This window comes from Siphateles boraxobius, unplaced genomic scaffold (assembly GCF_051911475.1).
Source record: "Siphateles boraxobius isolate OS27281-9 unplaced genomic scaffold, OSU_SipBor_1 53, whole genome shotgun sequence".
NCBI lineage: Eukaryota > Metazoa > Chordata > Actinopteri > Cypriniformes > Leuciscidae > Siphateles > Siphateles boraxobius.
Genome location: NW_027509175.1, coordinates 12,352,223 through 12,496,401, shown reverse-complemented (window position 1 = coordinate 12,496,401; position 144,179 = coordinate 12,352,223).

Here is a 144,179-nt window from a genome sequence, read left to right as displayed (position 1 = left end):
TGCCATTTTCAATCTAGATTTCTTATTGCATTGACAGATTTTTCCAACTTGTTTACCGTATTGTTTCCGAATATAAGATGACCCCTGCTTTTCAAGATGTACCTTTTGGAAAAACGACAAAATCTTGTCTTTTAAAGAAAATTCTTAATTTGAAAATAATTTTCATATTGCATATTTTTCATATTTACATTTTTTTTATTTTGCATTGAAAGTATGGTAAGTACTGGCAAAATGTAACACATTCAGAAATAAACACATAGCTTGGCATAGCCTACCATACAAATAAACTGTTCTCATTTAGTAGATTTCACTATGAATGATTTCTCACCTTTTTTGTACAGTGACAGACGCTGGCTTGTCAAAAACACAGATGTATGATCCACATTACCTATTTGATACAGGGGATCAGATCTATGGAATGTTTTTTTCCATAGGCCGATCACATAGCGCATAAAAGACAGCAGTTCTCCCTGAAGTCGGAGGGCAAGCGCTAATTCATTACGCCGCATCAAAGCGGCCACTTTAAGGATATTGACAGGCAAGTGCGTCAGTACATAGCTGAAATAAGAAATGATGGGCCTCTCTGGTGGGTAAGCTTTTTGTCGATTTCCCGTAACTTCAGCTGGATGACGGCTCTGGTTATGGGCAGCGGCAGCCCCACATTTCTTTTTCATTTCGGTAAGCTTTTCTTGGACTGTTAGCATTTTTAAGACTCCCTTTGTTGGCTCACAATCTTCTTACATTACACTCTGACACACCGTATTTCTTGGCTGACTTTACTGTGTTTATCAGTCCTGGGGGGAAACATTTGTTTTACTCGTATTTGGCGCTCCCTATTGTTGAGGGCGCATATTGATATGTAAAAGTCTAGAAGGTGAATATAAGACGACCCCATTTTTTTTAGATGTATTTCCAAAAAAACAAAAAACATCAAGCGTAACGTCAGTTCTGGCAGGTCACGTTAGTCAAGCTCGCATCAGTGACTCTCAGCTGATCCACGTCTACCTATAGGAATACGACGCCTATCACTGTATACATATATAAGCTCCTTCAGCATTATCAGCAGCTATCGTATCTCTCAGGAGTGAATTTCCCTCCTCCATCCCTAGCTCCTCTACTCACCCAGTCAGGATTTGTATTTCCCCTTGAATCAGAATAAATTCTCAAATTATGTTGTACTTTAAAATCGTGAATTAATGATATCTGCATACATTCATGTTGTTTCTGTTCTGTTTACCTTAAGGGGTTTTTTTTCTGCTATGGAGTTCTCGCCCAGAACGGAACCATACCGCCAATCCAAACTGTATGCTTGCCGAAAGTGGTCCTGACAGAAATTGTCTTATATTCGGAACAAAAAAATCTGCCAGTGCAGCAATTCAAAATACACCCATATTAAAGATAAATTCATTTAACACAAGTTTTAATATCAGTGTTCCTGTTCAAATAAACTGACCTTGTTTCAAGGATTTGTAGATAATTCTACAGGAAAATAAGACAAAAGCGAGTTTTTGAACTGAATACCTTGGCTCTGCTAGACCACCAAAATATCACTAACAAACATAATTCAGCCTGAAAATCTATTGCCAATCTTTTTCAACAGGCTAAGGTTACCATTCTTTCTTCTTTGTTGTTTTGTTCTCTCTCTATCCAGTACTTTGTGTGACTTCAATATGTCTTTTTGAATGGCTAGATAAAGGTCAGAAGCAAGAGAAATAACTTCATGTATTCATAACCCAAAACTGCACAGGAACACAAACAACTTCGGTTTGAATTCTGTGAAGCCTCTCAGGGGAAAGAATAATATCTGGTTTTATTTCGATCAGTGCCGAGGCAAGTTCTGGTTCGGGCGCTGCTGTTTCATTTATATTAATGTTGTTATATGGTGGGTTAATGTTGTTGTGTTTTTGGCAGGCAGATTTTGTTATTACTAAAACAAGCATCAGTATCACTATTCCTCATACAACGGCTTAAGGGTTTGTTTTTAACCCGCTAACCCTCTGTATTAAACTTTGGTCAATAATTCATCCCACACATTTGGGATTGCAACCAACCACCTAGCCAGGACACCCTAGCAACCATATACCAACACTCAAGCAACCAGCCTAGCATTGCAGTAGTGAGTTTGCATGCATCAAAAACAAGTTAAAAGAAAAATAGATTGTTTTCCAAAACGTTGTGGTGTTAAGGAAAGATTTCACAACTTTTTCCCAGACAGGCAACAGCTCACGAAATACATTTAATGCCATTTATATACTTTAATAAAATTCAGTAATAAATCCCCTGGCTCTGGGTGTCAGGAAACAACCTGAACCAGAACTGTGAGGGAATTATTTGAGTGCTCGGCTTTGCAAGTGTCTCACCTGGGATGCTGTCAGAACCAAACACCTTTCTGCCCTTAGAAAGTCAAGTGCATCCTCCAAAAAGTGTCAACATCTGAAATCCTCCAAACAATCCTCCTGCATTTTTCAAGGGAATATCTCTAAACCTCACCATTCTGCCAGCACACTCTCATAAGGACACGTCACTTTTATCCTGCACCACCAAAATGTCGTATTCGACTCAGAGGATCCCATTAGTTTAGTCAGGGCTAAACTTTTAGGAAAGGAAGGAGAGAATACATGCACATCCGACTTTAGACGATTGCCAGATCAAAACATCAAGTATTTCAACGTATTAGAATGTCAGATCTGCACAATGTTGCAGAATTATGGTTGACTCTGGATGTAAAGTAGCTTAAAAATATATTTGTTATTGTATATATTTTATACACTAATCAACTAGTCATCCAACAACTGACTTCACATAGGAGATAAATAAAAGTCAGAAACGTCCTGGTTGCGTATGCAACCCACCATTCCCTGAAGGAGGGAACGGAGGACGTAGTTGACGGTCGACTGAAATGGGATCACGCCAGGGAGCCTATTGTCTTCGAGTATTACACACATATGAAATACACATATGAACTGGGCGGAGGACCGGGCAGTATAACATATGGAATATCACTGGGGTGGCTACAGCCTAGAGAGGGGGGAGACAACACCGATTTACAGTGACGGCAGGACTCTGCCAAGGGAAAGACACGGGCTCACCTTGGGGAGCCGTATCGTGGAAGAATACACATATGGGGTCGCAGTAGGGACCGCAACATATGGACCCATCCTAACACGGGTTCCACACTGCATACGAGTGGTAGGCGTAACACCGGACGTTCCGCCACGTCCGACGTTGGAGGGGTGCGGAGGAGCTCAACAGGTTCCGGATAAGGGAATTCAACTGGAGCAAAATGGCGCACGTATCCGGTCCATAGGAGGGGAATGGCGCAGCAAGCCGACACTGAACCGGGGCTCACGGTGTTACTGGCTTCTATGAGAAGAGAGCACACAGGAACCAACCGGTTCGACACGTAGGCTATAGAATCTAGCAAACGTATTAGGTGTCGCCCAGCCCGCAGCTCTACAGACATCTGTCAGCGAGGCACCCTGCGCCAACGCCCAAGAAGCGGCAACTCACTTGTGGAGTGAGCTCGCAGTCCGGGGGGACAGGGTTCACCTTGGGACTCATACGCCAAGATGATGGCATCCACTATCCAGTGGGCCAACCTCTGCTTGGAGACAGCCTTTCCCTTCCGCTGATCTCCGTAACAGATGAAGAGCTGCTCTGAGGTCCTAAAGCTTTGCATTCTGTCCACGTATAAGCGCAGAGCGCGAACGGGGCAGAGAAAAGCCAGGGCTGGGTCTGCCTCCTCCGGGGGCAGCGCTTGCAGGTTCACCACCTGGTCCCGAAAGGGGGTGGTAGGAACCTTGGGCACATATCCAGGCCGGGTCTCAGGGCAACGTGAGAGTTAGCCGGCCCGAATTCCAGGCACCATTCGTTGACCGAAAATGCGTGCAGGTCCCCTACCCTCTTGATGGAGGCCAAAGCAAGCAGGAGAACTGTCTTTTGGGACAGAATTTTTAACTCTGCTACCTGCAAAGGCTCGAAGGGCGGTCTCTGCAATGCGGTTAGCACCAGAGATAAGTCCCAAGAGGGTATAGAGGGGGGGCGAGGCGGATTCAATCTCCTCGCTCCCCTCAGGAACCTGACGATCAGATCATGCTTCCCCAGGGATTTCCCATCTACTGCATCGTGATGTGCGGCAATAGTGGCAACATACACTTTGAGGGTGGAGGGGGACAGCCGACGCTCCAAAGCCTCGCAGGAAAGAAAGCACGGAAATGATCGAACACCTTCGGGGGTCTTCTCTGTGAGAAGCACACCACTCAACGAACAGGTTCCACTTCAGGGAGTAAGCAAGCCTCATAGAGGGAGCTCTCACTGAAGTGATGGTATCTACGACTGCCTATGGTAGATTACCTAGAACCTCCGCGTCCTGTCCAGGGACCACACATGGAGTCTCCAACAGTCTGGACGCGGGTGCCATATGGTGCCCCGTCCCTGAGAGAGTAGGTCCTCTCTCAGAGGAATGGGCCAGGGAGGAGCTGTCGAGAGGAGAAAAAGTTCGGGGAACCAGGTTCGGTTGGGCCAATAAGGGGCAACTAGCAAAACCTGCTCCTCTTCCTCCCTGATTTTGCACAGTAGTTGTGCCATCAGGATCACTGGGGGAAACGCATACTTGCGGGGGCCCCGGGGCCAGCTGTGAGCCAGTGCATCCGTGCCGAAGGTCCCCTCGGTGCGGGAATAAAACAACTGGCAATGGGACGAGTCCGGAGAGGCAAACAGATCTATCTGTGCGGCCCCGAAGTGGTCCCATATCAGCTGGACCGCCTGGGGATGGAGTCGCCATTCCCTGGAGGCCACAATCTGTCGTGAGAGCTCATCGGCGGCACGATTGAGCAGGCCAGGGATGTGAACGGCACGAAGCAACCTCAGATGCTTCTGACTCCATAGGAGGAGGTGGCGGGCGAGTTGTGACATGCGACGGGAACGTAGACCACCTTGGCGGTTGATGTACGCAACGGTCGCCGTGTTGTCCGTACGGACCAGTACATGCTTGCCGAGCAGCGTCGTCTTGAGGCGTCTCAAAGCAAGGAGCACTGCTAACAACTCGAGGCAGTTGATGTGCCAATGCAGGTGGGACCCCGTCTAGGTGCCAGCTACTGCATGCCCGTTGTACGTGGCCCCCCAGCCGGTGTTGGAGGCGTCTGTGGAAACCAGAGCATGCCTGGACACTTGTTCTAGGGACACACCGGCCCGGAGAAACGAAAGGTCCAACCACGGGCTGAGGGTTTGGAGGCAGGCCGGGTGATTTTCACACGGAGCATGCCTCTCTGCCACGCCCACCACGGGACTCGTCGCGAAGCCAGTGCTGGAGTGGTCTCATATGAAGCAGGCCGAGCGGCGTAACTGCGGCTGCGGCTGCCATATGCCCCAGGAGCCTCTGAAATTGTTTCAGAAAAACAACTGTACTGCTCTTGATGAGATTCAGGCAGTTCAGCACCGACCGGGCGCAATTCTCTGTGAGGCGCGCCGTGTGTTGGACCGAGTCCAGCTCCAAACCGAGAAAAGAGATCCTCTGCACGGGGGCGAGTTTGCTCTTCTCCCAGTTGACCTGAAGACCCAACTGGCTGATGTTCTGGAGCAGCAAATCCCTGTGTTCGCATAACTGCTCCCGAGACTGCGCTAGTATGAGCCAGTCGTCGATATAGTTGAGAATGCGAATGCCACACTCTCTCATGGGAGCGAGGGCTGCCTCCGCGAGCTTCGTAAAGACATGGGGTGACAGGGCCAGCCCGAAGGGTAGGAATTTGTACTGATACGCCTGACCCTCGAACGCAAAACGCAGGAATGGCCTGTGTCGCGGCAGGATGGAGACATCAAAGTACGCGCCTTCAGGTCTATCACTGCAAACCAATCTTGGGAACGGACACATTGGAAGATGCCTTTCTGCGTTAGCATTCTGAACGGGAGCTTGTGGAGGGCCCGGTTCAGGACTCGCAGGTCCAAGATTGGTCGTAACCCACCACCTTTCTTGGGTACAAATGAAGTACGGGCTGTAAAAGCCAGTCTTCATATCGGCTACAGACACCGGCTCTATCGCATCCTTCGCCAGCAGGACAGCGATCTCCGCGCGCATGACAGAAGCAGATTTGCTCGACACCGAAGTGTGGCGAATGCCACTGTACCTGGGCGGACTCCGGCAGAACTGAATCGCGTAGCCGAGCCTGATGGTACGGAGGAGCCAGCTGGACGGGTTGGAGAGCACCTTCCAGGCCTCGACGAACCGGACCAGGGGGACCAGAGGCACCACAGGCATGCCCGGGGTGGGGCAGCGAGGCGGAGGACAGGGACCCGGCTCGGAAGGCCCGTGGGCGGCCCGAAGCGGGTCCTGAGTGAGCCGTGCTGCACTTACCTGACTCCATGGGGCAACAGAGGATGGGTGAGAAGGCGGATGACCGGGTTCTCGAACGCGCATCGTGTTGCCGGCTGGCGAACAAGTGGGGGCTGGGGGGAGCAAGGCTGTTCCACAGGGTCGAAAACCGCCAGCCTCGCCCTCTTGGGACCCAGGGACGGAGAAATTCACTCTTTCGACAATTTGGGTACCACTGGACTCCGGAGAGCCAATGGTGGAACGGTGACCATCTGAAGAGCTAGTCCCCCCATCCCTGGGTGGCCTGTCTCAGGAATGCTTCTGACGCTCGCCCCCTGGCTGGGCAGTGACTGAGACAGACCGGGCGGCCTGCCTGCTGCTGGTTCTACGCTGGGGCCTGGGTGAAGGCTGTTGCAGAGACCCCGCGGAACTGGAGGCAGCGGCAGGGGGACGCCCTCGGCGACGAACGGGCGGAGGGACTATCACCGGCGGCAGGGTGGAGGCAACAGCGGGCTGCCGGGATATGGTGTGTCGGGGAGCCTCCGTCCGAACCTGGGTGGCAGAGAACTGTTGGGCGCAGCTCTCCACCACGTCGCCGAACAACCCAACCTGGGAAATTGGGGAGTCCAGGAACCGAACCTTGTCCGCATCCACCATCTCAACCAGGCTGAGCCAACGATGGCGTTCCTGGACCACCAAGGTGGACATCGCTAGACCAACTGCACATGCCGCGACACTCGTACCCCGGAGGGCGAGGTCAACGGCAGTGCGGAGCTCACTCATGAGCGCCCGGTCTAAACTACCCTCGTGCATGTCCCTGAGTGTCTTGGCCTGGTAGACCTGCAACAACGCCAAGGCATGCAAAGAGGCAGCGGCTTGCCCGCAAGCTCTGTAAGCTCTGACCGCCAATCCTGACGCGAACTCACAGGCCCACGAGGGGAAACAAGGATCCCCCATCCAGGATGCAGCGGCCGTTGGACATAAGTGAGTCGCAACAGACCGCTCCACTGGAGGGATAGCCTCATAACCCTTCACCGCTCCTCCGACAAGGGTAGTTAGGGAGGAAGGACTACTTAAGTCGTTTTCAGCAGTAAAAGGTGCCGTCCACGACCAAGTAAGCTCTTCATGCACTTCGGGAAAGAAGGGCACTGGGGCGGCGGGCTGAGAACCAGCACGGCCCGCCCCGAGATACCAATCATCCAACCGAGAATGAACAGGACACGTGGAGGGTTCCACTCGAGCCCGACAGCCTCGGCGGCCCGTTTCAGCATAGCTCACAATTCTGGATCCGGCTCGGGCAACATTGAACTCCCAGAGGGAGACAACGCAGCCGAGTCGTCATCTCCAGAAGTCAGCTCACCCATTCGCCACACTTCGGTGTCGAGCAAATCTGCTCCTGTCATGCACTTAAATCGCTGTAATGCTGCAATCGACGTCCTGTCCTCCAGGGGAGCCCCGAGTGAAACCCCTGGCCGACCCATTACAGATGGACCAGCGGACAACACCGGAGGCTCCAAAGGCAGCAGTGGAAGGGAGGGGTGAGGAGCCCACAGGGAATGGTTACCGGGCGGGACATCCAACACTACCCTCCGGTCACCCATCCCACACAGCACCCGTGCAGGGTGGGGCGTGGTAATGGGGACTCGCTCTCCGCGAACGAAGGCGAGTCTCGCCCTCAACACTGCGACAGTCATGTTCCCACAGTGAAAACATGAGCTGTCCACAAAAGTTCTCTCAGTGTGCTGTAAGCCCAAACACGTGATACAACAATTGTGACCATCAGAGAGAGACAGGGAACGACCGCACCCAGAAACGCACGGGCGGAATGACATCTTGAAAAAGACGCAAACGCACCCGTGTTGCTCTTTTAGGAAGTGAAAAACTCTCACCAGTGCCGGAGCACACAGGGGAATGACCGCGGCAACACTAACACAGGAATGGTGCACCCTGTGTCACTAGCTGCGTTTACATGGACACTTATAATCGGATTGACGGCTCAATCGGACTAAAAAACCTTCATGTAAACACCTTAATCGATCCGATTGAGCTCGATCCGATTGAAATTTCGATCGGATTAAAAGGGGTGGTTTACTCCTTTTGTAATCCGATCGAGAGAGCATGTAAACACTTGATCGGATTGAAAACCGAAACTTAAAGGACTGCGCATGGGCAATGACGTTGAAATAGCGTAATGACGTATGACGCGTGGAACAAGCTGTTCTTCCTGTTGAATAAAGTGAATATAAATGAGTGTTCCGTCATTAAAAAATTCTCATTTCACTCAGCGTCTGTGAAATGGAGCAGGACAACATCCCACCAGTGCTTGTTTCAGATTATCATCCATGGACGACTGTTTTTGGGCGCGTGGTTTTACTGCGTGATCAATAGCAGCACGGCAAAACGGTTCATGCTCATCGTCTCCAAATCATGACCAGAGACGGATAAATATTAAGTCTGCTGTTTAAAAAAAATAAAGAACCAATAAAGGAGAATAGTTATGCGCGAACAGCGGCATATTCGTGCAGTGTGCGCATGTCAAAAAATCTATTCCGATTTGAATCTTGTGACATATAAACGCGCACATCAACCCGATTACTTTATTTATAGTTCATGTAAACACCGTGTTCGGATTCATCAATCGTATTGATTTCATTCCGATTGTGTCCATGTAAACGTAGCGAGTGAAGCACTCACTTTCTCGCCCTCAACCGACCGTCAGACAAACAAACACAAACAGAAACTTGGTTGCTGTGAGAACAGCAGTTGAGAGCTTGAAGCTCGCGATCACCCGCTGCACTCGCGCTGCAAACACCAACACCAGGAGAGACTTCCCAAAGAAGCGCCGACACACTCGCTCGTTGTACAACAACACTCTTCAGATCCAGACATGAAGCTCGGCTCCGAAGCGAAAGGCAAATGGTGCGTGCATCTACTTCCGTATTTATACCCGCGCTGCGGGGCGGAGTGTGAGATGCAGATCTCGCACGCCAATGTGTATTGGCTAGTTCAATAATACTCGAAGACAATAGGCTCCCTGGCGTGATCCCATTTCAGTCGACTACGTCTGACGTTATCGACTGAAAGGGAACTGTGTAATTAATCATGTTTTCTATGCATTTATTATCTTTATGGCTGTTTTCACAGACCTATTTTATCTAGTTGGCCTTATTAAAGTGAATTTATAATATAGCAGAAAATCACATTTTCCCAGAAATACAAATGTCACTTTGGCCATTCAAATCTTTTCATGACTGATAAAGTTTAATTTATTGCTGTAGGTACTTAATCTAGTGGCTGATTGGGAACATCTGGTTGATAAATGACTTGCATAAAATTAACTGCGAAGAAACACAACGGTAAACTCAGTAGGGAGGTGACTAGGGAACCATTCTTTCACTCTAAATATTTGCTCAAGACCCGAAGAAAAGCTTTTCACAGCAAAATAAAAATCAAATCAAACAAAAGTTAAAGTCAAGTGAATACATTAGCATGAAAGTATATGGTTGGCTGAGGAAGCGTTATGAGTAATTTGCTGAATGCAAGTATTAATTTACCCCAAGCCTTTGAATGGTAGTTCAGTTTCAAAGTAATGATTCAATACATATATATATATATATATATATATATATATATATATATATATATATAAGCAATACTGACACTGTATGTCATTGTTAAATCAATGTGCTCAGTGCTCCATCCACAGAGATTAAACAAATGTGATATTCAGTTTGAATAGAATGATCTTTCAAAACAGTTTCACCCTCACAGCAAGAGAGGAAGACTGTGGATAATTGCACAGCGGATGCTCCATTGTGATCTGAATCAAACAATGTTTGGACAGTGAAGAATATTAAAACTCACATCAAAGGAATCCAGTAAAGTAACACACACAATCGGGCTAAACCAGATTAAACCTCTCAAACTAACACAAACACGACTGATGGCCAGTTTGCACTGGGTTTACATCAAGAACTTCCTTCTAAGTCAAACATCACTGTGGATTCTGATTAAAATAATCACAATCAGAGCTTTAGCTCTAAGAGCCCGGCACTACAGCGCAATATTACAGCAATTTGCACAATGCATTTTAAAAGGGTACGTGAAGGATAGACCTATTATGAGAATAGAAACGCACCATAATAATGTGCCCGTCTTGCTGTGGGGTTTATCTCTTGTTTACCCCCCAAGCGACTAAAATGGAGGCTAAAGTTAACTTGCTGATGACCTTTGCCACAGTTGCGTTGTGTTCTGGCAGGCATAATTAACACTTGGTTGCACACAAACACTCACAAACAGATGTTGTCAGCCATGTCAGGGAGATTCAAACTAATTTCCCCCTCACATACAAGCCTCCTGTGATGCCCTCAACCTTTCACACCAATTGTATCCTTTTATTTATCCATCTGCTTTACTGTTGCCTTTTGCATAAGCCAAAATACAGGGGATTCAAATTCTTCTTCAAGTCACCTTTATTTCTATAGCGCTTTGTATAATACGATTCAAAGCAGCTTTACAAGTGATAAATGGGAAAATAATGACTCAATGATGCAAACAGAATTCAATTCTGCTGTAAAGCTGCTCTAAAAAAACAGAAGTAAATATCATTATTCAGTTAAAATCAATACAGTTTTGATTTATTTTGGTTCAATAACTGTGTAAAGTACATCAATTATGGAATGAGTTCAATTCAGCTATAAAGCAGCTCTGTAGAAAACAGGGATGTTGTCATCCAGCTCATCAGTTCAGTTCTCATCCAAATGCAGTCAGATCAATAATATTGTTGAATATTAAGTGTCCCCAACTAAGCAAGCCAGAGGCGACAGTTGCAAAAAAAAAAATCCATCAGGTGACAGAAAGAAAAACCTTGGGAGAAACCAGGCTCAGTCGGAGGGCCAGTTCTCCTCTGGGCAACGAACAAACATGGTGTGATTATGATTCAGGCAGTATCACAAGTCAGATTGTGGATTGGTAGCATTCAAAATATTTCATGCAGTTCCTTCTGTATGCAGGATCCAAAAGATATTGCTTGCAACACCAGTCATACCATTATTTTTTTCGGATATACTAAAAATAAATATTTTACTGGCATGAAAAATAATATAAATCCTAACCCTAAACAATGATGATGGCGACAATAATGAAGAAGATTTAAGAATGTTTTTTTTTTTATTTAATTTAATTTATTTATTGAATAAGGATGCATTCAATTTATCAAGAGTGACAATAAAGAAATGCATAATGTTACAACAGTTTTCAGTCTCAAATTAATGTTCTTTTGAACATTCCATGAATCAAATAATCCTCCAAAAAGTATGATGGTGTCCACAAAAAATTATCAGAAATGTTTAGTGAGCATCAAATCAGCATATTAGAAAGATTTCTGAAGGATCATGTAACACTGAATACTGGAGTAATGATGCTGACAGTTCAGCTTTGATCACAGGAATAAATTACAATTCAAAACATACTGAAAAAGAAAACCGTTCTTTTAAATTGAAATAATATTTCATAGTATTTCTGTTTTTACTGATTTTTTGGTCAAACAAATGCAGCCTTGATGAGCAAAAAAATGGTCACACTTTAGATTAGGGTCCAATTCTCACTAGTAAATAACTATTAACTACGACTTTTGTCTCAATAAACCACTAATTACTGTTTATTAATAGTTTGTAAGGTAGTTGTTAAGATTATGTATTGGGGTAAGGGATGTAGAATATGATCATGCAGAATCGGGCATTAATATGTGTTTTATAAGTACTAATAAACAGCCAATATCCTAGTCATATGCATGCTGATAAGCAACTAGATGATAGTGAGAATTGGACCCTAAACTAAAGTGTTACCAAATATTTTACTCACCCCAAACTTTTGAATGGTAGTGTTTGTATATAATTTTCCTTCTAGGATAAAAAGCAGCATGAGTACAAGCACAGGATCAAATGCAAGAGGTAAAAAAGATTTGGCAAATTAAGTACATAATACATCTCTCTCTAACCTAAAAGCAGCAGAGAACGTTTGCCAGATGGTTGATGTTTTAAATGGGCAGCAAACATCATTTGGTTGAAGCTCTTTGATGGGATATGTTGAGACTGCAACTCAGTGCCAGCAAGGTCAGCTAGGCGATTGTGTTGGTGGAAATTTGATTTGCAGATAAATCAAGTATTGATTCTGGCCAGTGAGTGGAACTCTTGTTAAATGTGTAGAGTTAAATGTGCAGAGAAAGGCTGATACAGATTTACTAAGAACTCAGTGAACATCGATGTCCACAGTTGACATGTCTATGTTGTTGGGGATTTCAGCATGTTCAAAACACAACACTCAGTGATTCAGAAAATAAAAGAGTCTGAAAATGAACCATCATGCTGAAATAAACATTGAGTGATATCGATAATTGTTATTTTGCATAATATACATTTTTAAATTGGTAAAGTCATACAATATAGTTGACATGTATAGATAGACAGACAGAAATGCATGCATATATATATATATATATATATATATATATATATATATATATATATAGATGGGTGGGGGTCCGGACGGACAGACAGACAGACAGACAGACAGACAGATAGATAGATAGATAGATAGATAGATAGATAGATAGATAGATAGATAGATAGATAGATAGATAGATAGATAGATAGATAGATAGATAGATAGATAGATAGATAGATAGATAGATAGATAGATAGATAGATAGATAGATAGATAGATAGATAGATAGATAGATAGATAGATAGATAGGTGGATGGATGGATGGATTGATAAGGGCACGAGTGTCTGTGAGTATAAACTAAACTGATCTCACGCTACAGTCAAAGCTTTACCTACAACCTCCGGCCCATGAATGCTCAAGAGACGCAGCCACTAATAATGGTATATGTGCAAATAATCACCTTCATTTAAAGTCCCGGATCGACTTTCCATGTACAAGCCTAATATAGACTGCAGACTGAGCGGCTGCTTTTCCTAACTGTTGGTTAACATTGTTTTGTTTTTTACCAGTTTAACAAGTGACATCATCTGGAAAGGAGTATCGGCCAGTAGCGTAGCTACAATTAGTGATGTTGCTAGTTTAAAGGGATTGTTCACCCAAAAATGAAAATTCTGTCAGTAATTACTCTCCCTCATGTTGTTCCAACCCCGTAAGATCTTCGTTCATCTTCGGAACACGAATAAAGATATTTTTTATTAAATCTGAGAGCTGGACCACTTCCAGGGATTGACACTTGCCAGCTCCGAAAAGTTATTTAAGACATCGTTAAAATAGTCCAAGTGACTACAGTGACTCAATCTTAAGTTTATCAAGCGACGAGAATACTCTTTGTGCGCAAACACAAACATAAATAACGACTTTATTCCAACTATTAATTTCCTTCTCTGTGGGCCTCGAGTCAGTTAGTGTAATAGCGTAGAGCTACGTCTCACGTAGGCTCACTATTGGCCGACGCTGGTCATGTGTGTGATGCGTGTGACGTACAACAACAGAAGCGCTTCGCCATTATACTAGTGAACTGACTCGAGGCCCAAAGAGAAGGAAATGAATAGTTGAAATAAAGTATTTTTCAAAAAGTATTATCGTCATTTGATAAACTTAAGATTGAGCCACTGTAGTCACTTGGACTATTTTAACGATGTCTTTAATGACTTTTCGGGGCTGGCAAGTTTCAATCCCTGAAGAAGCCTATGGACTAGTATGGAGGAGTGAGCCAGCTCTCAGATTTCATCAAAAATATCTTAATTTGTGTTCCGACTTCATGTTTTTCGGCAGTTGGCAACCAGTTTTTGGTGCATTACCACCATCTTCTGCTCCAGACAGTGACATCACGTACAAATCCTTGGGCCGACACATGAGAGATTTACTTGATGGAAAGATGCACACACTCTCGACACATGGTTTTGTTATAGTTATGGTTATGTATATATTTATATGGTTTCATATAGTTATTGTTTTTTTTTATTGTTTTTGTTGCGAAATTGGTTTTACTTTAGACATTCAACTAACTATAAGTAACTTTGCAGCTACATGTCAACTAACTGTCATTAGAGTATTAGTAGACTGTCTGCTTAATATCTGCTAACTCTTTATTTTGTTGGTCCTCCAACAGATATTCTACTGACTATAAGTAACTTAGCAACTACAAGTCAACTTGTTCTCCTAACCCGAACCCTAACACCAAACCCTAACCTAACAGTCTACTGACAGTCTACTACAGCCTACTACCGCCTACTAATACTCTAATGACAGTTAGTTGACATGTAGTTGAAAAGTTACTTATAGTTAGTAGAATGTCTAAAGTGACTATCGAAATAAAGTGTAACCTATTCTTTTCATAAAGAGAAAACAAAGTATTCTCCTGATTGCATGGGGAGAGTGTGTTATGCAGTTAATAATGATTGTTGGTAAACCTAAGCACGTTGATGTTTATAATGTTAACTCTATTTTGCCAACTGAGCACAGCTGGCATGGAAACCTTGAATTGAATTCCTTTGCCCATAACTCTGTTTGACACACAGGCAAAAGAAAATGTCACAACTAGTATAGCTGAGGTGCAGACGGAGGTTAAGTGCCTTGCTCAAGGGCATAATGGCAATGCTCAACTAAAGCGAAAATGAAGCAGCTACTACTCCAATTGTGTTTGTAGTTACTTTTGACCTTTAGAAACATTTAGAAAAAATAAATAAAATAATAACTAGCGATTATTTTGGAAAATGGACAACTTTGAAGAAAGAAAATGCTACATGGTGCTAAATGAGCTTGTGGGTTGTAGCCAAACCCATGCCAAGATTCATGAATAAAGAATGAGCCAAACAAACAATACGGGGGGAATTTTTTTCTTTAAAGCCGCTCAGTGTAGCAGATTCAAATCCAACAGGGAAAGACATCAGATGGGAATAGATGAAAAGGAAAATGCTGTATTTTACTCATGCTCATGTTGTTATAAACCTGTGTGCATCTGCACATATTTTGAAGAACTGCAAAAACAACACTGGACCCCACTGACTTTCAAAATCCACACTGAGAAATTTTACTAAATATATTTTTCCACTCACAAAAAGTATTTACACACTTTACAAAAAGGTTTCATTTGTTAACATTATTTAATGCATTAACTAACATTAACTGACAAGGAACAACACAACAGTATTTATTCATGTTTGTTAAGTAAGGGGTAATGTACATTCAGCCGGTTGTTATCGCAGAACAGGGTGATCAGGACCCCGACACGAAGGATTGTAATACGTTAAGTTATTACATTATTACGATAAGTTATTGTAATTGCTATATTATGTGTATTAGAGAACAGGACTGTAAAAAAAAGTGCAATCCAAAATTGCTAGTAAATTTCATAAACAATTACAAAGAAATGGCAATTAACACACTGAATTAAATTCAGTTAAAACACAATTAAAACACTTTACACTAAGGTTACATATGTTAATATCAGTTAACTACATTATTTAACATGAACTAACAATGAACAATACTTTTACAGTATTTATTATTTTGAACATTAACATTTTTAAGATGATCTGGTATCTGTTAACATTAGTTAATGCACTGTGAACTAACATGAACATAAACATTTTTATTAAATAACATTAACACAGGAAAATAAATGTTGTAATAAATATATGGCTCACTGATAGTTCATGTTAGTTTATGCATTAACTGATGTTGACAAATGAAACCTTTTTAAAAAAGTATCATATTGTAAAGACTTATTGTAAATTTCAGAAACAATTACAAAGAGACACACTGAAGAATTCCCGCGAGCCGAAACATAGGTTAAATTATTCCTCAGTGAAAAATTTAAGATAAAGTAACTAAAACGTTTAAAATTTTGAGTGCAGATGGCGGGTGTATTCTTGTAGTAATAAAAAAGATTTATGCACCAAAACAGGATACAAGGTATGAGACAAAAGAGTGCGATGTAAACGAAACAATTACAAAGTAATACATTTTTTATACTTCAGACTTGGATACAATGAACAGAACTGAGGTTAAACTCAAACAGGAAGGTTTATTAGCAGGTGTGGCAGGAACACAATGCATAAACAGGTAAGTGATGACATTGGAGATCATTATCAGATGGGATAGACTGGTAGTGTTAACCACACACACACACACACACACACACGCACACACACACACACACATACACACACAAGGGAACTACGCTGAGACGAGGGATGACTGGAAGAGAGCTTGGATGCTGTGATGTTGTTAGTTAATTTCAATCAGTACTTAAATGTATAATTAATTCAATTCCAATACCTTAAAATAAAGTGTAATCAAAAACTCAAATACTTTCTTGTAAAATGTATTCCTAAAACACTTGCTTTACAACTGAAATAGTAAATGATGTCAGAACTCTGTTTCTGCTCTACACTGTCACTTTAAGCTCCAGTAGTTGCTGGTGAAATGCTGATGAGGCAGGTGAGGGAGCGTTGGACTCAGCGTGAGAAACCCAGACAGACTGGAAACTTATTCATATTCCGAGCTGATCAGGGGGAACCAAATGAGCAGGGCAGCCCGCTGCGCACACCGGCGCTTAAATTAAACAGGATGGAGAATGAGAAAGGGAAAAAAGAGAGCGACAGACAGAAGAAGGAAGGAGGCCTTAAATGAAAAGGAAGGGAGGATAATGGCGAGACTATAATGATTAGATGGATGAAGCTGGTGTAGTAGGTACTGTGTGACTGCTTACAGACTCAGACACAGTGCTTTCTCAGTTATGTCCTAAGTATCAATATATATTATTGATATATATGTATATATATATTATTGATATACTGAAATTTGATTCCATACTTCTGTTGCATATGCAACTCAAAATTGTTATGTGAATTGATATTTAATAATATAAATGATCAACTATACTGATACTATTCATCATGTTTTTGACAAAAAAAAAGAAAACACACTAGTAAGCTGTACAACTGTTTTCAATATTGATAATAATAAGAAATATTTCTTGAGCAGCAACTCCACATATTAGAATGATTTCTGAAGGATCATGTGACACCAGGCGCGGATTTATGGGCGGGCCTGGGTGGGCACGTGCCCACCCAGATTGACAGGTGGCCCACCCAATCTGATTAATAAAAACGAAATTTAAATTTTTAATTTTAATAATAATAATAATAATAATGAATTAAGTTTGGCCATATACGGCCCGCCGAACACTTTATATGAGATATGACAAGCCTGAGCGCGTCCATCTCTGGCTCAGCGCCAGCCAACGCGCGAACGCACAGTTTGAATCTGGCAGTTATGCCATGTCACTGTACATATTTTGTCTAGACTTTGACACCCTTGCAAGGAGAGGGGACGAGGCTCATTGTTCACATGAACACCGTGTCTTGGAAAGACAAAGACGGGCCCGTTCACATATAGCGTCTTTTGCGCGCTCAAGTTTGTTATTTCAGATGTACGCGCTCATAATGGAAGCGACGCGGTCGTGAAAGACATGGTCAGGCATCTGATTGACTCGTCAAACTCATGCGTTTCGACTGTCAAGGGACTCGATATTTGTCCTTAACGTGCGCTTTGTGGTCACGGAAAAAGCGCTTCAGAAACGCGCGTTTTTTGCATCAAAACGTGCGACCTCGACGTGTGATCTGCTATTTAAATGATATTGTTTCTGTCTGCAGGTGTTTTATGCCTCTGAAGTGTTTTTGTAACAAGAAAAGAAAAACAACTCTCGGTTTCAAGTTCATTGTTTTTTATTTCAGCACCTCGGACAGTCCCTTAATCTCTTCGTTCGAGACACATCTCGCAAATTTTCCAGTTGTAATTCCGGTAACACTTTACAATAAAGTTTCATACAATGTTTTTTTTTTTAATGCAAAAACCACAAATTTCTGGCGCGCGTTTTCCGTGACCACAAAGTGCACGTTAAGAACGCGGGCTTTTATGGCAAATCGCGCGTCCCGCATGCTTAATGAATACTTTAGCTTGCCATCAGTGTTGCCAGATGTACGATAATTATGGTATTTGTACTATAATTTTGACCTCTGTACGATGTACGATCATTAATGAAAAAAATCCCATAATGTACGATAATTTCAGAGTTTTCAGTCATTCGTCCAAACACACATCCTATCGCTTCTCTCTCTGACCCAGAATCATTTTGCAGGCTCACCTGCCTGCACGTATACACACACACACAGGCACCACACGTACGTCAACACTACTCTATCTAATCCATCCTACATGTTGGGATAAGTAGCTGTATTCTGCACGTTTACGTCGTGTACGATAATGTTCTTCCAAATACGATCATTTTTAACTTCTGGTACTATAATTGGACATTTCCAATCTGGCAACACTGCTTGCCATACGCATGTGGTGCAGGCTGCAGCGCGCTCGTTTTTCCAGGCGCGCCTTTATGCCGCGGCGAGATGAAAACTATCTCAACTTTTCAGAGAGTGCCGCAAGGTCATTTGACAAAAACCAACAGGTCAGCTTCGGTCTTTCCGTATTAACAACTTCGAAAGCTCGGCCGAACAGCTGATCATAGCTGTACAGTCCGGGTTTTATTTCTCATCTCCATAAATATAGCCTACTACTAAACCCTAGATTCAGGCCCACCTCGACTTAACCCAGGCCCACCCATCTGTCACGTTCTGCATCCGCCACTGTGTGACACTAAAGACTGGAGTAATGATGCTGAACATTCAGCTTTAATCACATGAATAAATTACATTTTAAAATAAACATTTATTTTGAATTACAATAATATTTCACATTATTACTGTTTTTAATGTATTTTGAATCAAATAAATGCACTTATTTTTACATACAAATATTTAATCCCAGTCCGGAAGAAACAATGAAGATTTTATTTGTACTTTTTCTTTCCTCTGAAAATGTTTGAGTTGAGACTGAGATCTCTAACTTTTTGGCACACCTGGTTGCTGTATGAGACATTGTTGAAATCTATTCTATTCTATTCTATTCTATTCTATTCTATTCTAAAATAAAATAAAATAAAATAATATAAAATAAAGAGGCAAAAGTACCTATTTGCTTTTTATGTATTTTTTTTTTAAGACAAACACAAGATATAAAAGAGATTGATATTTTATTTGTGATTTTTCTTTCAGAAAATGTTTGATATCATATTGAGATATCTAACTTTTTATTATAAATTATATCTTGGCAAACCTGGGTGCTTGAATTCTATTCTATTCTATTCTATTCTGTTCTATTCTATTCTAAAATAAATAAAATAAAATAAAAATAGAGAAGCAAGAGGCAAAAAAGTAAATTTTTGCTCCATGTGTCTCTTTTTTCTCAAAGACAAAAACAAGATAAAAAAGAAAATGCATTCAGACAATAGTGAGACAAATTCAAACTGTAAGCGGTTTTATTCTAGTTAAATTCTCTAAAGCACAGTGTTGTATATGTTTACTGTAAGCTACACAGGCTAATGAAATGTACATTGCCCAATCCTTCTTTTATTTCTAATGGGAAATACATCAGGCTCTGTAAACAAACCACAATGAATCACATACAGAACACAACAGCCAAAAGTGTCTCGACACTCCTGACAAATCTGACACGCTGAAAAAATAGAACAGTTCTGTGAAATCACAAAGACAAAGATTGCATTACACATAACACAAAGTTGTTCACGGTTACACATTTGCACAGCTTCCACAGGCTTATGTAATATTGATTTGGCTGTCGCACAGTTAATGCAAGGACATACCAGTCTAGAGCAGAAATACACTGATTACCCATGAGGCCGTCTGATTATCTAAGGGATCTTTTCCTGTTTTGTGTAGGGCTATAATTCTCTCTCTCATATCTAAGACTCATATTCTTAGTGTTTCCCATGATACGTCTGTTCAAACTTTCGTTTCAATGCAATACAGTGCTTAGCATAAGTGAATACACCCACTCTAAAGTTGACTAAAAAGGTGAATAAAAAAATCATATTTTGGAAATGGATCTTAATGCCTTAATTAAAAAAAAAATGAGGAAAATCCAACCTTTAAGGACACCAATTTTCTTTTTGAATGAATAATGTCTCGTAAATAAATAAATGTTTTTCCTTAAAATACAGGTTGCATAAGTCAGTACACCCATATGTTAAATTTCCATAGAGGATCGCTGATTTTTATTTTTAAAGGTCAGATATTTCATGCATCCAGGATACTATGCATCCTGATAAAGTTCCCTTGGCCTTTGGAATTAAAATATCCCACATCTTCACACTCCCTTCACCTAGAGATCAGCATTGTGTTATTTCAATTAGGCTAATAGCTGGTTTGATTTGCATTGAGATATGATCTTATGGAAATTGCCCCATGCCAATCTCTAGGTGAAGGGTGTGTGATGATGTGGGGCTATTTTAATTTAACATAGATTAAAAAATTAAAAGTACTGACTTATGCAACCTGTATTTTAAGGAAGACCATTTATTAATATACGATACATTATTAATTCACACAGAAAATTGGTTTCCTTAAAGGTTGGATTTGTCCTAATTTTTTATTCCTCTTTTTAGTCAACTTTATCATGGGTGTATCCACTTATGCTGGCACTGTACATTTAGGCATTTTTACATAATCGTTAGCACTTTATTTTACAATCCTGTTCTGCATGTATATTATGTATATACATTGATTATAAGAACTGGGTACTAACCCTGAACCTACCCTTTAAACCTTAACCATAACCTTATATTATTGGGTACTTTTTTAGAGACATTTATAATATCAGAAAATATATTTCTATTTCAAATAAATGTTGTTCCTCTGAATTTAAAAAAAAAATAAGTTTCCAATAAAATATGAAGCAGCACAACTGTTTTCAAAATTGATAATAGCAAGAAATGTGTTTCTTGACCATCAAATATTATAATGCTTTCTGAAGGAGTGTGTGTGTCTCTAAAATCGAAACTCCAGATCAATCATGAATCAACATTTCTTCTTTTCTGAAGAGATTTTCTGAATCTACCTGGCAACTGAAATGCAGCAGAAATAACTTTCTCTACCTTTTGGACTCGCTCTCTGACATTCATGCCTTTTGTAGCAGGTCTCAGTTACGTTGTTTTGACTATTTTGAAGGCAGACTCTCATGAGTGTGTCCCGTACGTCTGGCTAGCTGGAGGGCACAACTGTGAAACTACACCTCGTGTCCTCTCTGTGCATGCTTGAACGTCTCTGATACAGTGTGACAACAACACAGCTTTTCCTGCACGCAAGGGTAAAGATTCAACTTTCCTTCCTCTGACATACAAATATGTAGCCTACCAAACACAAACATGGGCTGCTTGTGTATGGCTCATACCTTCAAAATTCATTTTCAACCTTTTAACATGCAATACTGTATTTGTTACTCAAAAAGGCCTTCACTTGAACCTGTTTTAACCCAGACAGACATAATAGCTAAGCTATTATTTACATACAATAAAGGCAGATCAGACCAGAGGCTGATAAAAAAAAAAAAAAATTTAGATAGATAGATAGATAGATAGATAGATAGATAGATAGATAGATAGATAGATAGAAAGATAGATATAATACAATATCTCGAAAATATCTTTGTGACAATAAAAAAAAAGCAGTTCAAGCAGTTAAGGCAGTTCAGGCAGTTAAGCTCAAAAGCATCAAAAGACAGTAAGTGTTATGTAGCAAGCATTTAACCACTGACATCATAGATTGAATCGACCATGTTTTAGCATGATTTACCATGATATACCAAATTTTAGTGTGGTTTTTCATGATTAACCATGTTCCAGTATGATTTACCATGAATCTAGCATGCTTTACCATAGTTTACCATGATATACCAAGTTCTAGTATGATTCACCATGATTTACACTGCTCTAGTATGGTTTGCCACAATTGAACACATTGTAGTATGATTTAATATGATTCTAGCATGATTTAGCAGTTTACCATGATTTACCATGTCATAGGATGATTTACCATGATATACCACATTCCAGAATGATTTACCAGGATTGTAGCATGATTTACCATGATTCATCACATTGCTAGCATGATTTGCCATGATACACCATGTAATAGTATTATTTACCATGCTTTACCACATTGCTAACATTAATCTGAAGTGCCAATAGCAATGAAGTGATAAACTGACAAAAAAAATGATTGTGTTATAATAGTTAACATGGAAAAACAGGTTTGCTTTAGTGCAGAATACTGGTGAAAATCAGGTCTGTCAAAATGAAAGTGAGCCAATAAGTGGTCTTCTACTGCCCTCTGCTGGCCATTATACTTATTAATAAAAAGTTTTCATATGTGCTTTTGCACTCATATGTAGATATGTAGACATATGCTACACACACACACACACACACACACACACACACACACACACACACACACACACACACACACACACACACACACACACACACACACACACACACACACACACACACACACACACACACACAATGTTGTTGCTGTTTTTTTCAATGCTATTGGGATGTGTCATTATGAAAATATACTTGAATGGTCTATAAGCATTTCACATATTTCTTTGTGACGCTAGATGTGGACGGGACCTTCAAACAAGCTATCCCACAAGAATCTAGGTGGTCTAGGTAGGGAGTTACAGCTGTTACAGCTGTACTTTTCTTCTTTCATATGTGCAAAAAATTGAAATGAATGAAATGATACCACAGAGACATTCTTCAATATGCAGACGATTGAACTTGAATAAATTAATTGATTGTTAATGTTACTTATTTTCATATGCATAGTTTTAAAAAAAACATTGTATTATTCTGGCAATAAAATACTGTTTTGTTTTCTATGACTTGGTTTGATTCCATGTATTTTTTAATGGCAGGTTTTTCATATTAACTCTAATAAAAATGCTTAAACACATTTTGTTATAGCTATAGATATTTGAAATTAATGGTAGGTAAAAAAAAAGCTTATTACAGGTTTCCCATTTAAAACGCAATTTTTAGTTTTCATTTTAATCATATAATTTTATTGAAAAAAATGTCTCAAATTTTCATGTTTACTCAACAATGCATGCTTACACACACACACACACACACACACTCACACTCACACTCACACACACACACACACTCACACTCACACTCACACACACAAACAGTGTGAAAAAAAATTTAGTTTAATATAGTTAATAAAATCTAATTTAGTTTAGTTGAATATTTAGGTAATATAGTTTAATAATATTAAAGTATATTACCAGTCCATCATAATAATAAAAATAGCTTTAAGAAGTAAAATGGCCAGCAGAGGGCAGTAGAAGACCACTTATTGGCTCACTTTCATTTTAAACAATTTTGTTTCACTAGTATCCTGCACTAAAGCAAACCAGTTTTTTCATGTTAACTCCATAATGCATGCTCACACACACACACACACACACACACACACACACACACACACACACACACACACACACACACACACACACACACACACACACACACACACACACACAAACACACACACGTGTGGGATATGTTATTTTTGAAATCTCTTTTAATGGTCTATAAGCATTTCACATATTTCTTTGTGATGTAATAATATACAACTAATTTAAAAAAATAGCTTTAAGCATTTGTTTGTAAGCCAATGCTGAAAGCTGATACAAAGATTAAACATGTATAATCCTGCTGCTCCCTCTAGTGGACAACAGAGTTATTACAGCCTATATAGAGTTGAAATGAATGAATGGAAATTTGTTTTTTCACTTATATCTCGGGAACGAGAAAGTGAAAAAATCTGAAACTCAGAACTTAGATAGTGTCCGAGGAGCCCTGTTGAACGAGACCATCCCGGTGTTGGTGGCCGACCGGGGCCGGGTGTTATGCCCGTTCAAAGGCATATCTTTTGGGGCTTATATCTCGGGAATGCTGAGGCCAAATCGCACCAAACTCCAATCGAAGCTAGGTGAGGACGAGCCCTTTCCAACGAGCTATCCCACCAATTTTTTTTGTATTTTTTGAAATATCCCTCTATATTTAGGTGGTCTAGGTCGGGAGTTACAGCTGTTCAAATTCGGGGGTCTCTCGAATTAGCGATCCGCGGGGGGGCGCTCCCGAGGCCCGCGACGATAGATTTCGATCAAGGCCCAATAAAGGACCTTACCATCCAAATTTGAGCGTGCAGGGAGTTTCCGTTTTCGAGTTATGAGTGAATTTGTACTGGGAGGGCATAGCCTAACGTTATACTTTCGTTTTCAGCCTTCCTATGACACAATTGTGAATAATACATGAATTTTAACAAAATGTGATTGTAAATGTTAAAATAATGATTTTATAAAGTCTAAATATGAATTATATATAACAATATTAGGGAGTAGTATGATGAAATGACAGCAGGGGGCAGTAAAATACCACTTATTGGTTGTTATACACCCTATTATAGCCATCCAAATGAAGAAGTTATACCTTTTTTGATAATTATTGATCTAGAGAGTCCAGAGAATTGTACTGCACTGGTTTTAAACATTATGATTTGAAAATTATATGATCATAGATGGAAAATACCATTTACAGCCAATACAGGCAATTTACCATAGGAAATATATGGTTTTAAAGCTTTTTAACAGTTATAGCGCCACCAATGGTCCGATCTCCATGAAACTTTGCATGCTTCTTCAACATGTTATGACACATATGCTCATCATTTTTTTGAAGTTCTGATTTTTTATTTATGATTTATAGGCTTTGAGTGTATTTTGACACGCCCATTTTCTAAATGACCCTGTTACAGCCACCCAAATGCAAAATTTCAACTTTTTTTCAATAATTATTGATCTAGAGAGTCCAGAGAATTGTCCTAGACTAATCTGGTTCCGATCGGGCGAAAAACCTAGGACTAATTCGCAAAAGTAGGTTTTTAACATATTCGTAAATATTTAATGAATGCTTTGATTGACAGCAATGGTTCAACAGGCAAAGTTGTTCAGTATGAGGAGATCTATCAAATTATATGCATATTGTGGGGATGTGTGCAACACCACGTGATTACAGAGCCTTAAAACTCGTTAGCGCCAACTAGTGGCCGATTTCTTTCAAAACTCTTACAGACCTCTTGAGCCATGAGTTGAACATGCCCACCGAGTTTTGTTCCGATTGGCCTCCGTTAACCTCATCTCATAGGTGCTCAAACTTCATTGGATGATGGCGGCCATGTTTTTTGAGATACGCTAATGTCCTCATACACATACATGGGGCCTTGGACCAAGACACTGCATACCAATTTTCAAGTCAATCGGACTAACGGTCAGGTGGTCAGAGCCCTATTTATGTTTTTTAATGTTATAGCGCCACCTAGTGTTAGATCGACGCTTTTTTTTTACTGTGATCCCAGAATGTCCTCATACACATGTGTATCAAGTTTGGTGTGGATATATCATTTACTTCTCGAGTTATAGTCATTTTAGTAAAATAGGCTCCTCCCACAACGTTCATTTTGCGCCCCCTAGCGACGGAAAATCGAAATTTCAATTTTTTTTCGATAATTATTGATATTCAGACTCCAGAGTCCGGAGTCCAACATTTCTGCACTTGTTTGGTTCCGATCGGGCGAAAACCAGGGACCAGTTCGCAAAAGTAGTTTTTTGACAAAATTCAAAATGGCGGACAAATTTGCATACCGGAAATGAAATCGGAGATATAGGTTTTGTTCTTCAGGTCTCCTGCTTTCCAATGATATAAGACACTTGAGTCCATGACCTACGATCTAGGAGTTATGACCAGTTTCGCGATTTTGATTGCTATAGCGCCACCTATGGGCCAATCGGCTCATATTCTCTGAACCTCTCCTCGATTTCTGTGCTACCTTAATCCCAAATATCAAGTCTCTAGCTCTTACGGTTTGGTCTGCACGATGCGTTTTATGGCAGAATAATAATAATAATAAAAATCAGCACAAATACAATAGGTTTTCAGCACTTCGTGCTTGAACACCTAATAAAAATCCTTACAAATACAATAGGTTTTCAGCACTTCGTGCTTGAAAACCATAATTATCTAAAGAAAATATTAATCTGGGCTGGCTCAAATGTAGCCTGTATTGTTAATATTGTTTTTTTAATACTGATGATGTCTCATCCATTTTGCTAATTTACTGCAAAGTAGCGGTATTGTATATTGTAAAATAAAAAATGGACAATATGAAGAAAGCCATGTCTGTCCTGATACCATAGTGCAATGAGACACTGTCTTTATCACACGTGAGGCATTCACAATACCAATATCATTCAAGACAGCATTTCCCCAAGTCAAATTTCACGTTTAAATCTTAAAACAGATTATTACGACCTTAATGCATTTCCCCGTGATGCAGCCGTACTTAAGACATGGAAACTCATCCTGCATTATTTCACCAGTGGTTTTTTCTCAGACTTTTCTACTACATCATTTGCACACAATGATTGACAAGCCATGTTTGCCACGTTGTTTTCAACCATTCCGACTGTGTTAAAAAAGCAACATAAATAACGTCTGTTCCACATCATTACCATGTCAGAAACAAACGCTCTAGACGACTGGGTTTCATTGTTACCACTGTAGCATCTTCTCCAAAACATATCAGTTTCTTTGTACTTATTGCAATGTTTATTTGCCACTTGATGTGCCTGTCAAACTCTTTGTCTGGACAGAAAGATGATATAGTTTCATAACACATCCCGCACTCTGAGCATATGAAACGTCTCTCATGGAGAGCCGCAAGCTCTTCAAAACTTTATGATCTATAAGGCATGAGGGACAAAAGATAATTAAAGGAAAAACAGTGCAACTTTCAAAGACACTGATGGCAGTGCAGCAACTGTAGCTACTCACTTAGCAATGGAAAAATACTGGCAGAAATTCCCGAGACTCTCTAGTTTCCCACAGGATTTACTGTTAGTCTGGCCATGGAATGATGAAGCCCCAGCGGACCGAAAGTCATGAAAACATGGAAATAGAGCAGAAGAGACAGAGACAAGTACAGTGAGAAGTGCTGTGCCGTTATTGTCCTTTCTCAACGGTTTGCTTCAAGGATAACTTTTGCGTTCCAGCTGGAATGGCTTCAGCTTCAGTTCATGGTTGAAAGCATGGTAATCTGTGACTTCTCTAAGCCGGGTGATACAAATTTGTCTTGAAGTATCTGGGTCTTGGGGTCTAGAGAGTTTGTACAGGCCATGATTTATGGTCCAATTGGGTGAAACACTGTCAAGAACAAGTCTAGATCATATTCACCATTGTAAGGAACTCAGCTTTTGGAAATAATAATAATCAATAATTTCTTGTTATTATTAATTATAAATATTTGGGTCAGTTAATTGGATTAACTTGATGTGGCTGAATTAATATTACAATCAATTAATCAGTTCTTCCAACAAACTCTTTTGATTATTAATTTATTCTAAGAAAAGGGTATCTTCCATGGCCACCGAAGAATAATTATTTCTTCGCCTGTACAGTACTTTGAGCCAGTAGCAAAAACCGTGATCGTAAAGTGACTTGTATTGCAAACAAAACATAACCAAATACATATTATGTACAAGTTTTATTAACTAAATATAGATATTTATATGAATATAAATAAAATAAACAACATACACACATGAATACATAAATAGTTTAGTGATAGAATAAAATTGGAAACCGGAAGAGGGTCTATGAGAAGAACCATCAGAATTTCATTTTCACATTTCATTGAATTGAATACTTGCATTTGTAATGGGAACAATTCTTGAAGTTGTTGAAAATTGAAGTCGTTGATGGTTCCGGCAGTGTCAAGTGGAAGTTGGTTGAGCGTTCTCTTTCTCCAGGAACGCATGGCTGGTTTGGTCAAGGCCTGGGACTCTGTTGAGGCCACGCCTAGCACCCAGGAGAAGTGAGGAAGTCGGAAGGATGGGTGATTGGAGTCGTTGTTGGTTGGAGTCTTTGTTCCAAAACTCTTGAGATTGTCCTTGGTTCTTTGTGAGAGAGTCATCTCTCTCCTGCCTGAGCCCATATCTGGTTGGAATCGAGGCCTGCTGGGCCCTGGGGCCCCCGTGGAGGGGGAGGGGGTTCCCCAGAATCACCAGAACAGTGTTGCGGCTGGATGAAAGAACTAAGAGAGGGAGGTCACATGTAGACTGTCTCTAATAAGGCCTGGAGAAGATCCTCCCCTAAGGGTTGAACTCGACCAATCAGAAAGGGGACATGTCTGAGAGGGAAAGTGGCTCTTAGTTGATTTACAGATCTTTGTCCCTAGCATGATTATACCTTCATTAATACTAAAATAGCTATAACACATCCACACTGCATTCTAGAAGAAGGTGATGCACATCAAAGTGTGAGTCATTAAATGAGGATTAATTAGGTAGGAGGCATTATACAGGTGAGGTTACATTGATCGTTAGTTGGTTGTATACCAGGATACATACCATAATATATACCTAATAGTACACGATACAGTAAACCATTTACACTGTTTCTTTCACAGTTTTATGCATGTTCATTTATAGATCAGTTAGTCTATGATTAATGCAGCAAAGTCTGTTTTAAAGAGGGTTTCTGTTTCATAGTCTCTCTCTTGAGTATGTGGCCACATTCCTCGGAGGTCGTAAAATCTCCTTATCATGCCCTGTAACATGACACTGTTTCTGCCCTTGTGTTTGTTCATTTGGGCTGTGTGAGGAGTTTCATAAACCTTTGTATATAATGAATAATTAGTATGTGTCTAATTGGTCCATACCCTACACCATTAAAATCAAAAGAAAAAAATAGCTAAATTATTATTATGTTAACTACTACTTCTACTACTACTACTACTTCTACTACCACTACCACATATTTTAAAAAAAATAAGCCTTTTTAAGATTTAAGAATTTTAATTGTAAAATTCCATTAAATTGAATAATCCTTATACAGTATATTATTCCTATTATGAATTAACAATTTTAAATGAGTAAAAAAAAATCACATTTTATAACTTAAAAATCAAATCAAATCCAATTCTCGTAATAAAAAGCAAAAAAAAAAAAAGAATACATTAAACAATTTAAGGCAACAGGCATCGTCATCTGCGTCCAAGGATTTATCCCGCGCAGGTGCAGGGTCCGCTTTTTGGCAGGCTGCTCTCCATTTATTCCGGTCCGTAGTGTCCTCCGGGGCGACTTGCATGTTCTTCATATCTTGCTTAATCCAGTCCATCCATTTCATCTTTGGGCGGCCACGTGGCCGGTTACCGGGTGGGTCAAGGCACATAGCTCTCTTCGCCACTGAGTTCTCATGTCTGCGTCTTACATGACCGTACCAATGGAGACGGGCATTGAGCATCTTCTCCGTTATCGGCGCTATTCCCATCTGCTTCCTGACGTCGATGTTCATGACGTGATCTAGCCTGGTCAGCCCGAGTGACCAGCGGAGCATACGCATTTCCATGGCGTGTAGGAGCTGGCCATGTTTGGCAGTCGCTGGCCAACATTCGGCTCCATACAGGGCTACAGGGTGTACAACGATCTTATAGATTTTGGACTTTAGGCGGATGGGCATCGCATAGCACTCCCGTGACTTGGCGCCACTTTGACCAGGCGGCACTCACACGTGCGCGGACATCCGGGAGGGTGTCACCGTTCATTGAGAGTATTGATCCGAGGTACTTAAAGTGTTGAACTTTCTTTAGATCCGTTCCGTTGATGCCAATGGTACCATCAGTCTGTGGGCCACACTCCAGGTACTCCGTCTTTGGGAGGTTGAGTCGCAAGCCATTTGCATCCAGGCGATCTTTCCACTGCTGCCCTTGGTCTTGAATGTATTGCCGCTCCCTGTCGGCGAGGAACACATCATCAGCATAGAGTAAGGACCATGGATGGGGCGTCTGGAGGTCCCGTGTCACTGTGTCCATGCATGTGATGAAAAGCAAGGGCGAAAGGGCTGATCCTTGGTGGACTCCTACGTTGATGTTGAAAGGAGATGATATCCCAACTGTGCATCGAACCACACTCCTGACGTCTTGGTATAAGAGGTGCACCCAACTGATGTAGGTTTCGGGTACATGGTGACGTTGGAGGGAGGCCCAGATGAGATTGTGGGGAATGCGATTGAAAGCCTTCTCCAGATCCAGGAAGACCATGCGGACTATCTTGTTCTTTTCCCGGCGTTTCTCCATCAGGAGGCGGGCAGCATGGATGGTGTCTATGGTCCCTCGTCCTTTGACGAAGCTGAATTGATTTGGGCTGATTTTGAAAATGCTGCGAAGGCGGCTGTCCAGAATGCGTTCAACAATCTTCATGGAGTGGGATAGGAGTCGAATCGGCCGATAGTTCTTGCATTCGACTCGACCAATGGCTTGGGTCGCTTGGTGGCGGGAGTTAGCAATGCGGTAGATCCCTCAGGTGTGCCTAGCCGCTCGTATAGATTGTCAAAGTGCACGGCTTTCGCCTTGGCCACTGGCCGTTTTGCGGCTGATTTGAGTGTCTGATAGTGTTGGAGATCATTGTCCAGCCGTGTGCGGTGCCAGGTTATGAACGCCATTTTCTCGGCCTTGATTGCCTCTTGGACGTCCTCACTCCACCACCAGACTTGCTTGTCCATAAATCGCCGCCCTGGCTTCGTCGAGCCAAGGGCATCGGTGGCAGCATCAAGAATGCTGGAGGAGATATCCTCCCAGATTTTTTCAACTGATTGGTTGAAATTGATGTCTAGTGCTTGGAGGGCCATCGCAAGTTGCTGCTTTTGTTTATTCAATTTCCACCACTTGACCCGCTCAGGCCCAGTGATTCTCGGTCTAGGTTGCCGCTGCAAATTAAGTTGGAAGTCGAGTACGAGTGGCCGATGTTGGGGGCCAATATTCTCTGAGGGGATCACCTTGGCATCAAGTGCCAGTTTCAGAACACCGCGTCGGATCATCCAGTAGTCGATCTGGGTTCTGTGGCCCCCACTGGTGTAGGTGGCCAGGTGGCTCGATCTCTTTTTGAAGAAGGTGTTGACGACGACGAGGTCATGAGCTTCAGCGCAATCCAAGATGCGGACTCCCTCGTCGTTGCGTGTACCTAGCCTCTGTCCTCCATGAACTTGATCATATCCTCCACGGTCTTCGCCAACATGGCCGTTTAGGTCTCCTCCAACCAGGATGTATCTGTCTGTGGCGATTATCTGTAGGTGAGCACCAAGGGTTTCCCAAAACTCGTCCTTCTCTTGATCGGTGCAGCCGACTTGAGGGGCGTAGCATGAGATGACTCTGAGGGGGGTTGGGCCGGAAACAATCTTGATCGAGATTAGGCGGTCAGAGATGTTGTCGACTTCGACGATGCTGTCTCGTAGTTGTTGGCAGACGACCACGCCTACTCCATTTCAGCTCGACGTGTCACCATGATAGATGAGTTTGTACCCTTGTCCAATGTCTCTTGCCTTGCTCCCCTCGCACTTGGTCTCTTGAAAACACGCGATGTCGATGCGTCTGGTCTTAAGAGTATCAGCCAATTCACGGCTACGGCCGGTGAGGGTGCCGATGGTAAGTGTGGCTAGTCGGATTCGGTGGACTATCTTCTTTGGCCTGCCCCGTCCTTGAGCAGGAAGCTCTTGTCCATTTCTCACACCATCCGGGCGTTGATGACGCGTATCGGCTAGGGGGAACACCCTAACTTGATCGGTTTCTTGGTTTGCTGCTGCAATTTGATGTGACCAAAGAGACCCAGCCGATGTGTCGCCTCATCTGTCGCTAGGACCAGAGTCCCCAAGGGTACTCATTTCCAGTCGACGCCACAAGGAGGAGGTGGTTGGCTTTTGACGGCCAAGCATCGGTCATCAATGACCTCTAATGCTATAATTAGAACTCTCACATAAGGCAAAATTCAAAGACTGTATGCTGGCAACATCAGGCATTGATTTATGACTTAATGACTTTATGATCTAACTAGCATTACAATGAGGGCTCTGGAACTATACAGGCACATGAACAAAACACTTTCCAAGGTGGAGGAGGACTCGAACTGGAATTGCATCCACCCTTGAAATCGGTATAGGAAGGAAAGACAATGCACTAGAAATTGTTATCTAAAATGGGTCTACTATTCTGAATAAAAACAAAAACAAACAAACAAAAAAAACAGGGAGACTGTGTACCAATAATTTCACTCATGATGTTGAAGATTAACTATTTTAAACTTCATTGTTAACACTGCTGAGCTTTACTTGCATGCAGACGACAGCAGAACACCGTGAGCTTTCAGTGTCAAAGCTCAATAACACGCTTTGACTTAACTAAAGCGAGAGGAAAAGTTAAGGAAGGATTCAACATCATCTCAAACCACAGGTGAAATCATGTGCCTTTAGAGGACAGAGCCTGGTGTGGAATGTTTGGAATGAAATACAAGTGCAGAATATATGTATTATTTACTGTGTATATATACTATTATATATATTTACTGTGCAGAATATATGGAATATTCCCTACTGTTTAAAAAAAAAGACAAAGTTAAAAAAGGAGAAAACTTTCAAGCATTACTACATGATACATTTTTTCAGCCACTATTACTGTTACTTGTATGAACAGTAATACTTGTATTACTGTTACTGTTACGACTAGTTGTACTTTGATGACTGTAATTCAGTTATGTCAAAATAAATTGCATTTCATTTTATATAAATAAACATTTAAATAAATGCATAAATAAATAAACAAATACATATATAAAATCCAGTGCATAAATACATAGATAAATACATACATTGCAGTGAAGTGAATAAATACATAAATAAATACATTCATACATGGATGTATGACGAATTGGTACTTGTCTTTGCACAAAAACCCATCGCTGTACCCCTGAATTATTTTCCGTCCAAAGACAATGCAATATGTTCAGTGAACAAAACAACAACATTGTTTGTTCTGTCTAAAAGAAGCATTCGGCCAGCATTAAAATAAAGCAGTGCCACCCACAAGCTCAACTGTGTCAGAAATCAAATCTAATTTGGCACATATTGTACGGTGTGCTGTAGATCACATGTGTGGATCAGAGATATGAGCTATTCTCTTTGACACAACGTCAAGCGTGGTGGTACTGAAACAGGCCAGTCATCGATTATTCCTCAGCAGACTTTCAGGCAGCGGTCGCAGCTATGACCAGAGGCTTGTTTTGTGGATCAAGACGAGCCATATAAACCAGCAGAGCTTCCTATTAGACCTCTGAAGCATGTTGGGGGGATCATAAATAGACTTGTACCTGACCCAACAGGTCGACCCCCATATTACTGTCAAAGGGGAACAAAGTTGACCTTTTACTCTATAGCACCGCACGATGCTGCATTGCTACATTTGTGCTTTCAGAAGCGAAGAGACAAGGTTGACGTGTGTGACACAACTTGAATGAAATATAAAACGGAAATATGAAGAAGGGAGCCAAAGAAATGCTTCTACACCATGAACTTTGAAGACTTCTCCACGAGAAGCCTTGAGCGTGCAGCATTTCAAATAGATTCAGAACATGTGTTGTATTCGGGTCCTTCAACAGTTCAGTTTATTCTCATTTAGTCACGTTCCAAGCTGTTGGAAAATGCAGATGAATTCACACATAGCTGAATGAATTTCATTAATATAGAATCTATCCTGTACATAGACTGTTGTATTCAATTCAATGCGATTCAGTTTAGGTAAGCGCGGTTTTATTCACACTGGAAATGAATCGTATATGATCACTAATGGTCTCAACACAAATGCACGAATGTGATTTTCTCTTTATTTTATTGAAATTGAATTATCATTTAAAACAACCTTTTCTCAGACCATGTTATATCAACTCCATCACACAACTTTTAAATAAATCATTTATGTTTTTAAATAATTTCCCTTCATTTAAAAGGACCCTATAAGTAGTTAGTAATGCATGTGTGATATGCAAACTATTGATAAATAAAGTTTTCTAGTTTATGGTTGCTGAAACCGTCCTGTAGTCTCAATTCATTTATTCATTCCAAATTATTTATAATGAAATATTTTATTATAAACATTTTTGAAACAATGGAAGCAAGAGGTTGCACACAAACAGAAGAACATATCGAACAGATAAATCCACAATCCTAATATCTATTTATTTTTGCTTTATTGTCCCAGTCTTTAAGAATCAGTGCACTATATCTCCATATTTCCAGAGCCTGCTGTTATTTAATCTCTATAAACAAATAGCAATTGGAAACAATAAGCATAAAGGCACATTTCAAGTTTTTGTTATGCTTGACTCGTAACATTCACATAAATATTTGACCTCCAATAAATGTGTTCTTCTTACGTGATTGTTTTCCTCTGATGGGATGGAATTAAGTTCCCCCACTGATTAACATGTTCACTGTTTCCTCCTAATTAGTCTGCTAATTGCCCCCTTTCTCAAAAATTCATCTGTGCATTCGATTGGTATTGCACACAAATGGGTCCCATCTGTTAGAATAATGGAACGTAAAACTATGTGATAATTACGAAAAAACAGGCATATAATTTAACGCTATGACCACCATTTGGTTGAGTGTAGAAATAGAAATGCGTAATTATTTTTTATGTATGTACGCTCTTCCTTGCCTCACCTTCCAGATCTTCATGTTGCATAAAACATCCAGACAGAGCCTCAATCTCTCCACAGCGTTTATCAGTGCAAGTTACTATTTTAAAAGGTCAAAGCCATTTCTAGCAGATTTGTACTACCAAAACATAAAATAAACATTTCTTACAATAAACATGAGATTATGTTTATTCCCCTTCTGTTCAATACACTTGTGATTTTATATCTGTGGACTAGATAAATATATTTATTTATCTGACCTTAGTCAATATACTTTTTGGCTACAAAAGCTCCAGTCACAAGAGGAATGAATTATAGATCCCAGAGTGAAAACTTTTTGCAAGCCCTCCTCAAACACATTTCTGCCCAGTTTACTGATATTCTTGCAAATCAGTTTATTTTCAATATACCTGTCAAAAAATCTCTTAAACTTTCCAGCTTGCCTGTGACATCACTGTAATATTTTCAGCATAATTAATCCATCCATCCATCCATCCATCCATTTAACTGTTTTCACTGAATAAATAAAAGTTGCCAATTTTGATAAGGTAAAATAATACTCAAAGTATTAAAAATGATTTATGTTCTAATTTACCACTTTGCAGACTTTAATTATACCCTTTTTACGGTTCTATTAAAATGTGCTTTTATCTACTGAGCTATGGACTGTATCTAAATGAGATAAAACAGATGGAAGGAACTGCACAAGGATGAATAAACGTCAGAATATTAATTTTTGAGTGAATTATTTATTTAACCCACTGAAGTCAATGTAGGCAGCGGCACTATTGCTTGCCGTTTTTCCTGATAACAACGGAAAGAACTTAAAGAGGACATATTTTGCACTTTTACAAAGTCTTAATTTTGGGGTCCAGTTCATGCTTGAATATTCAAAATACATTAATTTTCACATATTTTATATTGCTGCATCTCCTTTCTTCCCAGTCTGTCAGTAACACTCTGTTTAGTTCCTGAGCATTTGAAGCCTGTTTTTTCTGAAAAGCACAATGTGCTCTGATAGGTCAGCTGGACCATTGTGTTGTGATTGGTCAAGCGCTTAGAGTATTTTTGGGAAATGCCCCTTCCCTTATCATAACTGCAAGTTTCAACACACTACTAACTCAACCAGGCCCCGCTCCTTTATTCTGCGTATGAATTATTTACATGAGGAATATTGTGACGTGTTCGTTCCCGGAGGAAAACTCAAGACTCAAGAATGGAGGCGTTTCAGGTATGGGTGCGCCGATCCGATACTCAGTATCGGTATTGCTCCGATACTACAAATATTTGCCGGATCGGGTATCGCCAGACGAGACCATCCAAATCCGATCCGATATTGTAGCCTACGAATGTTATTGTTATACAACGCAAAAGGCACAAAAACATTATAAAGCGCTATAATGTTTCAGTGTACTATATTCCAAGTTTTCTGAAGCCATTACATATAGTTTAATGTGAGGTACAGATTTAAATCGTTAAATTAATCTTAGTGCTTCCCTCCGCTGCGGCTGTCAATCATTCTCCATTCAGTACTCAAACAGCACTCGGGTAAAACAGTCAACATGATGAAACACTCTCCAAGATGAGTCAATGTTCCTATTATTGTAGATCTGTAGATAAAGGTCTATGGTTTGCATAAAAGCACTTTAACGTGCTGGAGTTTCGCATGTTACTTTCTACCGGGTGTCTGTTAGATCACAACACAACTGATCAGTGAACACAACACTGGAGTAGAGACCGATATAATTGCTCTTCACGCGCACATTAACTGAAATTTAAAACTGTTAAAAGGCTCATACTAATGAATAAATAAAGAAATATATGTATATCTTACTTGTGTGCTTTGAACTTTTCAATGCGAGGCGCTAAGCGCCGTGACTCCATTTTGCTTCGAGCGCATCGTTCTGTGCACGGGAAGTGCATAAGCGTTTCATGCCGCTCTGAATTGGAGCCTTTCATATTACAATACTTTTGCGCAATGGCAGTTTATTGATAGCCTTAGTTGTTCTGTCCAATCTATCATATGTTGCTGCTTTATTAAAAAGTTGCGCTTAAAATTTAAAAATAATTGTCTTTTAATTATATAGTATATATTTTGACTGTATTGTTTTACAAAGTAAGGAAATTAATGTTTAAGTCAAGCTTTTATGCCTTTAACAAAAGAATAATCACAGTCTCTTCCCCACAGTGAGGCATACAGATACAGTTTATTAGGTAATTTGGCACTGTTTTTTTAATTATTATTTTAGTATTGGATCGGATCGGTATCGGCCAATACTGAGTCCCAGGTATCGGAATCGGTATCGGAGGCAAAAAAGGCGGATCTTGCCACCCCTAGTTTCAGGGAGTTCAGAAACACTGACACTGATATAGAGAATAACTCCTCCTGGAGGGACTTTGTAACTTTGCAGAGCTTTTTCATGCTCAAACAGCATCATTACACACTAAAGAAAGTTCAACATGAAAAAAAAATATATATAGTCATACATGCATAAGTTAGATTTTATTAGTAGTTTAGATTACTGTAGTATAACCAGACTTAAGCCATGCAAATGTTTCTGCACAAATGTGATGTCAACACATGGGCCCAAATACACCTCAGACTCAGAGAGCTAATAAAAAAATTAAATAGTTAAATCAAACGTTACAATTCTGACATCATTTTTGCTAATCTCACACTTGAAGTGAATATGCAAATGAGATTTGCTGCATTGTAATGGAAGGAGCAGCATGACAATTCTTTAAGATTTTTCATTGGATAGAACGACAATTAAACAGGTTTGAAAGAACAGGGAGATGAATAAATGTCAGAATTTTCATTTCTGCCTGAATTATTCCTTTAACGTTGGAAAGGTATCTTATATTTCAATAAAGTAAGTGCAGTCTATAATAAAGTTATAAAACCTTCAACATCAGTAATGCATCTCGAGCCATGAAGAATATTCATTTTATAGACAATTCAGCAAAAGAAAGTGCTTGCAAAGATCAGCCCTATCTGGAACCCAAACTAACGCCTCAAATTCTTCTAATATGTGTAAAGACTCTGGGGCGGATCTAATCCGTGGGGAATTTGCATATCATAATTAATAATTGGTAATTAATAATTATTCATACATGTTTGGATTAGATCAGTCTTACATGTTAATAAAACTCCCGATAAGGGATGATATGTAATTTTACCTGCATGCATGCTTGTGTATCCTTGCACTTAACCACAAGTTGATTGCAATTACCTGCACGGACCACGTTTTACAAAGCAGGCAAAATTAATTAGCTCAATTGTCAGACTAATATCTGTGGGAATCCACAATATCATCTTACTTTATAGGACTTCAGGAAAAGCAATTCTGTGGCCACAAGAATTGGGTTTCCTGCCCTATAAACACATACTCTTTAAAGTATCTTTAATTTGTAAGCTTGTTGCTATAAGATCTTTTGGCACTTAAGGGACTTAAATGAGCAAAAAGGCAGTACATCAATCAGATGAATATAATGAATTTAATAAGGCAGAACTACTTATGTATTTACTACGGTTACATGGGATATATGTATTTACAAACATAATAAACAACAATACACGATAAGGCATCGATGAATTAGAAATGCATAGAGTGTGGACAATGGAAACACGTGTGAGAGGGGAAGGGACAGAGAGAGAGAGAGAGAGAGCATTGGCAACATTCCCCTGACAGTCCCCTGCCTGTGACAACACAAAAACATCATCTTAATGCTTCTTAGAAGCTCTTTAAAGAGATATACTTAAGTTTCTGGGTCTCTCTGTGTCGCGGCATTCCTGCGCGTGCGTGAGCGGAGTCCTTTAGGAAGCGTCACTGGGTGCTGCTTGGCGCGCGTTGAACGGAGTTTCCAAGTCTTTGGGGTAACATTACCAAAGGAAAATAGTTCGGCTAAGTTTGTTTCACTTTGTGGAAGTGAACAGAGTCGACTACGGAAAACAAAACTTTGACTAACAAAGAAAAGAAATAAAGATCTCTACGGGGAAATCACGCGGAGTTAACGTCACATCTTCGCATGGCTGGTGAAGAAGCGTGTGTGCGTCTCTCGCCACGTGGTCACGTGCGCGTGTTTCTCCTTCAAAACGAGCGCGCGCTCGTTTAAAGGTCCCTTGTAGATGGATTTGCTGAAGAGATATGTCACGCGGTGTTCTTTTCACTCGTCGATTGGAATTAAACACGGAGACTTATCTAAGACTGAAAAACACAAACTAAACTAGAAACAAATAAAAGAAAGGCGAAGAGCTCGCCCGGAGGCGAGACCCTACATTTTGACAATCAAAAGTAACAGAGAGACGAGCGGAGGGGGGAAGCGTCATTTATCACCTTGGAGAAATCCGGCCTCTTCCTGTTGACTTGGCCAATTAGAGGGTTGGAATTTCACAGGCGGGACTTTGGTTTTTACTGCTCTTTGTCTAAGAGAGAGACATTTGAAACCGACGAAATTAGGGTGTTTAAGAGCAGAATCTTCACAATTCTTATAATACTAATGTGTCACAAGTTTAGCAAAATGTAATGTCAATTAACAAATGGGGAATGAAGATTGGAGTTTATCAAGACCAAACTTGCCACAAATGGATTTGGTTAAACATTAGTTGGCCGAGTTTAAAACATTATCGCATTAGAGTTGTCGAGAAACATAGACCAAACCACAAAAAGGCAACTCATGAAATAGGGAACTTAGATACATTGTTCATACAATTCTCAAGTGGATATATAATAGCATATACTGTATATATATGAATACAGGATTCATTTCTCCTCCTTGGTTAGAATTCAGAGAGGGTGGCAGTTCTGTGAACATTCCTTTGGGTCGTAAACGCCGTTATCTAAGAACACCAGTGATGTTAGTTTTGGTCTCTTTTCACTCCAAAGATGGAAAACATAGTAAACTATATTTTTCATTAACTTCTTACATATATTTGGCTCGAGCAAGTTGAGCGATTTCGTTTAATACCAATCACTCCGTGTTTGTTACGCATACAAGGATATATATAAACTCTTAGACCTTTATAGAAGTCCGCAAGGTTCAACTACATAACTAACAGTCCTAGATAGACAGGATACAGTATAAACTTCAAACGTACAGGAATACATGTTTACATTTCATAATCACTAATTTCTGGGTTTTAATGTTATAGATGCATATATGTGTGTGTGTGTGAGTGTGTGTTGTCCATTTGCGCATCTGGCATTCCTTCCTCGCTGGGGGGGGGGGTTTGGAGATAACGGTCTTCTTGGATGTTGGCTCGCGAACAAATCAGGATCGCGCGAGGATCTCTGTGGGGACTCATTACGCTGTAAAGGTGTCACAAACTAATCTACCCTCCAGACTGGCTGGCGCTAACGGAAGATTTAGAATTGGAAGAGTCATAGGTTGGGGCTTTAGAAACCCCTGTTAACGTGTGTTTATTGTGTTAAGGAATGCTGACTCCATGATTCTGCGCTCATACCCTACATTCCCCCTTTTCGTCGGATGACGTCTCTGTGGAGACATCATCGGACGACAATCATCACAATGGCGGATGGCAGGTGAATCATGAGGGTTTTGTAGCAGGTGGTTATTGAGGCTGAGGGCTCAGCTCGATGAGATTCAAAGCGGTGTCTGGTGTGATCCCCTCTTTCCGGGGGTTCCGTCGGAAACCTCCAGACACGGCTTTCGTGAGCTTGGCTGTCGATGTTCGCATCTCGTTGAGCCTCCTATACAGGATGAAGGCCAGGCCTAGTGACAGGATGTGGCTGACTACCATAGAGATACACAGCGCGGTGTCGGCTGCGGTCCAGGCTTGGACAACAGGTGAGGTGTATTTGTAGAGGGTCAGTTGGCGTGGTGACGGCGGAAGCCAGCACCGTTTGGACAAGGCTTAAGGGTATCAGGTACGGTGGAATCCTTCCCATGGCTAGGCTGTCAATGGAAGAGCTCACCTCCCGCAGCATGTCTGCCATCAGGGCTGTGACCAGCTGAGTTTGAGCAAAGTCATTCTGGAAAACCGTAAACAGCTGTTTCATAGAGTTCACGGTCTGGTTCAGCAGGACGCTGTGAGTGTTGAGAACCACCACAGTTCCCCTCAAAGTCTTGCCGATGGTCTGAAGGGAGGCACTTTGTGTGTTGAGTTGCTCTTTTATCTGTGGGATTTCAGTCCGGATTTCGGCCACGTGCCGTCTCACGGTGGCTAAGTTCACTGAGTTGACACTAGACATACCGATGTTAAACAGAGTTCCGACGGCAGCGGCGGCTCCGAGCAAAGCTCCAAGGAACCGTTTGGAGCGGCGGTTGTGTCCACTTAGCTCCGCTTGTGTGACAGTCATTTTCTCAAGTTGGTTGAGCATGTGCCTGACATCGGCCTCAGCGTGAGTGAGGGAGTCCTCTGTCCATCGGGCACCGGCCCAACTGTATTGGGCCACTGCGCTGGGGTAATGTGCTCTGTAAACATTACGCGGGTCTAGTCAAACATATACTTTCTGGGTGTGGGTCCGGCAGTTGGTGATCAGGAGTCCCGGTTGTTCCCTCAGGACGATGCCTGATGCCGGACCTGGTGAGATGTCCGATTGCGGCTGCTCTCTGGTTGGCTGGAGGCACAGCAGCATCCTGGTAAAAGTGAAAGGGAGAGAGAAAGAGAAAGGGAGGAAAAATTTCAGCGAGTGTCGTCCTTGGTTGGCTAGGACAGTCTTTCCGCTTTTGAGGACGCCGGTATGCCACTTGGTTCGGTGTCTTGCAAGTGTCTCTGGTGCTGCGGTGTGCAGCACATGGTGCGTCATGGGCATACATTGGCATGACCCCCCTTTTGCACTGTGGCACCACAAGCTGTGGCGCAGTGATGGCATCAGGTGCAGAACGCTGAATGTTGTCTTGTGCACGCAGCATGTGCCGGTAGACGTCGGTTGTCAGGGGCATTGGTTGTCGGTGGGTGCAGACGGCGTTCGTGGGTGGTTGGAGGGGTATGAGAGGTGGTTTCTCATAGTGTCCATTGTTTGTCATAGTCTTTGGTAAGCTGGAACGTTAAGGTCAGGTTAAGCAGAGGCTCTGTGACATTTTGTCGCACTTGGGGTGAGACTAATGCATGACCCTAAAAGTTCAGAACCAAGGTTTAATGGGTTCGCTAGGAATGTAGCATAAAGCTATGCGTTTCACGTGTATCTAGCTAGTGAAGTGTGTCTTGTATCCTTATCATCTTAGCTGTGGATGTTAGGAGGCTAAGACTTATGTGGTTCCGAGAGTATTTCCCGGAAAGGGCATAGCCGAGATGAAATAACTGACTTAAGATGGTTCTTATGACTAAATTATTTCTCAGGACTTAACTAGTGGTTCACTACGGCTTGACGAAGTGAATGATAGGGGGAAAAAGGACAGCTTTCCTATTCAAATTAGGCTTATTATCAATCCTCAGGACTATAGTTATGCCCTAGTAATCGTTGAAATTACTTGTGTTGCAGGGTCATAAAAATTAGTGCACTTGTTGAAAATAAACAAAATCACAAATAAAGGTGTCTCTGTTTCCTTTCTGGGCCCTATGGGAAATGGAACCACATTCCAACAAGAGAGGAAATGGAATTGAATCATATAGATGACCGAAAAGACAAGGTAATAGCTGAATGCTATTATTATTAAAGTAAAAATAAAAATAAAACGTGGGTGAGTGGTCACAACAGCGGGAATGATCTGAATGTGAGAATAGTCAGTAGCACTAGTGACTAAACTTTGAATTCGCTTGGACCAACACTCGATGGTGGGTTACAGCGGTTGCGTGTTCAAGACCACTTTGTGTGTCCCTTCAAATGTTTAGTCAACATGCTGATGAAAATTCTCATTACTATACAGATTCTTCTCTAGCTACACATTTTACATGTACTTAAGCTTAAGTTTAATTGGCGATTTAGCCTACAGTGCTCAGCAAGGCCTATGCCTAAACTAGTGAAGGTGAACTTTAGCTGAGCAGAATTGAAAGTACGGAAAGTGAAGAATTACAAACCCTAACTGGGGTTAAAGAAAGTATTCTAGAATACTTTGGGCTGTATAAACAGCAGCTGTAATTAAGGCTTAAAGTAAATGATGCTAACTGCTAACTGTAGAAGTTATTATTTAGCTTAGCCTAAGCGGGATGGATGTTAGGTTAGTCTAGCCTAAGCTAGATGGATGCTAGGTTAGCTTAGCTTAGCTGGATGGATGGATGCTAGGTTAGGTTAGCTTAGCCTAAGCTGGATGGACGCTAGGTTAGGTTAGCTTAGCCACCTAGGCTGGTTTGTTTACAACGTGACATCACGAGTTAGCACTTCCTGTGACAAGTCATTGTCATGGGAACTAGAGCATGTCAGAACAATTCGACAGTACCTGAAGAATGTCTGCACCTTTTAACGGGTTAAAAGGGTTATAAGGAGGCGCCTATACTTTAAAGTCTTTTGAGAACTTGACGTTACATTAAGTAAAATGCGACTGTGTTTTGGCATTTGCTAGTTTTACTCATGTAACTCTTCTCTTTACTTTACACAACTTATTCTATTTGTTTACCGAGTAAGGAAATAGATTTGCTGTAAGTCAAAGGTTGTCTAAGCATCTATAGTTACGTCCCTCTCATGCACAAATGCTGGCTCTTCAGCGAGTGAACAGTTTTGATCGCTAGGTAGCTCTCTGCTTGTAGATGCAGCTAAAATTTTTAGGTGAATTACATCAATCTAACAATAATTTGTAAGGCCTTTACATTGTAGAAAGGGGAGCATCACCCAGGTCTACGTATATATAACACTGTCCTGAGCTTCCTTTGTCAGAAACAGGTTTAGCAATACTGCAATTTGGATTTCTTTAACCAAAGCAGGATAGATATCGGTACAGTTTACAAGCTGCTGAGATGAGATTTTTTTTTTGTCAAACAGACTTACGCTTTACTGCTGAACTTACTTATATTAGTTGGAAATCTAAGACTCTTTCACTTACAGTAGAGATGTCAATTCCAGCTATTGTTTTATCTGCATTTAGACAAGCCAGCAACCAGTGATCAAAATGCTTATCGCATGTTGTGTTCCGTTTGGATTGCAATGATCAAATTAAACCTGTAGGTTAACAGTAGTTTCAACTCAGGTGGTTTTCCTACACTATGGCGTCAAGGTGACGTATGCCTTATTTGGAGCTAGGGTTTCCTGTAACCCTTTATTGTCATGGAAACTAATGTTTAGCAGTGTCATTTCAACCAGCATGTAGCAAATGTTTGTTTCGAAAAAGTTGTGCATAGTGTGTTGGCAGGTGAGGCATACACGTCCATTCAAGATTTTCTTTAAATCAGTTAAATTCTAAATTGTCTAATGCAGAGTCTTGCTTCTCTTCGAGCACACATTTTCATCTACTTTAAAAGTTTTATGTTTTATGCTGACCAGGGACCCTTTTACAGAGTCTTGCATTATGTTCATTCTGTGTGCCTTCTGGTTTTGCAGTTCGGAAACAATGGGATCTTAGGGGACCCTTTCTGAGGAGGCCTTATGTGTTAGAGGCCTTCTGTATCAGTTCACGCATCGTTGAGCAGCATTTCTTGGTCTCTGGCGAGCTGGAAGGTGCAGGGTAGTGAACTTGAATCTTGACTTGGTGCTGAGGCTGTGTACCCATGGATGGCTGCTGGAGTTCCTGGGAACTACTTGTTCGAGCCGGATGTTGTTCTGGCTGTACGACTGCACGTTCAGCTGTCACGTCTGGGGTATAAGAGTTCGATCTTTGCTCTTAGCTTTAGTGCCGAGTCTTTCAAAGGGCTGAGCTGACATTAAAGTGAGGTCTGAGCTGGTGTCTACCAGGGCTTCCAAGCTCACCTCATTTTCCAAAGTGATGGCTAGGTAGAGTTTCCGGGCCACCCCCTTTTTCGATCAGGTTCCCCAGGAGTCTTAGCGTAGGGGCTGGTGTGGTGATCGATGGGCGGTTAGGGCCGGTCTTGTGTAGTTCTCTGCGGAGACAGACAGACAAGCAGCATTTCTAGGTATTTTGGGCTTTTGGACCCAGCTGTGGGAAACTGTGCTGTGTCGCTCAGGCTGTGCAGCTGTCAGCTGTGGTGGCTGGGTGATGCTGTCATTTTGTGATGTGACAGTTAGCTCTGTGCTCTGAGGCTGACGAGCAGTGTTCTGGTTGCCTGGTTCAGGTCTTACGCTTAGACATAGGATGTCTGTCTTGTCCCTCTTGTCTCCTTTGGAAAGTCTTTTGTGAAGAAGCTCTTTCAGCGACTTCAGGGTCTCAGCTGTCTCAGATGTGGCGGCACTGTTTTTTTTTTATGTGGGTTCAGACTTGTGCTTACCAGTGGCATGTCGAGAGGGGTTCCGCTCTGGGCTGTCTCTGGTTGACGGTCGAGGAAGCTGCGCGCATCACGACTGGACGTGATTCTGAGCAGGTACAATCTGTCCCACGCGGTGACGTTGGTAACAGTTTGTAAGTGAAAGTCAATGTCCTGCGGATGGCGTGCACGTTGTGGCCTCCTGCATGGTTCGGAGTGAACATAGGGATGTTTCTGGCCAGCTTGTTAAGTCTTTTGGGAGCCATGCCGTGGTTAGTGGCCGGGGCTCTCCTGGAAAGGCTCTTCCCCCCTCGCTGCTGACGGGGGTTCTTGTGGGCTGGCTGGTGATGTTTTGAACAGTGGGCTTTCACCCCCCTGTACAGCTCTGGGTTCTTGGCTGAAAGGTGCGGACTGGCTGGTCAGGGAAACTTTGTGATGTGCGTTTCCCCTTCCCGGTCCTTCTGCAGTCTATAAGAGGGTTTCAACTCTGTGTGAACGGTGTCAAGTTCGTGTTCGAGATCTTGTCTCTGCTGAACGTGCTTGTGGATGGTAGCACGGGCCTCTTGCGAGTTTTTTTCGCAGGCCGTGGCTTTCGAGTCTCTTTAAGTTCAGTCTCTGCTCTTTGCAAGGGGCTTCACTTTTGTCGGAGTTTCTCGTTGAGTTCCTCTCTGGTTCTTTTCTCTGACTGCACTCTTTGGTCTATGTGCAGATGAAGATCAGATAGGGCAGTTTGAAGTCTTTCCACTTCCTTCTGTAGCTCGGGGTCGTTGTCATGTGGAGACGTGCTTGTACGATGAGCTGGCAAGTGAGGTTGACGTGTCTGACCGGTCTTTGTCGTGGGAGCTTTGGCTTGGTTTGTGCGCCATCAGCCTGTCCACGTCTGCGATGCTCTTGGCTCGGGGCTCTGAGTCACTGGCGACCTTGGTCAGGAATGGAGGTTTCATGAATCTCAGCCATGTCTCCAGGTTGTCCCAGCGGGTTGTGGGACTGTAGGACCGGAACATACTGGCTTCACTGTGGGCGAGAGGAACACAACACACACACAGAGAGACCAATGGAACTAAATTGCCCCTTGGGGATTAATAAAGCTATCTGTATGCAGGTTCGTTCTACGTTTAACAAGCTATAATACGGGCTATGCCGCGTATGAAAATTTTGGTTAACTGATGCCGACAGTTAAATCATTTGGTAGGACAATTTGGGTAGGTCAGCATGGCCTGAATAAAGATTTTTAACGGGGCGGTAGCTTAGGGGTCACCTGTTGATGCTAACGGCTTGGTTGTCAAACTATTATTCAGCGTTCCTTGTTGTCTCAGATAGGTTCTGTCTCTAAGTGAACTGAAAGGAGCAGAGCACAACAGAAAAGAGCAATGGCAAGATAGCAAAGTTTTAAGTAACATGCAACCATCCAAGATGGAAAGGTCTGTAATGAAATGGCGTTAATAGTACACAGGAAGTGTTACAGGGGAAGAGGAGGCCTAAGCCTGCGATTTGTGGCTAGGAGAGTAGGAGGGAGCCAAACACTTCAATGACCGGGGGAATCTCTAGATTCTGTGGCCAATACTAAGTGATGGATTTAATACCTTTTCTAGTTTCCCTGGGGTGAACTGAGGTCATTCGGGTTGGAGTCAGCATTTTGGTTGGTCTCTCTGTCGTCCCCAAACACTTGACAGCAGTGTCCCGGGCCCTTCCGCATATCTGTACCGATGTGTGCCCTCACGCAACCCGACCTTGAACACAACCGGCAGTGCCAAATTGGTGATGTCGTGTTGCGGGCTGCACCAACGGAGAAATACAGGAAAGTCCGAGACCCGTGCTCAGTCAGCGCTGGTGACGCAGGTCAGACGAACCAGCCAGCTGGACCCCAAGCAGAGATGACTGTCAAATCACCACAGCACGAGAGAAATTTCTACCTACAAACACAAAACAGGATGAAGGACAAGTGAACCTCAACGTGAATTAAAGCTCTCTCTATCTAAATCAAATTGAGTGTCTATTTTTTTGTAGAAAAATCAAAGGCAACGGTTTTACTAAAATTATGGTACAAACAAAAAGGGAATTATGACAATGTTAATTATCAGAACAACCTAGCCTCCATTCAGAGAAGAGATTAAGTGCAGCAGGAAGAGCACAGGAGGAAGCAAGCTGTAGTGGCGCGTTTGGGCCACTAAGGGTTTGGGCCACTTCCTCCTAGTGGTCAACCTGGCTGACAGAGAACTTGATTTAAATTGCATTCAAACTGGTTTAAATACAATTCAAATCAAGCGTATGCATAGATGTTAAGTAACTTCTAGAATAGTAAGGATACAGTTGTCATAACGTATCAAATACATAACGTAACGTATCAAATCAAAATTATTAAAAATAATTTGAAAAAGGAAATATAGTAATAAAGCCATAAAACCATTCCCAACAGGAAAGGAGACTTAATTCAAATTGATCTTGAAATTTGTTTGTTTCAAACCAAATTTGATTAAGTGTAGGAAATTAAAGGTTGGCATTATATTTGATGATGATCACGACTACGGTGAGGTATCAATGATAATAACCAAAATAAAACCAACTGGGAGAAAGCCACTTCAGAAAAGAATGATTGTTAGGAACTAAGTGATGAGCTGACGTAGAGGGGGGAGGCCACAAGGGGCGCATTCCTCCTAAGTGGTCATCAGAAACTGTAACTGCTTACTTTTAAATTTTAAATTCAACTGTGGTTTGAACCAAATTCAAAATAAGTGTACACAGTCGGGAGTGAAATCATGTTAGTAAAACTGGAACTTGCACATGCATTGAAAGTTAGAAACACAATTTCAGAAATTCACTGGAAAAATCTGAAATTGTGATGAGAGAGATTGTTTAGGAAAAGACGGCCTCGTTACTAGTGTCCACGAGATGGCGCCATTTCGCTCATGGAGGGTAAAATCAGGGGGCGGTGCGTAATTCGAGAACTATCAAGCACTTAGGCCTCAGTGCTGCCCTCTAGTGTTTGTCAGCGGAATAACAACCACCCTGCTTCCATGTGTGATTCAAATTTGAGCGTGCAGACGCTTTGTTTTCTGTAAGATCACACTTATCCAAAATAAAATCTCAGCGTTTTTTTTTTTTCAGCTATATTTCACAAAACGGCGTGGCAGGAATTTTTTCTACACACACACATAGGGACAACCGGAATTAGGCATCGGTTTTTCAATTCCCACATAAACAATTAGCGCTATTATTCACACGTGTTCGCTTGTGAATTTTAAACCTCGGCGGGTTTTTTCTATTCGACACACGTGTGCACGGAAGGATTTCTTCGCTTCCACACACTAATATGGACAACAGGAATTATACGTCTGTCGTTCGGATCCAAATAACATTTATCAAATATCACTTATGATTAAAAATGTTTTTCGGTTTTGGATTTTTTGGTGCTATATTTTAACAAACACGTCTGGCAGGATTGCTTCGCTGCGTCGTGCAAAAATAAAACAGGAAATATTCGTCTGTTTTTCGACTCCCATGACATATTATCAAATAGCACTTATGATTAAATATGCTTTAGGTTTTTTACAATTGAGTAGCTACGTCAATGTTTAACCAGGAGTTCATCGTTAATCTAACGATTATAATATCAGGCCTTTCTTAAGAATAGTGAAAGAGCATCGTTTCACTAAATCTAGTCTTCACCCTGACAGAAGAATCTCGTTCGGACAGGGGAGTTTAACATTAAAATGTCACAATTCAAAAGAGGTTTCTTCGTCTTTTGTTGGACAAATTTAATACTATGAAACTGCAGTTTTACTTTTAGTTATTAACAATGGCAAAAGGAATGTTAGACATTATTTTGCAGCTGTTAATGTGCTGAACTGGACTCAGCTTTGTGCCTTTAATCAGTCAGCCAGTGAGTTCGCGTTGCGTTCGCTCACTCGAGGCGCGCGTACATTATTAAATCACAATATAGACATCGATTGAAACTGAATTGCTCAAAACAAGTTTAAAATGTGCCTGCATTCTCCACCATTATGTAAAGACTCTGGGGCGGATCTAATCCGTGGGGAATTTGCATATCATAATTAATAATTGGTAATTAATAATTATTCATACATGTTTGGATTAGATCAGTCTTACATGTTAATAAAACTCCCGATAAGGGATGATATGTAATTTTACCTGCATGCATGCTTGTGTATCCTTGCACTTAACCACAAGTTGATTGCAATTACCTGCACGGACCACGTTTTACAAAGCAGGCAAAATTAATTAGCTCAATTGTCAGACTAATATCTGTGGGAATCCACAATATCATCTTACTTTATAGGACTTCAGGAAAAGCAATTCTGTGGCCACAAGAATTGGGTTTCCTGCCCTATAAACACATACTCTTTAAAGTATCTTTAATTTGTAAGCTTGTTGCTATAAGATCTTTTGGCACTTAAGGGACTTAAATGAGCAAAAAGGCAGTACATCAATCAGATGAATATAATGAATTTAATAAGGCAGAACTACTTATGTATTTACTACGGTTACATGGGATATATGTATTTACAAACATAATAAACAACAATACACGATAAGGCATCGATGAATTAGAAATGCATAGAGTGTGGACAATGGAAACACGTGTGAGAGGGGAAGGGACAGAGAGAGAGAGAGAGAGAGCATTGGCAACATTCCCCTGACAGTCCCCTGCCTGTGACAACACAAAAACATCATCTTAATGCTTCTTAGAAGCTCTTTAAAGAGATATACTTAAGTTTCTGGGTCTCTCTGTGTCGCGGCATTCCTGCGCGTGCGTGAGCGGAGTCCTTTAGGAAGCGTCACTGGGTGCTGCTTGGCGCGCGTTGAACGGAGTTTCCAAGTCTTTGGGGTAACATTACCAAAGGAAAATAGTTCGGCTAAGTTTGTTTCACTTTGTGGAAGTGAACAGAGTCGACTACGGAAAACAAAACTTTGACTAACAAAGAAAAGAAATAAAGATCTCTACGGGGAAATCACGCGGAGTTAACGTCACATCTTCGCATGGCTGGTGAAGAAGCGTGTGTGCGTCTCTCGCCACGTGGTCACGTGCGCGTGTTTCTCCTTCAAAACGAGCGCGCGCTCGTTTAAAGGTCCCTTGTAGATGGATTTGCTGAAGAGATATGTCACGCGGTGTTCTTTTCACTCGTCGATTGGAATTAAACACGGAGACTTATCTAAGACTGAAAAACACAAACTAAACTAGAAACAAATAAAAGAAAGGCGAAGAGCTCGCCCGGAGGCGAGACCCTACATTTTGACAATCAAAAGTAACAGAGAGACGAGCGGAGGGGGGAAGCGTCATTTATCACCTTGGAGAAATCCGGCCTCTTCCTGTTGACTTGGCCAATTAGAGGGTTGGAATTTCACAGGCGGGACTTTGGTTTTTACTGCTCTTTGTCTAAGAGAGAGACATTTGAAACCGACGAAATTAGGGTGTTTAAGAGCAGAATCTTCACAATTCTTATAATACTAATGTGTCACAAGTTTAGCAAAATGTAATGTCAATTAACAAATGGGGAATGAAGATTGGAGTTTATCAAGACCAAACTTGCCACAAATGGATTTGGTTAAACATTAGTTGGCCGAGTTTAAAACATTATCGCATTAGAGTTGTCGAGAAACATAGACCAAACCACAAAAAGGCAACTCATGAAATAGGGAACTTAGATACATTGTTCATACAATTCTCAAGTGGATATATAATAGCATATACTGTATATATATGAATACAGGATTCATTTCTCCTCCTTGGTTAGAATTCAGAGAGGGTGGCAGTTCTGTGAACATTCCTTTGGGTCGTAAACGCCGTTATCTAAGAACACCAGTGATGTTAGTTTTGGTCTCTTTTCACTCCAAAGATGGAAAACATAGTAAACTATATTTTTCATTAACTTCTTACATATATTTGGCTCGAGCAAGTTGAGCGATTTCGTTTAATACCAATCACTCCGTGTTTGTTACGCATACAAGGATATATATAAACTCTTAGACCTTTATAGAAGTCCGCAAGGTTCAACTACATAACTAACAGTCCTAGATAGACAGGATACAGTATAAACTTCAAACGTACAGGAATACATGTTTACATTTCATAATCACTAATTTCTGGGTTTTAATGTTATAGATGCATATATGTGTGTGTGTGTGAGTGTGTGTTGTCCATTTGCGCATCTGGCATTCCTTCCTCGCTGGGGGGGGGGGGTTTGGAGATAACGGTCTTCTTGGATGTTGGCTCGCGAACAAATCAGGATCGCGCGAGGATCTCTGTGGGGACTCATTACGCTGTAAAGGTGTCACAAACTAATCTACCCTCCAGACTGGCTGGCGCTAACGGAAGATTTAGAATTGGAAGAGTCATAGGTTGGGGCTTTAGAAACCCCTGTTAACGTGTGTTTATTGTGTTAAGGAATGCTGACTCCATGATTCTGCGCTCATACCCTACATATGTCATGACATTTGTGAAGTTATTTATCAGGTCTATTTAATAACTAGTAAAAAGCAGACCGCGGTCGTGTCCTTTTCCCACTTCTAAATCCAATTGGCTTCTGTAGCTCCTCAATATCTCAAAGTCTTCGAGATAAGCCTCTTTTCTAGTGAGGAACAAATGAAGCCACTAACCCTACTAAAAAGGCCATCTCTTTAGGTTTTCCCATTTATCCTCCAAACAATTAATGTGTGATCTGGGGGCGGTGCGGCATTATTCATCTCTAGAGTAAACCACTCTAAGTATGCAATCTTTAGGAGCTTTTTGAAAGATTACATATCACTGCTTTCATAAAGGCGCCATTACTGTCTGGATAATAATGGCACCCGCTAATTTGGCGCTTTGACCTTAAGCTGTTCATCATAGGGTGCGGAGATGCAACCACTGTGGCGAGAGAGAAAGCACATTATCATTTGGCCATAGGGCCCGGGAGGCTAATGCTAACATAACACACGAGAGAACAGATAACAGTATTTTCTGAAGACCATCGCTCAACATATTACACCAGTGCTTAGCAGCTAAAGGACCACTGTCATTTCCCAGAAAGGAAACCGGAAAGTGCTTCAACGATGATGACCTGGATATCGCGGAGAACCAGATATGATCTGAACCTACTGGCTAAAGAAATTAACAGCATAGCATGGAAAGTTAGCAGCTCAGATTAATGAAATCCAAGCAGAAGACTCCAGTTCTGATTGGATTACGCAAGACCGGTCACCACCAATCGTGAAAGGGCCGTTCAAACATGCAGTGTAGTCATCATTAATTGAAACTAACAGAAAAACATATGTGGGAAAAACTAAAACTAAAGTAAAAAGCATTTTTATGACTCCATAACTAAATTAAATTAAAATTAAAATGGCAACAAATTAATTTTAATTATAGTAAATGTTACACTACCATTCAATATATAGGGGTCATTAAGATTTTTATTTTATTTTATAGAAATTCATACTTTTATTCATCAAGGATGCATACATTGTTCAAAGGTGACAAAATAATTTTATGGAAACCAATTTTATTAATCAAATCTTGCTCAACTTCATTAAATATGAAGCAGCACAACTGTTTTCCACATTGGTAATAATCATAAATGTTTATTGAGCAGTACATCAGCATATTAGAATGATTTCTGAAGGATCATGTGACACTGAAGACTGGAATAATGATGCAGAAAATTCAGCTTTAAACAAATAAATTACATTTTAAAATATATTACAATAGAAACAAGTTCTTTTATATTGTAATAATATTTCACAATATTGCAGATTTTACTGTATTTTTTAATTAAATTGGAAATTGGACATTTTTATTTATCTTGGTGAGCACTAAAAAATATATTTTATGCTGACAAATTTAACATGATTAAACTGTTCACGCCGTGATTAAAAAAAACGCCTATGCACCACTCTGAATAGTATAGATACATTCTCTAAGTTTTAATATCTGATGAAGTGCTGCTTCACAAGTAAATATGTTGATTCAAGGGTTTTTAGATTTTTGGGGAAAAGTGGACTAAATTCTCCATTACAAACTTTATTGTTTATTTTTTACAAGAGGTATAAATCTCAATAAATCGTAAATGCCCCTAATGGACCCTGCTTTATCTTTCCTGAAATCTAGACCTCCAGAGACTCAGTGACACCGTCTGTAGTCCCGGACATCATGAAGTGTCCTCTCTAGTGGGAGCCGTGATAAATCCCACCCGTTCAAACAGTCATTTAAAGCAAGGCTTGTTGTACATTCTCCTGACCTACCCGTCCGGCTCCAATCCCAACAACGGTCGACTGATCTAATCTAAGTGACCTACAGCAGGCGGGAATTGATAGGCGTTCCTGGTGAGTAATGCATTTTGGTCTTCGTGGATCTCTCTTCCAATGAGCTCTACATGATCTAGTAGCGGGGATTGTAATCTCACAGATCAAATTTGCCCAGATTTCCGCCGCTAAAGGAAAGTAATAGAGCTTTGCTTAACAGCTTCAGAGGAGAGCTCTTCCATCACGGAGAAATCTCGGCTTAATGATTTAACTGCGCTCTAGTAAAGTTATCAGATTTCCTCACTGTGTGTCAAACCCATGCCAGGATTCTTCAGTGCTCTGTGACATTTTCCAATTAAAGTACAATTGAAAGCTTGTGTATGTGTTCCTTTCTTCCAGGACAGCAGTTTGCACAACTCTTAATCTGACTGAATCTGAAGTCTTGTTCACGAGTATTCTGAAGTGACACCATAATGTTAATCGGCCATGATTTTGCTCAATGGGACTTTTGGCTGAATTCAAAATTCAGTATCAATTCAACACAAAAAAGAGTCAAATTGTAAAGTTGTATTAAAATTGTATAACTACGGCAATTGTTTTCACCAAGAACTGCCATACAATTAGATAACAAGAAAAAGTATGTTCTTCAAAAAAACTATTCGAGAACTTTTCAACAAACTGGAATGACTGGAATGAAGAGGAATCCATCCATTCATCCTCCATCAATCAATCCATCCTTCCATCCATCCATCCATCCATCCATCAATCCATCCATCCATATGTTTATCAATCTAGAGAAACTCAATGCAAATGCAGGAATAGAGGTGTGATTTAAAAATCATTCTCAATTATAATTGGAATGGACCACAACAGTTGTATTTACCTCATGCCATTCCAAACCCTTTTGCATATTCATACTTGGTTGCAAAACTAATGCAATAACCAGACATTTGGTCTCTGATGTCAAACCTGGGAAAATGCATCTTTACATTCTGCCTAACATCTCCTTTTGTATTCTGTGAAAGATAATCATACAAGTTTGGGACAACATGGGTAAATAAAGACAAGATTCTCATTTTTGGGTAAAGTATCCCTTTAGTCATACCACTCAGTAAGTTAACACCCATTGCAGTGAATATTTGAAATAATTCTTGCACAGCTACAGACCTCATGCAAATAAATAAATTGCATTAATCTGAGCAATTAATTTTAAGCACCTCAGAAATATCTGTTGGGCAACAATTAAGGTACCATTTACAGGATTTAGCGGAATTGATTGCATTCCAGAAAGCCCTTGTAAAGAACACCAATCAGCGATTTTGATGAATACCACAGCATTGCAACAACTTTTGGCTCAGCCGTATTTTCCGCAACGCGATCAAACGCATGAAGGTCGTCATTTTCACAGACGCTCACATCATGCCCGCAAGTTCACTTCCTTTGTACTTATACATCATGATTCTCCTCCATGTGTGTCTGGCTTCTCTTTTATCACTAAGATTTCGGGAAGTGTGGAGTAGTTAATGGCTGTTGTTGTTAAAACATTGGGACATTTCTGCGTGATGTACTTTTATCAGTAGGCCTAGTCCTGACAGCTTTAATTAGCGAGAGTGTGTTTGGCTGTATGAGAGAGAGAGCAAGAAACAGAAGTTGCTTCTTATTTCTATAACCATGGATAAACCTTGCAGCTTTGTTCAGTGTTTGGCCTGAGAAACAACAGTGTTTGGCCTGAGAAACAACAGGCTTCAAAAGGCCCGAGAAGCGTGGAAGCAGAAATGGGATCATTTGATTTGATCCCCCAGATATGCTTTCATACTTGTCGTCCTCTAGAGCATTGTTTACTATTCTAAAGGTTCAAAGCAATCCAAAGTGTTTTTTTTTTCTTTTTTTCTTTTGGAATAATACTTTATACTAGACAACCACAGCACGAACAATTACTTAAAAACAAAATAAAAGTCCAGTAGAGAAAGGCAAAGATGGAGATAGAAAGATGTGGCATATGGTATACAAACTATTACAAATGAGTTTTCTTTTACAACAAATGGAAAGCTCTGGTGCTTAAATGTAAGATATATATTTTTTTAGTTTGTCTTTCAATTTGTATTAATTTGCAATGCTCGCGTTAGCTTTTGTGCCTCAGCAAAGCGCTCTGTGTCAAAACTGTCTGTCATATTTATTGTTGTCTGTCTCTCATTTATATTGTTATTATGGTGAAACAATTATTTAAAGCCTCTGCTTCTCCTTGCCCTCGTTATATCACGGGTGGAGATACACATGAGCTTTGTGTAGTTTGTTTGGGAGTGGAGCATGCAATGTCAGCCTTCGAGGGGGCTGACTGTCAGCATTGTGAGCGTCTCCCGCTCCGCATGCTCCGCTCCCGTCTGTCCACATTTGAGGATGATGGACAGGCTCGCGAACCTCGGAGAAGGCTCACTTGGGGTTCGCAAATGGATCTCTCGGCGGGGTTGGAGACGGGCTCTGCCTTATCTCCTCCTTTACCCGAGGGATTCATTGCTCTCTTGCCGGTGTCGGAAGCCCGCGCTGCGGCTTCTTCCGCCCGGGAAGAGAGCCCGATGCTTCGGTGCTCTAGCTCTGAGGAGGTAGAGTTACTGAGCATCGGTGAGAGTGACATAAACACTAACAAAGAAACAATAAGGGGAGAGGATTCGCCATCCCTCTCCCCAGCATATGAGGAGCTTATTGAGGTGATAACTCGTGCTGTAGATAAATTAAGTATTGACTGGCCAGCAGAAATAAGAGATTCTCGTCCTAAAAGCAAATTAGACGAGCGTTTTCTCACATCTAATGTTTCATCTCAATCACGGGCCCTTCCATTCTTTCCTGATCTACATAGTGAGCTATGTAGATCATGGAATAAACCATATTCATCACGTCTTTTTAGTCCCCATGTTCACACATATTCAAATATAAGGGGGCTGAAAGATTTTGGTTATGGGTCGATGCCCCCAGCGGAACAGACGCTCGCGATCTATCTGTCTCCGGGGTCAGCATCGTCCCTGAAGGATCCCGTGTTGCCGAAAAAACCACTAAAAACCGCATCTAATTTAGTGGGTAAGGCTTATACGGCAGCAGGTCAAGCTGGAGCCTGTCTGCACACGATGGCAGTGCTCCAAGCCTATCAGGCAGATCTGCTGGGGGATTTCGATAGGAGTGGGGGAGTTAGTCCCGACGAAATTCGAGAACTTCGTCGGGCTACAGATCTTTCTCTCAGAGCTACGAAGGAGACCGCCCGTGCTATTGGGCGGTCTATGGCAGCCCTCGTAGCTACTGAGAGACACCTTTGGTTAAATCTTGCAGATATTAAAGATAAAGATCGGGCTTTTCTTTTAGATGCCCCTATGTCTCCCTCTGGTCTTTTCGGTGACTCGGTGAATTCGGTTGTTGAAAAATTTCAAGAAAATAAAAAACAATCTGAGGCTTTTAAACAATTCCTTCCTCGCCGAGTCCATCCCCCTGGGGATGCTGGGCGTGAGCATCCCCAGCCAAGCTCCTCGCACCGTGTGCAACAGAAGTTGTTGGGTCTCGTGCTCCCCCGAATAAATCTTGGGGATCGAGCCAACACTCTCAGCCGAAGTCGGCTAAGCCGGATCTGAGGATCGTACTTATGGCTAGGAAGGCTTCGGCTCAGAAAAGGTCCTGACGCTGTGTACGTCAGACCATCGAGGACAGCCCCAACCGGGGTGGAGTTGTGTACACCTCAGAATACGTTGCCCGCTCCACTTCGGGGTCCTCATGGGACCGGTCTGCCAACCCCGCCACCCTTGGTGCTTCGGGCACAGTGGTATCCAGCGAAAGTTCGGCGCAGTATCGACTCGACATTGCGTCGGACGTGAGCCCTCTGAGGAGGGTTCAAAAATAGTCAGTTCGGCTGTTCGTTTAACACCAGAGGCCAGTCTCGAGAGACTGGTACCCTTAGTAGATTTTCTAACAGAGTGGAAGAATCTGGCGAATATATCTCCTTGGGTCCTGCAGATAATAGAGAAAGGTTACAGAATCCAATTCGGTTCTCCTCCGCCTCGTTACAACGGGGTGTTACTTACGCTAGTACATCCCGAGCAGGCTCTGGTAATGGAGCAAGAAGTAGAGTCTCTCTTAGCAAAGGGAGCTATAGAACAGATGTACCCCCCCGACAGAGAATCAGGGTTTTACAGCCAATACTTCATTGTTCCAAAAAAGGATTGGGGGTTGCGTCCAATTTTAGATCTCCGTTTGCTGAATCGTGCAGTCATGAAATTGAAATTCAAGATGCTCACACTCAAACAGATAGTGACTCAAATCAGATCCATGGACTGGTTGTCACGATAGATTTGAAGGACGCTTACTTCCATGTCTCCATCCTCTCTCAACACAGGAAGTTCTTCAGGTTTTCTTTCAGGGGCAAAGAATACCAATATCGGGTGCTTCCATTCGGTTTTATCTCTGTCAGCCCGCACGTTCACGAAGTGCGTAGATGCAGCTCTGGCCCCGCTCAGGCTGCAGGGCATACGCATTCTGAACTATATCGACCACTGGCTGATTCTGGTGGAATCAGAGGAGTCAGCGGTTCGGCATCGAGATGTCGTTCTCGCTCATATGAAGAAATTGGGGTTGAGACTCAATGCCAAGAAGAGTGTGCTTTCTCCACTACAGAGAACCACTTTCCTTGGTGTGGTATGGGATTCAGTCACAATGTGGGCCACACTATCGCCCGTCCGTGTAGCTGCTATCATCACAGCCACAAAAGAGTTGAAGCTAGGCCAGTCATGCACTGCGAAACAGTTCGAGAGGCTGTTAGGCCTCATGGCAGCGGCGTCCAATGTGATCCCCTTTGGCCTGCTGTACATGAGACCTTTGCAGTGGTGGCTCAGGACCAGAGGGTTCTCCCCGAGGGGAAACCCACTTCGTATGATCGAGATCACGCGGCGGTGCATCCGCGCCTTGATTATATGGAGGAAACATTGGTTCCTGTCCCAGGGTCCGGTGTTGGGAGCTCTTTGCCATCGAGTTGCTATCTCGACAGACGCTTCTCTCACCGGCTGGGGAGCGGTAATGGAAGGCCGCTCAGCTCAGGGTTTGTGGAGGAACCATCATCTCTCTTGGCATATAAATTGCCTGGAGATGATGGCCGTCTTCAATGCGTTGAGACATTTCCTCCCAGATCTGAGGGGCCATCATGTGCTCGCCCGTACAGACAACACATCGGTGGTCTCTTATTTAAATCGACAGGGGGGTCTGCGTTCCCGTCCACTCTGCAAACTGGCGCACTAGATCCTCTTGTGGTCCCTTGGGAAGATACTCTCCCTGAGGGCAGTGTATATCCCAGGGTACCAGAATATAGGAGCAGACACCCTGTCGAGGCAGGGGCTGAGGCCAGGGGAATGGAGACTCCACCCCGAGGCGGTGGAGCTCATTTGGGAATTTTACGGCCAAGCAGAAGTGGATCTGTTTGCATCTCAGCATACGACGCACTGTCCACTTTGGTTCTCCATCACGCAACCAGCCCCCTTGGGGTTGGACGCTATGGTACAGACATGGCCGAGGCTACGTCTGTACGCATTTCCCCCTGTTGTTCTCCTCCCAGGAGTTCTGGAGCGAGTCCGCCAGGATGGAGTAAGTCTATTATTAGTAGCTCCACGCTGGCCGAGTTGAATTTGGTTTGCGGACCTAGTTCATCTCCTCGACGGCCCTCCTTTCGAGATACCTGTCAGGAGAGACCTTCTGTCTCAGGTAGGGGGCACAATAGTTCACCCCCGACCAGAGATTGGGAACCTATGTGTTTGGCCTCTGAGGGGGCCCAACTTTTAGAGAGTGGTCTCTCGACTGAGTTCGTTAAGACCATTCTTAGCTCCAGAGCTCCAGCCACGAGGAAATTATATATACTTAAGTGGAAAGTTTTCACGTCTTGGTGTCACCAACAGCAGCGAGATCCAGTTAACTATTCAGTCAACACAGTACTTGAGTTTCTCCAGTCTCGTTTCACGTCAGGTTTATGTCCTTCTACCTTAACCCTCTGAGGTCTAAGGGATTTTTGGGGTCCTTGAGGTGTTCTGACATGCTCTGACATTTGTGCTTTTCAGTTATTTATAAACATTTTAATGGCAAAGGTGTAAATTCACTCTATATAGCACAAACAGGGCTACCGTAATATTTGAGCAACATGTATGTACATGTTTGTATTTTTTAGAGAATAATGTTTATGCGTGGTTATTGAAAAAACTAAAACTTAAAGTGTCTGAAATAAGGCCACAAAACACATACTAAATATGTGTCCACAAGACTTTTGACTAATGAGTGTTGTTGCCTAGAATTTTTGCTTCAAAATGATCTGAAAATCATCCTGCCTAATCATTTACACAAAACAATACATTGATTTAAATTTTATAAGACACCTTTTGTTTGGAAAGGCAATATGCGTGGAGGCGTGTTCACACCTGAGAAGACAAAGGCCGGATAATGTGCCACATACATAATGAGCTGCATATTAATTAGCCCTTTCACACAGGAGTGTCACAGGGTCCCAAAGAATGCAAGGAAAAAATAAATTATCTATATATACATATTTTACAATTAGAAATTGTAACCAATTACAAATAGGTTACAATTACAACAACAATTACAATTTTAACAATATTTCAAGTGTATTTTTTTGTAAAAAGTATACATTTTATCATACGTATTTAAAAAGGTAAGGATTCATTAGTTTGAATATTGGAACAAACACTATAATAACATCTTAGTTGATAATTCAATATACCTACTTTATTTTTGACAAAACATCCCATACTATAGTATATTTAACTATGAGCATTCTGGCATTCTGTCCTCCTCCGTTTACATCTTCGGATCAGGAAAAACTGAATCTCTTGTGTCCAGTGCGAGCATTGGAAACTTATGTCCACAGGGCTGCCCCGTGGAGGAGATCTGATCAGTTGTTTGTCTGTTTTGGTTCACCTAAGAAAGGTCTTCCTCCTTCTAAACAGACAATCAGTAAGTGGATAGTCAAGGCTATTTCTCTTGCATATGAGTCCTCTGGCCAGCCATGCCCTTTGGTGGTCAGAGCTCACTCTACCCGAAGTATGGCGGCCTCTAAAGCCCTCTTATCAGGAGTTTCCCTTCAGGAGGTTTGTGATGCGGTGGATTGGTCCTCGCCGCTAACATTTGTGAGGTTTTATAGCCTGGACCTGGAAGCTGCCCCAGGATCCCAGGTGCTTTTTACTTAATTTGCCCGACAGGTTTATCATCTGGCATTTTGTAATTATGGCGTATTGGGTATTATCGTTCCCAAAGCGTCACCGACGCATCGCGAGTTCCCTCGAAAGGGAACGTCTCAGGTTACGACTGTAACCCTAGTTCCCTGAGAAGGGAACGAGACGATGCGTCTCCCTGCCATACTTCCAGCATCCCTGCGATCGACTTTGCTTCGGCTCTATAAGCTAACGCGAGCATTGCACCGGATGTGCTTTTATATCTTCCTGGTCATGACGTCACCCGCCCGTGACGCTTTATTCATTCCATTGGACTAGTTGACAGTAGTGCTTCAGACTCAGTCATGCAAAGGCGTTCCCAAAGCGTCATCGACGCATCGTCTCGTTCCCTCTCAGGGAACTAGGGTTACAGTCGTAACCTGAGACGTTTTGGACCAGTGTTTATTTTGTAGCTATTGATCAATTAATATTTCCAATACATTAAATTGATCTATTTAATGGTTGAATGTAATACATACAGGCAGCATTACAGTACTTTGTACTGTACTTACAGTACTTTACTTACAGTAAACCAAGGTTTGTCATGTTTAAAAAATGGGATATACCACAACCACGGCACAAATAGTCACTAAAAATCGTGCACGTCCGGTAGAAAAGCAGAGAGGAGAAAGCTTTCATGACCTCCTCCTCTTCCTCTGCTCTTCACCTGTCTGCATATCAAGAAAGAAACCAACACAATTTCCCTTCCTTTATGAGAGTGATGCATACAATTTGAGACCCAGTCAACCTCGCCATATCTTACGGCTTACCCTAGCCAAATGAAGACCAAATCCTTTTCAGGGGACTCTTTCCATGAATTTATTCCCACTCAGAAAGACACTCATCAAGTTTACAATATGGCTTCTTATCAGCAGTGATACATACTGTGAAATGACTCTAGACCCTTGGACATTTACTCTTATTTTTTTCCCCATCTCTGTCAGAGATTGAAAATGTTGAAAGTATTTGGGTGTAATGTATATATTTCTATAGTATATGTATATACATTTATATATATGGTATCTAAACAACAAAATAACAGCACTTTGCATCACAAATTCATGAATAAATACTTAATCCAAATAATTTGGACACATACACATTCAACCTATAACTAACCAGGGTTATTACAGTTAACAAAAACTAAAAACATGAGCAATATAATAACATTACTGTTAATTGAAATTAAAATGTTAACTACAAAAAAAAAAAAACTTATCTTATTTTGTTCCAGCTATAGTTCCCAAATAAGATTTTCAGATTTTTTGTAGAACTTGATGTCCTAAAATAAAAACTGAAATACAAATTAATAACAACTAGAAATATTATAAAACAATAAATGTGACAAAAACACCCCAAAAAAGAGCAAAACTAAAATGAAAACTCATTCAATACATTTAAGACAAAGCTACAATAGTATTTCAGTGATACTAAATGAACACTGCATCTAACATGTAAACTATTTAAGTATGAACAACTTTACAGGCGTACAAATGTTTACAAGTTCACCTAAAGCACTCCATTACAAGAAGTCCAAGAACTTGTTTTGAGAAAGTGAAAAATATCATTGAGGTTCGTCTCCAAAGACCTCGGGCCCGGGGCCAGGCACAGACTCAAAATACATCTGGTATCTCTGCGTGCTACACAGCTTGGAAAGCTTACTTTGCATGTGATTGAGATGTTGATACATCCAAAAGGTTGCTGAATTTGACAGCAACTCAATATTACAAATAGTAATTAGTGGTGCTTGCTAAGGTAAGATTCACTATTACTATTCCTCATCCGTACGGTTAAGGACTTGCACTGCTCCAAACCTTAATTATTAAACTTATTGAAATGCAGACAACAGCTATTGTTTTACCAAAGGATCAGACTAACAATTTTCAACCAACAGGCAATAAAGCGGCAAATAAATATCTTAGGCCCTGTTTACACCTGGTATTAAGATGCATTTTGTTAAATCGGATCACAAGTGGACAAGGGAGACACATACCCGTTTACGTTTAGTTTTAATCCGGTGTTTAAACCATTTCTGTCCTGATTTCTTCGAGGGGAGGGTCAATGGGTGAGTAAATGTACAGTATGGGCTTTTTCAGATCTTTCTATGTAATGGACAAAATAAGCTTGCGCAATTTACATATGAACACAACTGGAGACGACGGAAAAATAAAAACTTTCGTTTTTGTTCTGACAGCCACCAGACCAGCCGGACGCTGTGAGTGTTTGTTAGAAATCAGAAATTGTGTTTGGTATTTTTTGTCTTAAAACCAAACTTGGGTCTCAGCCGATAAAGTTTAAATCCTGCCTGGCTAGCACACTTCCCATAATGTTTATTTCAGTAGGCGGAGAGTAGACGGTCTTCTGTTTCTATTTGAACACATTCGACCACATGAGCGTTTACTCTACGAAAGCAGTCCGGTCGAATGTGTTTTCAACTATCTCTGGAAGTGGTCAAAAGTGGATAAGCTCAAAACGTTATAGACCCCGTTTACACCTGTATTTAGCATCGTCCACTACCGATGCATCTTAATACCAGGTGCAAACAGGGCCATAGACTTACATTAAAGAGGAACTAAGTTACTAATACGTGTTTTTATTTTTATTTTTATTTTTTACTTTTTCAGTATACAAGCATCTAGCAACCATCTAGAAACCATCTAGAACACCTGCATAGGAACATGCTGTCATCCACTGAGAAGAACACATAGCAACACCGTGGCAACCTCCCACAATATTGTAGCTTTGTGGCAGTGAGTTTTTCACGGATAAGTGCCAGGTTAGTTAACTAAAACCATATTCACTTGTTGATGATTACTACAACTAAAGCTGAAACAAAAATGAATAAAAGCAATACAATGAAACAATATAACCCAACAAAATTGCCAAATCTTCAACTGAAAATACATAAATATATAATAAATACATATATTAAAATATACAAATTAATACAAAAAATAATAAAAACTATAATAGTATTCAAATGATACATAATCTCACATTTTATTTGGAAAATGTAAAACATTTTTAGCTGACCTACACTGGAATATAACAATAACAATTATTTCATCTTTACCAACCACATATTTATAAATCGACATGAGCACAAACCTCCCACGCCGTTCTAAAAATGAATGATTAGTGTATGGCCTATATGCAAATATTTACAGTCATTTGTGTCTCAAACACTAGTTTGAAACAAGCAGAAGCCCACTCATGTTGCTTCAGCATTTGGTCTGCCAGTGCATGGAGAGCCAGCTTGACATCACTGCCAACTGTATCGTCTCGCCCATATCCTCAGATCCTTCCCATCAACGCCAGAGATGAATCAATTCAAGGTGCTGTCTAATCTGGGTTAGAGAATGAAGAGTGAAGATACAGACAGGCAGAATGGAGGAGTAAAAGAGGAAGCAACAATTACAGCAAAAGGATGCAGAAATGTCAGCTCTAGATCTCAGGATGTTGCTGGTTAGTTGCTGGTTCAGGTAGTGAGATCTGTTGAAATTGGTTGATGAAATCTTGCTGTTTGCAAGCATCTGACATGCATTGTGAGATTCAATGGAGAGCTAATAGAGACTTTCACTTAGAATCGTGTTGTTGTTAATCAAATAAATGCAGTCATAGTGAGTGTGGCGGGGGAGGCGTGGTTCAGCGAGGTCTGCGACGAGAGAGAGAGTGGCGAGACGAGCGACGGTAAGTGGGTCAAGTGCAAAATGACTAACACCTGTGTCTCGTTGCAGTAATTGGCGTGGGGAGACCGTATAAAGTCAGACGGAAACCAGCATTCGAGGAGAGAGGGCTGAGGACTCGTGGGGATCGTGGAGATCGTGGAGGAAAGAGGACTGTACTGACGTTGCCGAGTACTTTGATTTGTGAAAGAGATTTATGTTGACGAGCGCATGTGGCGCGAGTGTAATTTGTGTTCAGCGAATAAAATAACCACGAGCCTCAGCCAGCCGACCCCGGTCTCCTTCCTTCTCGCACATACATAGAAGGGAAATACTACACTGGTTCCGAAACCCGGGAAGGAAGGAGAACGCCGCCGCCAAGATGCAAACTCCGTCAGGAACATCGGGAACGCCATTTGCGGACATCATTACATCGCTCGCGGGTCTGCATCAGGAGAACCACCAAGCCCTGCTGGACTTGCGGGCGGATCAGGAAGGTCGGTTCCAAGCCATGATGCAAGCCCAGCAGGCGGACCGCGAGCTGTTCCGGAGCTTGCTGGACCGGGAGGTTCGGACGGAAGGGGCTTTCCCCAGCTCCACTCCAGGCGCTCACATGGCACTCATGAAGATGGGTGCCTCTGACGATCCCGAAGCCTTCCTGGATTTATTTGAAAGAACGGCTGAGGCATGTGAGTGGCCATCGACCAGCTGGCCGGTACGGCTGATACCACTGCTGTCGGGGGAAGCCCAGAAGGCTGCTCAACAACTGCCCGTCCAGAACCTCCTGGTATACGCCGATCTAAAACGAGCCATTCTCCAGAGGGTCGGCCTTAACCCCGAACAACACCGTCAACGTTTCCGTTCACTCGAACTGGCAGAAGTAGGCCGACCCTTTGTCTTGGCGCAGCAGCTCCGGGACTCGTGCCGCAAATGGCTGTTGGCCGGAGGAGGCGGCGCCGAGGCCATCATCGACAAGGTGGTACTGGAGCAGTTCATCTCACGTTTACCGAAGAGGACTGCCCAGTGGGTCCAGTGCCACCGGCCGGCGTCGCTGGATCTGGCCATCCAGCTGGCGGAGGATCAACTGGCGGCGTGCTCCGGGGTCGGCGAACCCTTGCCATCTATTTCTCTCTCTCTCTCTTCCCCTGTCTCTCTCTCCCCATTCCCCTAAGCCCGTTCCTGTTCCCAGGACCCGTTTCACCGGACCGCCGAGGGCACCTCCCCGTTGGAAGGCTGGAGCAGAGGGTCCAGCCGGGACGCGTGGATCCGTCAGGGGAGGGGGGCCGGGACATCCTGAAGGGCTCGACACGGTTCCTGCGCTCTCCCCACGCCAATTCCTTGACCCGCTTCCTGCCACTAGGGCGGCGGGGAGGCCTGGGCCGGCCTGTTGGCGTTGCGGGGATCCGGGCCATTTCGTGGACCGCTGCCCGGTCATGGAGGTTGGGACATTGGTCCGGATCCCGGACGTCCCACAGGCCGCCCCCGATCAAGCCGGGTTATACCAGATACCTGTGAGTATTAAGGGGGGTACCTATCAGGCCTTGGTGGATTCAGGTTGTAACCAGACCTCCATCCATCAACGCCTGATACAATCCGGGGCATTGGATACGGGCCGCATGGTTAAGGTGAGGTGTGTGCACGGGGATATAGTGGAATACCCCTTAAAGGCCATCACTATTAATTTCAGGGGACAAAATCATTGTGTGGAGGTGGCAGTTAGCCCGCGCCTCCGGCATCCGTTAATTTTGGGAACGAATTGGCCAGCTTTTGAACTATTATTGGGTTGTTTGACAACGGATGTCTCTGGGAAAAAGAAAAGGCGGGGAAGGGGGGCGAGCGCTCAGGTTGGAGAGGCTGTTCCTGGACCCAGCGGAACTGGTTCAGGGGAACCGAGCGGCTTGGCGAGGCTAAACCTCTCCACCCGCGATGACTTTCCCCTGGATCAGTCCCAAGATGAGACGCTCAAACATGCGTTTGAACAGGTCCGTTCCATCGATGGGCAGATCCTCCAACCTGACCGCCCGCTCTCCTATCCTTATTTTGCCATTATTAAAGATAGGTTGTATCGGGTGACCCAAGACACTCAGACAAAGGAAGATACAACCCAATTGTTAGTACCACGGGGCCGTCGGGAAATGCTTTTCCAGACGGCACATTGTAATCCGATGGCGGGGCATCTAGGGATGACAGCTACGTTAAATCGTTTAATGACCCGATTCTTCTGGCCGGGCATTCACGAGAACGTACGCAGGTGGTGCGCGTCGTGTCGTGAATGTCAGTTGGTAAACCCACCGGCCGCCCCAAAAGCGCCGTTGCGCCCTCTACCTCTCGTGCAGGTCCCCTTCGAGAGAATTGGTATGGACCTCATCGGGCCATTAGAACGATCGGCACGGGGACATCGCTTTGCGTTAGTTATAGTAGACTACGCAACGCGATATCCTGAAGCAGTGGCGCTACGCACTATATCAGCGAAAAGTGTGGCAGACGCCCTGTTTCGTTTAATCTCCCGCGTGGGAATCCCGAAAGAGATTCTCACGGATCAAGGCACCGCGTTTATGTCACGCACGTTAAGCGAATTATATGAGTTATTGGGCATTAAATCGGTGCGTACCAGCGTCTATCACCCACAAACGGACGGACTGGTCGAACGATTTAATCGCACATTGAAAACAATGATTCGTAAATTCGTACAGGAAGACGCGAAAAATTGGGACAGATGGCTAGAACCCCTCTTATTCGCCGTGCGAGAGGTCCCGCAAGCCTCCACGGGGTTTTCCCCCTTTGAGCTTCTTTTTGGACGTCAGCCCCGTGGGGTGTTAGACGTCCTAAAAGAGACTTGGGAGGACGGACACTCAGATAGCAAAAATGAAATTCAGTATGTCATGGACCTGAGAGCAAAACTCCATACACTGGGGCGGCTCTCTATGGAGAATTTGCTTCAGGCTCAGGACAGACAAAGCCGGCTGTATAACAGGGGAACTAAGCTTCGAGAATTTACACCGGGAGATAAAGTGCTCATTTTACTACCAACCTCCAGCTCCAAATTGTTAGCGAAGTGGCAAGGACCCTTTGAGGTCACACAGCGGATAGGGGATCTCAATTATGAGGTAGTACGAACAGACAGGGGTGGTTCACGGCAAATCTACCATCTCAACCTCCTAAAAAAATGGAGTGAGGAGGAGTCAGTGTTGCTTGCGACGGCAGTGAGTGGAGAGGAGGATCTCGGGCCAGAGGCGATCATCAAAGGGAATTCTCTCGCCCTGGCCCCGGGGGGGGGATCACCTCTCGCCCTCGCAGCTCACTGACATCACAAGGTTGCAAAGAGAGTTTGCCGATGTGTTTTCACCCCTGCCTGGTCGTACTAATCTGATCCAGCACCATATTGAGACAGAGCCGGGCGTGGTAGTTCGCGGCCGGCCATACAGATTGCCTGAACACAAAAAAAAAGTTGTTCAGACGGAATTAGAGGCAATGCTGGAGATGGGAGTAATTGAGGAGTCCCACAGTGACTGGGCAAGCCCGATAGTTTTAGTTCCTAAAACGGACGGCTCGGTACGGTTTTGTGTGGACTATCGCAGGGTGAATGCAGTGTCGAAATTCGACGCTTATCCAATGCCGCGGATTGACGAGCTGCTTGATCGGTTAGGTACGGCTCGCTTTTATTCGACGCTGGACTTAACGAAAGGATATTGGCAGATCCCCTTGTCTCCCATGTCCAAAGAAAAAACAGCCTTCACCACGCCGTTTGGATTACACCAATTTGTAACACTTCCTTTCGGGTTGTTCGGGGCTCCCGCCACGTTTCAGCGTCTCATGGACAGAATTCTGCGACCCCATGCTCCATATGCCGCTGCATACTTGGATGATATTATCATCTACAGTAATGACTGGCAGCGGCATGTGGAGCATTTAAGGGCCGTCCTCGGGGCGCTGAGACGGGCGGGGCTAACGGCCAACCCGAAGAAGTGTGCAGTTGGGCGGGTGGAGGTAAGATATCTGGGCTTCCACTTGGGTCATGGTCAGGTGCGTCCCCAAATTGACAAGACAGCAGCAATTGCAACCTGTCCTAGACCTAAGACCAAAAAGGAGGTGAGGCAGTTCCTGGGGCTGGCGGGATATTACAGAAGGTTTATTCCGGACTATTCGGACCTCACCAGCCCGCTGACTGACCTCACTAAAAAGGAGGTACCAGATGCGGTCCAGTGGACGGAGCAGTGCCAACAGGCTTTTACCCAGGTTAAGGCTGCTCTGTGTGGTGGCCCGCTCCTGCACTCTCCTAATTTCTCTCTTCCTTTTCTGTTGCAGACTGACGCGTCGGACAGGGGGCTGGGCGCTGTCCTGTCCCAGGAGGTGGAGGGGGAGGACCGCCCGGTGCTGTACATTAGTCGTAAGCTCTCGAAGAGAGAGACTAAGTACAGCACCATAGAGAAGGAGTGTTTGGCCATCAGATGGGCGGTCCTCACCCTGCGCTATTACCTCCTGGGGCGGGAGTTCACCCTCTGTTCGGACCACGCGCCCCTGCAGTGGCTCCACCGCATGAAGGACACCAACGCGCGGATCACCCGTTGGTATCTCGCTTTACAGCCTTTTAAGTTCAAGGTGATCCACAGGCCGGGGGTGCAAATGGCTGTGGCTGACTTCCTCTCTAGGAATGGGGGGGGGGCTGCAGGCCGGATGGCTCCCCGGCCTGAGTCGGGCGGTGGGGGTATGTGGCGGGGGAGGCGTGGTTCAGCGAGGTCTGCGACGAGAGAGAGAGTGGCGAGACGAGCGGCGGTAAGTGGGTCAAGTGCAAAATGACTAACACCTGTGTCTCGTTGCAGTAATTGGCGTGGGGAGACCGTATAAAGTCAGACGGAAACCAGCATTCGAGGAGAGAGGGCTGAGGACTCGTGGGGATCGTGGAGATCGTGGAGGAAAGAGGACTGTACTGACGTTGCCGAGTACTTTGATTTGTGAAAGAGATTTATGTTGACGAGCGCATGTGGCGCGAGTGTAATTTGTGTTCAGCGAATAAAATAACCACGAGCCTCAGCCAGCCGACCCCGGTCTCCTTCCTTCTCGCACATACATAGAAGGGAAATACTACAGTGAGCAAAAGAGACTTCTTAAAAAAAAACACAGACACACACACACACACACACACACACACACACACACACACACACACACACACACACACACACACACACACACACACACTTCACAGCAATGCATCTGTATAGTGTTATAGATCTCAATATGAACTCAAATATTTCTCATCAAATCCTCCCATTATCAAAAAAATATGCTATCCACACTCATTTTATAGCTCTCTACTATTAGCCTACTTTGTCAATAATCGTCTCATTTGTGTCTATTTTTTATTTCTTCTAAGGACATTTTAGGAGAAACATCTACGACAAAGATCATGCTCAAATGAAGTTTGTGAGCTATGAAACAGCAACCCCGGAGCAATAAAATGTCCCACTAGGATACGTTGATGACTGGTCATCTTCAGCACCAGGACATAAGAGTTAACATGCTATTTCGGGCATGTATTGCTCCTGGCACACACAACGTCAAAATCAATTCCCAGCACATTCAAACACAACTCCTGTGGTCAGCGGACTCGAGCGCTGATTTAACAGGCATTCAGAAGTTAAGCAGAGCATAAGTGGCCATCTATCTGTGTGGCCAGTCTTTACGATGGAGCCTGGGATGTGTTTTTTTCTCAATCAGAGGAGACAGCCATGTGGTGAGAGGAGAGGCACAGATGGAGACCACAGCACTGAATCTCCCTGCTGGGAACTACAGGAGACTAACAGCCAAATCCCCCCCCTAAAAAAAGGACAAAGCAAAACACCATTTAAACAGCGACATTTTCAGCTCACAGGCGGAAAACTACAACATCGACCTCAATGATTAGATTGACTTCTGTTACCTATTAATATTAGAAAGATGTGTCTTTTTTAGTAGAGCATGCAATCTCAAGTTTGGATCAATATATAAAACTCAGATATTAACCTTCTATTTTATTCATTACGATCACAAGCTGTAATCATTGACTGTTCATGGTCATTGTATCTGCCTAACTGAATACATGATGTTTACTAAACACATAACTTGTATCATCTTTTTTTCTACAATTTTTTTAATTTTTTTGTTTTACATTATTCTTATTGATAGGACAATACAGGAGCATATGGATGAAAAGGGAAGGGACATCTATGCTGACAGATCATTTCGATCATTTCGAGATAGATAGATAGATAGATAGATAGATAGATAGATAGATAGATAGATAGATAGATAGATAGATAGATAGATAGATAGATAGATAGATAGATAGATAGATAGATGTGTAAATACATGAATAATACATACTTAAGTTATTTATTTAGTTAATCTAAAATGTGTTCTTTTTTATTTATTTTTTATTCTTAAACCAAATTATAGTTGGTTTTGAATTCAAAATGCCTCATAATGCAGACAGTGAACATCACTGGATTCATACGACCTATGACAGTAAAAGTGTTAAAGGTCAAAGGTCTTAGAAATGACCTTTACTGAATCCCCAGGATTTGTTGTGTGCCTGTTTGCTGAGCACTAGCTTGTAAAATCCAACTTCAAACACTGTGACAGGCAGCAGATCTGCGGCATTTGCAGAAGGACGAGTTCAAATCCAACTCTCTTTTATTATCCCGATAAGGGGGATGGTGTTTGGTGTTCCTGAAAATAACAAATACTCAGCAAGATACTGAATGTAAAGAGGTGTTTTATTCATGAAACTACCAACAGCAGCGCTTCCTTGCATTCAAAATATTGCAAAATTAACTAACTTTATCCTGATATACCTGGACTGGATGATAACGCACTTAAACCGATATGCAAAGCAAATCACAACAAGCGTTTTTCCTCTGTGAACTGCCTGTGGTCTTAGTTTACCTGACAGCCTGTGACTGCAGTACCATTGTGCGTGACATCTTTACATTTATAGGGATAAAGGGAGGTTAGGGCTGGAGATAAGACTCCAGTGTGCGTCACCCTTGAATATTAAACTGAATTGCCAAAAAAATAAAAAAACCGAGAGAGAGAGAGAGAGAGAGAGAGAGAGAGAGAGAGAGAGAGAGAGAGAGAGAGAGAGAGAGAGAGAGAGAGAGAGAAAAGGTGCATGGTCTGATCTATAAGCGTCACATTGCGCCTTACCTCTAAAATCAGAGGAAATAGAAGTGGAAAATAAATAGAGAAAAGTGGATTTGTCTGGATTTCCCTACTCAGAATGTGTTCTCATCCATTACATTTCTGTAGTAAAGACTCCATGAACTCAAAATTCGTTTAGCATCTTTCAGTCCATATCTCTAGCTACGCTAGTGTGCTTATAAAAGTTGCAGAATTATTTCACTATTTGGAAATCAGTATTTGTATTCCAGGGAAAAGGAGCAAAATTCAATGACTCTTGTTATAAAGGACAATAAAGATTTTTGTTTTGTTTTGTCCAATCAAATTTGGACACTGCACAAACATATAAACACTTTTCGTAATCTGTATTTCTGTCTTGATTTTGTCAATACAAAACTTATTGAAAGCTAATTTCCCCATTTCTTAAAAAGTTATCCAAAAAAATTGTTAAAAAATAAATAAACAAGTAAATACATAAAGATCTTAGTTGTTATTCAAATTCAAAATGTGTCTATTTATATAATTTGTCCTAAAACTTACTGATGGGCCACTCTTAATGCCACGTTGGGCCTCATTTATGAGGTATAGGGACACATATTTGTCTGAATAATTTGTACAATTCTTTCATAAACATTTTAAATAAGATTTTTTTATAACCGATTTACACTGAAATTCACTTTCTCATCTTTTATGAATGAGGCCCAGTGTCTTTCTTCCTTATTGATGGGAAACATGGATGACAAAATATAGTGTACTAAAGATATTATTTCTCACTAAAATGCAATTTAACATTGTGAGGCCACAACACATGCTGCAGATTACTGATGCAATTTAAAGTGATGATAAAGCAAAAATGCAAATCACAATAACAAAATACAATCTCAAAAGTCACATATAACATTTAATCTTTTTTAATCTATTTACAGTATTTGATCTTGAAAATATCAAGTAAAATTTTTTGCTGACATTTTAAAATTACAATAAAGTATCACTGTGCTTGTTAAAGTGCATTACTTTCTTTATTTTACTTCATTAATGAATATCTCTGCTGCCAGTCCCGGATGTCTTATGGACCTGGAATATCTCTCAAGTACACAACAGTAAAAAGCTGTGGACCAGGGAGACAATTTGCGATGTGATGAATTCTTCATAATCATACTGTAATATGCATTCTAGTAGTCTTGTACATTTTTACAAGTCCTTGATGAGTCCTCATTAAAAACATGTCAATAGCAACAAGGATATTGCCACGTGATTTTTTGGGGCTATTATCTCTTGATGTAGTGTGTGAACACAGCAGGGGGTTCAACAGATTGAAATATAGGACAGAACTAGATTACAAACCAAAAAAAAATAAAATAAATAAACTAGATCGCTCCTTAAAAAAAAATCTTTTCAGCATTGACCATTCAAAATGTTGACAAGAAAATATTTGCACTTGTCACATGTCATATCACCAAAACATGCATGCTATAGTGTGAAATATAGTGTCTATTTCAGTTTCATTTCTTGCTGTTGAAAGTGGACTTTGAACAATCAGCTGAAATGTGGTGTTAGCTGTATTTCCAACCCTGTGCTGTTTAACCTCAGCATTTACTGTAGCTTTTACGGTACATTTCTAGCTCACTTACTGGAGAGAAACTGGAAAACAGAAAGTTGTCAATGAAAGGTGAAGCACAAGAGAGTCCTTTATTGCTTTTGAGAGGTTACTAATCTGCACTGCAAACAGGCTCGTAGAGTAGCTTTATCCCGGCACTTTCATCACGACCTGAAGCAAAATAAATAAATAAATAACTGTTGATTTCTTTCCTCTTTTTATTTATCTTCTTCCCGCCACTGCATTTTTGTTGACAGTTAATTTAACCGGATCAAGGAGTGCACTTGCCTTGTCCAAAGAAAGTATGACAAATGGCATGCGGTAAAGGCTTAAGACCATCTTCAGACTGCCCTAGCAAGGCCTCTCGCTGTCCATGGAGATTAACCTTTCCAACACCACTGACACAATTTTCCATTTTTGTGCAGAGCTCTCAGGAAGGTGTAAGGATCTTGACGTTGACACATATCCATGATTGTCTTTAAAGAGTGGAACAAGAGTGGACAGTGCTCAATAAACTCTTCTTGTGAAACCACTCGTGAAATCCACTTGAATTTAAAATGATTTCATCCATGCTTCAACTTCACGTCTGCCTTTAGTGTCGAATGAAACTGTTTATGGAGTCAAAATGATGACATAAATAGTTGCAAAAGTAATCTTTTATATATTTAAATAAATAAATAAATTAATTAATAAATAAATAGCATACAATTTCTGCACCAATTGTCTTGCACATGGGAGAGAAGTTGTGAATTAAAACTTGTAATACAGGATTACATCAATACAGCAAAACAAATGTTTACAGATTCTTCAAAGAATCTCTTTGTTTTCCACAGGAAAAAAAAAAAAAAACTGCACAAGGGTTTGGAGCGTCAAGAGGGTGAGTAAAATATGACAGAATACTTGTTTTTGGGTGAACTCACCCTTCAAGGCTATAATTCACATTTTGCTACAATGAAAGTGCTGTAAAGCCTCTTTGACCTGCTGATGTCATTGCTCTGCAGTCGGGGTGACACGCTTTGTCATGTAGCGTGTGTGAGAAGAATAGATTTTGACAGTCGGCAGTGAGATGTGTCTGAGTAATGGTTTGAGCTCAACGTGATTGGGCTGAGAGCCGGCAATCATGATGGACACATGACACGGCAAAAAAAAAAAAAAACACATGCAAGAATGAAATGACACATCTAAGGTTCCTCTGCATGTCTATCGTAATAAATGCAAGCCATGAGCTTCAAGCTCACTCACCCACTCAACACAACATGATGTAGCCAACTAGCCAACTAGACATGTCACTGTGTTTATCTTGGATCAAGTTTCTCATTAAACATTCACATCCCCAAACCTCCATATGTAAATCTAAATTACTCCTAAATGCAGAGGGAAAAGATCAAACAATTATATTCTTAAAAGTATGAAGTAACTATTCTCGTGCCTAAAAAGTTGCAGTTACATTATGTACTGTAGTAATGATAGCTGCAATTAATTCACCCAAGTAATTGGACTAAAAGTTGAAAAAGTACAAATAAAGTGTTTTAACTTGAGTAGAGATGGTTATTTTTTGGCATTTCTGGTTCCAGGAAGAATCTTTAAAGTCGACATGAAACGGAAGTTGCGACAGTCTTTTCCTCCCTATTGTGACGTATATCTCTTGGATAAGAACAAATGTAGGGCCCTTCGCTCGTCCCAGTAAATACGTCAGAGAAGAGAAGAGAATAGATGATACTGCATGGAGGAGAAGTGATTTCGATTCAAGATTACGAGGCACATAACTTTAACCAAATAATGATGTGCACATATAAATAATTTATAATTAATATGGCAAAGTTCCATTAAAATAATAACAAAAAAATATTTATAGTGAAAAATGGTTCTTTAGACCATTAAAATGTTCTTCACACTAAACATTATTATTTTAAGAGCTATTTACTGTTTACTGTTTACTGAAAGGTTCTTTGGGGAACCAAAAAGTACTTTGGGGTATTTTTATGGCATTTCCCATTTGGAAACTGTATTGTAAGGCTTTAATGTCTTATAGTTTGATCAAAGTAATGCATCTTTGCGGAATAAATGTATTATAATTTCTTAAAAAAAACACACACATTTTATTGAATTTTTAATTACTCATGAATCATGAATAGCAATGCTAACTGAGAGGTTTCTCCAGATCTATTATAACTCCTGGATTGATGCTCCTAAACCAAACCCTTAAAATGTTATTAGTTGAAGGAAATGCTGATACAGCAACACATTTTACTCAAGTCTTGTATAATCAATATTTTTATGAAAAAAAAAAAAAAAATCTCTTTATGTCAGTGAGAAGTTTTATTGAGCAAAATGAAGCCCATGTTGCATAGAAAAAAAAAATCAGGATTTATCACAAACTCTGAATTGATGCAATGGAAATGAAATTATCATTTCATTTACCTCCATTATCTCTCTCTCTGTAGTAAAATAAGCCAACCCAGATGGCAAAACGATATAAGTGAGGATCTGTTCCAAATCTATCCCAAAATCTAGTTTGAAGCAAACAAACTTATTCAAACTGGCAGGGATTTGCACCGCAGCCCAAACCTGGCATGATCAGGGCTCCTGATGCGGGCACAACGTTATTTCTATTTGTAGCAGTTGGCATGACAAATGCTACTTCAGAATTACAGCTTCAAAAACAATACACCCAGATCCTGGGATAAGATCAATTAAAATACAAGATGGAGTCTACATGGGGTCATCATTGTTCCCTTTCGTTCAGTCACTCCGAGTTACATTAGTGACTGACAAAATGGGGTTTCACTTAAAAGCCTATCACCTTTGAGTTCTACAAAACAAGCCAATGGCAAGGAAATGCCATAGGTCTGTCGAATTTGCATAGAGCAACTCCGCCCCACCATGTGGGTATAAAAAGAGGGATGCTGGTAATCTCACATTATGGTTTTGCTTCAGAGCCAAGAGCTTCTTTTCACTACTCTGCAAGCCTGTGTCTGAGATCTTCAGTACTATGAGATGAGCGGCTCTCCAGTGTGTTGGTGCAACGGCGTGTTCCAGCGAGATCACATTACCTGCTGCTGATCTGTGCAGTGATCTGCCAACAGGCGCTTCATCTCCCTGGGCGCTTCACCACTCTGCTGAGCTTTCCCTCTCACAAAAAGAGCTTGTGCGTGGCATGTCTTTTTAAAGATTTGTCGATTTGTTTTGCCATCTGACGGGCACAATCGCTACCTTGCGTGTTTGGGCTTAGATCACGCTAAGGCAGCGTTTGTGGATGACTCATGTTCTCATTGTGGGAACATGACCATCATGGTACTTCGTTTGAGACTCAATGACCTCCGTGGAGGTAGAGTCCCCTCTGCCACACCCCAATCTATCCCCTCCAAGAGAGGTGATACTTTGGCTGGTGGCCAGGATGATCTGAGGGTGACGGTGTGGAACAAAGCCTCAATGATTCTTCCTTGGGCCACATCCCCCTCTTGCGCACTACACTGGATATCTTTCTTCCCGGAAGTGCATGAGGAGGTCACAGGGTCCTGGAAGTCATCATTGTCTTCCCGTGATCGTTTGGCGGCCTCCTCCGCCTTCTCTTCCCTCGATGGGGCCACGGCTAAAGGGCAGACTGGGGTTCCCCCGGTGGAACGCTCTGTTGCGATGCAGTTGTGTCCTCAGAGCGCTTCTGGTGTGGTGATCCTAAGCACCCCTCCAAAGCCTGTATATTTCCGTCTAACCTGGTGGCGAAATCTTACAGATCTGCGGGGGAAGGTACCACCTGGCTATATGCCATGGCCATCCTGCAGGTCTACCAGGCCCTGGATGATCAGGGACATGCACGAGGGTAGAGCTGATCCAGGGCTCATGGAAGAGCTGCGTGGCCCCACCGACCTCACTCTCCGGGCAATGAAGGTGACCGCACGCTCCCTGGGTCAGGTGATGTCCACCTCACCACTGTCATCCCCCTCTGTCGCCAGATCCCTTTCAGGGCAGGCCCCCGCAGAATGCTCTTCCCTTCCTGGTCTGCTCTGTCAGGACACAGCATATGACCATGCCCGCACATCGGGACGCCTCACCTCCCACGTCTGGGCCAGTCATTCCACCTCGCTGCCCCATCAAGTGTACGTCTTTGGTTCACATGACTCCGCTGGTTCAGTTCTTGGGTGCCTGGTTAGAGCTACCCAACCTGTCCCGCTGGCTCGCGAGAACCATCAGGCTCGGCTATGGTATTCAGTTCGTACGGCCTCTTCCCCGCTTCCGGGGAAGAGCGCTTTACCATGGTGGGTGGCAATGCCCCTGTCATGCGTGCGGAGGTCACCACCCTACTGGCGAAGGGTGTGATCGAGACCGTCCCTCCAGCCGAAATGAAGTCCGGCTTCTACAGCCCCTTCTTCAAAACCGGTGGATTACGACCAATCCTGGACCTGCGCGTCTTGAACCTAACCATTCACAGGCTTCCATTCAAGATGTTGACAGCTAAACGCATTTTTGAATGGCTTCGTCCACTGGATTGGTTGGCAGCAATCAACACAAAGAACGCGTACTTTCATATCTCCATTCTTCCTCGACACAGACTGTTTCTACGGTTTGCTTTTGAGGGGCAGGCATACCAGTACACGGTTCTCCCATTCGGGTTAGCCCTGTCCCCTCGCGTCTTCACGAAAGTCGTCGAGGCAGCCCTTGTGCAACTCCGGCAACACAGGGTTCGCATCCTGAACTATCTCGACGACTGGCTGATTCAACTCGCCCGCCATCCCCTCCAGTCAGAAGCATCTGAGGTTGCTTCAAGCTATTCACATCCCGGGAGAGTTGAACCATCGAGCTGACGAGCTCTCACGGTTTCAGCCACTTCCTGGGGAATGGATACTCCATCCCCAGTCGGTTCAGCTGATTTGGGAACAGTTCGGCGACGCACAGGTAGATCTGTTTGCCTCCCCAGACTCCTCCCATTGCCGCTTGTTCTACTCCCTGACTGAGGGGACCCTAGGCACGGATGCACTAGCGCACAGCTGGCCACGGGACCTCCACAATTATGCGTTTCCCATAGTGAGCCTTCTTGCACAGGTCCTGTGCAAGATCAGGGAGGACGAGGAGCAGGTCCTTTTGGTTGCGCCTCATTGGCCCACTCAGACTTGATTCATCGAACTGGTACTCCTCGCAACAGCCCCTCCCTGGCCAATTCCTCTTAGGAAGGACCTCCTTTCTCAGAGACAGGGCACCCTCTGGCACCCACGTCCCAATCTATGGAACCTGCAAGTATGGCTCCTGGACAGGATGCGGCAGGTTTGAGTACCTTACCCCCTCAGGTGGTGCCTATGTTCTGAAGTGGATCCTCTTCCACACCTTGTGTTCTTCTCGCCGAGAAGATCCCAGAAAATGCCCGATCGGGTCAATGCTCTCCTTCCTCCAAGAAGGGTTGAATTGAAGGCTGTCTCCTTCCACACTGTTTACGTGGCTGTGGAGAATAAATCCTCCTCGCTCTCATACCCTCTTGGGAATGGCCTTATCTTCCCTCCAGAGAGCTCCCTTTGAGACATTGCGATCAGTGGAGCTTAAGCTCTTGTCTATGAAGTCAGCGCTCCTGGTCGCTTTAGCCTCCATCAAGAGGGTAGGGGACCTGCAGGCATTTTCGGTTGACGACGCGTTCCTGGAATTCAGGCAGGCTAACTCTCATGTGATCCTGAGACTCCGGCCTGGATACGTGCCCAAGGTTCCCACCACTCCTTTCAAGGATCAGGTGGTGAACCTGCAAGCGCTGCCCTCGGAGGATGCAGACCCAGCCTCGACACTGCTCTGTCCAGTACGCTCCCTCCGTGCTTACGTAGACAGAACGCAGTGTTTCAGGACCTCAGAACAGCTCTTTGTCTGTTATGGTGGGAAGCTGAAGGGAAAGGCTCTCTCCAAGCAAAGGTTATCTCACTGGATAGTGGACGCCATTGTCTTGGCTTTCCAGATGCAGGGTCGACCATGCCCCCTTGGTGTACCATTTCTTACCTACATCAATGGTGCAATTTTGTCTTTAATAAAAACATGTTCACTAGATAAAGTAGAATGACTAGCTGAATACAACTTTATCTCTGCCAGCCACCTTTTACTAGATACTATAGACAGGAAATCATGACTGACATGACATGAGACATGACATGACTGAAATAGGCATTCTGCAAAACTATGCTGAAGAAATCTGACCTTCTGACAGTAGCAGGTTCCAGTCTCACACAACGAGGCCATTTGGAAACCAAAACTTGATTGGAGCTGAAGATTTGAATACTGCAAGTCGGAAAATCAATTGCTGATTATTGCAGCTTTTTTCTCTAACCGAGACAATCATTTAGGGGTCTTTTAACAGGTGCTATCTTCAGCAATAAGACTTTTGCACCTGGTATCGGACACGGGACCCTCATCAGATGTCCTCATTCACGGAGCTTTTACAGTGTGATGAAGTGCCTGAGGGAGGCCTGAGACAATGTCCGAATCGATTCTGCCTTCATTATCTGCTTTCCTTCTCTTTTAACCAGAGTTCTTTAGAATGTACAGTTATTCTATTGCATGTCAAGGTTAAGAGTCAAGTAAACTGATTAAGCAGGAGACACAACATAGTATTGATATTCCCTCTCTTTTATTTTCAAATTATTAAACAACACTTAATAAACAACATTTAATACACACATGGATATAATTGTATTATTTTAATACATTAAACAGAGAATACATTATCACTAAATATATTAAAACAATTAAATAAATTAATTTTTTTTTCGATTGGCTAAACAACAGTGAGCACAACTGGAGCTACATGTGCAAAACTTGTCTGTAAAGTCTGCACAGCAGCAGTTCATGTGGACCAAACTCTAGTTCGTTTTTCATTGCTTGAACACAGTTTTCAAAACTCTACACACTTTTCCCATGACTTTAACCACAAGCTGCACAGCAATGTGGATTTACAGTACTTTCATCAAATGCTAACACACTGCTTTCAAAACTGTGAACCACACATTCAAAACAGAATAGATTTCAGCCTTGCTGATTGCAATTTCAGCTGAAAGGCTAAGCAGGCCTTGTTTGTTATTTGTTCGAATTACAGTATGTACTTTTAGTTTCTACCTTTTTTTCTCATTACTGTAATTCCGTAAATTACTACAGACTATTAAAGCAAACTGCTAATTTTCATTTACCTTAAATAATTTTTATGTTCTAAAAATTTAAATAAATCATGTGAAAGAATGTCACTCTTTTCTTTGAAGAAAATATGACTTTGTATGAAGTCACTGAAATTGTTTAAACTGTAAAGATGACAAGTTTGTATTTTCTGTATTGGTGTTTGATGCTAGTGTTTTTACTCTCAGTGTGTTCTGAATGACAGTGTGTGTTATCTCAGTGAGGGTTGTGTAGTTTTTGGCTGCACTGAACCTGTTTTGAGCCATGTGCTAAAAGTTGTGTTGCTTGGAATGAGTTTTGCAGGTGATGTGCACTGTTTAGCTCAGGTGACTGTTGGTAGTGCAGACTGTAGTTAGAGTTCCCTTTCGAGGGAACTCAAACTGCGTCGAATGACACTTTGGGGGGACGCCCTTAGCGTAGCGTCTCTGAAGCATGAATGAAACTAGACCAATCCTGATTGATGTTGCGTCATGATGTAATGTGTTACGGCATAAGCGGAAGCTACAAAAGGACGCCGGCACACAACAGTGTTAGCTTTTTGCTCTTCAGCAAGTGCTCTGTGAGAAACTGTCTGTCCTATTTGGTGTTGTTTGTCGCATAAGAATTGTCCTAAATAAAGATGCATTGCAATATAGAATCTATAGTGGCTTGGATCTCGCGTTTGCCGAGGCAGCGCGTTGATTACAGGTCTAATCTGCAATAAAGATTCTGTGACTGGGATCTCGCGTTGTCGAGGCAGCGCGCAGATTAAAGGTCTGCATTGCAATACAGAATCTATAGTGGCTCGGATCTCGTGTTTGCAGAGGCAGCGCATTGATTACGGGTATACTCTGCAATAAAGATTCTGTGACTTGGATCTCGCATTGTTGAGGCAGCGCGTAGATTAAAGGTCGTACATTGCAATACAGAATCTAGTGGCTCGGATCTCGCGTTTGCCGAGGTATCGCATAGATTACAGGTCTACTTTGCAATAAAGATTCTGTGTGTGTGCGAGGCATGAACAGTCAGCTCCTGAGGGTGCTGGCTGTGTTCATTTAGAAATATCTCGACGCGCACAGCCGTGCGTTTTCGGGTGTTTCAGCCTCGCGCCCGTTGATTTTCTTCTCGAGAGATGAAAACCAAATATATTGTGAACTCGAATCTCACGTTTGCCAAGGCAGCGCGTAGAGTACGGGTCTGCAATGAAAGGGACACACGCGATCTGTGAAATAATACTGTTTGGGTACGAAGCAATTCACAGACAGCTCCTGAGGCAGACCCGTCGCCAGACCTCAGTCTTAAGGGGGGCATATGAAATGCACGGGGGGGCACAATTATTATTAGCCTACAGTACGTATATTTATAATAATCAGCTCTAGTCGTTCAGCACGTAATCATCACGTTAAACATGTAACCAACAGCAATATGACCAGGTAGCCTCTAGCCTACACCACATTACACATAAGCAATGTTATGAATATCCATATAACACTTGACTATACAACATATTAGATGTAACACCAGAAGCATCTCTCAAACATTGCATTTTAAAGCAGTGAACAGAGGGATATGCATTGCCATGAGACACACACACATACACACGCACGCACATACACTCGCACAGAGACTTTGAACCTACCGGTACTTTGAGTGGAGGCAGCGCTGTCCTCTCTCCAGTCCCTCCTGTCAGTACACCGGGAGGCGGCGATTCTCCGAGCAGAACCTCCACATCAAAGTATCCTTCCACTCGGAAGGAACTGAAGTGAGTAAGCCGGCGAAAACTCGTTTTGAAACAGCTTTCAAAAATGCACGGTAACTGTTGAGCGGCTTCATTGTACGTCACGTACGTAGCCTAACGTTCTTTTTAGTAAGGCCGTGATAGGCTGTTGCAGTGTAGATTCCCATCAATCAAACACAATCACACCATTGTTTCTTTATATTTTTAACGTTTTAATCATAAAGAATGCAACATTAATGCAACACAAAGTTAGAAACTGATAATATTAAAATTAAATAAAAATTAATTTATCTGTGCCTCAAGTGGGGGGGCACAAGCATTTTTTGGGGCGGGCCCAGCCCCCTATGGCCCGCCCATAGCGACGGGTCTTTCCTGAGGGTGCAGGCAGCTGTTCATTGAGAAATATCTCGAGGCGTATATCCCTGCGCTGTCTAATGTTTCATCTTCGCACCTGTTGACTTTCTTCTTGAGGGATGAAAGCCAAATATATTGTAAAGACTCGCATCTCGCGTTTGCCGAGGCAGTGTGTAGATTACGAGACCGTAGGCTATAACACAAACAGTATTGTCTGGTAATTATGGCTGCATTTAATTTTAAGAAATTAAAATGATGAAATATTATCTGACTTTAAGGAAGTTAGATATTTTAATTCAGCCTACCATTCAGACCGTGTTTCACTTATACGTGTTTATGGCTGCATTTAATTCTGAGGAATTAAAATGATGAGCAGCGAATGCACGCTGCTCTGTCTGCTCCACAGGCTTGCGGCCATGCAGTGCTCAGGAAATCGATGTTTGTATCCAGCGTCAAGTGCGCTTCGGGACACATCGGTTTTCAGCGAATGCGCGCTGCAGTGTCCGCCCCAAGGGCTTGCGGCCAGGCAGTGCTCGTGTTCGCCCATCGGAAACGGTTTTCCATTATTCCCTGCCGGTCCTCCGCTTCAGGGTGTTGAGAACGAAACCGAAAGAGCCTCCCCTCAGTGAAGCCCTCAGGAAGTCGATGTCTGTATCCCGCCGTTAAGTGCGCTTCGGGACACATCGGTTTCCAGCGAACGCACGCTGCTCTGTCTGCCCCACAGGCTTGCGGCCAGGCAGCAATCACGTCCGCCCATCGAGAATCGTTTTCGGTCGAACCCTGCCGGAGATCCGCTTCAGGGGGTTGAGAACGAATCCCAATTGATACCCGAAGCCAGGCTCGAGAGCCTGGTTCCTTTGGTAAAATATTTCGATGCATGGAAAAACCTCACAAATATTTCTCCCTGGGCAGGCTGCAGTTCGGTTTCCGCCCACCAAGGTTCAACGGGGTGGTCTGGACTGTAGTCGACCCAGTGCAGGGTCAGGTATTGGAACAAGAAGTAAACTCCCTGCTGGTAAAGGAGGCTATAGAGCATATTCCTCCACCAGACAGGGAGTCCGGGTTTTACAGCCGCTACTTTATAGTTCCCAAGAAGGATGGGGGGTTGCGTCCAATAATAGATATCAGGCACTTGAATCGATCTCTGAGGAGATTCAGGTTCAAGATGCTCACTATTACCATCATCGTGATTCAAATTCAATCCGAGGATTGGTTTGTCACGATAGATCTAAAGGACGCATACTTCCACATATCCATCCTTCCATCTCACCGGAAGTTCCTGAGGTTCGCTTTCAGGGGGAAGCGTACCAATATCGGGTTCTTCCGTTCGGCCTAGCTCTCTCCCCTCGCACATTTACCAAATGTATGGGGCGGTAGTGCCTCAGTGGTTCATGTTGTTTGTCTACAAACCGAAAGGTTGGTGGTTCGATCCCCGGTTCCACCGGACCAAGTGTCGAGGTGTCCATGAGCAAGACACCTAACCCCAGCTGCTCCCAACACGCTGGATGGCGCCTTGCATGTCTGACACCGCCGTCGGTGTATGAATGAGTGAGTGAATGGGTGAATGTGAGGCAATATGTAAAGCGCTTTAGTGGCCATTGGGTCTGTTAAAGCGCTATATAAATGCAGTCCATTTTCCATATCCATGTATGGATGAAGCTCTAGATGAAGCTCAATTATATCGACGACTGGCTGATTCTGGCCCAGTCACAAGAGCTGGCGGTTCGGCATCGACATGTCCTCCCCCTGGACATGTCCTCACATCCAAAGCCTGGGGTTGAGACTCAACACGAAAAAGAGCGTGTTGACACCAGCCCAGAGAACCATGTTCCTGGGAGTGGTGTGGGACTCAGTCACGATGCAGGCACGATTGTCTCCTGCACGAATCGAGTCCATTCTGGCCACAGTGTCCAGGATAAAGCTAGGCCAAGCCATCACTGTGAAACATTTTCAGAGAGTGTTAGGGCTCATGGCGGCAGCATCCAACATTATTCCATTCGGCCTGCTGCACATGTGGGCCCTCCAGTGGTGGTTGAAAACCAAGGGGTTCTCCCAGAGGGGTAACCCGTTCCCTATGATCAGGGTTACGCGCAGATGCCTTTGTTCCCTATTTATGTGGAATAAAACTTGGTTTCTGTCCCAAGGTCCAGTATTGGGAGCGTCATGTCGCCGGAAAAACGTTTCGACAGACCCTCCTTCACGGGCTGGGGCGCGGTCATGGACGGCCGTTTAATAACAGGCCTATGGCAGGACCATTATTCTTCCTGAGACATAAACTGCCGAGAGATGTTGGTGATGTTCCGAGCTCTGAGGAGCTTCCTGCCGTTCTGTCCTTTTGAGGTCAGACAATATGTCGGTAGTGGCCTATATAAACCATCAGGGGGGTCTGAGGTCTCGCCCTCTATGCAGACTGGCGCACCAGATCCTCCTGTGGTCCCAGGGGAAACTGTTATCTGTAAGAGCAACATAAATCCCAGGGAGTCAAAATCAGGGAGCAGACATCCTGTCTGCAGACATCCTGTCACCCTGAGATGGCCCTCCGTGGGAGATTCCCTTCAGGAGGGACCTGCTGACACAGGCAGAGGGCTCAATATTTCACCCTCGGCCCGAGTTATGGAAACTGTGGGTCTGGCCTCTGAGGGGGCACAGTACCTAGAGGCCGGCCTATCAGCTGGAGAAGTGGAGACCATACTAAGCTCTAGAGCTCCCTCCACGAGGAACTTGTACAGCTTAAATTGAAATGTCTTTACCAATTGGTGTAGAGAGCGTGAGGTGGATCAAGTTCACTGCCCAGTGGCTTCAGTTCTGGAGTTCCTCCAAGATAGCTTTTCAGCTGGTCTTACCCCATCCACACTCAAGGTGTACGTAGACTGCCAGTACGGCTTTCCACGCTCCTCTGGGCGATGGGCCTCTGGGGAGACAGCAGTTGGTCGTACGTTTCCTCCGTGGGGCTTGGAGGATAAGGCCTACGGCTCATACCAGGGTTCCCACATGGAACCTGGCGGTGGTTCTCGAAGGGTTGGCCGAGGCCCTCTTCGAACCACTGGAGTCGGCTGAGGCCAAGAACCTTTCCATAAAGGTGTTTTTTCTGTTGGCCATTACTCCTCTGAGGAGGGTAGGAGATCTCCAGGCACTCTCAACATGGGTGCCTGGAGTTTGCTCCATGCAACATTAAAGCCATCTTACATCCCTGGCCTAAGGTGCCATCTAATGTGGCATGGTCTACGGTTCTTTGGGCTTTTCATCCTCCACCTCACGTGACGGCGGACTAGGAGAGACTTCATCTGCTCTGCCCTGTCAGAGCTCTAAAAATGTATATTCAGAAGTCAGACCAGTTGCTGGTGTGTTTTGGGTCACCCAAGAAGGGTCTTCCCGCCTCCAAACAGACCATCAGCAACTGGATTGTCCATGCTATTTCTTTGGCCTACCAGGTGCGCAATTTTCCTTCACCTTTGGCCTTGAGGGCTCATTCAACCAGAGGCATGGCGTCCTCTAGAGCCCTCCTCTCGGGGGCCCCGATCCAGGAGGTCTGCGATGCAGCGGGATGGGCCACCCCCCACACCATTATTAGGTTTTACAGTCTTGTTCTCTCGTCCTAAGTGTGCCAGTGAGCAGCTTCACACTAGGGCATGTAGGGCGCGTTGTGGCATAGTGGGCACTCGTTCCCCGAAAGTGTAATTCGACGCAGTTCGAGTTCCATCGAAAGGGAACGTCTCGGGTTACGACTGTAACCCTTGTTCCCTGAGAAAGGGAACGAGAACTGCGTGTCTTCGCCATGCCTTCCCCTGCCGGGGAGAGCTTGCTTCATCACAGAAGCTAACACTGTTGTGTGCCGGCGTCCTTTTGTAGCTTCTCCTTATGCCGTCACACATTACGTCATGACGCAACACCAATCAGGATTGGTACAGTTTCATTCATGCTTCAGGGACGCTACGCTAAGGGCGTTCCCCCCAAAAGAGTCAATCGACACAGTTCTCGTTCCCTTTCTCAGGGAACAAGGGTTACAGTCGTAACCCGAGACGTTTTGCACATGTAGCTCCAGTTTGTGCTCACTTTCGTTTAGCAATCGAAAAAAACTGTAAATAATTAAAAATGTATTATATAATAATATGTAATTTATTTGTATAATTTATTTAATAATAAAACAATGATAGAGAATATATATACTTTATATTTTAACTTTTAAAATCTAGATGTATCTATTGAGGTGTGGTGAGGTATATTTTCAGTGAACAATGTTTATTATCTAATTATAGTAATATACATTTAATTTAAAAATTACAGAGATGTAAATTATACAATGAACTAGAACAGGAGATTGTAAGTCAATATCATCATGAGATATTGTTCCTGAATTACCATTTCTCATAATGAGGTTAAACAGTGTATGCAGTGATTTAACTCACAGTACAGTGAATTACAGTGCAGAACTCCTCCCCTTCCATTCCTACTTCTGATTACATTATTCATCAGATGTGATTAGACCGTCACGTGTAACTCTGAGAGAATTCCTAATCGAATGGAGGGCATGATTCTTTTTCAGAAACACAGTTATTTTGCAGTGAAATCAATCTAGTCTTCATAAATGAATCAGCACTAATGATGCAGAGAGACTCACATTTGTCTAACAACCCACACCCATGCATCAATGCTCAACCAACGGAGGAAAACACCCCCGTCTGCAGACAATAATCGTCACGCTTCAATGGTTAGACTCCATGAAAAAGAAGCAATGGTTTTCGGTACATACTTGGATTTTTTTTTTTACAATAACACATGCAATGAAAACAACATATAAATCATACTAAGTCATTATATATATATATATATATATATATATATATATATATATATATATATATATATATATATATATATATATATATATATATTAAATGTATATTGTAGTGTGTATTCAGGTTTCAGGCCACACCCCTTATTATGAGGACATGCTGATGTCCTTGTAATTCAAAATGTATAGTAAATAATGCAGGGTGGGTAGGTTTGGGGGTAGGTTTAGGGGCTAGAAAATGTCATAAGTTCAGTATTAAAACCATTATGCCCATGGAATGTCCTCATATTGATAGGAGCACATACGTGTGTGTCCGTGTGTGTCGTTCTGTTTAACCATATGTTATGAGGACAAAATGTCCCCACAAATATTGCAATATCCTTGTCCTTGAGGGAACATGTTTGGTCTTTTTTGGTTTTAGCTTATAAATCATAATAAGTGACGTTTTTTGAAAATGTAAAAATGCAGAACGTTTTCTGTGATGAGTAGGTTTAGGGGTAGGGTTAGTATAAGGGGATAGAATATATAGTTTGTACATTATAACAATCATTGCATCTATGGAAAGTCCCCATACAACATGGAAACCCAACGTGTGTGTGTGTGTGTGTGTGTGTGTGTGTGTGTGTGTGTGTGTGTGTGTGAGTGTGTTTTCCCTGTGATATTGGTCTGAAATAACCCTAACACCATGTTCTTGACCTTTTTTGGGATTTTTCCCTCTTATATGTCCACTATATTGTTAGAGACAACATTGTACTTCAGAGCAGCATATTTTCTGTCTGTATGTTTGACTCAGAGAGCAGAAAAAAAAAATAGTATCATGACAACATGCCTTTGATGCAATGAAGAATGTGAAGCGAAGAGAGAAGGTTGAGCGAGATAAAAACAGCTCTAACTCACTGATAGTAGAAGTGCACTGGGGTCCCCAGGGAAGATGCAGACAGTGGGCCTGTGGTAACAGCGAGTGCATGTCTACTACTAATGCTTACATATTTCTTTGGTGCAGAAGCAGAAAAGCATTTCAAGCTCTAGAGTGTCCAACTTGCACAGTCTCGATCGTGACTGTCTGACAAGGACTCCATCTTCCCATGGAACAGCCTTCTCTGAGCATGAGGGTGCTTTGAGATAATACACATGAATAGATATTACAGGGTAAGAAACCAATAGGAAGCTACTCACTTCATCTCTAAAGATCTGCAGGAAGAGAACGCACCACTTGCTGTTTGATCTAAAGTCGAGTAGCAGGCCTGCAACATCTAATATTCAGTGTTTTGATCTTCCTTTTAGCTCATAAGCTACGTTTACATAGACACCTTTTGGTTCAATCGGAATGAAATCAATCCAATTGATGAATCCAAACACGATGTTTACATTAATGATAAATAAATTATTTATTTTTTTGACATGCGCACACTGCACGAATATTGCCGCTGTTTGCGCACAACTATTCTCCTCTATTGTTTTTTTATTTGTTTTAAACAGCAGACTTAATATTTATTCGTCTCTGGTCTTGATTTGGAGACAATGAGCAAATTAACTGTTTTGCCATGCTGCTTATATTTATCACGCAGTAAAACCCCATGCCCAAAACCAGTCATCTGTGGATGAGAGTCTTAAACAAGGACTGGTGGGACGTTGTCCTGCTCCACTTCACAGACGCAGTGAAATGAGAATTTTAGAATAACGGGACACTCATTTAGATGACACTTTATTCAACAAGAAGAACAGCTTGTTCCGTGCGGCATACGTCATTACGCTATTTCAACGTCATTACACATGCGCAATCCTTTCAGTTTCGGTTTTCAATACGATTAAGTGTTTACATGTTCTCTCGATAGGATTACAAAAGGAATAAACCACCCCTTTCAATCCGATAGAAATTCCAATCGGATCGAACTCAATCAGATCGATTAAGGTGTTTACATGAATGTTTTTTAGTCCAATTGAGCCGTCAATCCGATTATAAGGGTCCGTGTAGCCACATCTACTGTGGTGTAAGAATTCTTATTTGATCTATAATGCTGATATATAGATTATATGTAGTTATATGCTTATATTAATTACTATATATAGATTGCAACAGTAATCAGTTGCATTTGTTCCAGAAGTACTTTTTCCATTTAATTTCTCCATGGTAATTCAAAACACTGTTTAATGAAATAAAATGTATAGTAATATCAATTGTAATAATGATTTCTGAAGGATCATGTGGCACTGAAGACTGGAGTAATGAAGCTGAAAATGCAGGCTTTGTATCACAAGAATAAAAAAATAAAAAATAATATATATATATATATATATATATATATATATATATATATATATATATATATATATATATATATATATATATATATATATATATATATTACATATATCAATAAATGCAGCCCTGGTAATATAAAAGACTCTTAGAATAAAGAATAAAGAATCTTATACACCCCAAGCTTTTGTATGGTAGAATATGCATGTAAAAAAATAACCTCAGAGCTCACAATAGATCTGTCTCGAATGGTTTCTTGTTTATCGTTGCACATAAATTCATCTGTAGAGAAAATGTAATGGGATTTTTAAATCCAGGAACCTCACAGTTACTCTCCATTACAGCTTTATGTTAAATATTTGTTCCAGTTTCAGACCGAGATTGAGTTGCACAACGTAAAAATAAATGCTGTTGTTTTTAATCCAAAGGCGGTATGATCTCATTCAAGAGACTGAGATATGATGTGACTTGAAGTTGGATGCTGGTACTAATGACGTCTGTAGTATTATGGCCCCGGGTCTAACTGCATTTATGCATGGTTATACGTTTGTCTTTAGAGATGGAAACTCTGTTTTGCTATTATGTTACACTGATGATTGATGCGTTTTTTGAGAGGCGATGCACACTCTTTCACTCTATGGTACTATCAATATCTGCATTATTGCGATACAGCCATAATGAGAGTGAGTAATTTAAAATAATCCATCAGTGCTTGACCTTTACAAAGATGCGAGAGAGAGAGAGAGAGAGAGAGAGAGAGAGAGAGAGAGAGAGAGAGAGAGAGAGAGAGAGAGAGAGAGAGAAGAGAGAGAGAGAGAGAGAGAGAGCAAAGAGTGGCACTTGTGTTCATATCAAATTCTCTTCGATTAAATTTTGCTAATCCTAGAGGGTGGTTTGGTGGAAGACATACAGTTCACATGGCATCAATGATACGGCAAGACTAGCATTAACAGAAACACACACTCTCTCTATTGTCGTTCACTTTGGTACATCACTAATGATTTAAGATTTTTTCTAATTCCTTGAAATAGAAACGTTTAACGCATTCTCATCCTTTGGCGTCATATGTGACGCCATATGACGAAACGGCGAAATACTACGCACATGGCACCCTTTATCGTCAATATAACACGCACTGTGATGGGTAGGTTTAGGTGTGGGGTAGGGTCTGCGTCTCATATTCACGCTAAAGGATGCCAGTCAACTTTATGACGCCTTGGGTTCGCGTGTTATATTCACGCTAAAGGGTGCCATGTGCGTAGTATTTCGCCGTTTTGTCATATGGCATCACATATGCCGCCAAAGGATGAGAACGGGCTCAAATGTTCCACATGCAACAACCCTTTATGCTATAGTCTCCTAAAATGAATTGCTTTAACATCCACAGTTCTATCTATCTATCTATCTATCTATCTATCTATCTATCTATCTATCTATCTATCTATCTATCTATCTATCTATCTATCTATCTATCTATCTGTCTGTCTGTCTATAACGGTTAATCACGCCTTGCATTCAAATTTGTGAAATACATTTTTATATATTCGTTTAATGGTATCTTTAAATTAAGTATGATGAATACAGGTCAATATCAATACTGCAACTGACACCTGTATTAAATAGATTTTTTTCTCACTTTCTGGGGATGAAATGAGTAATTATAGTCGTTCAGTATAACTGAAAGCCATCTTTTATAACATTAAATTTTTTTTTTTACAACTTTTAATTTAGGTGAACTTAAAACAACATTCACATAAACCCATTATAACATACAACTCGTGTTGATGGGCATTCAACAGTATCAGACTCTAACCTTTATCCGGCCTCGGATATTTTGATTGGATTGATTCAGGCTCTATTATATTGACAGGATATCAGTCCAGATAAAAAAAAAACAAAAAAAAACAGAGACTTGGGCAGCGAGACATAAAGAGTGGATAGAAAGGAAGACGACCTCAATGAAAGTGTAAAAGAACAGGCTCGCTCACTCCTGCAGGTGCAGCGCATCTTCTCTATAAAATAAATGTAGAGAGAGAGAGAGATGGAGAGAGAGAGAGAGAGAGAGAGAGAGAGAGAGAGAGAGAGAGAGAGAGAGAGAGAGAGAGAGAGAGAGAGAGAGAGAGAGAGAGAGAGAGAGAGAGAGAGAGAGAGAGAGAGAGAGAGAGACCTTTCAGCAAGAGCACTGAGAAAGAAAGACCTTGGCTCCCCTTGAAGAGTCCATAAAACCCCCTGTCTCGGAGAAAAGATTGGATGTGGCGCCATGTCTGGATGCATGGCCTCTCCGATAACAGGCTAGTTTCCCTTCGTCAAATCCACACCATGAAGGAAATGAAGGAGGGGATGAAAAAAAAAAATCCGGAATGTCCTGTGCCCTCATGTTCCGTTGCAGATTGAGTTGTGCGCCAAGGAAAAGAGGCACAGCGAACCCAAGAACATAGAAGTGTTACTATCAAAGCCTGGCCTGAATTCCAGTCAACGTCTAGAGGGTCTTCACAGCCGTATTGACTTAACCGCTGTAGCAGAAACAAACAACGCTAGATAAAGGTATTAGTTCCACTTGCCTGCCACAATTTCTCCACTCTTCTTAAAAGGAGAGACTTGATACGGACGAAAGCTCGGTGTACAACGGCGACTGCCAGCTGAGCGAGTCTGTTGTCCAGAAAAACCTTCATGACAGATTACAATTAACTCATAGATCAATGACAAAACATTACCGGAAATGCAAGTGAAGCCTACACGGAATGACACTCGTGCAGTCTGGCAAACTAAACAAACATATTTTATTGACTTTCAATTGCAAAGTGCTCACTAACAGCCAGATCCGTATAACAAGGCTAGAGTTTGTCAGTCGAGGTCACATTGAAAGTAATAAGCCAAATCAAAAGTCAAACTAAATCAATATGGGGGTTTACGAGAAATCAACCAATCAAAACGAAATATGAGGGTGTTTCCAATAAGGTAACAAGACCTTTTATGCGTGAACATTCACGTTATTGAAATAACTTGACATGTCAGCTTAGGTATATACATATATTTTTTAAAACTTAAAAATCTACCAGTAAGACAAAATGCACTCAAATTACAATTTCTGCAAACATATATTTGATATCTTATACTGTGTTGCATCTGAAGTAGATGTATCTTGTTTGAAGCATATTAGGAAATTATGTGGATCTTAACTGAAAAAATAAACAGAAAGTAATCATTTACACTAGAGCTGCACGATTAATCTCATTCCTAAATTGCAATGATTATCCTGTGTCTATTTATAGATGATAAAGTATCATTATTTCTGTATTACAAATATTCATATTAATCACAGAAGAACTGATATACTTTATAGTTCACATAAACACTGATGTCTACGGAAGCGATCAAAATAGGGTAAATCACCTTTTGAAAGAAACGTGGCTCTTTAAATAAAGACTGTATCGATTACATTGTTACACCATTAGTTAGCGACAAGTGACTGTTAAAAAAGGCATTTGTCATTGAATAATTCATTCAAGTGTTTCGTAAAAAAAAAAAAAAAAGCTGATTCATCCAGTAATGAAACAAGTGAAGTATGTATGAGTGAGTTATTAAATCATTCATTGAATGATTCATTAAAAATTTTAAATAGACTGTAGCAATTTGTCAGAACCTCTAAATGACATTGTTTAGTTGTCTGTTCAGAATCGGGGGAGAGTCGTGATCTCCGTTCGAAACAAAAATAATTAAATAATGTGATTCTCAATTTCGCGAATTGTGCAGCTCAAATTAGAAAAGCATATGAATATTTTGTTTTTAAGCTAATGCCATCATGATCACAAGCATGTTTCTCTTTTGCCCCTGAGCTTGACCACCCAAAAGTAATTTGTTTATTCACTCTTGACCTGCAGCAATCATTCAGGCACTCAGAACATAACGCCTGCATCCAAATCCTGTATATATCCAAGCTGTTATGTTTTAAAAATGCGGGCTTTCTAATCAACTCTTAACTCCCTGATGAGATGACAACTGTTCTGAACTCTTCTGAACTCTGCATTTATGAGTCTAATATACATGCTTCCAATTTATATGTAGATGAAGGCAATGTAGGCAGCAATGTACAACAGACATGTTTTTCAGGGCCTATTTCATACTTGAGGAACTCAAAGTGGAAGATTATACAGAGAGGTCAATGAAGGCTAAATATGAGAGACCTTGACTGAAAGCAGCAAACAGCCTCTTTAGCTAATTTATTTGGCGCCCTACTTTATGACTTTATTTTCCATGTCCTTTAGAAAATGCAGAAGGGTCAAAGGTCGAGATGCAGAGTACAACGTGATGCATATTACTGGGTCTTAAATCTGGGAATCCTTGCTTAATCTCTGAATACATTTATTTGTTGTTCTCAATTGTTACATCATGTACAGATTTTTTTTTTATCTCACATCTAGCTTGTTATATGAGATCTCAGAATGTCTTAAACTGTTTAAATTGGCCAAGATAACAGTCAGAAATCTCAAAATGAACAACATTTCCCATCACATTCTTCCAAGCCAAATTACTCTCTGTGATTCTTGCATACGCAAGAGATTGTCCATGGCGAAGATGTTTCACGGGATATGTCACCAGGTCTTTCCACAACCCTCCCCATTACATGGCTTGGGACTTAAACATGGATATGGACAATGTAGAGTATCCAATTGTTTGTGTTCTGTGTCTATGCCCCCTTACCAACACTAACATCTATATATATCTAAATCTATCAACAAAAAAAAAGAAAAAAAGAAAATGTACATGTACTACATTGGATAAAACTGTGAAGTGTCATAGAACTTGCATATTGTTCTCCTATTGTTAGTTTCAATGCCTCTAGTGTTCTCATTTGTAAGTCGCTTTAGAGAAAAGCAACTGCTAAATGAATAAATGTAAATGTAATGTAAATGTTAAATCACCATATTATGTTACATAGGTAACCACATATAATTTTAACGCTCCGTGCTCCTAACAATTTTCTTAATGCATATTATATGGGGAATGCTTGTTTCAAGGCATGTTTGGAGAAACATCTGAGAAAGTCGCTAAAGCAATGTAAGAGCAACATTTCTCTGGGTTTGACCTTTTTAGCACTCCTTTATTGTCGTTATATGTCTTTCAGTCAAGTCAGATAACTTCCTCAAAGTTCCTATGGTTGCTCATGTTTATTGCATCCTATTCCATCTCTTTATTATGCATATACAGTATTTGTTTCCAACTATACATTTATCAAAGGATGCTAATTCCTCCGGTCCAGCTGAGGTCACCTGTGCATCTTATCAGAAGCTTGACCTTGTGAGGGCAGCGTTTTAGTATTGAAAGCATGCACAGTTAAAGCTGGTTTACAGTGCTAAGCCTGATCAAATTTTAATGAAGTCCTGAACAAAAGGAAAACCAAAAAAAATCTAAAAATAATTTGAAGTCAACACTCGCTTTTGTCACAACCAGCACAAAAGAAAGAAAGAAAGCCTAGCAAATTAGTGGGACACACACAGCGGGAGACTGCAAAGCCCATTCAATCTGCTTCGAGACAAGAGGAGATTTTATTTCATTTTGATTCGAGGACACAAGCTGTGTCCTTTGACGTCAATTCAATCATTAAGCCAGGTCTTAATGTCACATGAAGGTCAGGTCTAAACATATAGGGGTTATGTGACCTATAACTCGGGACGTCCCTTAAATAGGGAGAAACTATTTTGGAAGTCAATTATAGGCCTGCCATTTGCTGATATTGGTGTCATTTGTGGGAAACCCAGGAGGTTAATGAAATGACCCACTGGAAAAGGTTGCTCTTGAGACTCAGTGGAGCGCTCAGCTGTGATTCATAGAAGTATCAACTTTTCGGGGATGTTTCACCTAAAATTCCTTGGGTTAAACAAGTTGATAGTTACAAGACAACAGACACACAGTAAGAGTATAGAGTTTTAAAATAATGCAGATAGCAGGTCAGATCAAGAAGATGACTTTAGCAACAGTGAATGAACACCTTCTCAATTGTCAATCATCTAAACTAAAAACCCAATATCTGTATTATACTTAGTGCACAAAATAAGGCCTCTAAATAATCAACATGGCAATTTTTAAGAAGGATCATATTTAGAAGGATTTTTTAGAAGGATCCATCAGGCGTTGAAGAAATATTTATTTGTACATCTCTTTCAATCATCAGTGCATTATATGGTTTGCCCCCCACAATGAACACTACAGATTTTTGATTATTAAACTAAGCATTTAAACATATTCATCTCACTAATACATTATTGGGAGATAAAGACTGACAACTGATATAATATATATATATTGATGTTATGTAAGTAGTCTGATTTTCTGTTATAAAGATCTCAATGATTTAAATAAACATCAGCAACTGCACCAAATTGCATATTTTAAGTTTGCAACCTCTAAATAAAATTGAGGTGTTTCTTCCTCCTTGAATATAAGCACCACATTCTCACTTTATACAGAATGAGCCGTAGAATCCTGCTTTATCTAATATTATACTCATATGCAGTTTTGTATAAAGCATATAAAGTTTTGTATAAAGGTTCAAATGGTTCCACTTACACATTTGTTTTTAATATTATTTTATATGTCAGGCTTTGCAGGGTAAAAATAAAATAAGCACTTGATTGTAAAATTATGAAACGTGCATTTAGACGTGCAATACTTGCTTCACATAATATTGAAGTTCAGAAAGACAAAATCAGTAAATACCTTCTTTGACAATCTGACCAAAAGATGCTTTGAGATAGATAGACTTTAGTTCACTGGGGTCTTTTTTCTCAAAAGAAACATCCGAGAAGCAGAATACTTAGGGAAAATCTCAACAAAAACTCCTTTATGAATTTTCTTTCTTTTTCTTTTTTGCAGGAGAAGGCAAAAGAGTTAGAGTGTCATCCAACCTGTCAATAACTGCTTTTAATCATGCCAAATGACTTTGTATTGCGAAGTAAGAGTTATGTGGGTTACGGTAAGAATATTGCACTGTAGAAGAAGCCTTGATACAGTGAATAGACACTGTTCTCTGTTTACTCAGATCAATAATTGCTCTCAATGGTGTTTTGAGGTGTCTTATGTAAATGTCTGATGGATGCAATGTTCTAATTGGATGTCGCTTCTGTATCCAACAGCAAAGTTATTTATCATTATAGAAAGTTATATACTATAAATTAATTTATTATATACATTATACAATTTCAGTGCAAGCTCATGAAGTATGTGGTGTAACAAATGTTCTAAAGGCTGACATTGAGCTTTGCTGAATGCTGAAAAGGACATTGCTTCAGTATGTTACTTACATCACACATATATAAATATATTTTAGTTATATTCCCAAATGGAGAAAAAAACAACAACAAAAAACAATAAAAACACAAAATAGTAGATGCAGTCCATCTGGAAGGTTTTACAAAAAGAGAGCCAATAATTATTTTAAATAATATAATTTTGAATGTCTTGTAATTACATCGTCAAGGCAATTACCATAGTTAGTCATCCGTGTATCTAAATGCAATGAGCAATAAATGAATTTCAGCACAGCAGTGGTGAAATGTAGGTTCATTCCAACAGGAGCATGTGGGGAATTTATCCTCACTGTTAAGTATAATTTATAATCGACAAACGATTTTCTACTTGAGAGAATTTTGTTTCTAATGTTTCTTACATGTTCCTCCCACTATTCCCATGGTCAAGTGTTTTTGTTTAGTTAAGTCAGGTTATTTTTACACTACTTATTAAAGGGGCTATACACAACTATTAATGTATTAGTTTTAATATATATATATATATATATATATATATATATATATATATATATATACATATATATATATATATATATATATATATATATATATATATATATATATATATATATATATATATATACAAAGCATATATAAAACATTATATTACTTATATTTATTTTCCTGAAATAGTTTCCACGCTTCCACAAACTTTAAACAAATGATGCTTTTGTAAGTGTGAACTACATGAGCACTCCTCCTCATCCTCTTCTTCCTCCAATGGCAGACTCAGTTCTCCAGTTGCCTATAGTCTTCTACAGCACGACAGACACATATTTCATGTTGCATAATGGAATGCACAAGTATCTATTCCACAGAGCCTATACTTCAGCCCAGATGATGTATGATTGCACCAAGTGTTTCTCTATATGGAGATACACTATATGTGTGGACTACTCCACTAAAGTGCAGATGTGGCTGCCATTGTAATTGTGTGTCATTTCCATCCCAACGAGAAGCAGCTGCAGAGCACTTACAGTATATGGCATTTCTCAAACATTTTTATATCCAAAGCCATAATGATTTATTTTACTATATTCAGCAATATATATATATATATATATATATATATATATATATAAATTAAATATAAACTATAATGCTATATTGCTGAGACACTCAAAGTTTTTTTTTCATATATTTTTATATATATATACATATAAACTTTGAGTGTCTCAGCAATATAGCATAGTTTCTATTTAATTTGCATACAGTTCGGGTTGGGTATAATCAAGAGACAATCTATTGGTCTTTGCAATTGAATTGATTTGGGATTGCAATTGACATTTTGATTTGGGAAACAGCAGTTGTTTGACTGAAAATAATGTACAACATAAGAGTATGATTTGCACCCGGCCTGTGATCATGAATTTAAAATGTCTTATTATTAAAATTATTTTCTCAGAGATCGGTCTTCCCAGAAGCTTTCTAACATTCCTTTGATCCGAAATTCCCAAATTAAATCACACAGAGACAATTTCCTACCATCTAGGAATTAACAATCTGAAAAAAAAAGAAAAACTCTCACAACCCCACATGCTCTACATTAACAAAAAAATATCAGTCATAATTGCACTACCTTTCTATAAATAAAGAAATAAAAGTAAACTCAACATCAAAGTGATACACAGACGGAAGTAATCACTTGTACATGGAATTGTAATCTCTTAAGGGATGGCAAAGTAAGGTAGTTTTAGTCAGTTTTCAATTAAATGTGTTTTTTTTTATTCAATTTGCAAATCACCTATGGCTACACTTGACTTGAGCACATTTCTTTTGAAACTCTTGGATCATCAGGAAGTACACACTATAAGAAATAAAGGACTGTATCTATGTCAGACAGCTTGACTGACATTAATGTAGGCCTACATAGAGTAGTTTGGAAGTGAACAAACATTTAGAAATGACGTCAAATTGACCTCACTCACAGACACAAAGTGATCTGTACACATCTGCGTATATGACGTGTTATTTTTTTTTTTTTTTTTGCATTCGTGACATCACATCTCAAGGGAATGTTTAAAGGTAAATTTAGAAACTCACTAGCTGACATCTGTTCTGGAGCAAATAGGCTGTGCTAATGTGTGTGTTCTACTGAGCAGTGTGGGACATATAGAGATAAATAATAATAATAATAATAAATGGTTTCCCTTTATTTTGATGGTCCCTTTAACACATTCTGTTGTCTATAATTCAATTCAATTCAAATTTATATTGTATCTGAATATGTTTATTAGGTAACATTTATTAGGTATTTTATAAGTAACATTGCACATACATGTCTACTAACTCTCATTAGAGTATTAGTAGAGTATTAGTAGACTGGTAGGGTCAGGGTTAGAATAAGTTGACATGTAGTTGCAAAGTTACTTATAGTTAACAGAATGTTTAAAAGGCACCATCAAAATAAAGTGTTACCTAATAAACATATTCAGATACAATATTAATTTTACAGCTAATAATGTATTACCACATGTCCACATTTATATATATATATATATATATATATATATATATATATATATATATATATATATATATATATATATATATATATATATATATATATATATATATGCAGTGAAATTAAGCACTGAACCCTTTGAAGGCAGACTTTCTAATACTTAAGTTGGACATTTCAGGCAGGCATGCTTGATTATTGCCTTACATTATTCAGCTGTAGTGTGGTTTAGACAGATTTACACAATGTCATAATTCTTAGACGTCATATGACAACATAGAATAGGTCACTAGGGGCAACAGCATGCCAATATCTATCACTTAATCTGATGAATAACCATGTGAAGGTGGGTGAGGATTTATCAAGCCATATGTACAGCCTTCAGTTCCCATGAGAACACATGCTATTTAATCTTCTGTCTTACACCGAGCTTGAGTCTCTGATGTCTGAAGCCATAATGTAAATATAACGAGACAAAAGCGATAAAGAAAGTATAAAGAGTCGAGGCTGAGGAGGGCGATGTGACCTCACACCACAGGCTGATCCATCTAACTTCACCCACTGTGCTTTATCACATCTGAGAAACTCGGGCTTTGGAGAGTATAAAGATAGCTACATTTGAGCAGTACAGAGAGAAATCTACAGTCAAATCCATCAGATATAAGTAATAAGAAAATGTTTCAGAAAGAAGAAAACAACAGAGATACATTATATTATGAATGATCTCCGTAGAACAGACATGCCTAACCCTCAGTCTGAAAGATAACACACTGGCTTTTATAAATCATTTCTCAACATTACAATGGAGAGTTGGAGCGAAAACCACGTGCTTAAGATTTACTGTAAGAGATTCAGGTTCAAATCTAGTCTGCATCATATTCTCAATCTCATTCTACACTTACCTGGTTTTTCTAGTTAAAAGGTTAAAAGGCTAAAAAAAAATCTTAAGAAATGAATTAATAGGACATAAGATGGATATATAGCACAGAATATAGTCTTGTCCTTATAATATAGTAGTATACATTTTGTGTGTGTGTGTGTGTGTGTGTGTGTGTGTGTGTGTGTGTGTGTGTGTTGTGTGTGTGTGTGTGTGTGTGTGTGTGTGTGTGTGTGTGTGTGTGTGTGTGTGTGTGTGTGTGTGTGTGTGTGTGTGTGTGTGTGTGCTATTTTTGGGATTTATTTTGTGGTGAAACGTGTTTGTGACCGAACATGATATTTTCAAAATACAAAAAAAATCTAAACAAAACAACTACCATAAATTAAAATAAATAAATAAACAACCCCATTCAAACAAATTCAACAAAATCTTTATATTAACCATAGTTATTATATTAACTTAATATTAATTATAGTAGAACTAGTACAAGAAACTTTGGTTCAATTTCGTAAAGATGATACCTTTGTATTGATTATATTGTAACTCAACATCTTAAGAAGAAAGAGTAATTCTTTAATGAGCATGTGAGGGGATGTTGGATTTCATAATGTGTGGTTTTCTGCTTGCTTGTTTGATATGTGCATGTTTAATACAGGAGTCGAGGAATAGCTGAATACAGCAGGATCCTCACGCACTTTGAGAGGAAAAAAGATAAAACAAGATTAAAGGTTGAGGTGAAGATCAAGGCGGTGTCTGAAAATGGGGCAACTTTCAAAAGCCGTGTCAATGTGAAAATGTTTTGATGAAAGCTTGGCGATGCCGTTCACCTTTGATATCCAGGCTGGATTCTGCCGTCCTACCATAATTTTTGGACAGCTAATTGACAGAAAAAGCATTTTGCCTGACCACACAGCCAGACACATTCAGTTTGAACAAGATGACGTGTATTGTATATCTGTGATGTGAAGTTTTGACGTTGGAAGTTACAAACAAGAACACAATAATTACTGAGAAAAGTCTGTAACCACAAACGCCTTTCTCATATCTGATACAGAATCTAATACTAATACTAATACTAATCTCAAAGCAAAGCTTTTAACGTGACTTCACTGCTAGTCGTATTGGACAAAAGTATCTGCCAAATCAATAAATGTTAATGGATGAATGATGTAAATGTTTCCTTCATTATTCAACGCAAACATTTGGATATTTGTTTTTCTAGTTCCAATGGACAAAAAGAACAAAAACAACTGCATGACTGTTTCTATTAATGTTGTGTTTTCAGCGAACGCCATTGTGTTATAGTACTGCTAATAACACACTGGAGTCCTTTCCTCAGTGGCGGCTGTTTTTTCATTCATTATGGTACTAATATAGTTCAGCATGTCAGAAGGATTTCACTCTTTTATTAAACATATTAAAGAGCACTTCATCACTGCTGGGAAGTCGGATCTGCATTCATTTACTGAACGCTGTTTTTATTAAATATATAGCTACCCCAATTTTGTTCGTTTTTTTTTCCCCACAATACAAACAAACAAAAAAAAACATTTTTGAGAATATTTACACAGCTCTTTTACATTTTACATGTGTCAGGCTGTTAAAAGCAAAATATAAGTATCATAAAAGTAGATCATATGTCTTCTTTAATCATATAGCTTTGTGTGAAAAACAGACTGATATTTAAGTTTGAATAAGAGATGTATAAAGTTGTCTTTTTTGTGTTGGATAGAAAAAAAGAGCACGATAGTTTGGAACGACACAAGTGTGTAAAAAAAATAATGACACAATTGTCTTTTATAAGTGAACTATTCCTAAAGCAAGTGTTGAAATTCTACATAAACTCGAATGAGATAAATTAAAATGCAAATATAACTGCAGAATGCATAATCCAGATATGTTTGGAAACAGTTTCCAACTCAAATGAGACTCCTATGGAGACTGAAGAAATAGTCATGCATTACTTGTTCTTCATTCAGAAAGGCCCCTTGGCACCCTTCCCAATTCAGAACATTAAGAATCTCTCTCTCTCTCTCTCTCTCTCTCTCTCTCTCTCTCTCTCTCTCTCTCTCTCTCTCTCTCTCTCTCTCTCTCTCTCTCTCTCTCTCTCTCTCTCTCTCTCTCTCTCTCTCTCTCTCTCTCTCTCTCTCTCTCTCTCTCTCTCTCTCTCTCTCTCTCTCTCTCTCTCTCACTCCAGTGCCCTGGATTCAATATTTAAAGCACTTTAACACAAATAGGCCCTCCATCATTGCTAAGGTAGGTGAAAGTTCAGACAACTGCCTGGTGTTTGGCCTGATAAATGAACACCCTTGGCATTTACTCGGGGACGGGAGCTTGAATGAGAATAATCCATGTTCTAAAGGCAGAATGTCCTCCATTTTCTACACTGAGTCCACACACGATGGGGATGTGGAAGTGACCTACCGATTGCTTTATGCAAGATTATGGGATAGTAAAATGATGGACAGGATAGATGCAAAAACGAGATAAACTGAGGCCCGCCCGAAATGCACACTGGGGCCTCTGGAAGTTAATGGTTAGTCAGTCTGCATACACATGACAAGGTCAACATCCCTAAAGGATTGAATTATGGGAGGGGGGGGGGGGGGGGGGTTGAGTGGGATCTCATTCCACAAAAGGCCAGGGTATACTTTAATTTCCGTCTTCGTCTCGCACATACACGTGTTTGCACGGCTTTCCATGTATACTCGAGTGCGGAGGGACAAATTTCTTTTTTTTATATACTCTATCAGACGTCAGAGGGCAGCACTGAGTTTAATCATTTACAGGACGTTCGCTCAGAAGGATAGAAGAAGAAAAGTGGAACCAAAACAAAAAACGATTGAAAAGGAAATGCTGCTTTGCTTGCTGTTCTGTATCGCTCTTTATGCCTTCTTATTCGACTACTGCACAGTGCATCAATACTGCGCATATAGTATACTTCTGTCTCAACATTCACCATACATATACACTGTTGTACAAGACCGTCTGCGCAGTCTGAAAAAATGACATCACATGGACAGTGTGCAGACCATTGCTGACAGCAGAAGTATACACTTGGATTAATTCAGAGGTGTCCGGTCTTTTTTAGCTTCTGCACACTTGCCTGAAAGTTTCTTGTTTTCCTAAAGAGGTTGGTTTGCTGGTTCAGGTGTGTTTATTTAGCATGTAAGCTAAACTCTGCAGGATAGTTGCCCTCCAGAAATAGGACTAAACAGATCTGCCCTGATTAAAGTCACAATTAAATGCTGTTTGCATTTGCACTTGCATAATCTGATGTATTTTAGAGCAAAACAGGTTATTCAATGAAAATTTATATCCACTGGGAACTGATGTCAAAAAGTGGCCGTTATATACGAGAACATGGTGGATTTGTTCCAATAGGTAAAACATGGTGAAGTGATAAGTGATAGATATTCATATAGGTGAATGGCGCTAGCATGGCAGCAGCAGTGTGTGAGAGTTTGTTTGGAACACACGTTTTTATAATGGGTTTAAGTACGTTTTAACACGTAAGGTTTTTTTTTTTTTTTTTTACACTCGTCGGACAAATTGCATCTTACTGGGTCAATATGTGGACTTACCGTGGAGCTGGCCTTCTTCTCCTGTGGAGCGTGTTTTGTCATCTTTTGACCCGTCTCCCGGTGCACGGTGAGACTTTGCAATACACACGGGAATTTCTTCTCCTGCTTCACAATGCCAGGGCTGGCTTTGTGAATCCAAATGTGGTCTTCCCCGAGGAGATCATTCAACCGCTGGCTTCCACGCCTGGGACCCAGAGCTGGATTCCGCCACAGGGCAAAGAGGAAGAGAGGGAGAAGTGGAGGTGTACGGCAAAGGCTCAAAAGACTTGGTCACCGCAGAATCCCCCTTCCCTCTATAATGTTAGCAAATGTGCAGTCTCTACGCAATAAAGTGGATGAAGTCCAAGCACACGTGAGGTTTCTGGAGGAGTATCGGGACGTGTGCATCCTCGCCTTCACAGAAACATGGCTTACAGAGCACTTCTCCCAAGAAGATATGGAAATTGATGGCTTTGGAGCACCCTTTCGTCTTGACAGAGACCCCGCGGTGGCCGGTAAGTCACTGGGCGGAGGTTTATGTTTATACATAAATAAACGCTGGTGCAGTACAGTCATCATTTGTGAGTCCTTATGTACACCAGACATTGAGCTTTTAGCGGTGTCGCTACAGCCATTCTATTTGCCGAGTGAATTTCGACAACTATTTGTGACTGTGGTTTATATTCATCCCAGGGCTAATGCTGACATCGCAACACAAATCCTGACCAAAAAAGTGCAGAGTTTTCAAGCGCCGGATGCGCCGATTTTTTTAATGGGAGATTTTAACCACTGTAAACCCGGGAAAGCGCTTGGTCACTTTTTTCAATATGTCATTGTCCGACTCGGCATTCCAAGTGTCTTGATCTTTGCTTTGGGACAGTTAAAGGAGCATATAAGTCACTCCTGAGAGCTCCCATTGGTGCGTCCGACCACAGTGTTGTTTATCTTGCTCCGACATACAAAACTGTCCTGAAGAGGAACAAGCCTGAGCGAACTCTGGTGCCGGTATGGTCGAATGAATCGGTGCAGGATCTACAAGAATGTTTTGCTGATACCGATTGGGACGTTTTTAAGAATTCCTGCATGGATATAAATGAATTAACAGAGACGGTTTCTAGTTATATTTCTTTCTGTGAAAATATGATTGTCCCCAAGAAATCCCGTCTATTTTAAGCTAATAATAAACAGTGGGTCTCAAAATCAGTCAAGAAACGGATTAATCAGAGGAATATTTATTTTAATCAAGGAGACACGCAACAATATAGGGAGCTCTCAAAGCAAGTTAAGAGAGAACTTAAACTCGCAAAGTTCGCTTACAAAGATAAAGTCGAAAACTTATTGAGTGCAGGTGATGCACGCCCTGCATGGGAAGGTGTGAAAAATATGATGGGTATGCCAACTAAGAAGAGTGTAGTCTCACTTAATGGGATAAATGACTCACAACTTTCAAATGAATTTAATGTTTTTTTTAATCGTTATGATGAGCATAATTTTGGTAAAGAGGTGTCTGTTTTTAAGGATAATGCTTGTACTCCCCCTAATGTTCAGATCGATAAATGTGCTGTCATTAAAGCTTTTAGATCTGTCAAAGAGCAGAAAAGCCCTGGTTCTGATCATATTGGAGGACGACTTCTAAAAAACTGTGCTGTGCAGTTGGCGAACATCTTCACATACATCTTTCAATTATCACTGCAGTTGCACAGGGTCCCTCGTCTTTGGAAAGACTCTATCATTTTGCCAGTCCCAAAAATTAAAGCCCCAAAGCTACTGAATGACTTCCGACCTATAGCACTCACTTCTCTGGTGATGAAATCGTTTGAAAAACTGGTGAAGTCTGCCATAATGGACAATGTGCAGGACAGACTGGATCCTTTACAGTTTGCTTATAGACCAGGTCGAGGTGTGGATGATGCCACAGGAACACTTTTAAATTTGGTTTTTAAACATCTCGAAGGGGCAGGTTCTCTAGTCCATTTGATTTTTGTTGATTTTTCTTCTGCATTTAACTGTATTCAGCCTTATGTCTTAGCTGATAAACTGAATCCAAACTTCAACATTGACCCAGGTCTGATCAGTTGGCTGATGGACTTCTTAACAGAGCGGCCTCAGCGAGTCAGGGTCAATGGGATCCAATCGGATGTTCTCTGGTCATCAACTGGATCTCCGCAGGGCTGTGTACTGTCGCCACTTTTATTTGTCCTATATACTAATGACTGTCAGAGCAGCTATCCAGGTCGTCATGTTGTTAAGTTTGCTGACGACTCTGTCATTGTTTCACTTCTAAGTCAGAAAGACTGTGAGCATGGTCCTGTTTTATCAGATTTTGTTGAGTGGTATGGAACTGCCTTTCTAAACATTAATGTAAACACAACTAAAGAAGTGTACATCAACTTTGGCAGATCACCTGTGTTTCTTCCTCCTGCTCTTATCAATAGCCAGGTTGTCGATCAGGTAGAGAACTACAAATACCTGGGGACAGTCATTGACAATAAGTTGCGTTTTGAGTCGCAGGTAGATGATGTTTGCAAGAAGGCTCATCAACGTATGTACTTTTAACGTAAACTTAGAAATTTTAACCTGGATACTACTTTTATGAAAATGTTTTACTCCTGTTTTATTGAATCAATCTTTACTTTTTCATTTATCTGTTGGTACGGTTCTCTCTTGGAGAAGCAAAAGAACCGTCTTAATGATGTTGTCAAAGTGTGTACTAAGATTGCTGGAATTGCCATAATTGACCTAAGCGAGGTGTACAGGGTCAGATGTTTGAGGAAGGCTAAGCCTATTATTGCTGACCAATCTCATCCGTTGTACCAAGAGTTTTTACTGCTTCCTTCCGGGCGCCGTTATAAAGTTCCACGGGGTAACACCAACAGGTTTAAGAAGTCCATGATCCCCAGAGTGATTAGTCTTTTAAATGAATGAGTGTACGAGTATATTTAATTTATTGTTTTAGAATGTGTTTTTTTGTTTTGTTTCGATGGCATGTTGTATGTGACTGCTGGCTGTAAACTAAATTGCTCCATGGGGGATAATAAAGCTGAACTAACTAACTAAGTGAAGCAAGTTTTTCTTTGGACAACCACACATGGATTAATCGTGCACAATAAGGAACATGCCTGTTTTGATTTCATGTTGACTTTAAGGCCTGCACTGTACAAAAAGTAGACAAAAAAACAATAAAGGCAATAAAAAGGTAAAGGGAGAATTAAATCAAATTAATTTGTGAGGAAGGTGAAAGAATACTTGCATCTCTTAATAGTCGGATCTCCACCTAAACAGCATTTTCAATCCGAATCGCAGTCCTGGCAAATTGAATATATGCGAGGCATCCAGCAAGTGTTTAACTGTATGACCTTTATCAAAAGTAATTTCCAACAAGAGACTTTATCATAGTCCTCATGGAGCTCCATGCATAATACAGCGTCAGCTAATGGGGTTCATGAGTTATTTCTCTGCAGTATTTTCCTATGATGAACTCCATCCTATCAAAGAGAAACATAAAAATGGATGACGGACCATCCAGACCCCACGCATTCCAATAAGCTAGTGTTTGTCACGTCACATATTTTACATTTCAAATGATGGACTGCTCCTCGTCATCCACGTAAATAATTGGCAGCGCATCACAACCGCAGAAAAGGTTAATTAAAATGGCATTATGGGCCATAGGGATCTATTAGAAATGCCACGATGGTTCGGCTGGGTTTTATTTAAGGATTCCAGAATGACTATTGAATGGAGACCGTTACAGCCACACATTTCCGCATTTTGTGAGAAATAAGGTCATGTTGTAGTTTGCATGGCAGTTATTGGTGATCAGACTGAATGAATTCAATAATAATGTAGTCTTTACCCCATTGGCCTATAAAATCAGTCCTAAAATGAATAGGACACATCCTGGCCTCTCATAGACCTCTAGTCATTGCGATTTATCACACGATCATGTTTCGACCACCGGGCCATTCAATTTGACAGACTAAACTCTCTAATTGCACTCAGGGCTGAAGAGAACTGGAAGCCTTTGATAACTGTGATTGCGCCCAGTATGAAATGAAATTAATTAAAACCAACTCGATAGGAGGCTCGTTATGAGGTCCGGCTTGTTTTCATTTCTTTGCCTCTTTGTAGCAAAATAAATGGCACTTCTATTCAATGAGAAGACAATCGGGTATACTGTATACTGTCTGCTTGTGGGAAAGTTAATTTCACCTTTTGTGCATTTAATATATGTTATGCAAATAAGTTTCTGATCATGTTAACTTTAATTCATTCTCACTTCTCGATAGCAACTCTTAATTGTCATTTTTCAAAACAGATCACAACTAAGTAGAACAATTATTGACATCAGCCAGTGGGACGCACTCTACTGTCTTAGTTAATTCAACTTTTTTTGTAAAGTAGTAAATAGTAAGTATTTGTTGTAAATAGTTCTTAAGCTCCCACATTTTATATCGGGGCTGGAATTAGGCACACAATATATGATGTAAACTATAATATGCTTCTCGAACTATTCAGTAACAAAAGAGTTAGGTTTGGTGTGTTAGCCTTAATTAATGCACTGCATATCTTGAACCATAATTATTATCATTAACTAAAACTACAACTATCAATAAACATTTTGGTTAATTGAAATAAAGCTAAGAATAAATAAAAAAGCTGAAAAACAAACTAAACAAAAATGAGAAATGTTGCCTATAAGTTAATAAATATATTAAAAATATTAATATAACTAAAATAAAAACTACTATAACTGCCTTTGAACAAACAATGAACAATTTTAGGCATTCATTACTTTTTAAAAAATCTTTCATTTCAAAAATCGTCATTTTGCGTCATCGGCGGATTTTTGGGCCATAGGTTTAAAACTACAGCCAGTACTAGTAGCTAGTTCCGCATGTTTTCACCACGTCCATATGGGGCGGGATCTCACTCACAGAAAGTTAAGATAGTGTCAGCAATCTTTCTGTATAACCTAAGCTAACAGGCTCTTTCTCTGTGTAGAAAGTTTGTATAGTAGTCTAATCACGATTTACGAGTTTTGAAGTTGAAATGGCAGAAGGGGATTTCGAATATCTGTTGTGCGAATCTGATGCTCGCGGCTAACTGTTACCTGTACGAGCCGCAATACAGCGACGAGATAAATTGGAAACGCCAGCCAAAGTCCGCAAGGACAAACAGACGGCTTATGGCTCGTTTCCACTGAGCCGGTACGGTACGGTACGGTACGGTACAGTTCGGTACGGTACGCAATTATTTGTGTTTCCACTGTCAAAAGTTGTGAATGGTACCAAAAAGCCGAACCGTACCGTACAACTTTTTGGGTACCCTTCCGTTGGGGTACCTAGCACAGTGGTACGGTACTAAAAGGTGGAGCTAGACTCACTGCAGAACGTTGATTGGTTGACAGAGTATCGTCACTTGCGCGAGCTACAAGGGCATTAGAAGCGCCATTTTTAAATATACAGTTGAAATAAAATACTACTGTTATTGTGTCACGAAATGTAGTTTTAAAAGTTTTTCAGGCCAGAATGTAGTTTTTTTAAGCTCAAATCTGTGGTTTATATTTATAGATTAATGATAATTTGACTGAGATCCATTCCAAGCAATCACCGGATGCTCGGCGCTCATGTACCCCGCCTGGAACAGCCTTTCCTCGGCTAGTCGTTCTGATGTTTACCGCTGACTCTGACGTCTCTGTAGTGGTTAAACATGAGATATGATTCGTCTTGTATAGACCTAACAGGCGATCTTTGGTCTCGTGAATCTATAATTCGTTCCCTGGCCAAAAGTTTTGACAGATTCATATATTTGAGTGCTGAATTTTTATATTTGACTGAATTGTTTGTTTTATGTTATTAAAGCTTTACTGTATAGCTTTCTGTACCTTTTACTTATACTTTTATAATGGCTATTATTGATAAAACTGAAATTTAACAAAAAGAGATAGGGTTGAGTTTTGTCATTTTTTTTTTTTATTAAAAGATCATCTGTAATGTTGTTTATTGCAACATTTGTACCAATGCACATATTAACTGGAATATGTTTAATATTTTTAAATTTGAACGAAAAGAGGCAGGGTTGTGTTTTATATTTAGTTTTGTTATAAATATAGGCTACCGTACATGCATGCAGTGCCTGAACCACATTTGTGTGCTTATAATGTTTAAAATGTATTTAAATGAAATCGAAAACATGCAGTATAATAATAAAGTTTATGCTAATGGCTGCTACAGTGCCCCTTCTGCCTGAGAAAACAATTACATTCCTTTATAGATTGCATTCTGGGACATTTTACCACCAACAGTGTGTAAAATGAAGCTTGTTTAGCTACAGTAGAAGTGTTTACATTCATATGCAGTGGGTTTTATACACAGGTCTAGAACAAATTATTCTAATTCAACATAAACCAGTGAGACACTTAGCCAGGAAAAATATTAACTATCGGTACACTGCATCATTACGTAAGGAAGACATCTATTTGCTTGACAAAGCTTTTTTGTCTTTGCTGCAATGACATATACTTCCTAACATTGAGAGCAATGTATGATTATTATAAACATGTTTTGAATTCATGGGTTGTTTGTAATTTCTGCCAAGAGGTGTGAATTTAATCAACTAACAGTGTGAGGCTGCAATGTGCACAGCCGTTTATCAGCATCAGGCAACATATAGTCTTTCTGAACAACATCCTCAACACCAGCCTCATTCATGACAGCCACCGAATATTTCATTCAAACACTCTATACTTATTACATTTCCATTTCCATAATCCCCTGAGGGGAACTCATTATAATGTTTTATTTATTGATGTACCACCCTTAAGCATTTAATAAAAATCACACACTTTCCCAATAAACACCATTGGAAGTGTGACTGTGGTTTCGCCTCTTATTTCTCAACCGATCCTTGTACATTTATATTTACGTTCTGAGCAGATATTTTCTTAACAGAAAGACGTACAATGTAGTGCAGATGTCAGGTTATTGGCAATTACCAGAAGATGAGAACGGACAATGCATGCCAAGTTTACTATGAATGCCTGCCTTCGCAAACATCACTAATAAGCCCGCGACACATGAAAATCCATTGAACTTAATAATATCTCTACTAAAAGTCTTTCTGCAACACATACTTAGGTGCAAAAAAATGTGTCTGCTGTCAATAAGAACAGGACATAAATATAGCACACTTATAGAGAGGATTACATTTTTTGTCTAGATTGAATTCGCACAGATACCAGTGTATAAGCCTGAGCAAATCAACAGGGTGAGATATTTCAGCTGAAATTCATTGATATATCATCCATGTCTTGCAAGATTACAAGGCATGGTTTTATCATTTCACTTGCTTGGTTGGATACGAAACATGTTCACTGAGGTGCTGCTGTATCAGAATAGTGCTTAAAACATATCGTTTATGTAGCATATTGCTAAATCTTTAAACGTTAAAAGACAAAGCCCTCGTTGCTGCCATAGGTTCCCGCTGCTATCAGTTGCATGGATACAGTGTTGTGCCTCGCGCAGTCTTCAATCGGACGTGCTCTTCAATCTATCGCCGTTGTGGAAACTCTATTCATTCCGGTGAAATCACAAAATAAAATGCACACAAAACGTGTCCCTGCTTGATATAGATTGTAACCACTGATGAACATATTCAGTTATGATGAGAAAAAAAAACAACTATACGAATGCAGATTAGAACCCGTAACCTCTGACGCGCTTGGCAAAAGATATACCAGTAGACCATTTAAGAATTTTATTTACGGTTTGAGAGAGGCTTCACAGTTAAGCCGCCAGCGGCCGCACATCAGGCTGCCGGTGTGGTGCCGAATTCTGACCCCCGCCAAATTATTATCCCCCTAGTATGGTAGGTTTAGGATTAGTTGTGGGGGAGGGGTTAGGATTAGGCGTGGGGTTAGGATTAGGCAATCAGATACTGATTTCAATGAGGGGGGTAATAATTTGGCAGGGAATCAAAATTTGGCACAACACCGGTCCGCCGGATGATGTTGCTAAGAACTTGCAATGTAGGCTAACTATTATCAGACCGGCCCTCGCGGCCTCGAAACACTACTGGCCCACCGGGAAAAGTCCCGACTCTCCCGATTGCCACTCCGCCCCTGATCTCGAATGATTTTGGTGATTTTGTATGGGAGTAAATCTGCATAGAAAATAGTAAACACATTACAAACATATGTAAATACAATAGAACAAAGATACAATTGAAATAAACAGTGCTTTATGTTTTTCAGGTAATTCTAACAGCACTCAGGTACAAAAATTGCATACTTTTGCATGTTTGATTAACATTGACACAAACAGCAGCAGGAATATTAGGCAAGAATAATAGGCTGCTGTCACTTTATGTAAGGGATAATCCATTTTAATGCACTTTGCGAGGCAATTAAACATTGTGCATTAAAATCAGCTAGTCGTGAATTATCCATTATATAAAGAGACACTACATAAAGTGCCTTGCCACTACTGCTCATCTACAAACAACCTGGCTGGCTGATATATCATTCTAATAACATCAATAGACACTATATAATACACTGGTGTTACCGTGCACTTGTCGGGTACAAGTGGGATAAAATGCATTTGAAGAAATTGTTTCCTGATGGGAATTGCATCTGTGGTTATTCAAAACTGACCTATAGAGGTCATTTCATAATCCACCTCATGTGAGCTCACATCAGTCCCGCACGCTGTGGTTTCATCAGTAGCTTAACATCTCCGAGAACAGCTCTGGACTCATCTGCTGGAGATATGAGAGATAGTTTGTGGTGTTTTATAAAAGTATGTTAGTTACGAGCCGAGAGACATGTACACTACTTCCAACTTAATTCTTCTTCTTCATCTACACACATACCATCCCCCTGTGTCCTTATACTGTGCACTCTAGCGCCCTCAGTGTTCACTAGCAGTTATTAACAGGACACAACACAGTTATTCAGGTGCAGTGATTGCTCTTGGTCCAAATGGAGCAACAGGTAGATGCATTGCAGAGTCTGAACTTTATAATCAACTAAAGGCCATTCCAATTCCACAAGGATATGATGCCCTGACTCTAAAGTAGGATTCATATGTGAGCCGTCTGATGCTAGAAAGGCACATTGACCTTCAAACTGAATTGTGTGAAAGGCAGATATTTTAGTTAATAATAGATAATGACAGTTCCTGAACACACGCGCTCTTTTAAAATGCTAAATATGCCACGTCTGTCTCTTCAATATGACCTGCATTCAGGGTTCAAAGTAAATTCACATACTACATTTTGTGTTTATTTATCACGTATTATTAAAACCAAGTCAATAATTTGTTACACTTTATCCACTTTAGACATTCTACTATATATTAGTAACTTTGCAACATGTCAACTAGCAGTCATTAGAGTATTATTAGACTAACTGTTAGGTTAGGGTAAGTAGAATGAATTGACATACTTACAAAGTTGCTTATAGTAATTAGAATCTGATGGGGCACCATCAAAATAAAGTGTTACCCAATAATTACATTATTTCAATAATATATTCAATAATAATCCAAGCAAATGTACTATGTCCACACTAGCAATACACCAGTGATACTAAAACCTATGTTTTATTTATGTATATTTATTAAAAAACAAAAATTAACTACTTTACATTTACCTCTGCAAGTCACAAGTACTAAAACATTGTTTTTATATTTATTAAAGCCAACAAATAAACTGCTTTACATCTCCACTATCAATAATCATAAATATTAAAATATGTTTATGTATATTTATTAAAACAAACTACATATACACTATCATCAACTCACTGATACTATAATTTTTGCATATTATGTATATTATTTATTAAAACCAACTCAAATTATAATTTCATCAAATTTGTGCATTTCTACACATTTTTTACTGCTTCAACAATAATACCAACAATAAAAAGCAACAACCATCATATTTCATGTATCTTTACACCTTACTACTAATAGAGTTGTAAAGGAAAGTTTTTGAGTATAGCACATTTTATTTTGCTTGAAATTCAACAGAAAATGGTTAGATAATTTTGTCTTGTATTTAAAACTGGACAAATGCAAGCCGAAATATAGTATTGTTCATTACTAATCAATGCTGAGCTTCATATCAAACTTGAGAGGAAAAAAATAGATATGAAAAACAGTACAACAAACACTAAATTGTATTATTAATATTATTATTTTCTGAAAATGTAAGTGGTTCTTGCCTCTCTGCCACAATGCTAGAATGTTGATAGTTGGTTGCTAGGGCACAAATCATAGGATCCACCCCCAATTCTTTGTACCATTCTGGTCTCTCTATATAGCCCGAGTTCCTCCTTCAATGCAAGTCTATGGGATTCATTCCACTGTTTTGTCTGATCCTGTTTGCAACACGTCCCACTTGTTTCCTTGTTGCTCTTACATGTAATAATGAAAAGCAGTCCTGCTTAGACTGGACGTATGCATGCCATGCGGTATAAACAATATAGCAGAATCTCTACCGGCTGACACATTCCTAGTTGTTTCAAAGCATATACCGTAATGTCATTCAGCCAAGCCATTATATACAGTACAAAACACTGTATTTCAAATAGCCACAGTGTGTCAGTAAAACATACTCTATTTTTATCATCAACACAGATATGCAAGGCCTTTGACGTCACTAATGGTACAAAGTGCTCATTGATGGCTCCTACTACTAATTAATTCCGAAGGACAACAAGCACATGTTGAGTGCTCCATATTTACAACCACCATAATTGTCACTTTTAGGTCTAATGTAGGCACTAACTTTATGATGGAAACTGGAACAAAACCTCCTAAACTGTCCCCATGGCAACAAGAGCAAAAGTACCCTTGATTCACAGCAGATGTAGCAGAAAAGATCTATTGAACCCAACCAGCCCACAAACATGCCCTGTTTGCCAATGCATACAGGAATAAATCACCCTAACTGGATGGTGCAAGTGGAACCTCCCACAAACCGTTCTGTCACAGGAAGTGCAGTCTGGCTATCTTCACATTGGCATGGCGACTCCAGACTCATGAATGGACTGAAATGCTTGCACGAGGTTGTGGCACTAGCAGAACATTCCCACACAGAGCGTTTTGTTGAGTCAGGGTGGTGACCTGACATTTTAAGAGGGGCTTTGAAATGTTAAACTATTTGATGGAACTGGGTTGAAAGGCAACAATTCGGGTTGTTTTAGTGCAGCTGAATGTGAGGTGTGAAGAGCACTTGTGTTTGCAATAATGAGAGAGAGAGAGAGAGAGAGAGAGAGAGAGAGAGAGAGAGAGAGAGAGAGAGAGAGAGAGAGAGAAGCAAATGTCTAGCATTTATTTGTCTGATATGCTCGCCATCTTGTGTGGGGATAGTTAAAAAAATACAATTCATAATATTACGTCAAGCCTGCTTGACAGATGGATGAAAAAAATGTCCGTTTACACAACACCACAACACCATTTTCAACAAAAAAAAGTAAACCTTTGATCCCTTTCGTTCAGTCACTTCGAGTTTCGTCAGTGAATGACGAATGGGGTTTCGCTTAGAAAGCCTATTACCTTTGAGTATTACAAAACAAGCCAATGGCAAGGAAAAGGCATGGGTCTGCGGAATTTGCATGGCTTAACTCCGCCCTACCTCGTGGGTATATAAGTACGTACACTGGCAATATGCAGTTATGATTTTGCTTCAGAGCCAAGAGGTCCTCTTCACTCCTGCAAGCCTTTTCTCTGAGTGTCTTCATCGAGTCTTCTTCGAGATGAGCAGCTCTCCAGTCTGTGTTGGTGTGACTGCGTTTTCCAGCGAGTTTCACATTCATGCCTGCTGATCTGTTCAGTGGTCTGCAACAGCGTGTGTGTTTCTTCCTGGGCGCTTCAGCACAGCTGCTGAGTTTTCCTCTCACAAATGCGCTTCGCACGTGGCACCTCTTTTTAAAGATGTCTCGCCCGTGCACTTCTCGATGCGGTCGTTCCGTGTTATCATCTGATGGGCGCGAGTGCTGTCTTGCATGTTTGGCTGTCGCAAACATGCGGTCTGTCGCGCACATGCGGTCGCCATGTGCACGCAGCTTACGAGCGAGCGCGCGCAGTCGTGCCTGAGACAATTCGAGGGCAAGAGTGCGTTTCCACTTAAGTTTCCACTCCTGGGGCATATGGCTTCTGCAGCAGCAGCCACACCACTCGGACTGCTTCACATGAGACCACTTCAGCACAGGCTTCACGATCACATGGTGCAGTTGAAGGTGGGGAAGCATGAACTGGTCATCTAAGTTCCTTAGAGGAGCGAGGAGACTAATCCTCATCGCTCTCGTCTTGGGACCTCGCAGTGGTGTTATCTGCCCTGCAGAGAGCTGCCTTTGAGCCATTGCGATCAGTGGAGATGAAGCTCCTGTCTATGAAGATAGCGCTACTGGTCGCTTTGGCCTCCATCAACAGGGTAGGGGACCTGCAGGCATTTTCAGTTGATGAAGCGTGCCTGGAATTCGGCCCCGATAACTCTCACGTGACCCTGGGACCCCGGACTGGATACGTGCCCAAGGTTCCCACCACTCCTTTCAGGGATCAGGTGGTGAACCTGCAAGAACCTGCTCAGACCATCTCTTTGTCTGTTATGGTGGGAAGCTGAAGAGAAAGCCTCTCTCCAAGTAAAGATTGTCTCACTGGATAGTGGACGCCATTTCTTTGGCATCCCAGCAGCCAGGTCGACCATGTCTCCTTGGGGTTTGGACACACTCCACATATAGTGTGGCTTACTCATGGGCATTAGACATCTAATAGACATCTGCTGAGCTGCAGGCTGGGCGACACCCAACACATTTGTGAGATTCTACAATCTCCGAGTGGAGCCAGTATCCTCCCGTGTACCCGCTTCAAGTAGCCGGTAACTAGGATCTACTCGGGGTCATCGCTTGTTCGCCATTCCATTCCTCGGATTGGATACGTGTGAAGCTTCTCCGAGAAGCCCCGAGTTCCTCCAGCACTGTTGACTTCAATGCCAGAGTAATGCCTGCGGCAGCTTTCGTGTTGGCTAGGTGCCTCCATGTGCATGGTCCCCCCCCTTGGGCGACCCCCACGTGTGTATTTCCACTGTAAGCCTCTCCAAGCATGTGTCTTTCCCTTGGCAAGCCACCCTGAAATCCCTGGGGTTGAAAGATTCCACCCTCTGGGCTGGATACCCCAGTGTTGTTATATGTGTATTCTTAAGTCCTCCATTCGGGCAGGCATTGTGTTGCATATTTCCACTGAGATATGCTTCCCAGTGTACCTTGGTATTCCTGTGTTAAGTAGGAGTCCTTCATCCGTGCTAGTCTCACGACAGGGAGCTCAGACTTATGCAGGGCACTGGAAGACAGCTAAGGTGGCATGATTAGACTGGGAGCCCCATTCGTCAGTCACTGACGTAATTCGAAGTGACTGAACGAAAGGGAACGTCTCAGTTACCCATGTAACCCTTGTTTCCTGAAGAGGGAACGGAGACGTTACGTCTCCCTGCCACTTCCACTGTACCGCTGGAACCGCCTGAGTTCAGTCACGGCTCCTCGGCAGGTAACATAACTGTTCATTTCCAGCGTACTTCCTTATATACCCATGAGGTAGGGCGGAGTTACGCTATCCAAATTCCGAAGACCCATGGCATTTCCTTGCCGTTGGCTCGTTTTGTAATACTCGAAGGTGATGGGCTTTCTAAGCGAAACCCCATCTGTCAGTCACTGACATAATGTCTCCATTCCCTCCTCAGGGAACGAGGGTTACATACGTAACCGAGACGTTTTGGGTGTTCATTTACAGGAAAACATTTGAAAATGAGTTTCAAAGTGCACATTTTTTAAACCGATATCATTATCGTCTCTGTGTAAACTACAAAAACGTGAATTTGTAAAACCAGTGACATCATGCGCATGTGTATTACGTATTATAAAAGTTGTTAAACCCAGAGGGTGCATTTTATTTCTTGTTCAATATTAAGTATTGGTGCTCTTGTACTTCTGTTGTGAGAGTGCTGGAGAAAGTGGAGAGAAGACTGCAAGCTTCAGCCAGACAGCAGGGAGTTAGCTTGACCAGCAGATAGTTCTATCAAGGCTTCCAGGTTCCTTCTCTTTAATCACTCTCGGTAAGAGAAAAGGGTAAACAGACATTAGCGAATGTCTGGGAGATCAACAACTCAACTGGGCTGCGTTTCCCTAAATCTTCTTAACCCTACGCTGTTCTTAAGTTATAGCTGCACCTTATCGTTAATATGCGTTTCCCGAAACGTTCTTATTTGAGTATACTTTCTGCAAGTCATACGTTCAGAAGGTTGGTCTGGACCACTCTTAGGTTTGCCTTATCACTGAAAAAACAAAACAAGAACGACTTTACATCTCAGTATACGAATATAATTCTGAAGTTAATTAGTCAGTGTTCAATTAACTAATTCAAGTGTTTTCATACACAGAATAAAATTGTAATTACACTATTGTTAGCTTTTTAATTATATTAACCAAAGGTACATTGGCAAACCATTAGGCAGTAAAGGCTTAAGTCTATGTAAAGGGAATGATTGCTCAAACTATGGCAGCATTACAGCGAAAATTGTACTAAATGTAACACGGCACTGTCTGTGGAGCCCTTTCAAAGGCCAATGAAAGCATACTGCCAGTTTAGCCCTATTCGAACGCTATTTTTTTTCTCATGGGGTCGTACGGTATTTTAAAAATTTACAGGTATTAGTCTGTGATTTTATTGCCGTCCGAATCCAGAATGTTAGTGTTTCTCTCCCACCACCCGCGTAAAAATCTCTGGCCAAATTAAATAGGCTACCGTACGTACAATGTACACTTTTATTAGGCTACTGAAGTGCTGGAAAGTATTTACAAGAAAAATATTTCATCACAGCTCAACCTCAGCGAACAAAAAGGATAAAGAATAAAGCACCTAAACATGGCCGTTATTGTGGCAGCAATATATGATACAATTTTAAAATTTGTAGGCTACGCTACGGTTTGGATTCTTTTTTTTATAATATCCCATTAATTCAAATAAATGTAATTTCCACCATTTCTGAAGTGATTATTTTATAAAGAACACCACTTTCTCACATAGCGCAGAGAAGCAGCCCCTGCATGAGTGAATAATTGATTCTCGAGCCATCGATATAAATAAATTCGGGCGGCCAATAACGTGTGTGTTAGCGGATGGATAGAATGTCTCTGAAGTTGGAAGGGGGCTTTGGAGCTGAATTGTTTAACCGAAACTTTCAGCAAAAGTTACTTAGAACCGAGACTCTCAACAGAAAAGAAAGAAAAAAAATAAGAAAAAGAAAGAAAAGTGAGATGAGTAGTTAGATGGCTTGAATGAAGTTGTTTAACCCATGTTCTTCTGATCTTGGTTTGGGTTTCTTTTGTTTGCTCATCTACATGGTTACTCTTCCGTCTTTTTAATCCGTCATTACTTACTTCTCCATGATCGTCTGTAAATCTACTAATGCATTTTGGAGTCTTCTCCTGCATTCTTGAATCTTCTCTAGTGAAACTCTAAGGCTTTTGTTCGGATCCTAAGATTTTAAGCTCAAATGTTCCAGCCTCCTGGATGAGTTCTGACCAATTAGGCACTGTCTTTATTTCAGAGGTGGCATTCTCTTCACCTCTCATCGTAAATCAAGCGTTATCTGTGATCTCTTTACTATCCAGCTCTAGCAGAGAGTACAGAGGGTACAGTTTAGACATGATTCCTATTATAAGAATACAAAACATTTTTCACAGATTTCAATCAACCCATCTTCATAATTGTGAACATACGATCACACCGATAGGAAAGACACACTTTCATTCAAACATCTAATAGTTCTAACCATTACATGACTTATATGTGATCTAAGCATAATAGACACATATATAGGTTGTAGACACAATATAGAATTATGTAGTTGTACGATGTTTGATTAAACTGTAAGTTTGTCAATAATTGTTTTGGGATGATTTTGTCTATTTTTATATGTAAAGTGGTTTTAAGAGATTTCAACCCTGGGGTGTTTAGAGGTCCTAAAGAACAAGGAGGTCTGTTTGAAATCCTTTGTCTTGGGATCAAACAATCTCTGCTGTAATCTTGGTGGGTCCTAAGCTGTGCCATCTCTGAACCAATCAGTCTCTTCCAAACTATCTAACATTGACACGTTCTTACTTTAGCTGGGCTCATCTCTTTGAAGCTTGCATGGCTATAAAGTTCTTAGCTGGGGGTTTTCGTTGGTTACCATAGACTGGCTGGAGCCTGGATTTTATGCTTCTGTATTGTTGATTTGGGGTCTGAGGGGTTTGAGTTTTGTGTGAAATTATGCTTCAACGGATCATCTGGAAGATTCATTTGTGTTGAATGTGTTGTGTTGTGTTGGTTTGCCCACAAATCCTACACAGAAATTATACAAAATACGGCAAAATGACGTTGTCAATACTTATAATAGTGGGCAAGTAAACCAGATAACATATTGTACATGATTTTTTATTTTTTTATTTTCCAAATCTTTAATTAAATCTTTAAAATAAGTTAAATATTTAATACTCTAATTAATGCTCTGGAGTAACCTATGTTGCCCTTATTCTCAATTGAACATGACGAACATCAGTCAAATCAATGAGTCATGGCAACATTTGTTTTTCCATTACTTTGTCATCAAAATAATTTAACAATTTATTTGGTTAAAACACTTCAACATTTCCACATTTTATTAAAAAAACTTAAGTTCAGTTGCTGCCTTAAATGTGTAAGTATAATCAAATTGACTGTACAAGTCATTGTATCGTACATTTTTAAACTGACTTAAATTTAGTTGATTTTCACATTTTACAATTTATGTGGTTAAAAAGGCAGAAACCATTTGCAAGTTCATACTTCATTCCAGCCAAAAAAAGAAACAATTATCATGGAAAATTTCAATTCAATCACATTTACACGCTTTGTAAATATTGCCAGTGTGAGCAACAGTAATAAAGTGAGGCAGAGCTTTAGCGAAGGGTCATTCCACATGTGCAATCCACAAATGATCGTATTAGCTTCTAGGTAGAGGTGGGCGATATATCGTTTAGACTGAAATATTCAAATTGTTGTCTGGACGATATGCAAAATTGGGATATCGAATATTTCATAATTTGTACAATCCGACCCCCCAAACATGAAAAGAGCTGAAGGAAGTTAAAGAGAAAACAAATAACGCACACTATAACCTTCTAAACAATTATATGTAGCAATTGTAGTAGTGTAGGGGTTTGTTTGACTGTATTTTATTTTATTTTTTGTACAAAATCACTATCGTTCCTCAATTGCACGAGAGAAAGCTGCTACTAATTTGCAATATCTACAACTACGAAGTTCTTACCTGTGTGTTATGACGTTTCTTAGGTTGAAGCAACAATCCAAAATCGTAAAGAGTAAAGCCGATGTACGAATAATAAAATAGCTGCTAGAAAAGGCAAAATATGCATTGTTTGTGGAAAGATTAAGCCTGAAGTTAAAACGTTTTTCTTAAATGTCTGTGGCGTCCTCAAGTGGCGAGCTTCGTGATTGCATCATTAGAAAATTGTTTTGTATAATGAGTCCAAAAGATGGAATACATTTTCCCAAGAGATTGGTTCGGTACGCATTACAAACCGAACCATTCCGGTGGTTGGACCATTTTTCCTGCCGACCAAAATCCGCGCTGGAGCGAACACCACAAAGTTGCGCAACATCAAATGGCAAATGTAATGAAAGCGGAACGAAACTCATTATAGCCTCTTACCATTACATTGTTAGCAAAAAGATGGTGCTGCTGTGTTTGGCCTCCCACTTGCTCCTTTGTTTTGTTATGTTTGATTTTGCTACCGTCTCGCCGTTTATTGTTTATGATCGCACTACGCTGTTGGAATTGCGTATTACAACTAATCGCCTCCTAAATGCTCAGTCCTTCAAACAACCACCGCCACTATTGACATCAATTCCTCCTTTCCTGAGACGCCCTGTCTGCTTGCTACCAAGCGGTAAGCGCCGCAGAAGAAGCGGTCGGAGAGGCGGATTATGTGTAAGGCTGAGGACTTACCTGGATTCTCCAACGTCGAGGAGTGGAGATCGATCAAGGCTTGGCAGTGTTAGAAGATCGCGGGAATGCTATCGGTGGCTTCGGCCGGTTGGCTCCGACACTGGCGTTCCATTTTCGTGCCCCCGCCGCGTCAATACATCCACCCGGGGCTGCTTCAAAGGAAACATCCGTTCAATTCCTCGTGTGACACCAACGCCTGTCAACTCGACCACGCTCAGCATGGCTCTTTGTAACACCAGATCGCTCAATAACAAAACATTTGTTCTCAATGATGTCATCTCCTCTTACAATCTGTATTTGTTTTTCCTTTCCTCACCTCCCCCAGGTGACGTCAGTGCCTTTTTAGAACTCCTCCCCGCTGGCTATCTTTGCTTAAACACTCCGCGGCAAACGGGTAGGGGCGGGGGGATAGCTGCTGCATACAGACAGTCCTTGAAGTGACGCCAGTTGCTCACTAGAGGGTATTCCAGCTTTGAGTTACAAGTATTTGTACTCACACTGCCCTGTCCTATTTTATGTACAGTAATCTATCGGCCGCCTAAATTAAATAGGGATTTCTTAAATGAGTTCTCAGAGTTTCTGACGGAGTTTTTGGCAAAGTTTGACAATATTTTAATCTGTGGTGACTTTAACATTCATGTTTGTTGCCTCTCTGATAAACCTGTTAACGATTTTAATGCAATTTTAGACTCATTGGATCTGACTCAGTCCATATCTAGTCCCACTCATAGGTTAGGTCATACTCTTGACCTTATCATTACTCGTGGGGTGACTGTGTCAACTTGTGAGGTCCTGGATTTTCCCATCTCTGACCACTCTCTTATACGTTTTGACATCTGTGCTGTTCCTCCTGCTCCCACGTCCACGCCCCCCCATCGACGTTGCATCTTTACCTCATCTACAGTTGATGACTTTTCCGATTTCGCCTCTGGTGCTGGACTGGCATCGCCTCTATGTCCTGACCTTTTCCTCTCCTCCTTCCACACCATCTGCTCCCAGATTATGGACTCTGTAGCGCCCTACAAGGTAAAGTCGACCAAAGGTCCTATGGACCCCTGGCTCAATGATTCAACTTGGGTTGCCAGGTGTCAATGTAGACAGGCTGAACGAAAATGGAAGAAGGATAGGCTGCAGGTCTCACTGGAGATGTTTAGAGACAGTCTTGCCACCTATCAGAATGCAGTGAAGGAAGATAAAGGACAGTACCTTTCTAATCTCATCAATAGCAACAGCCACCGTCCTGGAATCCTGTTCAGCACCATTAACTCTGTTATAAATCCGGAGTCTGCTGCTTTGAATGATGTATCTGAAAATACATGTAATGCATTCAGAGAATACTTTTTGGACAAGGTTGTGTCTGTTAGGCAAACCATAACACAAGCCCCTGCTGTTGCCTTGTCCAACCAAGCGGCGCAATGTGTGCTTGAGAACTTTGAGGCTTTTTCTCTTGTGGAACTTAAAAAAGCTGTCCATGAGTTGAAGCCTACCACCTGCATTCTAGATACTGTTCCTGCTAAGATTTTGAAGGAGGCTAGTGACATCATAGGTCCCTTCCTTGTCCCCTTCATAAACACTTGTCTTAGTTTGGGCACTGTGCCCGCTCCTCTCAAACACGCCATTGTTAGACCGCTGCTCAAGAAACCCAACCTTCATCCAACCATACTATCCAACTTCCGTCCAATATCTCACCTGTCATTTCTGTCAAAGTTGATGGAGAACCTGGTTTTCTCCCAGCTTCAGTCTCATCTCCAACGGCACGACATTGGTGACAAATTTCAGTCCGGTTTCAGATCTAGACATAGCACCGAATCGGCACTACTGAGGGTCCATAATGACATTCTCGGAGTGGTTTAGGGTGGAGTATAAGGACCTGCTGTTCGTGTTCAAGGCCATCAATGGTATGGCCCCGGCCTACCTCGCAGAACTATTAACGGTCTATAAACCAGTCAGAACCCTCCGCTCCTCTGACTACACCTCTTTGGTGATTCCTAAGTGCAAATATAAAAAGTTTGGAGGTCGGTCTTTTGCCGTCCAAGGCCCAAGGCTGCGCACTTCCACCTCAACTACGAAGTATTACTATATTGAGTACTTTTAAATCACAGTTGAAAACTCATCTATTTAGACAAGCTTTTAACACGTAGCTTCCGTCCCGTTTCAATTGCTTTTTATGTACACTTATGTTTTTATATATTGTTTTCTATTGATGTTTTACTGGAAAGCGCCTTGTGCACCTTTTGGTTGTTGTAAGGCGCTCTACAAATAAAATTTGATTGATTGATTGATTTATTTTGTGCCTCACGGACCGTTTATCAGTTCGGACGAATGTCAGTGCAGCGCGAGCCAATCTTGATTAAGCGACACTGTTACTACATAAGTGATCCAGTAAACAAAGCATTTGAATTCGCCACTTAAGTAATAACATCGCTGCGAGATCTAGTGAGAAGCGTTACAATTTCTCCGTTATAAGCTGATCAAACAGCACTGATGTGGAAACCAGGAGAAACATCGTTCCATGAATGAACTAAGTTAGTTATAGGTTTTAAGTCCACAGATCATTCACCATGGATTTAATGTAGTAACACTAACTTGTAACCGTGGAAGTTTGGCAGAAATATTAAAATGCTTTCAAGTACGTCACACATCTTTTTCCTGCACTTCAAAACTCAAATGTTATGTTATTTAAATGTTATTTTTAATGTGATGACCAAAATATTATTTGTTCATCCTTCAAAGATTACCCCTATTTATAAAACTAAAAGTTTCAAGATGTAGGAAAACTCAACTTATTTTTAAATATTTTTTTCTTTTAATAAATAGGAAATTTCTATGGCATTTCTTTATTTTTGCTAATTCGAAAACGTACCGAACCGTGACACCACTGTATCGTATCAAACAAAACCATGAATTTTGTGAACCGCCGTTACACCCCTATTAAAAATATAAAAGAACAATAAAGACTTTATTGAATACAATTTTATTATTTTAAAAAGTTTATGAGTCTTTAAATCAATAATGTCTCATATCTTTATGTACTAGTATACAGTAATAGGTCAAATGCAGCAAGTCAAAAGACCAACTGGACCTTCTTTGCCAGTTTGCACACATTTCTTTGAAGGATTGCAAAAATATCGTCTGAATATCGATATCGAGATTGAAAAAAAATATCCAGATATTCATTTTTGTCAATATCTCCCACCCCTAGTTCTAGGTTGAGTACAGACATCCTAATATGACTAGCAGACAGCAAATGTTTCCTATACTGTGCAGGTGTCTCCTGAGCACACAAATAGAAATGAAATTCAACTACCACACCAAAACAATCTGACTCAGAAACACTTGTCTTGCGTCACAGGCAGCGCTCTTCATAATGTGATCCGCAGAAGTGGGTTGAGGATCAATACTTTAAGATGTGCTATTATTTGTCATTGTCCTGTGTGGGAGACTGTAAGTATTTCAGTAACCACCTCCAGATCAGCCACACGTATTCAATAAACTCATCAGTGTTAAAAATCTAATATTTATATCTTTGTTTTAATACAGATATCTGATAATGGATGTTCTTGACACTTCTAACAATGGTTCTGCTTAAGTTAGACACATCTTTAATCTTGCACATGATGGATGGATGGATGGATAGTTGCTTAGTCAACACATTAAAATAAGGGTACTTCTAAAAAAACAATTGTGAATAATCATGAAAGGTATTTTTGGTATACTTAAGTGGCCTATTGCACTAATATTATATGCATGTCATACACTACAAGTGTACATTCAATATAATTAACTCTTTACCCACCATTGTCAAATAAAAAAAGTTGCCAGTCACCACCAGCATTGTTGGTAACTTTCACAAAATTTTCATGGCCCCCAGAATATTTTGTTGTATGAATATCTGAACATGAAATATATCAAAAGAAAGAAGAGGGCATTGGCTTTTAAACAAAAAGTCTGTTTTATTCTAGCTTCATGCATTCTTTTTTTATGAACATGAATGTGGGTAAGTTTAATAAAAAAACAAATACAAAAGGTCTTGAGCAAAACACTGAGAAAATCAAATTTTTGTCAAAGACTACCTCCAAATCAGATTCAGAATGATGGTCAAAACATAGATGGAGTAGATCGAGTCCTTCAACACCCCTAAAGCTTGCACAGTCATAACTCGTCCTGGGTCGAAATTTCATTCAGTAACATTTGGCAGTTTTGATTTATATGCTGTTTAACGTTGATGATTGAGCTATTTTACATTTGTGACTGCTTCTTTGCTTCTTGTTCACATGTGTTTTGATAAGGAGATTTTGTACTCTTTCAGAAGATGTGTCATAGCACTCCCTACCATATAACAGTGAAAACACGGAAAGCCGTAAATTGTGTGGAAGCTTTGTCTGATAAATGATGGAAATTTAAATGAATGGCTGGGTAAAGAGTTAAGTACACATCTTTTTCAAGGGGAGTTACACACAGATGATTAATATTTAGTAAATTGAACAAACCCCGATATAACACTAACACCGCAAGCAAAACTAATAATCAGTCTACCTATTCTTGACTACTTATTACTAAAGTTTACAGAGCAGAGGTGAATGCTGTGACAGTTCTTCCATATCAAATGATCCATAATTTAAAGTACAGTATAATTATTAATAATGTAATGCTCTCAGGTTGGTTTTGTGACTAAATCCACCTGTGTAATTTGGTATTCTGCCACAAAGAACAGTTAGCAAGTGCTCCATGAATAACCCAAATGTAGAGAGCCTCGTCTGACATTTCAGTACTGTATAACTTGCATAAAACCTCTATTTCCAGAAAAGCGTTTAGAAAGACGGAGCTCTTAATAACACCCTCACAACCCAGGAGAACCTTTAAGCCATCCCTCCAAAGTACAGGTTTTCTCTTTTAAACAGCTCTGTAAATTTATCCCAGGCTTTGGTTTAGGTACCCTAAATGCAGAGGGCATTACAATGGCTTTTCTTATCAAATAAAACATCTTGATTGCATCGGAGAAGCTCAGTTTGCAGGTTAGTTGCTTGAAAACCGCTGTTCCACGTGACTGTACCTCATTTAAGTACATGGCCATTAAAAACCAGTTCAGCTTTAGTTAGCTTGTGCTGTTCGATGAGATATTTGCTACTCTGACATGACTTGATCTAAGCATCGCTTTCTCTTTATCTCCTCGTAATAGAATTATTCAAAACAGGCTGTCAGAGGCAATCAAATTCCCTGCCAGAGGTGTGACCAGTCAAAATATCACTTGTTTTTTTATCTACATGTGGTTAATATGACAGCACTTTATGTGGTAACCCAATTAAAAATCCCCCTTAGAGAGAGAGTGTGTGTGCGTGTGTGTGCGTGTGTGTTTGTGTGTGTGTGTGTGTGGAAACAACAGATTAAAGCATATCATATAATACTCCTCTATTTAAGAGTCTTGCAATAAGAGCAGTATCGATTGCTTCAGCTAAAAACTATGGCATAAAATAAATGCAGCAAGAAACTAAATTTAGGTTATGAGACTCTTCAGCTCAATGAGATACTAATTACAAGTTCTGTCATACATAGTTTCAAGTATGGAAAATAAAAATCATTTCGTTGTTTGCTTGCTTTTCTGAATAAAGCAATAAGCCATGGGAGGTGTTCTGCATCAATGTTACTCTGGTTTTAAATTGCAAAGTAAAAAAAAACAAAAAACAATATTCTTTACTGTGTTTTTACCAACCCTATCTCACAGCCAATTCATACGAATTCGTACAAGTGAGTAAAAGGTGGCTAATTCGTACGATTTGTCTAAACCCAAGTGATGGGTAGATTTAGGTGCGGGGTCAGGGGCAACTCATAAAATATATACGATTTAGCAAAAATATAATTTTGCTATAAAATTATACGAGTGATGTCGTATGAATTCGTACGAATTAGCCACCTCATAAAATACCTACGAATTGCCGTGAGATCAGATTGGTTTTTACTGAAGTAAATGCAGCCTTGGTGAGCATAAGAGACTTCTTGCAAAAAACGTACGGTCACAGTCACCAGCTCAGTCACCATCAAGCACTACATTTCCCATCGTCCTTCTTTTCTGCTCACCTGCACACTTTCAGCTGTCAGCCAGTCACACCATCGCCTAATTACTATTCATCACCAGCTGTCACCCATCATCTCATCACCCCAGCACCAGTTCTACCAAGGGATTTGCCACACATACACAGAGATTGTATGGTCTGGTCTGGTCTATGTCTCATACTATATTCGTTTGGATTGTTACTTACCTGAAGTGTATACCTGCTTGATCTTCTCCTCGTTCCAGTTCCCAGTCTCCTCCTACAAGAGAAAAGGAAAGTTGTTTAGTGATCGTTCAAAGTGTGCATGTGAGGCAACTCTCCATTCTTCATCATCATCATAATCATCATTTTCACTGCTTGTCATTTCACTCAGATTCCTGTTTCCTCATTTATGAAAATAAAGTATTTTTAATACGTACCGGCCAGTCCAGTGTGTGTTTCCTGACAACCTCAAACCTTAAAGGTTGCATATATGTTTGTATAGTAGTTGTACTGTCAAACAACTACCAAAAATTTGTGTGATTGCTAAGCAGTCATGCTTACAGTACAGTTAAGGAACCAGAGGCATATCTAGAACATAAAGACTTGTAACTGCGCTACTTTGATTTGGTTCAGTAAAAAAAAAAAAAAAAAGATATCTACTGTAGCAACCATCCAGATGCCCATAGCAACACTCTCGCAAACACCTACAGCACTGTAGCATCTTTGCAATTCGCTTTTTACCATCCCTCTCAAGGCTTCGATGAATAAATGAGCACAAATCATCATGGAAGTCATATTGTGCATTCTAAATTGGTTCCTGAAATTATATGTAAATTATATGAAGGTAATAGGGTTGAAATGGTAGCATACTACAAAAAAATAACCTAACTGGGCAACTTGTCCATATACTGTATTGAATGTCGTCTTTGCTCTAATAATGTCTCTGATTGCAGTCGTTCAGAGGCTTTTCAGCCTGGGACATTATCTGACTTGAATATGTCATGTAGCAAGTAATGACACAATCAATCTTACTCTTCAGCTTAAGTGCACTACCCATCATGGATCCACCCAGCATGAGCCTGGTTCTAACAGAGATGACACCCACCTAGTAACTAGATTAAAAAACAACCCACATCTAGCTCAGGAACCCCTGTTGAGATTTGTTAGACCTATATTAGACACGGAGAGCTTCCCTTCTCACATTACAGTGGAAGTTAGCCATGCATTTCAAGTACTCATCATAAGGTCGTCAATGATTACAATGAGAATGTCAGCGATTTTTTCGTTAATTCCTTACAGGATACCTCCCGGTTTATGCATATCTTGGCAAAGGAGCTATTCTACCATGAGAAAATGGACCGTGTTTATTAAAGGAGGCGTAGATGATTAAATGGCCCTCTGATTTTGGTTATTGTAACAAGTTCTTGGAGTCAACATGACTGGGTTTCACAACTCAATTTAATTCAGGGTTTCCGCATAAAGAGTGGGATGATTGTATAAGTTAAGGTGTTTGACATGAAACAAATAAAATTAAGTGTTAGTATGTGATTTTATCTGTCATTTATTGGATGTTGAAAAGCACTTTCTATTGTAAATGACAGGGTGCTAGTGAAGTGACCATTTATGCACAATAAGACCACGATTGTGTGAAAAGAAAGTAAAAGTGAGCAATTTTGAGTCATTATTTACTTTACCATCATGTAACTCCATATGACTTTCCTTCCACAAGATTATAATGAAATTGATGAATTCTATTAAATGAAGGACATTCGTCATAAGTGAAAAGCGGCCATGCAGGCTTGTAATGACATTGGGGAGAGGAAATTATGACAGAATTTAAACTGTTACTTTGAGTGTCAGTTAAGTTGTTCCCCTTTTCCCGCTTTTGTTTCAGTTCCATGATGGTGACTCCTTCACAGAGTATGTGAAAAACCACTGGTTTCTACCTCCGTCAACGTCCCTTTGAAAAAATAAAAAAACAAACAAACACATCTGCAGACCTTAAGCTGCTTAAGTTGAATGTCGCACAATTCAACACAGCAGCTTAAGGGTGTATATATGGGTCTAAAGAGACATTTTGCTAAATAGGCAAAATCTTTTATTTTTGCCAAGTACATTACACACACACACACACACACACACACACACACACACACACACACACACACACACACACACACACACACACACACACACACACACACACACACACACACACACTTTCTTTTGAAATAAGCAATTTATTGTCAAGAAATCTGCATTTATTTGATCAAAAATGCATTAAAAGTAGCAAAATTGTGAAATATTATATATGTTTCTATGTCACTTTAAAATGTAATTTATTCCTGTGATTGGACAATTCAAAAGAATATTGTGTAACAAAATATTGTGTAACATTATAATGCCTGTCACTCCTGATTTACTGTCACTGATCAATTAAATGCATTCTTGTTAAATAAATGTATTAAAAAAACATCTTTAAAAGCCTCCTGACCACAATCATATATGACTTACATTGTATATAAGGATTAACAGTTCAACAAAGTGAATGCAATTCAACACATTTTCTAATAAGAGATATTTTCATCGAAATGATGTGTTTCTTTGTTTCACTTAAAAACAGCACAGCGATTTCGTGACACATTTAGCTCTTACTTAAGCTGGATTGCAGGATGCTCGAGAATAAGACACATGGGTTTCTCTGAAATACCACGTGCTAAAGTAGCACGGCTGTTCGGTGAATTCAAGGGGCGATAATCACAGGAGAGGCTCAAAGCCAACATGGAGTGCTTGACAAAGTCTACCTACGATTTCACCTTCTTGTGTGAGAGAACAGTTGGGCTCACCAGATGGTAAAGCTGCCTATGTCTTCCAAAAGAACGCCAGGGTCACTTAGCATGAAATAACTATACGTGACCCCCATCGCTCCTGTGGCCTTTTAAGTAATACTTACAGAATACGCTTCAGCTTGCACGACTGACCCAATATCCCAGAAGACTCTTTTCCCCTCATATCATAACCTCTTATTCAGTCTCTCTGCTGAGCTAAGCTAATCTACGGCACTTCATAGCTTTAGTCACTGTGTTCATCTCATAGTCATTTCAGAAAATGCCTGAAGAAAAAATGCTTTCACATTACTGACAGCCTTGGGTCTGAAAGAAGCATTCTCCTTTATAGCCAATTTTTGAAAAAATTTGCTTGGACCAACATGAAAACATCACACTGTGCATGATCTGAAGAACATATGTATTGAGAGCCTTATAAAATATTTATAGTTGATTAGATGGCACAATGGATTTTGTGATTGTGGAACAAAAAAGCAATAAAACAAGCAGTTGTGCTTTAAAAAAAAATGTATCCGAAGACAATATCAAAAATGTTTTAATATATGTATATTTAAAAAAATGTATACACTATCTTTGCCACACATTTTATTGATTAAAGAGTCTACACAATAACTTAACTATAGATATGAAATATGTTTATAATATGAAATCAAAACTACTTAAATGCATTGTGTTTATATGTGTTCCTGATCTCACTGTGTAAAATTGACACTTTAATCTAAAACAAAATACCTGCAAGTATGTCATATTCTCACAGGTCAAATATTCCTCAGGTTCATCAAGAAATGAATTGTTAAAGGGCTATATGTAAGAATTTTCATGTTTTTAATACCAATGTGTGGACAGAATGTAATAAAATCTTCCCTAACTTTCTCGGTTTTCTATGGAAACATGAAGACTGATTTGTATGGGAAGGATTTGGGATGTTTTTTTTATTTTTTTTATGGGAAAATCAAAAAAGATACAATGAAAACAATGTTCAGGATAATGCAAAGAGAGCCGTTCATACTGTAATGTCCATTGGTCATGAACAGAAAGTGGATTAATTAAACTACAGTCTCACATAGTCAGATCTTTATAGTTTTTAGTCTATATTTAGTCTTAAAACTAATATAAATATATGTCAATGTCTAAATACAATGGATGACTGAATTTTAAATTGAGATATTAAAAATGTATTATTTATAGAATGTATATGCATGTAAAAAAATAAAAGAAAAAAATAACCTTTACCCAAGATTAATACCTGCTTCATTGGCATTTCAAGTTAGCTATTGCCTTAAAAAATGTTAAAAAATGGAACCTTACTGTAAAGTGATACATTATATTACCAGATACCGCTCGGCTCTATCCTTCAGTGTAAATGCATGGGATATTGTCTACCTCTTTATTGCCTTCTAGTCAAACATTGCTTGGAAAATCAAAAGCACACCTCAAAATGTCACATAATTTGAGAAATCATTCATGTACATAGCAATGGTAAAAGTTCTGCTTACCTTAGCAAACACTTTGGGTACAGAATTGTGAGATAATGTATATTTGGGAAGGGTCTATCGATTCTATCAAAGCTGATCGTGTTTGAAATGTGTTATGGACCTGTCATATTGATGCATTGTTTACAGGGAAATGGCAGCTGTATACAGTACTATATGTTAATTGAATTCATACGCCACAAGCCACACATTCATCAAAATGACAGAATGGATGTGAAGAGGTTCAACGTCCTGATGCCCATGAGCTCGTGAACAAACGATGAAACGTTTTCTCATTCCGGATGATTGGTGCAGTTAGATTCAGGCTTTGAGTAAGTGTCATAGTAAGATTGACGTGAAGGTGAAGTTTATTGACTTATAACATCATATTTAAAAAGCCTAAACTCTCGGAAATCATTTTTCTATTTGCCTTTTCAGACAGAGTTACTTTTCCCAACGCCGCATTACAAGATCTGACCCCAATCTATTTTATCTGACTTATTCAAATTTCTGGAGTTAGTAAAGTAAAGCTATATTTAATTGATGTGGTCTGATGGATGGAAAATTAATATATGATAATATAATGAGATCAGTGAAAATCAGGAATATGGCAGAGGGTTTTAATGGATATCACGGGCTGTTAAGACTTTTAAAACTCGCTGAGGGAATATTGGGTCACATTTTCTTTATCTTTCAGGAAATACACTTTTTAAGCTGATCACTCATCACGATATAATATTACAAACTGCTTGGATGGATGGATGGATGGATGGATGGACAGATGGATGGAGGGTTTAATTATAGCACCATATATTATATTAGCCACATATTATAGCGCCATATAAGCTAAAGATTGCTTTACAAACCTTTGCCTCAGCAACGTAAGTTTTATTCAACACACTCTTGTGCTAACTTGTTATAATTTGTACGAGATGAATGGCAAAATCAAAGGCTATTGTACTTCTGCATGTCTTCTCATGACACATCATTGGTTGAACTTTGTACACTTCCTGCAAAAAGAAGACATGAAAACTGAACACAAACATGCAGTTTCATAATCATCATTTAAACCAATGCCGTACATGCTGAAAAGAGGCAAAAAGCCCCCAAACCAAAACAAGGATAAACCGAACACCTTATTTTGCAAACTGCTCTGAAAAATTGCAACAACGCTTCAACGTTCTTCTGTGATTAAAAAAGAAACCATATGAGTATGTGAGCAGTTGCCAAAGTTGATGTTTTCATGTTAGTAGCAAACCTTCCTACAACAGCTTCATTTTATGTTTCCATGCTCTCACCCAAAGACTGCAATATTAGCATGACTATAAAAAGCACCCAAGTGCTTTGATATATCTCAGAAAATCTTCTGGCAATGTTCAGAGCGGACACATTATTGCAAACAGTCTCTCTGACTTCCCCACTGGCTCTCTCTGTAACTTTGCATCCTCTTATCTAAGGCAGTATAATGATGGTGTGCCTTTTGAGGTGTAGCAGACCAATTACAGGTCTTGAGGTCGCTTGGCACCTTTAAAAAGGAGTGTGTGTTTAATTTTAACTTAAAATTAGTAACCTTGAGGGTGTTTATTTTCAAAACTGTGCCCGTTAAGTCGCATCACAGAAAGTCAAGGAGCTGTCAAGCCGTAATTAGAGAGTTAATGACCCTGTCAGGAGTGATCAGAATATACTTTTAGATTTCTTCATCTGGAAATGAAGAGGCACTTCTGAGATAATGACATGACTGCAATCTGAACCTCCTTCACAAACCTTTTTAGACCTCAAAAAGTAAAAAGTATTTCGACATTTTATGTATTTGTTTTATATTTAAACAAATAAAATAATAATAGGTTTAGATCTACAAAAATGTAAAATAATTGATAAATTCCTCGAAAACACTACAAATAATAATTTACAAAGTATTTTGTAATTTGAGATAGAAAAAATGGATAGATAGATAGATAGATAGATAGATAGATAGATAGATAGATAGATAGATAGATAGACAGACAGACAGAGAACACTTTCACAACTTATCTCAGACTTTTGGACCCCAGCGAATATAATGTATTTCATTTTTCAACAAATAGCGATCAACAGATTAAAGAATAAAGGGAAAAAGATGAAGGGTGAATTACTACTGGGGTCTCCAACAGTCTGACATCTTTTATCAGTAAAATGTATTTTGTGACTGTTTCCAGAGCAGTCTTGTCAGTGTGAGCATCTGCCACGCTGTGCTGAAGACGATTCCAGCGGCGTACAGCAGGGAATCTGTGCACTTTCCCCGGGGCTGCGAGGACTTGTGTGCAGCCTTATTATGTGTGAGATGAGCCCTGTTATGGCACACGCTGAAAATATTGATCACTGGCGAGCACAGCAGCAGTAACGCAGAAGCAAGCCAGCCACTTTACACGACAGGAATAAAAGTGCGCGGCAACAAAAATAAACACATACACGACTTGTAGACGCACAAGGAATGCCGATTTAGCTTTCCGTGGGAAGTGCATCTAACTACAAATGGATGATGTTGTATGTAGAGATGCTCATTACAAGGAGTCTTGGATTTAACAATTTGTGCCGCAACGTCACATTGTCAGGGAAAATACCATTACATAATTGCATTGAGTGGCCTTGAGAGAGAAGAAAAAACACTGTACAAATTCCACTTCATCCAGCAGGATTTTATTAGTCATGGAATCCTATTGGGTACTGTTTTGTTGTTGTTGTTGTTATTAAATCACAAGGAGATATAAAAATAATAAAAAAAAAACTATTATCAAGTCGAATGAATGAACAAACTATTTTGTATTCTATTCACAAACTTTTTACCATTTTGACCTTGATTTGGAATTTGGATGAAAAAATAATAATGAAAAAGGTATTCACAGCTTCCACTATAGCCACAGGCCCGTTCAAATTTTGACTGATGACCTCTCCACAACACTTTGCTTAAAGGTAACATATTATGCCCCTTTTCCCAAGATGTCCCCCAGAAAGTGTCTGTGAAATTTCAGCTCAAAATAGCCACCAGATCATTTATTATAGCATATCAAAGTTGCCCCTTTTTGGGTGTGAGCAAAAACGCGCCAACGCGTCCCTATAAAGGCAAATGAGCTGCTGCACCCCGCCACCATTTAGAAGATGGCCGATCCTTTACACGAGCTTTGCATACTCCAGCAATAACAAAACACGCAAATTTCAGTAAAATTTCAGGATTTCACAAAGTCTAGCCTCACGGAGAGACTCAGGAAGAGATTGCAACTTTTAGACGCACCTGGACGTTTCTGAATGGTTAGTGGATATATTGTTGTGGAGTTACATTGATTCATCTCATCGACTAGCATGTACTGTCATGTTTAACTTTTACACAAGTTAACAGTTCCCTCAGGTCTTTATAAACCAGTTGTGAATTTTTTGGGTCAAATAGTGTTCTGTGCTCGTCTATGCAGCAACGTCAGAACAGTTTACTGTACATGCTTTACACAAACTTTTGCCATTGCAATAGAACAGGTTACACTGTTGTCGCTTGTGAAAACGAAATCGCAGCGCATGGTTGGAAACGTGCAGATTAAGGGACGGTAATATTATAATAGATCCCCTTCCTACGTCAGAAGGGGAGCAAAATCTTCTTATTTTTTGACATGCTTGCAGAGAAAAGCTTACCAAAACAAAGTTACTGGGTTGTCACTTTTCACGTTTTCTGGGTTGGGAAATACCCAGGTACCCAATTATATCACTTACATACAGACTTAAATATCCCCTTTAATGTAGACCTTCAATGAAATGCAACATAAAACTACATATGATCTGTGTATTGGCAATTTGCAAGAGTCAGAGCCTCAGACAGCATTCCAGCCAACCGCTCATGGACCAACTGCTATGTTTCACAAACTAAAATAGCAAGAGCTGGCTGAAAACTCCAGTTAAACATTTCTGGGAGTCAGTTCATAGCATTGAGTCTTCAAGATGTTCAAGAGTCCAACTGTTCCCTAAACAACATGTCAAAAACCAGCTGTGATTGGTCACTTTACATGCCAGTCTCTTTCTTCTTAAGTGGACAGCTCTTGGCCATAATAACCTACAAATTGGACCAGATTTTGTGCCGATCTAGTGAAAAGTCTGGCTTTGTGAGCCTAGGTATCAAGTGACCCCTCTTAACAGCTTGCCCCATACTGCTACATTCCTCAGCTGTGATTACGGCCCCAATCCTCTCGCAGATTATGTCAGAGAGCATCCCTGCACAGCAGATCTACAACGAGTGCCCTGCTGCTTAAACATGCCTATCCTTATGCAATGGCAATTATGCCATCTATTCTGGGAAATGTGACACATGCTCAAGAAATGCAGCTTGTATAATGAGCAGCAGCACTCCTAATGCACAGTCTGTCTTGAGAATGTTTATTCAGCACTTCCACATGCAGTTAGCGAGTATATGATTAAAAGAAAATAATGAACAGTGCTGTTTCAATGCAGCAAAAAATGGATAGAAAAATCTCACGGTCCATAAAATTGCACGACAATAAGATTGTTGTGACGCAAGCATCTTAATTGTTACATACATATGCCAACCAGCAGCTCTTCTACACCACAGGAAGAACATCCATATGTGGCTTCCTGTTGACCCGAACTGTCCACCACATGCAGATGTTCTCATTAACAAGTTGGTCATCTCAAGATCATCTGTCTCCAAGCCTGCTATTCTCCCAGCATGCATTGCACAGCACATCTACTTTAAAAATTTTTCATGTGCCAGATACTTTAAAGCGAATTCAAATACATGTTATCAGTATGTGCAATATTTGGGAATCATGCACTTGGCATCGCAGGAAACAAACTTAAAGGGCTAATGCGTTTACGTATCTATGTTTAAATGTATCCGTCAGTTCAAAACTGTGCTCTAAAAGTTTTAGGTGGTCCTGTCTGGGATGTGCAAAATAAAAAAGGATAGAACAGAAACATGTGTGCGATTACGAATAGATCAATGGCTTAGTTAATTGTCTGCATAATCTTGTAAATCAGCAACGCTCTAATCAATGCATAACATGCAGCTTCTGGAATGAGTGATGTGAAAAAAAAGAAACTGGTTGAGTTTTTCAGTGGCAGCCAAGAGAGACGGAAAAGTCGGGGAGGATGGAAAAGAAAAAAGGAAGAGATTAAAAAAACCCGTAGTGAGATAATCAAAGGAGCTGTTTAACATGCATTATGTATTCTCGATGGTGGGGTAAAGCCCTTTGTGTCTCATTAAGTGATGTATTTGGGGTATACTCTTTGCATACAAGAGACTACTGACACATGAGTGATGTTAAAACATCCCACTATGCATGTATGGGCAAGTATATGTATTTTGTAGGATATATGCAACTGCTATGAAGTATTATGTACAGTATATATATATAGAAATATAATCAGAAACAGCTACTTCCAACTCCTCATTGAGCTTATAAAGCCCCACTTAACCATCAAAAACACAACAGAGAATGCCCAGCAATGCCCTAATCAACCATCCAAGGCACCCTAACAACTCCCAAGTTAACAATGCAGGATAACCTCACAGTTGCATAGTAACATTCCAGCGACCAGCTAGAAAACCCTTACTTTCAAACACCAACAAATACCAAGCAACACCCTAGCAACCACCCATCAAACCGAAGAAACTGCCTAGGATGTCAGTAGGTCAGAGTACCCTAACAACTCCCTAGCAATGTCCTAGCAACCAGTCAGAACACCCTAACGTTCAAACACTAAGAAAGCTCTAACAAATGGCAAGCAACATTCAAGCATCCACCAAGGATACCCTAGCAACACCCTAGCAACCACCCTGGATACCCTTGCAATGTCCTTGTGACTAACCAGAACACCCAATCTTTCAAACACCAAGAACCATATAGCAAATGGCAAACAACTAAGTATTCAAATAACTCAAGATTTGCATAACTTTGAAAAATCAAATTGCTTCTTCAAACCACACAAGTATTCAAACAGCAGTAGCCTATAGGAAGATACGTATAAATACCTGAGGACAAATTTTGATGAATGAAGGGCATTGCCTAGAATGGCCATTATGTTCTGTGCACCTGCTCATAGATAACTGGCAGGTTAGTGCATTCCTTCATTCCCATAATTGTCATAGATATTTTTAAAAAGGCACGCAAGGTAAGATTCTAACTGATCATAGATCTTTTCGGCAATTAGCATATAAGGTTTTCCAGCCGTTTGTTTTGATTGTGTTGATTAACATATAATGTACATGTTTTTGTATTTTTTTCATAATTTGTGTATCGTGCAGCTGAGTGTGCAAAAATAAAAGTTTAGTGGTTACATTCTTAAATGAATGTTGACGTGCATCAGCTCTCAGAGATCTAATTCACAGCAGAAGCTTGGAGTTTCCCACAATGCAGCTGTGCCTCTCACTGCTGTGACAGCTAATTCAGGTGTTCTTTATCTTCCCGGTCTTCCCAGGAGTTGCCAGGTAATACTGATTGGCACTGTGAGATAGTTTGACTTTGCTTTGTCGACACTGAACGGTTGAACCTCCTACGCAGCACGTCTAATGAAGAGTCCACATGTGCCACGTACCATCAATCAACAGTAGTTAGCTAGTTAAGATCATGATTAATTTATTAGCAAGCTTTGTGGAATAGCTACCGCAGGCTTCACCCCCATAACCACAGAGTTAACTAGCAGGCTGAAGCTGTCCTGGTTACTTTAATTGTCACAGCTCTGTTGGGTGCAAACACTTTCTCTGCAAGGAAACTGATGCCACTGCATTAGTAAAAATGCCACATTGGTTTTGTGTTGAGATGCTTTGATCAAGAGACCTTGTAAATATGTTGGATATTGCTTTCCTCAAAGCCAAAGACTTTCAAACCAATAGAAACAGTGAAGCAAATACCAATACGGCAGTGAAGCAAAGCAAACTGTATAAACTGTGGTGTCCCCTTTGTTGACAGCTAGGAGACTGATAATGAAGCACTTAATTTCTTAACGGTGGGATAGAGCTGATTTTAATACCCATTTCTCTCTCTCTCTCTCTCTCTCTCTCTCTCTCTCTCTCTCTCTCTCTCTCTCTCTCTCTCTCTCTCTCTCTCTCTCTCTCTCTCTCTCTCTCTCTCTCTCTCTCTCTCTCTCTCGTTCTACATTTGCTACCAGGCACAATTGCACAAAATTATTATTGTGATATTTTTTCCAGTTCTTTGCATATGGTACAATTAAATTGGGTGGGTGGACAGTTAGATGGACAGACAAACAAAAAAATGGATAGACAGGCAGGTGGATGGATGTATTTTAACTTTATTTAAACATTACAATAGAGATGGGTGGATGGATGGATGGATGGATAGATATATAGATTCTAACTTTATTTAAAAATGACAATAGAGTTGGATGGATGGATGGATTCTAACTTTATTTAAAAATAACAATAGAGATGGATGGATGGATGGATGGATTCTAACTTTATATAAAATGACAATAGTGATGGATGGATGGATTGATAGATTCCAACTTTATTTAAAAATGGCAATATATATATATATATATATATATATATATATATATATATATATATATATATAAATATATATATGGATGGATGATTATAACTTTATTTAAAAGTGACAATATGGATGGATGTTGGATGGATTCTAACTTTATTTAAAAATGACAATAGATATGGATGGATGATGGATGGATGATAGACAGACATTAACTATTTAAAAACGAAAATAGAGATGAATGGATGGATGTATAGATAGATAGACATTAACTATTTAAAAGCGACAATAACGCTTTTAAAACGGTGGTGTGGACGGAGATCATATTCATTTTAATTCTCCGTGTCTAATCTAAAATGTAGTAGTGTGGATGGAGCCTGAGTTGAACATTGAACTAATTGAATGGACTGATTTTTTTCTTTTAACTGACTGACTATTTTGGGGGAATTTGTCATTGTTGTTTCCTATGTGTGTTTCACAATCTTTGTGGAATGTTAAAATAAATGTTTTGATACTGCGTTTGCTATTCAAACAGAGGTCAAAGCCCATTAATTTCAAGAGCCGAACCTAATTCTGATTTCTAATTCTTAAATATCATTAATATAAGTCATTGTGATATTCTCATTGATGCCTTAAGTTAAGTTGGTCACAAACATATACACATTTAATATATCATCATCATTGGAATATCTCTGCTCAGTGAACGTGGCATTGCACACATACCTCTAAAACAAAATATAACTATCAGCTCCCATCCCTGTGTCTAAAATATGCTCATTAAACACATGTGTCCATGCAATTTATAGTCCAACTCATGCATTTTAAACTTCATAAGATATACAACTGATTATGAATACGAATAAAGAATAATAATACAGATGCATAATATTAAATAATTCAATTATATTAAATGATGAAATATTAGTCTTCAATTCCCAGCCACTTTTATCTCAAAATGTATTGGGCCCCTCTCTGATAATTGTAAATAATAATAATAATAATAACAATAATTATTATTGTTATTATTATTATTATTATTATTATTATTATTATTATTATTATTATAAATAGTATAATAAATAACAATACACTAATACACTATTTCCACTTACAATAATAATACAAAAAAATATTAAATATTTTTTTTTTTGGCGGAAGCATTTGGCGGAGGTGAAGTGGTAGGCGGAGTTTCCTGTGCAGCGCTACAGCAGTTCGCCAAAAACTACACAAGCAGCAGGTAACGTTGAGCTAATATGGAAAAGTTACATTTATCCAACCATGCTACTGTAAAAGTTGCGGCAGCATGCGAGTTATGCTTAACTAAAAAAAAAGTATAACTCGATTTCAGCCGCATTCTGAGTCTGACGATGTCATTCGTTTTTAGCCAAGACAAGTGTTATTAGCTTGGGGAAATACATCTAGTGAAATCTCAAGTCCATGTCCAACTCTTAATTGTAAGGAATGTATATCTTTGATTTCATAGTAACACTTTTACAATAAGGTTCATTTGTTTATTATTCATGTAGTAACTAACATGAACTAACCATGAGCAACACGTTTGTTACTGTATTTGTTAATCTTAGTTAATAATAATACACCTGTTAATTGTTTGTTCAGGTTATGTCACAGTCAGTGGATTAACTAATGTTAACACATACAACTTTTGATTTTAATAATGGTTTAGTAAATCCTGAAATTATATGCTGTAGAAGTGCAGTTCATTATTAGCTCTTGTTGACAAATTTAACTAATGAAACCTTATTGTAAAGTGGGACTGATTTCATGATAGCTAACACTGTTGCATATAATACATGCATAACATTTACAACATCATCAAATCTAAACATGAATTCCTCATAATTACCTTCTTGATTCTCACTGTTTTGTTTGGTAAATTACATGATTATGCAACAATTTGTTGAGAATCTTGTTGAGGAAATTCACTAAAATCAATAGAGTGGTGTAGGGATGTAAAATTTTGTTGGCCAAAACCCAGAAACAGAAGAGTTAGCATTTTAGCACTTTTGGTTCTACTGTCTTGAAGGAAATGGGTTTTTTGCATGGGTTTTTGGTAAATGTTTGAAATTAGGTCTGTGGCGAGCACAAGCTCAAGATATTTTCCCTTTTACTTATAAAATACATCAGTAATACTCTCTTGTGATTGTTTTTAAAGCTTTCACTTGTCTTGTAAAAGGCGGTTGCTAACAAGTTGCTAAAAAAGGCTACAGAGGTTGTCGTGGACATTAAATATCATTAGCCGAACAGGTAAACTCATCTACTCACTGATTGACCTTCACAACCTCGTCGTGTTTATAATCACGCTCTTGGAAACATTTCTAGCTTTAACTTTCAGGGAAAATGTTTTTAAACAACGACTGAGGAGCCACCGTTTTCAACTAAAACATTTTGGCCGTTCTATTACATGACAATGGCATTTTGGGGCCCTGAAAATGCAAACTTTTGAAAACGGGTTTCAAAGTGCGAGATTTTGAAAACGGTGAAGTTATGCGCACGCATATTACGTGTTCAGTCTATAGGTGTGTAGTGTTTCTTCACAAAGTGACATCGCCAACTACTGGCCTGCAATATATACAGCGTTTTTAGTCCTGTCGCAAATCCTTGTGAAAGGGGATTTTTTTAGTTTTTTATGTTGTTGTCTGTTTGCGAAAACTTCTGTCTTTAGTACATCGTTGTCATGTAAACGAACCATGAAAGACTTGTGATGGAGACGTTGAAGTCATGTTGTTCATACGCTTCAAAATTCATAAAAGTTGTGTTCTAAATAATATTTAGTAATATTATAATAATCTCCATATTTTGATTTGATGTGTTATGCATTCTAATTCTATCAACATCTTTTCATAGAATGCCAAGGAAATAAAGGATAAAAAGAAAAAAAAACAAGGAACTCTTCTTTTTTTTAAATTTTTTTTATTGCCTTTTTTGGTCCTTCAGCCCCTGCCCTTGAGAAGGTCTGTGCACGCCACTGTACCATAGATTATTCTTTTGCCTGTGTTCCCTGACTTGACTTGTTTGTTTGTAAGGACTGCCTGCCTGTAATTGCCTGTACTTTGGATTACGTTTTTGGATTACCCTGTTCAATAAATACTGCATTTGGATCCACAACCTTCTTGTCTCTGAGCAGTTCGTGACAGGTATGTTGATGGATGGATGGACAAGGAAATCTTTCTAGTTAGACTTGTAAAGAAGCATTGTGCAACGAGAGTGGGAAACATAACATGCTGGTTTCAGCAGAGTCTACATTCATAATACATCACAGGTAAATAGCTGTGTGCTGTGTTAGACTCACTACAAGCCTGTTCAATTTGCAAGACTTAGTTTTGGAGCCCTACAGTATGCGAGTACCTGGAAGTATCTCACAGCAATCAATCAGGTCGCTCCTCACGGTGGATGACACGACTTTCCCACTTGACTGAAAATATAAGGTTTGTTAAAAAAACGCTGTGTCACCACATGAAAAAATGTTTGAACTTCCTCTGGTTTTTGTGTACAGGCTGTTGTAATATTGATGGTGTTGAACGAAATAAAAATGAAATTTACATTAAGTAATAAATCAAAGTTCCTGGTTAATGCAAGGCAGGCAGAAGCAGGTGCGAACAATCTGGAGAGACCTCAAGTCAGAGTTATATGAGTAATGATGTGCACACGGAAGTGATAACTATACCACATAAACGTTACTGAGAGTAAAGAATACCTGGATAACAAAGGAGTCCTGGATCCAATCAATCAAAGACTCAATACAATCTGCAAATGTCTTTGTATAGATTTTGCTGTAGGCACATGGAGAGAACATGTAGTAAAACTTTGTCCATGCTCTGTGATCACAGCACGCTTTTAGGGGAAAAAAAGTAAATTGTTTATTTTTCAGGATCCATTTACTCTCATAAAATGCATTTACATACCTCTGTTCCCCCTGAAGTGATTAAAATTAACAATAACGGGGAATAATCTTCTGAATAACAATAAGAACAGCTCAATTATTTATTTATTTATTTTTCTGAAGAAAATGTGAGTGGTGCTTGCCCATTTAAAAGTGGTATTAGCACATTGCTATGAGGCTACTAGCGTGTTTTGGGTGGTTGAGTCAATGCGGTCTTGGTTGTTAGCACACTACTAGTGTACATTTCTAGGGTAATCCAAGTGGTTATCGCAGTGTGCTGGATGGATGCTATAGTTGCAAGAGTGTCCTGTGTGGTGCTAGATTGTTCATAGTGTACTGAGGTTGTTTTTCAGTAAATATATGTAATATCAAAAGCACTATTTCAAACACTACTTGAGTGTTACTTGAGACCATAAGCATTGTCAATAGGTAGCAACCTTACAAGCACCCCTAATAAACACTAGTAGTACACACACAACTGTGGCTATGGCATTGTCTGCACAGCTGCCTAGTCATATCTAGAAATGGTTTAGAACAGTGGTTCCCAAACTGTGGTCCGCGGACCACTAGTGGTCCGTGAGGGTACTGCAGGTGGTCCGTGGAAAGGCCAAATAAAATATAAAATAATATTTTTTTCCTTCATTTTACCAGGAATCCCCATAAAAAAAAATAAAAAGTAAAAAGAATATGTAGGCCTATATTGATATAAAATTTAAATTAAATTGTCAGGTTATTGTGTGATTACTAAAATAGGCTAGTGGTGCTCGGCCGTGACGTTCAAGTTCAGGACCGTTAGAACCACAACATGGATCGGTGGATAGCAACAGGTTCTCTGAAGAGGAAAGCGGCAGAGGCAAATATTTTGTCATTATATAAAATATATGTCTGATTATTCTGGATTGCCTCCACCAAACAAGTAAATAGGAAATAAGCAAATCAGAA